Source organism: Mya arenaria, chromosome 8 (genome assembly GCF_026914265.1).
Source record: "Mya arenaria isolate MELC-2E11 chromosome 8, ASM2691426v1".
Lineage (NCBI taxonomy): Eukaryota > Metazoa > Mollusca > Bivalvia > Myida > Myidae > Mya > Mya arenaria.
In genome coordinates, this window is record NC_069129.1 from 10,778,514 (window position 1) to 10,922,692 (window position 144,179).

Consider the following 144,179-nt stretch of genomic DNA (forward strand, 5'->3'; position numbering starts at 1 on the left):
GCTGCTTCCAGACGTATGTTTGTGTATATTGATGCTGCTTCCAGACGTAGGTTTGTGTATATTGATGTTGGTGATAATATGTCTCCAGACGTAGGTTTGTGTATATTGATGCTGGTGATAATATGCTTCCAGATGTAGGTTTGTGTATATTGATGCTGCTTCCAGACGTAGGTTTGTGTATATTGATGCTGCTTCCAGAGGTAGGTTTGTGTATATTGATGCTGGTGATAATATGCTTCCAGACGTAGGTTTGTGTATATTGGTGCTGGTAATAATATGCTTCCAGACGTAGGTCTGTGTATATTGATGATGGTGATAATATGCTTTCAGACGTAGGTTTGTGTATATTGGTGCTGTTAATAATATGATTCCAGACGTAGGTTTGTGTATATTGATGCTGGTAATAATATGATTCCAGGCGCATGTTTGTGTATATTGATGTTGGTGATAATATGCTTCCAGACGTAGGTTTGTGTATATTGAGGCTGGTGATAATATGCTTCCAGGCGTATGTTTGTGAATATTGATGCTGGCGATGATATGATTTCTGGCGTATGTTTGTGTATGATTGACGCTGGTGATAATATGCTTCCAGACGTAGGTTTATGTATATTGGTGCTGGTGATAATAGGCTTCCAGGCGTATGTTTGTGAATATTGATGCTGGTGATAATAGGCTTCCAGACGTATGTTTGTGTATATTGATGCTGGTAATAATATGCTTCCAGACGTAGGTTTGTGTATATTGATGCTGGTGATAATATGCTTCCAGACGTAGATTTGTGTATATTGATGCTGGTAATAGGATGCTTCTAGACGTAGGTTTGTGTATATTGATGCTGGTAATAATATTATTCCAGCCGTATGTTTGTGTATATTGATGCTGGTAATAACATGCTTCCAGACGTAGGTTTGTGTATATTGATGCTGGTGATAATATGCTTCCAGACGTATGTTTGTTTATATTGATGCTGGTAATAATATGCTTCCAGACGTAAGTTTGTGTATATTGATGCTGGTGATAATATGCTTCCAGACGTAGGTTTGTGTATATTGATGCTGGTGATAATATGCTTCCAGACGTAGGTTTGTGTATATTGATGCTGGTGATAATATGCTTCCAGACGTAGGTTTGTGTATATTGATGCTGGTAATAATATGCTTCCAGACGTAAGTTTGTGTATATTGATGCTGGTGATAATATGCTTCCAGACGTAGGTTTGTGTATATTGATGCTGGTGATAATATGCTTCCAGACGTAGGTTTGTGTATATTGATGCTGGTGATAATATGCTTCCAGACGTAGGTTTGTGTATATTGATGCTGGTGATAATATGCTTCCAGACGTAGGTTTGTGTATATTGATGTTGGTGATAATATGCTTCCAGACGTAGGTTTGTGTATATTGATGCTGGTGATAATAAGCTGCCAGACGTAGGTTTGTGTATATTGATGCTGCTTCCAGACGTACGTTTGTGTATATTGATGCTGGTGATAATATGCTTCCAGAGATAGGCTCTTGTCATCTGCCGCTATTGGCTTCATGCTTTCAGAGGTACATTCGTGTATATTGCTGCTAATGACATATTTTTTCCAGACTTACGTTCGTGTGTTTCATTACTGACGAAAATATGTTTCTAGCGGTATGCTAATATGTATTGATACTAGTGACATCATGCTTTGGTATTTTCGTGTATTTTTATGCTGGTGACAACCTTCTTCCAGACCTAAGTTCATATGCATTGCCGCTTGTGACATAATAATGATTCCAGGTAATGAATGTGTACTGCCGCTGGTGATTTAATGATTGTTGAGGTAAGAGTGGAATGCCGTGAGTGGCATCATGGTCTTCAGGGATAAGTGCGCGTTCACTGGCACTGGAAGCATCATTCTAATGGGGGTACGTTCGTGGATATTGCTGCTAATGACATCATGTTTTCAGACGTAAATTCGTGTGTTCTGCTGCTGGTGACAATATGTTTCAATAGTTAAGTTCATGAGTATTGATGCTAGTGAAATAGTGCTTACAGATGTGATTTCATGAGTGCATATATCAGTTGCTGTATATTGTCACTGGTGACATTATGCTCCCAACGGTAAGTTTGAGTGTATTGTCACTGGTGACATTATGCTCCCAGCGGTAGGTTTGTGTGTATTGTCACTGGTGACATTATGCTCCCAGCGGTAGGTTTGTGTGTATTGTCACTGGTGACATTAAGCTTCCAGCGGTAGGTTTGTGTGTATTGTCACTGGTGACATTATGCTTCCAGTGGTAGGTATATTGTCACTGGTGACATTATGCTCACAGCGGAAAGTTTGTGTATATTGTCACTGGTGACATTATGCTCCCAGCGGTAAGTTTGTGTATATTGTCACTGGTGACATTATGCTCCCAGCGGTAGGTTTGTGTATATTGTCACTGGTGACATTATGCTCCCAGCGGTAGGTTTGTGTATATTGTCACTGGTGACATTATGCTCCCAGCGGTAGGTTTGTGTATATTGTCACTGGTGACATTATGCTCCCAGCGGTAGGTTTGTGTATATTATCACTGGTGACATTATGCTCCCAGCGGTAGGTTTGTGTATATTGTCACTGGTGACATTATGCTCCCAGCGGTAGGTTTGTGTATATTGTCACTGGTGACATTAAGCTCCCAGCGGTAGGTTTGTGTATATTGTCACTGGTGACATTAGGCTCCCAGCGGTAAGTTTGTGTGTATTGTCACTGGTGACATTATGATCCCAGCGGTAAGTTTGTGTGTATTGTCACTGTTGACATTCAGCTCCCAGCGGTAAGTTTGTGTGTATTGTCACTGGTGACATTATGCCCCCAGCGGTAGGTTTGTGTGTATTGTCACTGGTGACATTAAGCTCCCAGCGGTAAGTTTGTGTGTATTGTCACTGGTGACATTATGCTTCCAGAGGTAAGTTTGTGTGTATTGTCACTGGTGACATTATGCTCCCAGCGGTAGGTTTGTGTGTATTGTCACTGGTGACATTATGCTCCCAGCGGTAGATTTGTGTGTATTGTCACTGGTGACATTATACTTCCAGCGGTAGATTTGTGTGTATTTTCACTGGTGACATTATGCTCCCAGCGGTTAATTTGTGTTTATTGTCACTGGTGACATTATGCTCCCAGCGGTAAGTTTGTGTGTATTGTCACTGGTGACATTATGCTCCCAGCGGTAGGTTTGTGTGTATTGTCACTGGTGACCTTATGAGTGCAGACATTAGTTGCTGTATATTGCCACTGGTGACATAATGATCCCAGCGGTAAGTTTGTGTGTATTGTCACTAGTGTCATCATAAGTGCAGACATAAGTTTTTGTATATTGCCACTGGTGACATCATGAGTGCAGACATAAGTTGCTGTATATTGCCACTGGTGACATCATGAGTGCAGACATAAGTTGCTGTATATTGCCACTGGTGACATCATGAGTGCAGACATAAGTTGCTGTATATTGCCACTGGTGACATCATGAGTATAGACATAAGTTGCTGTATATTGCCACTGGTGACATCATGAGTGCAGACATAAGTTGCTGTATATTGCCACTGGTGACATCATGAGTGCAGACATAAGTTGCTGTATATTGCCACTGGTGACATCATAAGTGCAGACATAAGTTGCTGTATATTGCCACTAGTAATATAATGCTCCCAGCGATAGGTTGATATATATTGTCACTGTTGACATAATGCTTCCAAATGTAAGTTCGTGTATGTTGATGTTGGAGACAATATGATTCAGAGATAAGTTATTGTGTATTGATGCTGGTGACATCATGCTTTGACACGTAAGTTCGTCTGTACTGCCACTGGTGACATCATGCTTTAAAAGGTAGTTTCGTCCCTACTGCAGCTGGTCATGACACCTATGGAACGTTTATATATAATGCCGCTGGTGGCATCATGCTCTTTAAATAAAAGTGCGCGTTTACTATTGTTTGTACCATCATGCTTCCAGAGGTGCGTTCGCGTTTAGTGCCGCTGGTGGCATCATGATTTAAGGGGTAAGTTCGTATGTTCTGCCGTTACTGGGATCGTTATTCCAGAGGCTGACGTTCGTGTATTCTGGAGTTGGTGGAATTTTGTTTCTAGAAATAAGTTCATGTTTACTGAAAATTGTGTGTTTTGGCGCGCGTTTCAACACAAAACTTCCATTGGTTTAAGCCCAATTAAGCGATATTGTACATGAACGATAGAGTACGTATTACACGTTTACATTCTGGTTTATCTTAAATCATATATGATAAATTACTACACAAATGCATACAAGGAGTATTAAACTGTGAGAAACATTTCTCTTTCCAGTATGTTTTGCTGTTTGTAAACGAGTACGTAGACACAAAAGACAGAAAAAAACAAAGGAAAAACACGATTTTCACCGGAGAAGCAATCTCGGACATGAACAAAAATCGATTTGTGGTTCCAACTCCTTCCCCCGTGGCATCTGAAATACCGCTTATTTTTGGACAAGAATCCGGAAGACCCCTTAATCTTGTACTAGAACCCAGAATACCAGTTCGTAAAAATAAGGAGACATATATTAGAATATTGCTTTGGTTTCTTATAGTTTTAGGTGTTTTTACATTTTTTTATATTTTTGCTTTTTATATGTGATAAATCGCGTATTTAGAGTTTTGACACCAAGACAAATATAAAACACATTTTACATTACATTTTATCACATATAATAGATTAAACGCTCTGACGAGGGCAACCAGTGTGTAGAAAAGGCTTGGATTGGCTTGATTACCTCCCTGGCAGCAAAGAAACTATATGGTTTAAACGTGTAACGAGCGGTGGGGGGGGGGGCGGTGAGAATGCTTCTTTGTAGTCGAATAGAGAAGTTTAAACATGAATTGTTTTGTAAAGTGTCCAAAAGATTATATATTTCATGGGTTTTGTCTTCAAAATCTTTAAATTCATTACCTCTTGTGCGCTATTTATCAAATTTATGGCTTCACATAGAGTTGTGTATGCCTTAAATGTGTGTTTAAAGGCAATTTTGATACTTGGACAGTAGTAGATGGTTGTTTTTATTGTGTACAACATTGCTTTTATTTCTTCTCTTGTTTGCCAAGAAGCTATGGCATCTCTCCACCACGCTGTCAAGTAATCTGTGGCGGGGAGATCTTGCTATAAATCCCATAATTCAAGAAAATGAAGAAAGAGTGATATTCACTGCAAATCAGTTATATCTAAGCAGCACAAAAACTATGTGGAAGTGATGATCTCTTAAAGATATGCCAAAAAGATACTTAAAGTAAAAAAAATCAAGTTTCAGCTAAGATATGTTTTCTCTGCATTTTCTTCGTCATGTTGTATATGAATTCTGCTTAGAAAAAAAACCTTAAAAAAGTAGTTAGGCAAGTTCTACGGGTTTTCTTAAGGACACCATTAAACACTACTTAGGTTAACTTGACTTTATTTAATTCTTACAATGCATAAGGAACTTGACCTTATCGTGATGATTTCCTAATGCATTGATAGAACTAGATAAAAGTTGAGTTGCTTATCATTTGACCGAAATGGCTATTTCTGCTTTGTAAAAATGCCATAAATTCTAAAAATTGGCTCAATCTTTAAATATTTTTACCTCCTCGTTATCAAGCTGTTACTATAGAAAGAGTGCTTATTGTCAAATATCAATATTTTATTTAAGTTGAATGAAAGACAAACAAACACGAGCTGCGTTTTGCATAAGACTTAACATAATCATACTGTAACAAAATCATGTATTTGCGACATATTTTAACATATTTGCACTAGAAGTCACCAAATTGTCTGTCATAACATAATTCAGCCATTTAATGATTGGTGTTTGAAAATGTCATCAAACACCACATTTCTTAAACGTAGTGTTTGATTCATGCTACATTTTGACATATCTCGTGGTTTTGCGTTTTGTTGTGGATGGTGAGGCCAGGGTTGGTTAACAGAGAGATGAAACTGTCAGACTATTTGAGTTGTCTCGCTTGTAAATAATATTAGGAATCATCCAACCTTCCACACAATCACGTATAATAAGAAGTCTATTTCATTTGGCTTTTATTAATCACTAAACAAATACATTAAAGACCAAATTCATCGATTCTAAAAGCATCAAATCAATGTACCAAGTACATTTATGCACAACAATTTGACTTCAACTGTCATTTGAAGAAGTTAGTTCCAACGAGTCCCTCGGGGAAGTAATCCTGTTTCACTGGCTCCTTGAAGGCCGGGTTGTACTTGTAGCCCATACCATAGCCTGAAATAAAGGAGTGAATTTCGTTTAAAGAACAGAAGAACAAGAATTCATAAATCTACTAATTTTAAATCACCGTAACAGGTATCGCCGACTACTGAATTTATCTTAGTTGTCAGTGGGAAAGGCTAGTTCCTTTCTCTGTTTCGGACTTTTTGGACATGAATAATTACTCACTGTCTAAACTATGGTAATTATATCTGTTTATAGTTCATATGGTATATGCATATCGGACATATCTGTGAGTTACGGTACTGGTATAACTGTCATTTGACATGTTTGATACTTACCCAATTTTTTCATAAGTTTTGTTGAAGCATTCCGCAAGTGTAAAGGGACGGGCGCTAAAGGACCTTTTTGTTCATGAACGCTTTTCTTCGCCCGCGTGTACGCGTTGATTTCGGGGCCCGGGCAAGGTATACTACACATTCTGATAACGGTTTCTGGGAAAGCAGAATTAAAGTAAGATTGAATAAACTACTTTTCAAAGTATATTACTATACTATATTATGATAAAACTGCATTAGAATACGCAAAGAAAGTTCCGTTTGCAAAACACGTTACCCCACCCACCGCCACTTTCGTTCCGCCCGATGATAACTACCTAAGAAATGACAATGATTTGACCAACACGGTATTCAAACATAGTTCATACACCAACTGCACCTTCAACTTGACTGGAATTTCTCTTCAAGTTCACAACACGTGACTCTAAAATGCTAGAATCGGGCTTTCTCGCGAGATATAAAGAGAACTTGTAGGTGGCAATATTTTTTTGTTTTCTTGTTATTGTAAATTTTTCATAATCCCAGTTGTATTGTTCTAGCTGTAATACTGTTATAATGCGATGTTACAGAATAATTGTCTTTGAACATATAGAAATCAAACCATTGAATAGGGGACTCGTTTTTCGGCGCATTCATTGTTTTAAAAATTAAGGTTACCGTAGATGTTCGAATTTACCCACCGTTGAGTACAACAAAGGAAAGAATAAGAGATGTTTGACAAACATTATGCCCCCCTTGAGCGCCATGTTGTCAGGATCATTTGGACAATTGAATGAAATATGCATGTACCTCCAAGTCAAGTTTTAGGGGCATGGGTGCATGTAGTGTCAAGTTATCACACACACACACACAGGTTTTTTGCGTTTAAGGTCACTGTGACCTTGACCATTGACCTGATGACCATTTAATTAAAAGGGGTCATCTACAGGTCAGGCCCAACCCCCTAGTCAAGTTTGATGGTCATAGGTCCAGGCTGTGTTGGGATATCACTGGGAAGAGCTTTGTTAATTTTTTGTGTTAAACGTCACTGTGACCTTGACCTTTGACCCAAAATCAAGAGGGGTCATCTACTGGTCAGGCCCAACCTTCATGTCAAGTTTGATGACCATAGGTCCAGGAATTGTCGAGTTTGCCTTCAAGGTCACTGTGACCTTGACCTTTGACCCCCCCCCCCAAAAATAAAAATAAAAAATAATGTGGCAACTTATGTAATTTTTTCGAACGCTAGGTGAAAAACAAACAATTGCCACATCTAAAAAAAATGTGTTTTGTTATGTAAAATGGCATTCAGACAATTAATTTTCATTCATTTCAGTCTTATTTTATGGGCACAATTCAGCACAATATTTGGGAGCAGAAGCGAGATATCCTGCAAGAATTCGCCGCATGCTGTTCATCAAAGAATGGGGAAAGTCAATACTGATAATAACAGTTAAATTAATCGGCGTTATGTTTATTTGTGGCGTGAAAAAATGACCATCTTTGAAATATGATCAATGGTGATATTCAATATAAAACTTGGTCCATCCATTGGTTATATTTTGGTAAAAATATGTCCCCTCTATTGTTTTGAATGTTTCTTAAGGATTTACACGAGTATTTCACACGTAACATTATAGACAATAGTGTACATTAACCTAATCCCGGCCAAATTAAAAATTTGCAAATCTTCACAAAACAATCATGATGATACATTCATAATGTCTGAGACTACCTCAGATTTACAATACGCACATTTATGCGAATCTTGGAAATTAACAAGGCACATATCGATGTCAAAAATGCTGCTATACACTTACAAATTGATTTTTCTTAATAAAACTGATGTATGGGGCGGAAATTTGTGGCAACAGCAACAAATATGTTTTTGAAAGAATTCAATTACGATTTCTTATCTATATTTTAAAGCTTAGGCAATCTACTCAAAATTATATGGTTTATGGTGAAACTGAGGTTATGCATTAAATATAAAATGCATGTCCTCTGGTCAGAATCATAAACAAATAATAACATCGATAATATAAAACTTTCGTCTATAATATTTATAGAATGTATAATTATTCAATCAGCCATAGTGAGCAACTACTATGATTATTTCTATGCATCTGAAATCAGTGTTTTAAAACCGATCTTTAAAGTTGAAGGTTCGAGCACGGGCTCGGCATTGCGTATAAAGAAGCAGGCAAGTCAGCTTGCAAAAGTCGCTTGTGTTTTTTTTTCAAGACAAAAATCTATGCTTTTCAGTCGATCTCTGGCGTTTATTTTAATTGTTATTATTATTTCAAAATGACTAAGTTGCTGATCAGATTTAACACTAATCAGTTTTCAACGACTGTTTTGATCATTTGTATGTTGAAATGTTGTCAACGTCAACTTTGGGTCAACATTTGATGTAATTACGGCTGCAATATATGGTGCAGTCTATGTAATTTGTGTATGCTTGAAAATTCTTTACAACTAGTCTGTATTTAATATTTATCTCTTTGATATCCACAATTGTTCGATCAGCGACATTCTTATTAAATATGCAACCCATTCATCAATGCTATTTTAACCATACATTGAATTAATATTAAAGTAAACGTTCAGTAAAAGCAGACGATCGATGTTGATTTATATTCGTTTTGCCATTCAATGTTCAGCATGGGACCCTTTGTCAACGCTGACATAAATGAATCATATGATCACAAGAAATTCACTTTTTTTCTAAATAACAAGCGAGTTATAAAACTGTTTTAAAATATTTTCTTGTTCAATGTAAGCAGCTATGTTGTTATAAAAAACATAAAAAAAAATGTTTTGGATGACAATAAGTGTTTAATAAATCAAATACAATTTCAAACCGGTCTGTGGAACATTTAAGAAAAACTATGGCGTCTAATTTTGAATCATCGTTTCAAATGCGTCCGACATAACTCATGACTTTATCTGCTCTCCATGTAAGGATGATAGACTGAATAACGAGGCAAAATTTGTCTGTGAAAAGTGCAGGAAATATTACTGTAGCAACTGTGTACTTCATCACAACAAACTGTTCAGGACACACTCAGTACTTGGAAGACAAGATGTGAGCAAGTGGGTGGGGTATGCAGGACTGGTCACCATAGAGATGTTGACAAACATGGTGGAAAGAAGCTTGAACTGCTCTGTGAGGACCACGATGAGTTAGCATGCAATATTTGCGTCTCTGTGTCACATAGGTTTGTCAAAAATTATTAATTATATAGAATCTTAACCTTATAAACACAATTAACATTTGAAAAAAGATTAGCACAAGGTCTTCATGTTTTGCCTCATCTAATGTACTGGTCGGAAAGCAGTGTCCGGCAAATTTTACAGTTTTTTTGAAGAACTAGGGTGCCTTATGATTTTATATTATTTAACTTTGGGACGTCATGAAGCTTTCGCCAAATGTGGCAATGAATAAAGGATACATTTCTAACGTAAAACCTAATTACAGTTTTTGTCTGCACGAAGGCCGATTTCAATACAAATTCTGCCGATTTCCTTGGTGAAATTTAAAATAAAGCATTATTTCCTCATTTAAAACGTTTCGGGGAATTTTGCGACAATCGTGTCAACTCGGCCATCTCCGGTCAGCTTCGAGATAGACCTCTCAATAGTTTTAAGGATATACGAAAGTGCGGCGGAAAATAACGCCATTTCCAATCCGCGTAAACAAGGCTCATTGAACTGTATAAAAAACAAGAAAATGGAGTGTGTTGATATACAAAATGTGCTTGTTTAAGAGATAATATTTATTGTTACATCAAAGAATGTTCGCATTTGAATATTTCGATGTGTTCCTTAAATCTGAAACACACCTTTTACACTAGAAAAATCGTGAGCACACAGAAAAGTACATGACAGTAATCGACAAAGTTAATGGTATGCATGAAATAATACACCGGATTTAATGGATGTATGCACTATGTCAGCATTTTCTCAATTATTGAAGAATACACTATGCAATGAAAGTTTTATGTCATAGTTTGCTTTTTGCAGCCTGACTTGCCATTAATATTTATATAAAAAATTACAGAAACAAGTCCAGTAGCCAAATGTTAAAACATAAACCCCGTTAAATGGCAAAGGGTCGACGCCAATGACATAAAACACAAAAACAATCACAAACCAGAAACAGGGACAACACACAAACGCCACACTACATACATATAATCATTCGAAAACAACCTCGGATGTATGCCGGTACATCAGCTGAAGTAGTTCGTAAATTTTTGAATTATGTCATTAATTAAATGTAGTGTTTTAAGGTTGTATTTATTGATCTAAGTTTAAATTGATTGCCAGTGAAGTGTTTTATTGCAAACATCATGAAGATTACCACGAGTCAAGTCATAAAGTTTAACTGCTAAATAAAATTACTACGCGATCTACTCGCAGCGGACTTAAACGTACCTCTTTTTGAGTATGTAAACCGTCCAAATACATCCGAGGTTGTTTTCGATAAAAATGGCCGTGGAGTTCCGAATGACATTTAATATAAAACTAGGTGTGTTTATCAAGGACTGTTAGGTACCGGCTTGGAACGGTCGGTAAAATGTAAATTTACTGGGGGGTTTATACTATACAATCTCACAATCTGAACAATCTCACTATTATTCCAACAATCCCGAATAATTAAGAACGTAAATGCTTAATCTTATCAAAGTATGCATTAACTTGAGGAAACAATAGACTTAATAGAAATAATAATAAAATAATAGGTAAACCCCAACTTAATTTGTACTTTTACGATTAGGAATCCCAACTCTATCTGCGGACGAAGGAAAACAGCATTACTATTCGATCTGTTAAACCTTTGCAGGCATTGTACAGATGTTTGTGGGTTGTGGCGATGGTGTGGGCGTGAGCTAGGCGCCCAGTTAGCTTTATCAGTTAGCTGAGCATTTTTTGTGTAAACAGTCCTGTTGGGTTGGGGTGGGTTGGTGACTAAGCCACCCAGTTACATGTCGTTCAATGCATAGAGTACCATACAAAGTGCATGAGAGTGCGGGCAAAACGTCGAGTTGGCACAGTTGGCAGAGCTTGACTTGTTTTTAAATACTAGTTGTTCATGGTAGATCATGTTTTACACAGAGCTCATTTGTATTCCAGGGCTGTGGATAAACCCATTCAATAAAAGTTTCCACACATAATATATTTGTCTTAATCAATTAATCTTAATTTCTTTAAGTAAATTGTCTTTTTTATAAACAAACACACACCAGTAACAAGTAGATACTCAACTGAACATTTTTGTAATTAAAAGCCTAACACAATATATTTAGTAAAAAAAGTTAAGCTTTTCGGCAAAGTATGCCATTCCGTCTGATTTTTTTAATAAAACTTAACAAGAGACCTTTTTGCATAATAACTTATCATTTTTCAATGTTTTTTGATAACTGTTCACACATAATGACTCTTTTGAACGTCCGACTCCATAAAATGCAAACAAATAAAATTCCAGTAACTTTGAGTTGTTGATCAACATGTCCCTTTTTATTTTTCAATAATTTCGTTTTAAATATAAGTCAAGCAATAACTGAGCAATCTGTATGCAATCCAATGCAATATTGAGTAAAATTTTGGTTTCACTCCATTGTTTTGCCAAGCTCTTCTAAGTGAATTGTGTAGCTTTGAATACTTCACTACCATGTTGACAACTCACGACTTTGAATTGCAAATACAAAAATTAAATGTTCAGTATAAAAAAGTATAACTATAAATCAGATTTATATTTTTTTCTATTCATTTGTTTTTATTTAAATAAAATTATATTAGAAATATTTATAGACCTGTATTTTTATTTTGAAGTTTAAAATAAATTAAGAGGCCTCACGCTAATTATTAAACTAGTATAAATACCTAGTGATATCACGGACTATAGGTCCGTGGTGATATGTAAGGCTAACAATTCAAAAGATGTTGCCCCAACATTTAATATTAAGGCTAATTTTGCTACCTGTCTATGTGTTGTATTTGCTTTTTATTCTCTAGTTCAATGTCTCTTTTGCAATGTTTAATTTACCCACAACAATGACAATGGTGATTCTGTGCAAAAACCTAAACACATTTTCTTCTCACAAAAACAAAGTAATTCAGATTAACTTTATTACATAACATGAATGTGTTTTAGAAAATAAACCCTTAATCAATGAAATAAAATTGTATCCTTACAATAACAAGTCATGTAATATATGTTTAATTCACCTTAATAAAGAAAATAAATCAATTGGTTTCAGATTGCAAAACAAGTCAACACAATGTTTGCAGGTCAGCTGGCACAGACAAGTGAACCTCTTGCAATGCCAAAGAGGTAGATTTAGGTCTCCAAACCGGTAGATTGTGATAAAAAGCGGTAGAATGGAAAACAAGTTTTTAAAAGATTTAGTTTGAAAATCGAGTGCAAGTAAGATTTTCTAGTTCCTTAAATTTCCTGTCAAAAACAGGTGGAAACAATATAAATAAAAAGAGCTGTCGTTAGATAGCCTGCTCGACTACGCCGCTTTGACTTAGAAGTGAATACAATAACGATGTAATATGTGCCTGTCAACAGCAATAAAACAATCAAATTAATCAACAAACACAATCCCATGGAAGTCCTTCATAAACTCTTCCCACATATCAAGTTTGGTCACAGTATGTCAACCAAAACTAAAAGAGTAATCTCTTTTTAGTAACAGTGACCTTGACCCTAGAGGGCAAAAAGGCAATCAAATGAAAGCTCTGCATAAACTGGTCCTATATACCAATTTTGGTCACACTATGTCAACCCTTGAGTTATTCAGTACTAACCATATTTCTGTTTTTAGCAACAGTGACCTTCACTTAGACCATAAATCTTGGGGCCCAAAACACAATCTAAAGAAAGGTCTAAACTCTTCCTATATACCAAGTTTGGTCCCATTATGTAGACCCTTACTTAAGTTATTCAATACCAATCCTTTTTCTATTAATAGTAACTTTGACCTTGACCCAAGGGGCCCCAAACGCATTCCCATAAAAGGTCTCCATAAACTCTTCGTATATACCAAGCTTGGTCTCTTTATGTCAAACCTTGCTAAAATTATTCGACACATAAGGTGACTTTGACGCTGCCCTCCCACCAGCCCGCCCGAACAATGACGCAAGACATTTAAATAACATGTTTTCCCTTAACGAAAATGTGGTTAAGAATATAACTAGAGGCCCGAAATGCAATCCAAGAAAGGTATCCATAAACTCTTCCTAAATATGAAGTTTGATCATGATATGTCAATCCTAACTAAAGTTATTCAGTTTCAACTGTTTTTCTCTTTTCCCACGAAAGGTCTCCAGAAACACTTCCTATGTACCAAGCTTGGTCAAGATATGTGAACCCTGACTAGAGTTATTCAGTTTCAACCATTCTTTTATTTTAAGGAACAGTGACCTTGACCCTTAGAGCTCTATACGCAATCCCATGAAAGGTATCCATAAACTCTTCCTAAATATCAAGTTTAGTCAACATATGTGAACCCTGACTAAAGTTATTCAGTTTCAACAATTCTTCTATTTTTAGTAACAGTGACCTTGACCCTAGGGACCTCAAACGCAATCCCATGAAAGATCTCCATAAACTCTTTCTTTATACCAAGTTTAGTCAAGATATGTAAACCCTGACTATAGTTATTCAGTTTTAACTGTTTTTTCTATTTTTAGTAACAGTGACCGTGATTTGCACTGCCAAAAAATATATATCCATTAACTGTTCTACCAAACCCGCAAAAAACATATTCTTGACGATATAAACAAAGATATATTTAACTTTATATGTGATCACAAACCCGATAAAATAAAACGAAATCTACTAATACAAGATTACGAACATGGAGGTCTGAAAGTACCGGACATATATAAACTTGTAAATTCAATTAAAGCGTCATGGGTAAAGAGAATATTAGACCGCTCTAACAAAAGCCAATATAAAACATTTTATTCAAATCTTATTGACAGATACGGTGGAAACCTGGTTTTTGAGTGTAATTTAAACTATACCTTGATTAACAAAATTTGTGGTGGAAATAAGTTCTTATTTGACATCATTCATTCTTGGACAGAAGTAAATCAGTTATACCCAAAGATACCGACACAAAAAATCATAATATGGAACAACAAACACATTAATAACAACGGTAGCACTTTTTATTACGGAGATTGGTATGATAAAGGTGTACAATTCATCCAACACATATTTGATTACCGTTCAAAAGACTTTTACAAATTTGAAAATATTATATATTTATACAATATAAAAAATAACGATTACCTAAAATATTATCAACTAATAGCCTGTTTGCCACAGTCAATGAGAGATCAGATGAGAGTGCAATGCCAATAAACGACTCTCAAGACACGCTAAAACAAAAAATCGAAACAAGCAAAGTAAAACCAAACACATAACTATACCCAATCCAGTTTTATAAAGAAACCTATAGCCAAATTGATGAAAAATGGAAACGGGTCATACCAGACGAACATATAGATAACACTCTTTGGAAATTAATATTCACATCTTACTATAGATACAGAATTATACCTACTAACAAAATTTTATACAAGTGTGGAATCTCAAATTCAAGTTTATGTGACTTTTGCGGGAATACATCGAAACATAGGAACATTTATTCTGGGAATGTAGAATTACACAAAATCTGTGGTCTCAATTAAAAAGAATAATTGATCGAAACCCAAACTCGATCAATTTAAACTTAAAAACCATAAGCTTTGGCATCTTTGAACATTTACAACATAAGACAATAATTATCTTTTTAATACTGCTAATGAAGTTTTTTATATTTAGCATGAAAAACAGAAACACTATACCAACCTTTACATCCTTTTTGAACTATGTAAAACTTCGTGACCTCATATTTCCCGCAACACTCCCGCACAATATCGTGCCAATATTTGTTACGTATCATAAATTTATATAACTTTCATTGTAATGGATATTTAATAATAAAGCTGATGAATATCTTAAAAAGAAAAACCCAAAAAAACAAACCGTGTCCTTGACCCTAGGGACCCCAAACGCAATCCAATGAAAGGTATCCATAAACTCTTCCTTTATACCAAGTAGGGTCAAGGTATGTCAACCCTTACTGATATTATTCAGTTTTATAGGTGAGTTTGATGCCGACCGGCCGGCCGCCCGAACAACGAATTTCATCATGCTAATAACCAGGTTTCACTATGTCAAAACCTGGTTAAAAATAAAAATAAAAAATAAAAATCAACGGCCATAAATTGTATTTAGGGTTAAAATGGAGTTAAGTGACCTTATTGTAAGATGGTCGTCATTAATTGTACGAAATGTTAAGTGCATCGAATGAAGGGTATTATACATACTAGAAGTTTGTTTATTAAAATCCCAACTTGCCCTAAAACTTAAACGTGGCCTAAAAGTTTAACCTAAGTCAATCAGGGGCCATAACATGTATTAAGGATAATATGGAGTTATGTAACCTCATTGTGTGATGGTCCTGAACAATTGTATGAGGTATTAAGTCATTGAATTGAAAACAGGTATTGAAGGGTATAGAAGTTATTAATAAATATCCCAACCTGGCGTACAACTTTAACCTAAGTTCCATAGTCAATCAGGGGCCATTATTTGTAAAAAGGATGATATGGAGTTATCTAACCTCATTATGTGATGGCCCTGAACAACTGTGTAAATCATTAAGTAAGTATTAAGTCAATTGAATGAAGGGTATTGGACTTATAAGTGAAAATCCCAACTTGCCCTTAAGCTTTAACCGGACGCCGACGCCGACGCTGGTGCGAGTAGTATAGCCCTCCTTTTTCTTCGAATAGTCGAGCTAAAAACATGATATTTGTTACCATTTTTAGATTTTCGGAGAATACGCCTAAACTATGTCATGGTTTAGTGTCTTGTCAGATGTTGGTGTTTTGATTGAGTAAATAGGAGGAATATCACATCTGGCTTGTGAAAACTTGGCTTATATTAGTAGAGCCGCTAATAAATCAAATCTGACTTTCCAAACAGGTCGAGTGCAGAGTGTAAGTGCAGACGACTGCAGAATTGTGTATGTTAATTTTCGCGCCAAAATGTCGTAAAATTGTATGCGTTGTAGATAGTTAATAAAAAAATATTTTAATAATGTTTTGACAGTATTTTAATATGTGTTTGAGATTAACAAAGAATGCTGATTATTAGGATGCTAATTAACAAAGAATGCTGGCTAGTAGGATGCCAATTTTTATTTTATGCTAGATTGTGACGCAGCTTAAAGCTTATATAATTTTTGAAACACCATCATTAGATTGACATGATTCTTTTGAAATTTCTTGATCATTTGAGGCATAAAAACAAATTTTACAAACTAACACAATTACCATGACAAAAATAAATGACAAGGTGAAAATAACAATTGCCGGCTTTTGCTTCCTGTCGGATACGGCTCTTCAACCAGTACTTGTAAGTTTGGATGGTTTTTTTTATTGAGATTTTATTGAAAACATAGATAATCAAGCACAAAAAGAAAACAAAATCTGATTTCTCAAGTATGTATGTATGCATTTAAGGACGTGTCGGAGTATCAAACACATTCCTAAGCTGGCACATTGGCTGAAAAAACAGACTTATTATAAGAGGATGCCTGATGATCTCAAAACGATGAATACAAGACTTCAAGAATTCATTGACAAACAAAAACAAAACAAACATACAATAAAGAAGAACGGGACGAAAATACTGGCTGAAATTAGGTCACTTAGGAAGAAAGTGATCGACAAATTTGATGAATTGGAGGAAAATACAAATGACATATTACATAAACAACTTGAAGAGGAAAGTTATTACCTACAGGAAGATATTAACAAATGCACACAGTACAAGAAGAAAATGGAGTATTACCAAGCAGCCATCCAATCTCAGCAAGAAACCACTTCCTACATAGCCTTCAAGAAATGCAAAGATAATATGAGGGAAGCAGAGAGTCTGCTACAGGACCTGTCAGACAAACCTTATACAACCCTCACGTTCGAGGCTGATACCAACATTTATGAGCTCTTCTTTGAACTACAAACATAGGGAGAAATCATGAGTACCTCCTCCAGTGAGACTACATCCCCATCTCAAGTTTATAGTTGGAAATAGTATGCCAGTATACAAGAACTAACAAGAATAATTTTGATGCAAAGCGTCAAAGAGGCAGTAAATGTTTTTGAACCATGAATAAAAGGCAGCAGATGCAGTTTACCTGCATACCATGTTTGAGATACCTAGATACAAGCATTCTTCAGTATTTGAACAACTTCGGACTTTTAGCTCAAGGTGACCAAGACCTTGACTCTTGACCATCTGACATCAAAATATTCAGGGTGCTGGTCATGTTTTGGACCTCTACTAAGTTTGATGTCTCTAGTCTTAAAAGTTTTCAATTATTGATAGGAACTGCGTATTTTCAGCTTACGGTCACAATGACCTTGACCTTTCACCCACTGAACTCTAAAGCAAATAGGGTTCATCTGCTGGTTATGACCAACCTGCCTATGAAGTTTGGCCATAGTGTTCTTTATACATTGATCAGACAACAATTTTCAGCTGAAAGTAATCTCATGGTCACCCCAACATTGACCTTTGACCAACTGACCTCAAAATCAAACGGCTTTATCTGCTGGTCATGATCAACCTGCCTACACAGCTTAAGAACCCTGGCCCAAATATCACGAAAATACTTAACTCAAATCTCAATCTCAAGCTCAACTCTGATGATTTTTTCATATAAAAATATGACATAATTAAAAATTAATAATGTTTAACTATTTTTAAAAGCAAAGAAAAATAGTTTATTATTCTCACATGCATTGTGTTGATTGACATTATTGTTCATTATTAAATAAACACTTTTCCAAAATGTGCGATTTAAAAAAGGGTAAAACATTAACCATTTTGAATCATATGATGCTGTCATTTGATGAAAAGAGTTGAGACTGAGAATGAGATTTGACTTGAGTATTTTCAGGATATTGGGGCCGTGGACCTTAGCATTCTTCAGATACTGATCGAAAACCGTACTGACGGACGGATGGACGGCCAGACAATCAGATAACTATATGCCATTTTGGGGCATAAAAATCCCAGGTGCTGTAATACTAATAAGTTCAATGAGACGTAAGCTTTGGGCGAATAAGGGAAATTATATACTCTTCCAGTTGATAAGGGGTATGATAATAAAAAACTGAGCTGGTATCCATAAAACATCTTATGTCATTTCTTAACTTAAATCGATTTCCTAAAGTTTCATGGTCAAATTAAGAAAATCTAAAAGTTCTTTTAACGTAATATTAAGGAAAATAAAGTATTTCATATTATTAAGTAATTATATCATATGACCAGTGAAATACTTTAATAACCTAAGAAAATGACTTAAGTTAGGAAATGACTCCATATGTTTTATGAATACCAGCCCAGAAGCATGAGAAAAGAAATTGAAAGTAATTATAACAAGTGAAATGGTATTTATGATAAAATTATGAGAAATTATGATATTTTAAGTAAAGTTTACATCATTGTATACTCGACAATTAGCAAGAATAGAATGCTCTGAATAAAGAAACTGTGCTGTATTTAGAGGAATGTTAGAAGTACAACAAGGCCCGTAATTACAGAACCATCTTAAGTAAATTTTAAATATTTTCAATTAATTAGAAAAAAATGATGTATAAAAAATGATATATTTCCAAAATCATATTAGAGCTTCAAGATGTTTTAACTGCTTTAGCATAGAAGTAATAGTAATATTCACCTATTTATCTACATTTAACCACAAATATCCTAAATGTTTAAAGTTCGAGTATCTTTTAGTAATGAAAATTTTTCATATCGTGTAACTTTCTTAATGCCATGGATACCATATAATGCTTTAAATACTAATAATTTTCATATTTCAACTAAGAAGTAATTCGTTTGAATAGTTTTATAAAAAACAATCATACTTATACTGTTATTTTCATAACATATTTCAACTGAAAGCATAATTATATATTTGAATAATTGAAGAAAAGGGAGGTAATAAGACAATGATACGGCCATAATTATTGCATAGTTGGGTTACATACTGTTCCTACATTAAATCATTCACACTGTTATATGTAATTAATTGTTATTGATTTTTCAAGTTTATCCTATAATATGCAAAACATCCTCCAAAACTATTTATCTGAGCTTTGATGAATCGTGTCCTTCAGGTCGTAAACCAAGCGATAAAAAAACGCGTAGCCTACGAGTTTGGGGACAAGTAATTAAATACCCATTATATAATGTCCAAAGGTTTGTAATAACAGTATAAGACACACGTTTTTTTTTTATTGTGATGTTTCTTTTTTTCCGTTTTGAATTGTATGTTCATAAAGGCTGTTTTTTAACATATTTTATAGCTTTATTTTTACAATTATAATGTTGGCTGATCCGTTTTGATCACGTGACCGTCCATGGTACAACATAGAAACCTATTCCAAATTGACGTCGCGTCGTCAATAACAACGTTCGAACATTTTTAAGCCTGAATTTGCAAAAGAGCAGGTAAATGAGTATTGTCAATGAATCAATGTAAAGAAATGGAGAAAATGATTTTATTAAATACAATGATGGTATAAAATATTGAATGTTGAAAAATGATGCTTTGCTTTATTTCAAATGTGTATTTATCAGTATGCAACGTAATAAAACATTTGGTTGTACGGTTAGCGCGCTCGCTTCTCACCAATGTGAGTCAGGTTTGATTCCAGACATGGGCGCATTTGTGTTTGGTCAGTGGTCACAAAGCCGGACAAGTGAGTATTCTCGGGTACTCCGGTTTCCCCCACAACACAAGACCACACTCTTAGTGACTTAGTATAAGTTCGCATAACTTTGTTTACAATCGTTGTAAAATATATAATGTTTAAACTAAGACATTTCTTATCAACTGATCTGACTATTAACGAAATGGAGTAAACATACGGTACTTGTATGAGAGTAATCTTAACAATTATATCTACTAAAATCTGTCAAAATAAATTTCAAACAAAACGGTGAACAGCCTATATTCTTTGCAGCCCAGATACGAGTGGCTGGCATGTACTGAGGGTGGAGATGCATCATTTAAATCCGTACATGTTTTTGCTTCTTTTGAACATTGATATAGTTAAATTAATAAAAATATTGTAATAACGATTCTTTTAACTTGTCGATATGCTAACGCTTTCAATATGTCATGTATTCTCATTCTTACAGTTATATGATGTTATGCCATCTGTTTCGTTGCTCCAGAAAAATGTTATGTCTACTTTCACCATTCGTTGCATTTTTGCTTTTTGAAAATTGTAGTATGTTTCACCCAATAAATTTATCCTAGCGTATCGTATCATGTATCAATTTACTTCCATGTAAATATGCGAAGCCAGCGTATATTTTGTATCCATGGTTATATACATGTAATTAATTAACCTTTATCATACATTTTCATGCATGGGAACCTGCCAAGCCTGTATCAGAGCATCAGAGCATGACTGTATCAGTGGTAAACTACAGTTAAGCTTTTGTCGGCAAAAAGCCAACAATGTCAAGACCCCTACTAAATTGTATGGTGAAGTAGTACTGTGAAATGGTGATGCCTTCAAGATTTTTTTTTATAATTATGGAACGCTTACATCGTTTAATTGTTGTTCGTAATGGCTATGCAGGGATGTCAATCTAGCAAAAATACTAGGAAATTTGACTAATGTCCCCGGAATACATTGACCTTTGACCCATCAATATGGGTTTGCGCGCGACATGCCGAATTCACATGGTAAAAAAATTGTGCAAAATATGGCTTGAGTAGCCCTTCTATGAACCATGCTGTTTTAAATCCCCCAACGCATGGCGAATTTTAATTGCAGCTTGGACAATCAAAATTTTCAAGGACTTTTGTCCATTGACGCTAATATGTAATAACGACCTTTAACCTTCTGACATATGCGTTGCGCGCACCACGCTGGCTTCTTATGATGAACTTTTTGTTAAGGAAGTCAATGGTTGCCAAGGAGGTCATTGGTTGCATAGGAAGTGAGTGGTTGCTAAGTAAATCATTGGCTGCTAAGGAGGTCATTAAAAATTAGGAAGAAAGAGTTTGCTGGGGCAGTCATTGGTTGCTAAGGAAATCATTGGCTGCTAAGGAGGTCATTAAAAATTAGGAAGAAAGAGTTTGCTGGGGCAGTCATTGGTTGCTAAGGAAATGATTGGTTGCTTAGTGAGGAAGTGGTTGATAAGATATGAAATCATCGGTTGCTAAGGAGGTCGCTGGTTGCTTAAAAAGAAAGTTGTTGCTAAGGAAGTCATAGGTTGCCACCAAAACCATTTGTTGCTTCAAAAGTGGTTGGCTGCTAAGGTGGTCATTGGTTGCTTAGGCTGTCATTGGTTGCTATGGATGTAGGTAGTTACTTACCACTACATGAGGCTGCATACCAAATATCAAGGGTGTGGGCCATGTGCTTTCAGTGAAAATATTCAAAGATTTTACTATATCAGTATATAGAAAACCTGGGAACCCCAGGACAGAGCCAACTTTGACCTAGGACCATAAATTGAACAATCTTTGTAAAGGACCACTACATAAGACTGCATACTGAATATAAGGGGTTCACCCCTTGTGGTTTTAGAAAAATATTTTCAAAGACTTTTCTTAATAAGTACATAAAAAACCCAAGACCCTCTGGGTTGGAACAGCTTTCACAACAGGTGAATTATTTGAACAATTTTGATACATACCAATATCAAAGGTCTGGGCCATGCGGTTTCAGAGAAGATTTTCAACATGCTATTTTAGTTTTACAGAAGAGACTGATACTTACAGTAAAAAATAAATTTTCGGCAAAGCGACGTTTTCCATTCATTTTCTTCGTCATGTTGTAAATGAAAAAATAAACAATTTTATTTTGCTCAGAAAAAAAACTTAAAAAGTAGTCAGGCAATTTCTACGGGTTTTCTTAAAGACAACATTGAAAGCTACTAGGTTAACTTAACTTTATTAAATTCTTACAATGCATTAGGAAATTGACTTTATCGTGAAGATTTCCTAATGCATTGTTAGAACTAGATAAAACTTAAGTTGCTTATCAATTGAACGAAATGGTTATTTCTGCTTTGTAAAAATGCCATAAATTCTAAAACTTGGCTTATTTAAATCTTTAAATATTGAGTAGACTCTTAAAGTTTATATTTGCTTTCAGCCTTCAATTGATCTTTAGTATAAAATTATATTTTTTCAATTCGGTGTTGGCAAAAAAAGTTACTTTATTACGCTCATGACAACAGTTATCTCACCCTTGTAATGAAGTTAGAGAAAGAGTGCTTGTTATAAAGTATCAATATTTTATTAAAGTTGAATGAAAGAAAAGAAACAGGAACTGCTTTTTAAATAAGACAACATAATGACACTATGACAAAATTGCGTATTTGCGGGAAAAAGTAAAAATGTAAATTTTTACAAATGAGCTCTTGAATTCTATTAAAATTGTCTGTCATAACATAAATCAGCCATTTAATGAGCGATGTTTAAAAAAAATGTCAACATTTGGACATATCTCGTGGTTTGCGTTTTGTTGTTGATGATGATGAGGACTGGCTTGGACAACAGAGATAAAAGTGTCAATGTTAAGTAGTCAATTTGAGTTGTTTCGCTTGCAAATAATATTAGGTATCATCTAACCTTCCATACAATCACGTATAATAAGAAGCCTAATTCATCTGGCTTTTATTAATCATTAAACAAATACATTAAAGACCAAATTCATCGATTCTAAAAGAATCAAATCACTGTACCAAGTACATTTATGCACAACAATTTGACTTCAACTGTCATTTGAAGAAGTTAGTTCCAACGAGTCCCTCGGGGAAGTAATCCTGTTTCACTGGCTCCTTGAAGGCCGGGTTGTACTTGTAGCCCTTACCATAGCCTGAAATAAAGGAGTTAATTTCATTTAAAGAACAGAAGAACAAGAATTCATAAATCTACTTATTTTAAATCAACGTAACTGGTATCGCTGACTACTGAATTTATCTTAGTTGTCAGTGGGAAAGGCTAGTTCCATTCTCTGTTTCGGACTTTTTGGACATGAATAATACTCACTGTCTAAACTATGGTAATTATATCTGTTTATAGTTCAAATGATATATGCATATAAGACATATCTGTGAGTTACGGTATATGTATAACTGTCATTTGACATGTTTAATACTTACCCAAATTTTTCATAAGTTTTGTTGAAGCATTCCGCAGGTGTAAAGGTACTGGCGGTAAAGGACCTTGTTGTTCATGAACGCTTTTCTTTGCCCGCGTGTACGCCTCGACAATTTCCGTTGATTTCGGGGCCCGGGCAAGGTAAACAACACATTCTGATAAGGGTTTCTGGAAAAACAGAATTAAATATGATTAAACAAATAACATTTCAATGTATATTACGATAAAATTGCATTAGAATACGCGAAGAAAGTTCCATTTGCAAAACACGTTACCCCACCCACCGCCACTTTCGATTCATGCGATTAAAACTTCCTAAGAAATGACAAGCAATTGCTGATTTGACCAAAAACTTTTCCAACATGGTTCATACACCAACTGCGCCTTCAACTTCGCGCTTAATGCGTAATTTGACTGGAATCCCTCTTCAATTTGACAACGCATGACTCTAAAACGCTTGAATCGGGCTTTCTCGCGAGATATAATGAGAACTTTGTAGGTGGCGATTGTTTTTTGTTTTCTTGTTATTGTAATTTTCAAAATCCCAGATGTATTTATCGAGCTGTAATACTGTTACAATGCGTTGTTACAATATAATTGTCTTTGAAAATATAGAAATTAAACCATTGAATCAGGAACCCATTTTTCGGCGCATTCATTGTAAAGATTAAGGTTACCGTAAATGTTCGAATTTACCCACCGTTGAGTACAACAAAAGAATGAATTAAAAAAAAAGAAAATGCTCTTGAATAATACAATTATTTTTGCAGCAATGAACTTAAACGAAAATATAGGTATTAAAAATAGACATTTTGCATTTTATTGGGTTATGGAATGCATTGCCGCAGGTCTCGAGGCACTACTTCCCATTATGGGAGTGATATTATTAAAACGGTGGAAGTAGTTCGGTTCACAAACTTTTTCCCAGAGACCGATCGCCAATATACCCCTTCAAATTTTGAGGGGTATATTGTTAACGTGTATCAGACGCCAATGGCTATTAGTCACATTAACAGAGGTTATATTGAGAAATTAAACTTCTGAATATTAAGCTAGATTACCTCACACTCCGGCCTGCCTATAAAATGAGTAGCCTGGTAAGTCGCCACTGCCAACACAAGGGCTTGTGGATCAGCTAGACCTAGATGTAGTCAAATTATCATGTAGTCATATTATCACAAAGACATATTCTCATGAAGTCAAAGTATTATGAAGTCAAAGTATTATCATAATTATCATGTACTCATTACCATGTAGTCATACTGTCACCATGTAGTCTTAATATCATGAAGTCAAAGTATCATGTAGTCATATAATCATGTCACCATGAAGTCATATTATCATGAAATCATATTATCATGAAGTCAAAGTATGATGTAGTCATATTATCATGTCACCATGAAGTCATAGTATCATGAAGTCAAAGTATCATGTAGTCATATTATCATGTCACCATGAAGTCATAGTATCATAAAGTCAAAGTATCATGTAGTCATATTATCATGTCACCATGAAGTCATAGTATCATGAAGTCATATTATCATGTCACCATGAAGTCATAGTATCATGAAGTCAAAGTATCATGTAGTCATATTATCATGTCACCATGAAGTCATAGTATTATGAAGTCATATTATCATGTCACCATGAAGTCATAGTATCATGAAGTCAAAGTATCATGTAGTCATATTATCATGTCACAATGAAGTCATAGTATCATAAAGTCTAAGTATCATGTAGTCATATTATCATGTCACCATGAAGTCATATTATTATGAAGTCAAAGTATCATGTAGTCATAATATCATGTTACTATGAAGTCATAATATCATGATGTGATATTATCATAAAGTCAAAGTATCATGTAGTCATATTATCATGTCACCATGAAGTCATATTATCATGATGTGATATTATCATAAAGTCAAAGTATCATGTAGTCATATTATCATGTTACCATGAAGTCATATTATCATGATGTGATATTATCATAAAGTCAAAGTATCATGTAGTCATATTATCATGTCACCATGAAGTCATAGTATCATGAAGTCATAGTATTATGAAGTCATATTATCATGTCACCATGAAGTCATAGTATCATGAAGTCAAAGTATCATGTAGTCATATTATCATGTCACCATGAAGTCATAGTATCATGAAGTCAAAGTATTATGTAGTCATATTATCATGTCACCATGAAGTCATATTATCATGAAGTTAAAGTATCATGTAGTCATATAATCATGTCAACATGAAGTCATATTATCATGAAATCATATTATCATGAAGTCAAAGTATGATGTAGTCATATTATCATGTCACCATGAAGTCATATTATCATGAAGTCAAAGTATCATGTAGTCATATTATCATGTCACCATGAAGTCATATTATCATGAAGTCAAAGTATCATGTAGTCATATTATCATGCCACCATGAAGTCATAGTATCATGAAGTCATATTATCATGTCACCATGAAGTCATATTATCATGAAGTCATATTATCATGTCACCATTAAGTCAAAGTATGATGTAGTCATATTATCATGTCACTATAAGGTCATATTATCATGAAGTCAAATTATCATGTAGTCATATTATCATGTCACCATGAAGTCATATTATCATGAAGTCATATTATCATGAAGTCAAAGAATCATGTAGTCATATTATCATGTCACCATGAAGTCATAGTATCATGAAGTCATATTATCATGAAGTCAAAGTATCATGTAATCATATTATCATGTCACCATGAAGTCGTGTTATCATGAAGTCATATTATCATTATTATCATGTACTCATATTATCATGTAGTCATGTTATCATGTCAAATATTGAAAACAAATTATTAATGCCAGTCATTTAAAACAAATCCAGGTGTAAACGTTCATTATATTATGTGACTTGACATTATTTGGAGCATTTTTGATATCATTAATTAAAATGGTAGACTGCAAACGAGTTGTTTCACATGTATGATCTTTTGGTGGGAATTTCTTACCAACATCTTCACTTGCAAACTCTATCAACCGTCTGGCAATGTATAATGGCTCCTCTCCCCCTTCCATCATCCTAGCAAGCCAGTAGAGAGCTGCACTGGCGTCTGAGCCTCGCATTGACTTGTGTAAGGCAGATATAGTGTTATAGTGTTCTTCACCTGGAAATGTGTGGATTTTATATGATCGCAAAAAGTGAACTTTTTCCACCCCTTATACAGCAATCAGCGTTTTAAAAATGTGGGAAATATATAAATGCTTGTGTCAGAGCCTGGTATCGACTTGTTTGAGCGAGTTTGCCTTGTTTTCGTCTTTATATTAAATCACACACTCGTGCTAAAAACACTTGAATAACATTTGAATAACTCGGGTTGTGGGTGCAATAGCTACGCAACTTCATTACCATTGTTAATATTATATTTGCATAGTTGAAAACACAGTCATACAAAACAGACAATATACTATAATTCAATTTTATGAATGGATGTGCACTGAACTCTTAGATATCTGTGTTTTATGACATGAAGAACTATTAAACTACTCAAATATCGAAGTAAATGGTCTGCAAAGATAATTTTATCAAGTGGTATGCAAATCAACGCTGATCATATTACCATTTTGGCAATAACCTAAATCGGTAGTCAAGTGAACAGCAATTCACTTCCTTCTTCCTTATATCAATCTTGTACAGAAACAAAAGTGTTTTTTGTTTGTTTAATATTTCACTTTTTGGGAACAGCTGTTTGAGTTGAAATTAGTACTGGAATAAAATATTGAACAGAACTGTGATCATTTAAAGGAACTATGGCGTTAAGGCGTCTCTCATCTGATAAAATGGCGTCTGACCAAACTCATGACTTTATCTGCTCCACATGTAATGAAGATGGATTAAATATCGAGGCAAAATACGTTTGTAAAGAGTGCAGGACATGTTACTGTGACAACTGTGTACTTCATCACAACAAACTGTTCAGGACACACTCAGTATTAGGAAGACAAGATGTGAGCAAGTGGGTTGGGTATGCAGGACTGAACCCCATTGAGATGTGTGACAAACATGATGGAAAGAAGCTTGAACTGCTCTGTGAGGACCACGATGAGTTAGCATGCAATATTTGCGTCTCTGTGACACATAGGTTTGTCGAAAATTATTAATTATATATATAATCTTAGCCTTAAAAACGCAATTTAATTATATGTTTGAAAAATGTTTAGCACAAAGTTTTCATGTTTTGCCTCATTTAATGTAATGGTTGGAAAGCAGCGTCCGGCATGATTTTGTTTGTCTTATGATTTTATATTACTAAACTTTGTGACGTTGTGAAGCTTGGGCCAAATTGGAGCGTCAAAAGAGGCAATCAATAAGGCGTAAGAATCAGTAATCATAGTAAAACGAGATGATTATAGTTTTATACAAGTTGTTAGCGAATGAATAGACAACACGAATAGAAGGCCGATTTCAATGCAAATTCTATAAAAATAAAAATAAATAAAAAAAATAAAAAAATGATAATAATTTTAATGATAAGAAGAACAACATCAACAGCAACAACAACAACAACAACAACAACAACAAAAGCAACAACAACAACAACACATATTTTTAAAAATATGCCTTATACAAAAACAATAAAACATATTCTTACAACAACAATAACAACAACAACAACACCATTTCTTAAAACTAAAGTTTTCTCTATGTTTACCTTGGTCGGATTGTGCCCCCGAGGGTGAATTGTTACACTAACGTAAATGCTCGACCATATCAGGCAAGCTCGGAACAGAACTATCTTTCAGCCAAATCTCTTTTAGCACTGGGGTATTTACTGCTTGTCCGAAATTTAGCCGTTGAAATCGTTAGAAATACTTTCTCCAGTACATCTGTCTATGCTAAAACAACTCACGACAACACTTACAATGCCATCTACCTTCACTAGGCATACACCAACTATTACGTTGCCAAGAAGAACCAATACTATTCCTACTTATAACACCAATACCGGTACAGCAACAACATAAAACAAGAGGCCCAACAGGGCCTATGCTCAATCCAGAGCATGTACATATGAGTAATAGACAACAAATAAATATTTCACTTTTTGTGTTTTGGTTAGCTGAAAACGCTGCACGTTCAATATCTGAGGACAGAAAGTGTAAGCAGATTAGTTGCATAAACTATTTTAATATGTGCCAAGTAAAGGTAATCTGAAGGTAAATATTTTGCTTTAAAAACTGTACTTATGGTCAAAATTTCATTTCTGTAGCTTTAAAAATAAACAAGAGGGCACTGAAGGCCCTGTATCGCTCACCTGATCCAATTCAAGTGTGAAACAAGTGTATCAGGGCGAGGGCAATTGTGACAGGGGGGGAATAAGTGTTTTTCAGGGCAATGGAAAGTGCAATGAGTGGGAACTTAATTCAAACAAATTTAGGACTAGTTTCCAATGCTACATGTTAAATATTATAGTTGAGGGTATAACAGTTTTAGAGAATTTGAAATGTCCGTCTGCTGGTCTGCTACCTTAGAAAGGATGCGTACTTGTCTTTGTTTGTACATTTTTATTTTCTGATCTTGTTATGGTTGGAGTATAAACATGAAAATTGTCAAGTTCCATAAACATATGGTCATAAATGTGGCCTCTAGAGTGTTAACATGCTTTTCCTATTATTTGACCTGGTGACCTAGTTTTTGACCGCACATGACCCATATTCGAACTTGGCCTAGAGCTAATCAATATATACATTCTGACTAAGTTTCATGAACATACAGTCATAAATGTGACCTCTAGAGTGTTAACAAGCTTTTCCTATGAATTGACTTAATGACCTAGTTTCTGACCACACATGACCCGCCGGATTCAAACTTGACTTAGAGATTATAAATATAAATATTCTGACCAACTTTCATGAAGATACAGTTATAAATGTGAACTCTATAGTGTTAACAAGCTTTTCCTATTATTTGACATGTAAACCTAATTTTTGACCGCACATGACCCAGATTTAAACTTGATTTAAAGATTATTAATATAAACATTCTGACTAACTTTCATGAACAAACATACATAAATGTGACCTCTAGAGTGTTAACAAGCTTTTCCTTCAATTTGACCTGGTGACCTAGATTTTGACTGCAAATGACCCTGATTCGAACTTGTCCTAGAGCTAATCAATATATACCTTCTGACTTAGTTTCATGATCATACAGTCATAAATGTGACCTCTAGAGTGCTAACAAGCTTTTCCTATGATTTGACCTGGTGATCTAGTTTTTGACCGCACATGACCCAGATTTTAACTTGACTTAAAAATTATTAATATAAACATTCTGACCAACTTTCATGAAGATACATCATAAATGTGACCTCTAGAGTGTTAACAAGCTTCTCCTTCAATTTGACCTGTTGACCTAGTTTTTGACCGCACATGACCCGGATTTAAACTTGACTTAGAAATTATTAATATTAACATTCTGACCAAGTTTCATAAAGAAACATTTATAAATGTGACCCCTAGATTGTTAACAATCTTTTCCTTAAATTTGTCCTTGTGACCTAGTTTTTAACCGCACATGACCCAGATTCGAACTTGGCCTATAGCTAAATAAAAAAACATTCTGACCAAGTTTCATGAACATACAGTCATAAATGTGACCTCTAGGGTGCTTACAAGCTTACATTCCTTACATTTGACCTGGTGACCTAGTTTTTGACCGTACATGACCCAGATTCGACCTTGTCCTAGAGCTAATCAATATGTATATTATGACTTAGTTTCATGAAGATACAGTCATAAATGTGACCTCTAGAGTGCTAACAAGCTTTTCCTCTGATTTGACCTGGTGACCTAGTTTTTGACCACACATGACCCAGATTTAAACTTGACTTAAAGATTATTAATATAAACATTCTGACCAACTTTCATAAAGCTGCAGTCATAAATGTGACCTCTAACGTGTTAACAAGCTTCTCCTTCAATTGACCTAGTGATCTAGTTTTTTACCCCAGATGACCCAATATCAAACTCGTCCAAAATTTTATTGAGGGTAGCATTCTGACCAAGTTTCATTAAGATTGTGCCCAAATTGTGACCTCTAGAGTGTTAACAGTCCAATTGTTGACGACGGACGACGACTACGACGGAGTGGCGGACCCAGGGCGATCACAATAGCTCACCTTGAGCACTTCGTGCTCAGGTGAGCTAAAAAGTAGGTTAAAAGGGGTGTGGCCAGCTTTTGCCCAAGGGGCATAATTTCAAATGTTTTGCTAGACGGTCATCATATGATGCTCCACAACAAATATCAAAGGTATGGGCCTTGTGGTTTGAAACAAGAAGATTTTGAAAATATTTTTTAAATAAGTCTCTAGGAAACTTATGATCCCCAGGACAGTGCCAATTTTGACCCAAGAGGCATAATTTGAACAACCATGGTAGTGGACCCCTAAATAAAGCCTTGTTCAAAATAGAAAAGATCTGCATAGCTGTTTCAGACAAAAAGGCTTTTAACGTTTCCCAATTTAGGTATACCAAACTTGCGAACCCAGGGGTGTGGCCAGTAATAACCCCAGGGGCATGATTTGAACAAACATTCACATGCAATTGTGACTTTGAATGTAAACTTGGCTAAAAATAGACTTGACTCATGTAGACTTGGCTAAAAATAGACTTAGCTAAAAATAACAATTTTTTATACTTTCAAGACCCATAATTTAGGCATGCATGGGCGGATCTGGCTGGTTTTCAAAAGGAACCGAGCTTTAATGGATATCTAAATACTAAAAATGTTTCATCAAAATACAATCAAAACAGAAGACTGTATCGTGTTCACAGGCAATTGTTTACAGACCCACAGATTTTTTATACTTTCAAGGCCCATAGCTTAGGCATGCATGGGTGGATCTGACTGGTTTTTAAAAGGAACTGAGCACTAATGGATATCTAAATACTGTAAAAATTTTATCGAAATTCTATCAAAACTGAAGCTTGTTTGGTCTTCACAAGCAATCGTTTACAGCATTTATAGCATTTTTTATACTATCAAGGCCCATAATCTAAGCATGCATGGGCGGATCTGGATTTCGACTGGAACCGAGCTCTAATGGATATCTAGATACTATACAAGTTTCATCGAGATACAATCAAAACTGAAAACTTACCTTGTTCACAAGCAATTGTTTACAGACGCACGGGCGCACATGATACGTACACAGTACCATCGCATAAGCTCTTCTGGCCTTTGTTAACAAGTTATTTCCATATTAGGGCTCTGTGACCTAGTTTTTGACCCCAGATGACCCATATTCAAACTTGAGTTAGAAATCTTCAAAACAACCTTTCTGACAAATTTCCAGGATATTTGGGCTGAAAATGTTACCTCAAGAGTGTTAACAAGGTATTTCCATATAAGGGCTCTGTGACCTAGTTTTTGACCCCAGATGACCCATATTCAAACTTAAGCTAGAAATCTTCAAAACAACCTTTCTGACATATTTCCAGGATATTTGGGCTGAAAATGTTACCTGAGAGTGTTAACAAGGTATTTCCATATTTGGGCTCTGTGACCTAGTTTTTGACCCCAGATGACCCATATTCAAACTTGAGCTAAAAATCATTAAGACAACCTTTCTGACAAATTTCCAGGATATTTGGGCTGAAAATGTTACCTCTAGAGTAATAACAAGGATTTTCCATATTTGGGCTCTGTGACCTAGTTTTTGACCCCAGATGACCCATAGTCAAACTTGAGCTAGAAATATCAAGACAACCTTTCTGACAAATTTCCAGGATATTTGGGCTGAAAATGTTACCTCTAGAGTAATAACAAGGAGTTTCCATATTTGGGCACCGTGACCTAGTATTTGACCCCAGATGACTCATATTCAAACTTGAGTTAGAAATCTTCAAGACAACCTTTCTGACAAATTTCCAGGATATTTGGGCTGAAAATGTTACCTCGAGAGTGTTAACAAGGTATTTCCATATTTGGGCTCTGTGACCTAGTTTTTGACCCAAGATGACCCATATTCAAACTTGAGTTAGAAATCTTCAAGACAACCTTTCAGACATATTTCCAGGATATTTGGGCTGAAAATGTTACCTAGAGGGTGTTAACAAGGTATTTCCATATTTGGGCTCTGTGACCTAGTATTTGACCCCAGATGACCTATATTCAAACTTGAGCTAGAAATCATCAAGACAACCTTTTTGACATATTTCCAGGATATTTGGGCTGAAAATGTTACCTAGAGGGTGTTAACAAGGTATTTCCATATTTGGGCTCTGTGACCTAGTATTTGACCCCAGATGACCTATATTCAAACTTGAGCTAGAAATCATCAAGACAACCTTTTTGACAAACTTCCAGGATATTTGGGCTGAAAATGTTACCTCGAGAGTGTTAAAAAGGTATTTTCATATTTGGACTGTGACCTAGTTTTTGACCCCAGATGACCCATATTTGAACTTGAGCTAGAAATCAATAAAAAAAACTTTCTGACAAAATTCCAGGATATTAATGGGCTGAAAATGTTACCTCAAGAGTGTTAATGAGGTTTTTCCATATTTAGGCGCTGTGACCTAGTTTTTGACCCCAGATGACCCATATTTGAACTCGTCTGAGTTATTACTGGGACAAACATCCTGACCAAGTTTCTTGATAGAGGCAAAAATGTGACCCCTAGAGTGTTAACAAACTAAGTGTGGATGGACGACAGACGACAAACGACGGACGAAGGACATTCATCAATCCTAAAAGCTCACCCTACGGCTAAGGTGAGCTAAAAAGGGGCATAATTTTGTCAAAATGCTTGATAGAGTTACCTCCTCCTGAGTACAGGTTGGGGACATCATGGTGAACAAGTGTGCAAAGTTTCAAAGCCATATGTCAATGGACTTTGAAAATATTTGAGGTGGTACACAAACTCTTACAAATTTTTTAACATAAGTGGTTACGCCGACGCCGATGCTCGGGTGACTAGGATAGCTCTCCGTATTCTTCGAATAGTCGAGCATAAAATGTATCCAAAGTGGTCATTACGCATGTGCAGTCAATTTCACTTGACCATGCACCAGGTGAGAATTCAATGGTACTTTTAAAACACCTATCATAAGATTTACATGATTCTTTTGAATTTTCTTTAACATTCGAGGCATAAAAAAACATTTTAAAAACTTAACAATTGCAATGAAAAAAATTAAATGAAAGGCGAAAACAATTGCCGGCCTTTGCTTCCTGCCAGATACTGCTCTTTAACCAGAAATTGTACATCTGGGTATTTTTTATTGAGATTCAATTAAATACATAATTAATCAAGCACAAAAGGTGAACAAAATCTGATTTCTCAAGTATGTATGTTTACATTTTAGAATGTGTCAGAGCATCAAACACATTCCTGACCTGGCAAATGGACTAAAAAATCAAACTGATTATAAGAGGATGCCCATTGATCTCCAAACGATGAATTCAAGACTTCAAGAATTCATTACCAAACAAAAACAGAACAAACAATCAATACAGGAGAACGGTAAGAAAATACTGGAAGAAATAAGGTCACTCAGGAAGAAAATGAACGAAAAATTTGATGAATTGGAGAAACGGACTAATGACAAAGTGAATGACCAACTTGATAAGGAAAGAAATAACCTACAAGAAGATATAAACAAATGCACACAGAACAAGAAGAAAATGGAGTATTACGAAGCAACAATCCAATCCAAGCAAGATAATAACACGTCCTACATAGCCTTCAAGAAAGGCAAGGATAAGATGAGGGAAGCAGAGAGTCTGCTACAGCAACTGTCCTCCAGACCTCATGCAACCCTCTCATTCCAGGCTGATACCAGGATTGATCAATTCCTCTCTGGACTACAAACATTGGGAAAAATCATAAATACCTCATCCAGAGAGATTCCAGTCAAATCTGATTTTTACAACCCCAATTACTTCCACACGGGAAATATTAGGTGTGAGCCTGTTGTATATAACGGAGTATTCTATAAGTAATTCAGTTTCTTGTTAAGTTCGAATATCTGTCAACATAAATTTTAAACAAAACAGTGTACAGCCTATATACTTTGCAATATTTATGCGAAAAACTACAGAAACAAGCTCAGTAGCAAAAAGTTTAAACATAAACCTGGTTTAATGGCATTGGGTAAATGCAAAAGACATACAAAATTTATTAAAAAAAACAGAAACAAGCTTAGTGGCAAAAAATTTAAACATAAACACGGTTTAATGGCACTGGGTAAACACCAAAGGAGAGAGGCTAGCAGATACTGAGGGTGGAGATGCTTCATTTCAATCTGTAAATGTTTTAACTTCTTTTGAACATTGCTAAAGTAAAATTATTTTAAATATTGTTATGATATTGTTATAACGATTCTGTTCATTTGTCGATATACTAACGCTTTTAATATGTCTCTTCTCATTCTTACAGTTATATGATGTTATGCCATCTGTTTTGTTGCTCCAGAATAATGTTATGTCTACTTTCACTATTCATGTATTGCTTTTTAATATGAACATTTCACTCAATAAATTTATTCTAACATTTCGTATGGTGTATCAATTTCCTACCATGTAAATATGTGAAGCCAGCGTAAATTTTGTATATAAATAAATTAAATTTCCCTGATTGTACAGCTTTATGCATGGCAATCTGCCAAGCTTGTTTCTTGTTTGGTAGTGGAATGTTAAAGCTGCACTCTCACAGATTTATCATTTTTACAACTTTTCTATTTAAACTAATGTTCCCGGAATAATACATTGACCTTTCTACCGTCAAAATGGATTGATGAACCATTCTTTGTACCATACTGTTATGTGTGTGACAGGCTGGCTTCACATGGTGAACATTTGTGCAATACATGGGTTGACAAGCCGTTCTTTGATCTATGCTTTTTTAAATCCCCAAATGCATTTTGAGTTTCAGGTCGGACAATGACCATCTACGCGAATGTGTGACCATGACCTTTAACCTACTGACATGCGTGTTGCACAAGACACGCAGGATTCGCATGGTGAACTTTAGTGCAAATTATTTTTAAATCCTCCAATGAAAGTAACATCCTGACATTGCAAAATACAACGACTATTGACCAATATCCCATAACGGCAACCTTGACCTTGGAGCTACTGACATTGGTTTTCAAAGCCAGCATCAAGGGGTAAACATGTGCGAAAAGTTATTAATAAATACTAAATTTGGACCCTTGACCTACTGACCTGGGTCACGCAGCAGGCTGGCATTTAATGTTGAACATGTTTGCCAAGTTATTACAATAATGTCTAATGCTTATACAAGTTCAACCCCATAAAAGTCCAAATCCATGGAAATTTGACCAATGACAAATGACATTGAAGAATGACTTGACCTTTGACCTTATGGCATGGGTTGCGTGGCACTCCAGCTTCTTATGCAGGATGTTTATGCCAGGTTATTTTAATAAATCTATAACAGATGGTAAAGTTCCATTCCGGACAAGTCAAAATCAATGGGGGGTTTTTGCCACCGGCCCTGAAGTGTTACCTTACACTTTGACCGACTGACATGTGTCCTGCACACTGGCTTCTAATAATTATCAAATTTTCAAAGTCTTCTTATTAGTAACTTGACATTCATTTGACCTTGTTACGTAGGTCTTGGCTCGGACACAATGGATTGACCTTGAGCTGACACCCCTGTCATTCAGGTTCTGTACACCGTACAGTTTTGGTAAACATTTGACCCGAGTTACATAAAAATCTTTAAGGGGTCTAGGATATACGGAGCAGACATAAGATATATTGCTCTGACCAATGACCTTGAAAAGTGACATTGACCTTGAGTTGGCGCACCACTTATGTTGATTCAGCATGTTGTCTCAATATGCTGCACATTTGACCGGAGTAAAATGAAAATTCTACAAGAGGTTCAGAAAATACAGAGTGGATACAAAATCTATAGTTCAAACATGTGTCCATGAACTGTGACAGTGACCCAGTGCACCTGAAGTTTTGGTTTTGCACGTCATATTGACGTGGTGAGCATTTGATATGGAGCAGACTTCCCGTATCCGTCGGCATAGCCTGGGGGAAACATAATGCATTGTCAAATTAACGCACTCACAAGTCAAAGTAAAACTCATTTTGGCCAATGACACTCAAGTTAAACGTGGTCTTTGATCTGCTGACAGTTTTGCATGTGACTCGCCGGCTTTTGAGTCATTTCCTGTGACCTAGTTTTTGACCCAAAATGACCCATATTCGAACTTGAGCTAGAAATCATCAAAACAACCTTTCTGACAAATTTCCAGGATATTTGGGCTGATGTTACCTCTTGAGTGTTCACAAGGTTTTTCCAAATTTGGGCTCTGTGACCTAGTTTCTGACCCCAAATGACCCATATTCGAACTTGCGCTAGAAATCATTGAAACAACCATTCTGACAAATTTCCAGAATATTTGGGCTGGAAATGTTACCTCTAGCGTTAACAAGGTTTTTCCATATTTGGGTCTGTCACCTAGTTTTTGAACCCAGATAACCCATTTTCGAACTTGAGCTAGAAATCATCGAAAAAACCTTTCTGAAAATTTCCAGGATATTTGGGCTGGAAATGTTACCTCTAGAGTGTTAACACTTCTCTTGGTTTTTTCATAATTGGGTCTGTGACCCAGTTTTTGAACCCAGATGACCCATATTCGAACTTGAGATATAAATCATCAAAACAACATTTCTAACAAATTTCCAGGATATTTGTACAGAAAAAGCCCTGGGATGTAGGTAGTTACTAACCAATACATCAGGCTGCATATCAAATATGAAAAGTCTAGGCCTTGCGGTTTCAATGAAACTTTTAAAGGTTTGACTAAGTAGGTATAAAGAAAACCTGAGATCCCGGGGACAGAGCCAGCTTTGACCCTAGGGCTATAATTTGAACAATCATGATAAAGGACCACTACATGAGGCTACATACTGAATATAAGGGGTCTGCCCCTTGCGGTTTAGGAAAAGACTTAACGTTATTAGTATATAAAAAAACAAAGATCCCCAGGGTGGGAACAGCTTTTACCCCAGGTGCATGATTTGAACAATTTGGTGAAGAACCAATGTATAATACTACATTTCAAATATCAAAGGTCTTGACAAAGTAATTTCAGAGAAGATTTTCAACATGTTATTCTATAAGTATATAGAAACCCTGGGACCAGCGTTCAAAGGTCTGGGATTTGCGGTTTCAGGGATGAAGATTTCCATAGAAAATATTATACATGTATGTTACTTTCTAGAAATTCCTTGGTGTATTAGTAGGATAATTGGGGGTAAGTTTTGTATCTTGTCTGAGGTACCATTTAGCAGATACGGATTACACAGTAAACAATACAATAATGTTAGGCAATTATAATAATTATGTATTCAGTTCATTATCCTCATACATTATCAAAAAATACTAAGTTTATTGTTCAATTACAAAGGGAGATTTTGTCTGATAAACCAACTGACTCTTCCAACCAGAGTCATCTTTCTTACTTAAAACTGCACTTTGCTACATATACGTGTAGAAAAAGTCATATATAAAATATTAACACCCCCTCCTGCATGCTCGCATTTTCACAAGCTTTCCTTTTGTTTTCCATGGCAACCAGAGTTCTACATGGAACCATTTTAATTTAAGCAGTCACCAAGAAGACCATCCAAGGAACAATCCTGTGAAAATTGGTTGCATTTGGCCCAGTAGTATAGGATAAGTTGATAGAAGGAAAATGTAGACAATGGATGACTGACGATTGACAATGGCCATGTTTCCATTATGGCAATGTAAGTTTTCCACAACTTTTCTTTTATTCATTGAATATTGAAAAGGCCGGATACAACATGATAGATCAGGACCTTGACATATTAGGAAACTTTTGATAAGGTCTGCCATTTTCCATTCTCTCATTATTTGCGTTTGGTTATTTTTCACCATTTTTCTCCTTTATGTTCAATTATACATTCAGAAGTGTTAAGAGGTTGTCATTAACAGTGTAACAGTCCGCTGTAGGCGGTGGATGTGATTCATAGTGTAACGGTCCGCTGTAGGCGGCGGATGTGCATTCATAATAATATTCTGTTGTAAACGTAAGTACGTTCCGAGTATGTATGTTAACTTGGTAATGGCAAAATAAATTTGACAAGAGCTGTCATAAGACAGCTTGCTCGTCTAAGCAGCTTTATAGAAGTGAATACAATAACGATGTAATATTAACAAGTTTGGTGTCTTTATGTCAAACCTAACTAAAATTATTCAATACATAAGGTGACTTTGATGCTGCCCTCCTACCAGCCCACCCGAACAATGACGCAAGTCATTCTAATAACTTGATTTCCCATTATGAAAATGTGGTTAAGAATATACAAATATGCCTTTCAAAAGAAATTAAAATAAAAAATTTAAAAAAAATCAACGGCCATAATTTGTATTTAGGGTTAAAATGGAGTTATGTTTCTTGTTGTAAGATGGTCGTAAATAATTTTGAATTTATTAAGTGCATTGAATGAACGGTATAGAAGTTTCTTTATTAAAATCCCAACTTGCCCTTACCGTAACTTTATCTTGCCCTAACCTTAGCCAATCAGGGGCCATAACTTGTATTAAGGGGGTGATGGTCCTGAACAATTATGTGAAGTTTTAAGTCAATTGAATGAAGGGTATAGAAGTTATTAATAAATATCCTAACCTGCCCTAAAACTTTAACCTAAGTTCCCTAGTCTATCAGGGGCCATAATCTGTGTAAAGGATAATATGGAGTTATCTAACCTCATCATGTGATGGCCCTGAACAACTCTGTGAAGTGTTAAGTCAATTGAATAAAGGGTATTGGACTTATAAGTGAAAATCCCAACTTGCCCTAAAACTTTAACCGGACGCCGAAGCTGACGCTGACGCCGACGCTGGGGTGAGTAGTATAGCCCTCCTTATTCTTCGAATAGTCAAGCTAAAAATCAAACAACTCACCTGTTTTATCATAGGCTATATGTGACCTCTGGAGAGCATCTTTCACATGATTAGTGGTTATAACGACTGTTTTCATCTCATTCGTTACTGTTGCTAACTGAGACTGGATGACCACTTGTAAACCATTGAGTGCCACCCTTGCATCACCATCACAGACGTTGGCAAGGAAGTCAAGCGCTGTCTTCTCTATACATCTTGTTACCCTAGGCGATAAAGTAATCCAATTGTGATCTTTCTTTTGAATATGCTTGTACAAAGCATTAGGCCCATCTTATCATCCGAGAGTTTGAAAGAATATTGCAAGATCAAGCATTTAATGCATTTAAGTTGCAAAATTAATTAAAAAATGGGTAAATGGATGAATAAAGCTATAATCTTTTAAATAGATACTCTTACACATTTTGTCATAAATCCGTAAACAATTATCTATGCAAATTTATAATCCAGGAATGTTGACATAATAATGGGTAGTAAAACATCATACTTAAGTCTTAAAACAAAAAGAAAACCAAACTTTGTGGTGAAATATGTTTGGTATACTATAAATTATCAAGAGCTGTCACAGAGACAGCATGCTCGACTATTCCGCCGCTTTTCAGTGTAAGGAGTGAAAAGTTTTGGCGAAACATGCATGGATCACTGATTAGATTTCAATGCAATACATGATGTGCTGAGATTTGTTAACAAAATACAGTTATCTAACTTGGTTATTCAATTAGGTTGGGTGGTTGAATACCATTGTATAAAGTCTCAATGCAAAACATAAAGTAGTTGCTAAATATCATCCTATGTGTGCTAACATGCAAGACCTTAACCAGAATTTCAAAGTTGCATAATAAAGGGGCAAGAATTATATAATATGAAAGGTAGAGTTATCTTACTTGATTAAATAAGAAGGTTAAATGGTTGGGAGCCTGTGTGTAAAGTTTCAATGCAATACATGATGTATTTGCTGTGGTATTGACTTAAAAGTAACATGCAAAACCTTAACCAGAATTTCTATGTCAAAAAAAGGGACCATTATCTGAATTTGATGCAAACTTGAGTTATCTAACTTGGTTAATGAAGTAGGTTGGATGGTTGAGTACCATTGTATTGAGTCTCAATGCAATACCTCAAGTAGTTGTTGAGGTATTAACCTATGTGTGCTTGCACGCAAAACCTTTACCAAAATTTCTAAGTCGAATAATAAAGTGCAATTTTTTGCATTAAATGCAATCTAGAGTTATCTAACTTGGTTTATTAAGTAGGTTGGATGGTTGAGTACCACTGTATAAAGTCGCAATGCAATACCTCAAGTAGTTGCTGAGATATTTACCTATGAGTGCTTGCACGCAAAACCTTAACCAGAATTTTTAAGTCGAATAATAAAGGGCAATTATTTGCATTAAATGCAAACAAGTTTTCTAACTTGGTTAATTAAGTAGGTTGGATGGTTGAGTACCACTGTATCAAGTCTCAATGCAATACCTCTAGTATTTGCTGAGATATTAACCTATGTGTGCTTGCATGGAGAACCTTAACCAAGGTGTGACGCCGATGCCGACACCTATGCCGACGCTTGGGTGAGTAGTATAGCTCTCCATATTCTTCAAATAGCTAAAAACTAAAAGCATATGTGGCATTGCATTTCCATTAACTGGACAGTGAGCAGTTAATTGCTCAGTGGCTTAAGTTGCACTCTGGCCTGGATTCAATTTTGACATATTTGATATAAAGATACATGTTCAATTTTGACAGATGTGGCACTAAACCAGGCATTCAACATTACATCATGTAATGTTCTTCTACTAAAATATTTTACTTTGATTTTTCTTCTTTTTCTTCAATAATCTCAAAATCAAGCCTCTCAACTGCTCGGACCAGGATCTTCATTACAGCATCCGCATCAAGCTTCTCTAAGACAATGACTCGACATCGGCTAAGAAGAGCGCTATTCACTTGGAAGGAAGGATTTTCTGTTGTAGCACCGATCAATGTTATTGTGCCATCTTCAACGTGAGGCAATAGGGAATCCTGGAAAATTATATTTACATTTTGCCAACATATTTTTATGTACATTATTCAATGGCAGGCCTTCTAAAAGTTTGGAACCTAAATCGGTCCGGACCAGGCGACAACTGTTTTGATGAGAAAAAGATGGCAAATCTGACATCACTTTCATGGAATTAAAACAGCCAAGTCAATTAACACAGACGGTTATCACCCTCAATGATGTCCCCTCGCTACAATAGAATGTCCCCTGGTAGTTAAGGATGTGATATGACAAACACTGTTTGTGTATTACAGGTTTCTTTTACTGACAGCCATTTTGGATTGAAAAAAAAAGAAAAAAAAAGAACAATATTTGGACCGATTTTTTAACCATTTTCTGTAACTGCATCATCATCATCATCATCATCATCATCATCATCATCATCATCATCATCATCATCATCATCATCACCACCTAGTCATCATCACAAATAAATAATTATTTTACCTGTTGTAACTTATTAAACCTATGAATCTCATCCAGAAAAAGAATGGTTCTTTTTCTCAACATCTTGTAGTCATTCTTGGCTTTCTTTATCACTTCCTTTACATCATTCACTCCTGAAGATGTTGCTGACAGTTGAACAAACTTCGACTTTATTTTGCATTTGTGTGCAATTATCTTGGCTAAAGTTGTCTGAAGTAAATAAATGAATCAATTAAAGTGAAATGATGCAAACAAATGTATGACTTTACAAAAACAATGAAACAAGCTGCCCATATTGGAAGTTTAGTATTAAAATAGAATTATAATTATAAATATTAATCACCATTATTGACACAATGTTACGCACAAGTGTGGTCTGGTCTTAATACTTAAGTTAAAAAGAGTTCACATGTATAATTTCAGGGGAGTATGTGCCTCATTTTGTAAAACTTACTAATATTTCGCAGTAATTATAGTATACAAATTATGCAGATTTCCTTTTGTCAGAAATACAAATGTATTAAATTGATTGTTAAAGCAATTCAATTTTTTTTTTTAACAATGTTTACAGAAATAAGGTTCAGAAACAACCTTTCCACAGCCTGGAGGGCCCCATAAAATCATTGATGGTACAACGTCACTGGATAGAAGATGAGCTAACATTTTCTCTTTCCCAACTGCTTTGTCTTGACCAATATACATTTCCAACGAGGAAGGACGCATTTGCTCTGCAAGTGGTATTCCCATATCAATGGTAGATGTTTTACTTTGAGAAGCATTACTCAATACATTAGTCTCTGCTGTAGATTCCTTTCTTAAAGAATGAGCTGTTCTTTCAACTGGTGAAACTTCGATTTCAATTTTACACTGTTCGATTTTACCATCACTGTGATTATCATTGGAATCTTCATCAGCATCAATGACAATAGTTTTACTTGAGCGAGGCTGTTCACCAGGTTTCCCGAGTTTAGGTCTTTTAGACCCTACACCACTACTTGGACCCATCAGAAAACCCCATCCTTTACCAGAGCTTTCATCTTGATCAGATTTTCGTTTTTTCGATTGTGGAACTGAAAGTGTGTCAGCTAATTGTATCGAGTCTCCTGGGTTCAGACAGTTATCGAGATGTTGATTAATTGTGTCTGAAGAAAAAGACTTGGCGCAAATTGGGCATGGAAGCACGTTTTCAGCGCTCATTTTTTTGCCGTGTTTACATATTGTTTCCCGCCATCTGTCACAATTTATTATTTTGCACGAATAAATTTATTGTTATAAAATTATTTTCCACGGACGTTATCAGCAAAAGTTGATATATCCATCATCATCATCATCATCAAGGTAATCCCTTAAAGTTTGAGGATAGTAGGTATAGTTAGTGACGATTTATAAATATTGTAATATGAGTTGACGAGTTATAGTTTCCAGTTAAACATGTATACATGCGTCCTCCCGGCAGCAATGAATAAGTTAAATGGATAAGATAAAGTTATGAATATGGACAATGCAAATTTTACAGATATATGCTTAAAGGTCAATTGAAGCGGTAACCAATATGTTCATAATAATAGGACAATGGTCAGTTTATTACCACGTTTAATAAACATGATTTAAACGTTGTATCATCATTATTATTATTATATATCTGTTTTGGAAGTTACCATGACAGCAATCTGGTGACCCAAGTTGATATTTGACCTGTTGATATCAAATCAATAGAGATCTACAGGCATAACCAAACTCCCAATGAGAATCCGGAGGTCGGACAAGCATTTTGTGTTAAATGCCACCGAGAGTGTGAGTTTTCAACTACTAACCTTATTCATTAAGCCATTGAGCGTTATGTGGTTATTAACCGGGCCGACCGACAGCCCCCCACCCTCGGTGTGAAATAATGTTCACAAACTTGTTAAAGTTTGGCCAAAATGAGCCAAGGACGCATTTGTGACACGACAGAACATTTAGGGAAATCGTGGGTCTTCGGGTGTCGCTGCATGACCGTTCTACAAAATATTGAGCATCGTGGCATGGACTTGCTGTCGTGAGGTAAAATTGAACATGCACTTTTCATGATCGATTACTTATTTTGATATCTATGTTTTGTGGCTGTCGTGAGTCCGTGCGGTCTGGGGTACAAAAATATGTTTAGGTAAAACAATCTCACGACTAGTCTACGACTGTCTCGCGTTTGTGGGTTCGGCAATTTGCACAGTATAGTACATGTTTTGCTCACCTGAGCACGAAGTGCTCAAGGTGAGCTTTTGTGATCCCCTGTGTCCGTCGTCCGTCGTCGTCGTCCGTCGTCAACAATTTGACTGTTAACACTCTAGAGGTCACAATTTTAGCACAATCTTAATGAAACTTGGTCAGAATGTTACCCTCGATAAAATCTTAGACGAGTTCGATATTGGGTCATCTGAGGTTAAAAACTAGGTCACCAGGTCAAATTTAAGGAAAGGCTTGTTAACAATCTAGAGGTCACATTTATAAATGTTTCTTCATGAAAGTTGGTTAGAATGATTATATTGATAATTTCTAAGTCAAATTTAAATCTGGGTCATGTGCGGTCAAAACTAGGTAATTAGGTCAAATCATAGTAAAAGCTTGCTAGCACTCTAGAGGTCACATTTATGACTGTATGTTCATGAAACTTAGTCAGAATGTTTATATTGATTAGCTCTAGGCCAAGTTCGAATCTGGGTCATGTGCGGTCAAAAACTAGGTCACCATGTCAAATTTAAGGAAAAGCTTGTTAACAATCTAGAGGTCATATTTATAACTGTAACTTCATGAAAGTTGGTCAGAATGTTTATATTAAAAATCTCTAAGTCAAGTTTGAATCTGGGTCATGTGTGGTCAAAAACTAGGTCATTAGGTTTAATCATAGGAAAAGCTTGTTAACACTATAGCGGCAACATTTATGACCATATGTTCATGGAACTTGATCAGAATGTTATTCTTGGTGATCTTTAGGTAGAGTTTGAAACTTGGTAATCAGAGGTCAAATACCAGGCCACTAGGTCAAATCATAGAAAAACGTTGAAAACACTGAGGAGATTACATTCTCTCTTTGATCACCATGAAACTATGTCAGAATGTTTGTGTTTATGAAGTCTATGTCAAGTTTGAAACTGGGTAACCCGAGTTCAAAAACTAGGTCACAAAGTCAAATCATAGAAAACATTGTTAAAACACTGTTGAGGCCATATTTTCTACTTTATCTATATGAAACCTGGTCAGAATGTACTTATTACAACAAGGTAGGGTTTGCAACTGGGTCAAATTCTCTAAAACTGTAATACCCTCAACTTTAATATTTAACATGTAGCATTGAAAACTAGTCCTAAATTTGTTTTAATTAAGTCCCCTCTCGTTGCACTTTCCATCGACCTGACAAACACTTATTCCCCCCCCCCCTGTCACAATTGGCCTCGCCCTGAAAACACTTATTTCACACTTGAAATGGATCAGGTGAGCGATACAGGGCCTTCAGGGCCCTCTTGTTTTGTACTCGGGTGCTAGATTTAGAGCATGCATCTGCCGGGGACTTCATGCGGATGGTGCCTGGCATGTTTCAGGAGCTGTTGCTGAGGGTCGCCCCTCGCATTACCAAGGCCGAAATCGAGACTGCAGCACCGCTCTTTTAAAAGCCTGGCCACCACTCTGCGCTATATAGCCACAGGGAACAATTATTGCAGCCCCGCAACCTCCTTCCGTGTCCCCACAGCACAATATTTGCACATCTTGGGAGACAGCATTGATACAACCTTGATTTAAGTTGCACTAGTTGAATAAAATTCAATGTATCCACTGAAAAATCTCGGAAGCAGGTGGAAAGCAACAGAGCGGGCGACTTTATATCGTCGGGAGACGAGTGACTCTTGACTGTTGTGCTACATATTTGCGAAAGTCGCACGAATGTCGCAAGCGTATCCCACGTGTAAACCTGATCACGTAAATAACCAGCCGCCCCCCACCCCACCCCCGCCGATAATGCCTAACAACTCACGATGGTCCCACGATGCGATCCACCCACGACATTACAACAAGATATGGTTCCTTTATCACCTTTCATGTCAGGCCCGTAGCCAAACTGGGGCTTTCAAAGCAAATGATAAAACAAATAATATATAAATAAAATGCAAGGAGCATACCTTAACTGTATTAACAATGTTGACTTCTAAAAGATCAGTACGTTATTATTACGGTGCGTATCCATATCGGTACCCTCTTTGAGAAATCTACCGAAACGGTACCCTTTTTGCACATGCACCGGTCATTCTCTGCTGAAAACAAATCGGCGATGGACAACAATCCAGTTAATGTTCATTCTATTGATGAAAGGAGGTATGTCATGTGCAAAAGATGTAAATGTGTAAAGCCCTGCGTTCAGGTATGCAACCGAATTCCTTATATGAACACAATTATCTTGCACCTTAGACACAATATAGAATTACACTTATAAATTTTAAACATATAACACTAAAGGGTCCCCCCGCCCCAAAACCGTCCAAGTTTACTTTTTTCAATAAAGGATAAAAGAGTAATAAAATTTGCCCATATTACACTATTTCGGACTAGCCGTGCTGCAAAAATCTGCCAGTACTTTCAACCATATAAATATCGGTTCTGAGGGAGGGGCTCAATTCAAAAGGTTACGCCCCCGCATCTAACGTGGAATCCGCCCCCTGCATTAACCTTTACGAATGGGTTTTTCAGTTAAGAACTACGTGGCCACAAATTTTCCAGTTATAAAAGTGTCAAATATTGCTACTATTTTTTCATCTTTACACAAATCATCTGCATGTGTTTTTTGTTATTCAGATTTTTGTGTGCATCTATCGACGTCCGAGATTGATTTTCGAACGTTTTTTTTCTCGCTTATTGGTTACGTATTAAAGTAGGGATGCTTTGATATCTTGGTGAGTTTTGGCCAATGCATATTCCAAATCAGCTGAAAACAATTCATTGAAACTGATACCCACTAGAAAGAACTCTTTGTTGTCCATTATTTCAAAGTCTCCTCGAAGGAGGACCCTCTGAAACTAAGCTCACCAAAAGGGAGACATCCCTCCAGCACCCTCTAACATGCTACGCCCCTCCAAGAGAGCATCAAAAGTCCTATGTCTCATTTAGAACGGTTTGAGCTATGCGGTGCGAATTATTTCCCAAACATTAATGCGATATTTCAGATATTTTAGCAAAATTTGTTTGCCTGTTGGCTCCTGTTTGTGTCAACTGAACTTGGACAAGATCGACCATGAATGACAATCGGCTTAAAGTTTGCCTAATCATTATGCATTAGTAAGTTGTAACCACGGCCCCTGGGTCCGGGGAATAGCGGGCACGTTCGTTCCAGCCAAGCCCGGGTAAAATCCCCGTCTTGCGGGGACGAACTGCTGGTAAAATCCCCGCTAAATGCCCCGAACCCCAAAAACCCTAGGTAAGGTCCATTTCCCGCTATTTTGGGCGCGAAGACATAACCACCGCATTCACACGGCACTGCGAGGCCACCTGTAAGGTAAAAACACGGCCCATTTCCCCGCCATACCCCCGGACCTGGGGGGGGGGGGGGGGCGTGGTTACAATTGACTGGTGCATTAAGCCGACTGTCATAGCGTTTAGTTTGTTAATTTTAGTTTATCAAGGTCTGCCCGCGCCTATTGACTACATGTACGATATGGCTTGACCCCGACGTGACGCCATCAGGACTTTTGACATAAGATAGAAGTGACTGGAATTCCCAGTCAGATCCAGATATTAGAAGACTTGAAGAGACGATATCCGGTTGCGATACCCTAGCTCTTCTGTTATCCATGTTCTTTAACGTGCCCGGTGTAAAGCACAGATACACGGGATACAACTTTCCTGGGTTAAACCAGTACTGAGTACACGGGATACAACTTTCCTGGGTTAAACCAGTACTGAGTACACGGGATACAACTTTCCTGGGTTAAACCAGTACTGAGTACACGGGATACAACTTTCCTGGGTTAAACCAGTACTGAGTACACGGGATACAACTTTCCTGGGTTAAACCAGTACTGAGTACACGGGATACAACTTTCCTGGGTTAAACCAGTACTGAGTACACCTTTTCCCCGAGTAATAAATTTCCAATGCCGAGTGCCAGGCAAGGGAGCTACTGTTGGTACTATATTTTCCAACGTCTTTCGGTTTGACGCGGGGTTTGAACCTACGACCTTCCGCATCCGAAGCGAACGCTCTACATCGGGGCGGTCAAATGTTTAGTCACAAAATCATGCCAATTGACCATGTTTCTTGACTCTCCACGAATTAATTGTTCTGGATTTTTTAATTCAGTAATATTGAAATGAACAAATTTATACTTCATTTATAAATCACAATGGAGTTACCTTATCAATGTCTTAAACAAACTTCAAATAAGTAGAAAACGCAGGTTATCACTTATATATATACCATTTTCCATTATTTATATTTTATCTCTTTGGTGTGTTGTGGGCATCCCTCGACTGCCTTGGTTTAAATTAACCTCTGGCTACGGTACTGCATTAAATATCTTCAACATGAATGCATCATTTTGATCAAGCTTTATTATTTACAGATTGGACAAAAAATAGGGTACTACAGTAATATAACTGTTAAGGTTGTTTGTTTGAACATATGACCAAGTGATAGTTTTTCACAAGACATGAAACATTATCTGTTTCAGACTTGGCTTTTATTTATTGTAAAGACAATTTTAACCCAATATGACACAGACTTTGAACTTGACTAATATTTTATAGAGACAAGCAGTCAGACTAAGTTTCATTAAGCTTGGATCAAACAAAATGTTAATGACAGATGATGCACGACTGGTCACAGTAGACCACTAAGTGAACACTTTGTGATAAGGTGAGCAAAATGTTACCAGATAAAGATTAATTCGAGAGGTTTCATATTTTATTGATATACCTGTGTATCGTTTAAGAATCTATATTACAATAATAATGCCCAAACATAGTCTATAATGAAAACGTTTACTAAAATTATACAATGCTGTACAAAAATATATTTTATTACCAATTAAGTTTTTTTATAAAATTGAACGATCATCATGTATTTAATGTATGAGGCAGAATATATACACCAACCCAGTAAAAAGTAGTGTCTGTAGCAGTAAAAATGTGGATCATTAGTTTTGAAAAAAGCAGATAAAAGAAAACCTTTTAACAGATTCAACATAATATATCAAATAATAGATTCAAAGCAAAACAAATCTAAAAACTAATTTTCTTCGTAACATGAACTTTTTCTAGAAGCCCTTTCACCTTGTCAGCAGCTTTACTAGGACTGTGTATTGGAGATGTTGTCTCACTTGATACTAATGGAACCTCTGTTGTGCTTGATAATTTGCAAGTATTATCCATTCCACTGTTTTGATTTTCAGCCCTCTTTGGTGAATGAAAGGTAAACTGCTGGTATACTTGTGATTCACCTTTCGAAGGTGATCCATGTATTTCCACACAATTCCCTGATCTTAGTGGATCAACTGCCTTTAGATGCACATCATCTGATTTTGAAGTTTTATGTTTCACTTCCCTACTTTTTGAACCCAAATATTCATTTCTTTCACTCTGTTCTTTATTTTTCCTTGCGATCATTCGTCCCCCCTGCGAATTGGAATCACCAGGCTTACATTGAGAAGTCGAAAGATGTTTTTTACTTGGGGAATTACTTAAATCTCTTCCTGTTTCTGTTGCAGATGAGCAAGAATCAACACTAGCAGTTCTTGTTTGATTTTTTTCGTTCTCTTTAGTGGTGAAACATTTTTCTGTTTTACTATCAATCCGATTTTGTCTACTTTTTCTTTTAACCTGATTCATTATCTTACGAACAGTTTTCTTAACATTGACTGGGCTTCTATCCCCACTTTCAATTTCATCCATTGTCTTTTGTATGTCCATCACTTCAAGCGGTAACAGATCCTTCCATGAATATCGATCTTTAAATTTCTTTTCTCTCATCTTCCGATTCCGACTCATGGTTTTCACACCCACTGCTGTAGATTTCTTTCTACTCTTAACAAGGTTGTCTGAATAAGTCACAGTCCTTTCATCTTCTGTATTGTCTGTTTCAGTACTAGAAACATTTACATCAGATTCGTGACTCGTTTGTTTACATTTCTTTACTCTACACCTTTTCACTTTTACTTCACTGTTTGTTTTAACTTTTCTCTTTCTTGTCTTGTTGTGTTGTTCATCAGTACTGGCACCAGTTAATGGTTTATCTAAAACATTCGGTGGATTATTTTCAATACAGTTTTCTTCATTCACATTAAGTTTTTCCAAACCTTCATTTTCTTTCATATCTTTTGAAAGACTGTTCTCTTGCATTCTTAACTCATTAGCTGAATCTTTCATCAGCTTTTGCTTTCCTCTTTTTGTCATTATCTGTTTAACCTTTTCTTTGGAATTTATTTTCATCAGAGATTCTCTTCCTTTAACCGCAGCGCTATCACCTTCAGTACCATCACTTGTCAATGCGCTGCTGTTTTCAACTTTTTCCATTTCTCCTGAAAATTTTCTTTTGTATGGTCCCTTTTTTAGTGTAATGTCTGTGCCTATTTCATTTATTCTTTTTGGACCACATTTCTTTTTAATTGCACTATCAGCATTGTGACTGTTTGATGACATTTTATTCTCAGCTCTACCCATATATTGCTTGTTTTCATTAACTACTTCTTCAAAGTTTACAGATTTCTTGACAGACTTTAACTCGTCTTTACCTGCTGCATTTGACTTTAAACTAGATCTTCTTTTCACACCAGCTACTTTCTTAGCCTTAGTATTTTTGTGCGTTTCCATTAATCCAACCTGTTGCCGTTGAACATCACTTTTTATAGCATTTTGTTTATTTGACTTCAGTCCTGCTTTTATTTGCACATTCTTTTCAATTATGTATGGTGTAAGACCTGTGTGTTGTGTGATCTTAAGTTTTGTTAATGAGACAGTACATCTTGGAAGTCTTTTCACTTGTTTTACGCTTTTCTCGTTTTGAAGTTTCTTCGCATGCAATCTGTATTCTTTAAGAATGTTTTCCCTATCAAATTCTTCATCCTCACTATCACTTTCAAAGTTTGCCTGGCATTCTACAGAGACTTGTGAACGATTCAGTGGTTTGTCTTTACTTTCGAAGTAATTAAAGAGTTCATCTTCTTCATCTGAGTTTTCAGGAGTTTGCTCTTTATTTTCACTGCCACTTCCATATGTGCCTAAACCTTTATTTAGAAAACTTTCAGTTTCATAATTTACTTCATTTTTATCTGTTTCACTTTCAACACATTTCGCTTTTCCCAAATTTGGCTTGAATGATTTCCAGCTTGCTTCAATTGTACACCTCTTCTGTTTACCTTGTAAATCAAATTCTTGTCCTGCACTACAATGTAAAGATGTTGTATCAGATTCAGAGCTTTGCTTTTTTCCATCAATTTCTTTTACTTTTGTTTCATTATGAATAGAAATAACTCTAATGTTTTCTTTCAACTCTCCAACTGTTGTTTCACAAGGTCTTGAAACACTTGGAGGGATTTCTATTGAGTCTCTTTCCTTTGTTTCACCAGGAGGACAAACACCCTCACTGTCATCCACCTTTTTATTTCCAACATCTTTTTTCTTTGGTCTTCCTCTTTTCCTTTTGACATTTTCTCCTTCTGCTGTACCAACCATGGTGTTTGTCTTTTCATTCTTATCTTCACTTTTGCTTTCATTCTTATATTTCAATAGTTTAGCTCGTGGTCTGCCCACCTTTTTCTTTTCTTTCACAAGGTTTGGTCTTTCAATTGATTCTACTTCACCATGGTTTGCTGCTTTATTATTCACATCACTGCAAATATTTCTTTCAATCTTTTCTGATTCTAATGTATTCTCCACTTGAGTTTCTTTCGCTTTCACACTTTCTTCTCTTTTGGCCACTGCCACAGATCTAACTGATTGCACATTAAATGGTTGTGTATTTTCCATCCTGACTTTTGGAATGGACTTTTTCAACACAGTCATATTCATGTCTTTGTCTAAAGCAGGTTTCTTGATGTTTGACTCTAAAGTAATTCTATTTATGTTTTGCCTTAAATTTGTTTCACCATCTTCCTTTAAAGAGTCGAGAATTTTCTCTGTCTCCCCTTCAGGTTTCAATACACAAGTATCATTAACAGTTGTACTGTGAAGTTGCATTAAACCATCATAAGCAGCTACACTTAATTTAAAACTTTTTAACTTCGGTTTGCTTACTTCACTTTCATTTTGCATCAATAACTGACTAGAAGATTGCTCTCTTTCATTTACATATGACATTCGTCTAAATTCAATTTCCTTGGTGTCCACTACAAAGGCTTTTGCAGGACTTTCCACAATAGGCTGCAGATTCCCATATGCATCAAAATGAAATACCATTGGCTGTTGTTGAGTTGAATTTGTTTCATTACAACAGTTTTCTGACACCTGCTCATTTAAACTTTCAGTTGTATATGTTGAAGATTCACCTGAAACTTCAGTTAATGCAGGGGTTTGTACATGATTTGAAGTTGTATTTAATGGAATGGCAATCATATGGCTATCATTCACATCAAATGCATCAGTGTGGCTAGTGTCATTTTCAACAATACTTCCATTTCTTAACTCTTCACTAACATTGCATTCCATTTCACTATTAGCAATTCCAACATCAGACATGGATGTCTGCTCATACCGTTCAAATACTAGTTTGCTGTTTTTCCTTATAAACTTTCCAGGCACTCCAGAAAAATTCACACCAGGGAATGTTTCCCCTTCTGAATATTCTTCAGCACTCCACTGGACATTCCCGTTGTTGGCTGCTAAACCTTGCTCAAGTCTTCCTTCACCTATATATTTCTGTCCTGAACAATCTTCAGCACTTGACTGGACATTACCCTTGTTGGCTGCCAGATCTTGATCATGTCTTCCTTCAGCCATATATTTCTGCTCTGTACATGATTCCCTCCCTGACACAGTTTCTGCAGTCAATTTACATACTTTATCACATAACGCCTGCCAGTTATTTTCACTGATGATAAATAGCCTTTTATCTCCAAGAACCAATGGCGCATCTGGATTTTCTAAAATCCTATTCAATTCAGATTTAATATCCTTTCTTTGCTTTTCCAAGTCATTAACCACTCCATTAACACTCAAAGCATTTTCAGTGCCATTGTTGCTGTTCTTATCATCACTCGTAAGAACATTTGTTTGTAACATTCCAGTGACATTGTCTGAAACTTTTGCTTTATTCACTTCGCCGTTTGTTAAGGTGTTACAAACATCTGATTCCACTTCGACTTTGTCATTGACCCTCAGAAGCTTTGCTTCATTCATTCTATGCTGTGGTTCAGTTTCCATTGTTACTGATTTTAAGTTATTAGGTTTACCACTTCCGGTATTAATATTCACAACTTCATTTTTACCACTTCCAATAGTTATATCTGCAATTTGTTGAGGCTCTTTAGTTTTGTCTGGAGTTGCTTTTCTCTTGCCAAAGTAGGAAAACAAGGCATCACCTTCTTCATCAGAGGAATCTTTATCTTTATTATTAAATCCCACCGGGTCTGTAGCCATTTTAGCAGATTTCTCCCCCTACAATCTGAGTAAAAACTGACATCCACCTGAAAATGGAAAAAACACACTATCAAAAATGCAATAATAATACCATTTCATAGGTCTTTCATGGGTACCCAGCTCGGATCAAAATTTCCAACCCAAGAGCATGTGCGATGCCAAAAGTGAGGCTTGCCAAGTTATTAATTATACAATCTTATCATTGCGATAAGACCTTTATCAGTAAAAGGAAGATAAATATATCCTAATCCTTAATACATTTTCAATGCCATTGTAAATAAAAAGGTAATTGCTCATGTTTTTTAGCCAAATAATAGTTTTTCTAGTAATGCATCTGAAAACACTGCCTTATTTTATAGTAATAATGTCAATCAATCATTTAAACAACAACAAATCACTCGTAGCCGTTATTAACACTTATGAAAATTGTGGTATTTGAAGTTGATATTTGAGAAAATATCAACGTTTGCTGACAGGATCCAGCTTTTGGCATCTGAGTTTAAACACTCCTTATGATTTGCCACACTTTATTCAGTCATACAAAAAAGTGCATTTCACCAAAACATGAGCGAGTCCCTGTAACTATTTTACAATTTTTGAATTTTCATATTATTTTTTACTGAATGTATTTCAATCATATTTACTGGTTGAGGGCCCAAATCTTAACAGTGTACACAAATCGTGTTCACCTGTTAAGAAAGCATTTGTTTACAGTGACGCACTAAACAGTCTATGCATATTTTGAAAAAATTGAGATGAAAATATATAACAAAGCAGCTAAGTATTAAATCTAAATAGCATAATTTCAGGCAAATGTATTTCTAGTGAGGTTGAATTTAATTTTTCTGGTGTCAGAAGTGAAAGGCTAGAGTTCCGGGAACGGCCTAAAAAGGTTAATAATGGGGTGAAGTGTAGTGTGTGAGGACAAGAACGAGCCGCATAGTTAGCTCAGTTGGTTGAGCACCATGTCAGTGTTCCAGCAGTCATGATGATACCAGGGAAATCACTGAGTCAGTTCAAATGCATCAAAATGTACAAAAATCACAGGAAAAAAGATGAGATGCAAAACACTAAGTCTGCCTAGCCCTGTCCAGAGTCTGGAGACTGACACTGCCTGTAATGTTCTGTTTAGCCCGATAATTGCTGCTGAAAATCGAACCCTACATTAGGCACACATTTCACAGTGATACATCATATAGTGGATCTTTCGCTGTTTGTACTGGACACATTTATTTCTATCAAAGCAAAGAAAAAGTACAGTCATGAATATTAGTATAAACACTGTTTTAACCCAACGATGCAAGGTTATTAGACAATAAAAGAGACACATCACAGTCCACAGAATAATGCACCAGTCAATTTATTGTAACCACAGCCCCCCAGGTCCGGGAAATAGCGGGGACTTTGACTTTTGGTCAAGCCAATCCCAGTTAACATCCCCTCTCTGCAGAGACAAACAGCTGGTAAATTCCCAACCAAATCCTCGCAATATGTAAAAATAAACTACCAAAAGTGGATTATTTGTGGATTATTTGTTTAGTCTAAAATAGAGTACTAAAACACATTTTTTATGATTCTCAGTCCAACTCCAAAAGATCACCCTTGAGACCAAATGACTTGAATCAGGTAGCTCGACTGGCCAAAAAATACTGTCAAAATACCAAGTTACTGTGGGGAATGGGCCTTACCTAGGCTCCCTGGGGTGCGGGGGCATTTGGCGGGGATTTGACCATCAGTTCATTCCCGCAGGACGGGGATTTTATCCGGGGTTGGCTGGACGGAAAGTCAAAGTCCCCGCTATTCCCCGAACCTGGGGGGCTGTATTTACTATTGACTGGTGGATAACTGTGCCGGGACATCCTGATTAAGCCCATTTCACGCTATTTTCGGAGCAAAACACCACCGCATTCACCTGGCACTGAGGGGCCACCTGGAAGGTAATAGCATGGCCCATTTCCCCCACTATCCCCGGTACACCCCCCGGACCTTAGGGGCCGTTGTTTAAATTGACTGGTGCATAATTTTTAATGATAATTTTATCACTTTGCATGATAATTTTATCATTTTGCAATATTTTTTAAATGATGAGATCTGGTTATAATTGCAATCAATTCAATGGCATTTGCCAAATATTCGATCAATCTTAATTCTTTACAGCGCATACTTTATTTTAAGAAATGCCTACCTTAACATCAGCATTAGGAAAAAGAAGTTTACAAATGTTTAAATGGGTTCGGTTTAAAAAACATTATTTTCACTTTATGAATTAAAACTACTTCGACACCGGTTGACCTAGTTGCTATTGACCCGATTTGTGATCAGCTATAGACACGCCAAACAAACGCCTTGCTCTAGTGCAGTAACCTCCCTTGGAAATGAGGATAGGCGACAAGTCCGTATTTTTACGCCTGGGCGTACAGGAGTAGGCCTATAAAATGATAGATAGATTTATTTCAGTAAGGAAAGCACATACATGGACATTTAAAATAAACAACATGTATCGTAAATAACATAATACATACATAATAATTATCATCATTGGCCATGACAGGCACACCGAACCAAGGTAGTCTAAAATAATAGACGTGTTATACGGGATTCTTCCAATCCCTAAGAGAAGGATTTGCCAAAAATCGTAAAAAAATCCGTCAACGTACAATTATTTGGACTACGAACCAAGGATGACACTGTATATATTTGTATCTGTTCTGATACGTAGAAGAGCCACTTCTGGCATATAAAATATGAAAAATGAATGTTTGTAATCAGTGTGAGCAAAAGGAATGTGAACGTGTGTTATTTGAAACACGTCTATCTATTATAATAGAAGTTAAATAATCCGTGTATGCCTTTACTTTTATGCACCGCTTATTTGATTGTTTAGTCAGGTAAAGATCATGGTCCATTACCGGCACCATACCCCCTGCTATCTTGTAGAGCATCACCAGTCTGTTGAAGACACTGCGGTCCTGTAGGGGGCTAAGTTCCAGTGTGTTAAGCATTTCTGTCACACAGCCTTCTTCCTTAGTCTTGTAGTTGTTTAGGATGAAGCGTGCTCCTAGGCGTTGATTTTTTTCTAGTTTATCAATGTCTTTCTTTAGGTATGGGTTCCATATAATTGAGCCATATTTTAATTGAGATCTTACGAGTGCAGTTTTCCGGCATTCTAGTGGACACTGTTTCAAGTTACGACGAAGGAATCCAAGTGTAGAGTTTGCCTTTTTGCAGATGATGTGGTTAGACCATGTTAAGTCGTTTGATAAATCTAATTTAAGGTTGTGGATGTACGTGAAGTTAGCGGCCTAGCGGCGTGAAGTAAGCGGCTTAGCGGTCTAGCGGCGTGAAGTAAGCGGCCTAGCGGCGTGAAGTTGGCGGTTATGCCAAACAGGTACTGGAGATACATGTTAAGCCAAACAGGTAGTAGAGATACATGTAATGCCAAACGGGTGCCAGATACATGTTATGCCAAACGGGTACCAGAGATATATGTTATGCCAAACGGGTACCAGAGATACATTAATGCCACACGGGTACCAGATATACATGTTATGCCACACGGGTACCAGATACTTGTTATGCCACACGGGTACCAGATATACATGTTATGCCAAACGGGTACCAGATACATGTTATACCAAACGGGTACCAGATGCATGTTATGCCAAACGGGTACCAGATACTTGTTATGCCACACGGGTACCAGATATACATGTTATGCCAAACGGGTACCAGATACATGTTATGCCAAACGGGTACCAGAGATACATGTTATACCAAACGGGTACCAGATATTCATGTTATGCCACACGGGTACCAGATACTTGTTATGCCACACGGTTACCAGATATACTTGTTATGCCACACGGGTACCAGATACATGTTATACCAAACGGGTACCAGATACATGTTATGCCAAACGGGTACCAGAAACATGTTAAACCAAACGGGTACCAGATACATGTTATGCCAAACGGGAACCAGAGATACATGTTATACCAAACGGGTACCAGATACATGTTATGCCAAACGGGTACCAGATACATGTTATACCAAACGGGTACCAGATATACATGTTATGCCACACGGGTACCAGATACTTGTTATGCCACACGGGTACCAGATATACATGTTATGCCAAACGGGTACCAGATACATGTTATGCCAAACGGGTACCAGATACATGTTATGCCAAACGGGTACCAGATACTTGTTATGCCACACTGGTACCAGATACATGTTATGCCACACGGGTACCAGATACTTGTTATGCCACACGGGTACCAGATACATGTTATGCCAAACGGGTACCAGATACTTGTTATGCCACATGGGTACCAGATATACATGTTATGCCAAACGGGTACTGGAGATACATGTTATGCCACACGGGTACTGGAGATACATGTTATGCCACACGGGTACTGGAGATACATGTTATACCAAATGGGCACAAGATACATGTTATACCAAATGGGCACAAGATACATGTTATACCAAATGGGCACCAGATACATGTTATACCAAATGGGCACCAGATACATGTTATACCAAATGGGCACCAGATACATGTTATACCAAATGGGCACAAGATACATGTTATACCAAATGGGCACAAGATACATGTTATACCAAATGGGCACAAGATACATGTTATACCAAATGGGCACCAGATACATGTTATACCAAATGGGCACAAGATACATGCTATACCAAATGGGCACAAGATACATGTTATACCAAATGGGCACAAGATACATGTTATGCCAAATGGGCACAAGATACATGTTATACCAAATGAGCACAAGATACATGTTATGCCAAATGGGCACCAGATACATGTTATGCCAAATGGGCACCAGATACATGTTATGCCAAATGGGCACCAGATACATGTTATGCCAAATGGGCACCAGATACATGTTATGCCAAATGGGCACAAGATACATGTTATACCAAATGGGCACAAGATACATGTTATACCAAATGGGCACAAGATACATGTTATGCCAAATGGGCACAAGATACATGTTATACCAAATGGGCACAAGATACATTTTATGCCAAATGGGCACAAGATACATGTTATGCCAAATGGGCACAAGATACATGTTATACCAAATGGGCACAAGATACATGTTATACCAAATGGGCACAAGATACATGTTATACCAAATGGGCACCAGATACATGTTATGCCAAATGGGCACAAGATACATGCTATACCAAATGGGCACCAGATACATGTTATACCAAATGGGCACAAGATACATGTTATGCCAAATGGGCACAAGATACATGTTATACCAAATGAGCACAAGATACATGTTATGCCAAATGGGCACCAGATACATGTTATGCCAAATGGGCACCAGATACATGTTATGCCAAATGGGCACCAGATACATGTTATGCCAAATGGGCACCAGATACATGTTATACCAAATGGGCACAAGATACATGTTATACCAAATGGGCACAAGATACATGTTATGCCAACTGGGCACAAGATACATGTTATACCAAATGGGCACAAGATACATTTTATGCCAAATGGGCACAAGATACATGTTATGCCAAATGGGCACAAGATACATGTTATACCAAATGGGCACAAGATACATGTTATGCCAAATGGGCACAAGATACATGTTATGCCAAATGGGCACAAGATACATGTTATACCAAATGGGCACAAGATACATGTTATGCCAAATGGGCACAAGATACATGTTATACCAAATGGGCACCAGATACATGTTATGCCAAATGGGCACAAGATACATGTTATACCAAATGGGCACCAGATACATGTTATGCCAAATGGGCACAAGATACATGTTATGCCAAATGGGCACCAGATACATGTTATGCCAAATGGGCACCAGATACATGTTATACCAAATGGGCACAAGATACATGTTATGCCAAATGGGCACCAGATACATGTTATGCCAAATGGGCACAAGATACATGTTATGCCAAATGGGCACCAGATACATGTTATGCCAAATGGGCACAAGATACATGTTATGCCAAATGGGCACCAGATACATGTTATGCCAAATGGGCACAAGATACATGTTATGTCAAACGGGTACCAGAGAAACATGTTATGCCACACGGGTACCCAGGGATAAATGTTATGCCAAACAGGTACCAGAGATACATGTTATGTCAAACGGGTACCAGAGAAACATGTTATGCCACACGGGTACCCAGGGATAAATGTTATGCCAAACAGGTATCAGAGATACATGTTATGCCACACGGGTACCAGAGAATTATGTTATGCCAAACGATTTTTGGTAAGTAAATAAACAATAAATTAAAGGAAAAACAAACCCTGATAAAACGGACACGATTACCACATGTTCATCTAAACAGACATGATTCATGATCAATAAATATTATCAATTCTAATTAAATATGCTCAATATTTATTTATATTTTATACAAAAATAATGTATGTACACACACATACATATATACATGTATATAGTCAATGGAATTTAATAATTAATGTGAACTCTTGATGCCCGGTGACCCCATTAACACGCTTTTTGGAAACTTAAAAGACTGGAAAATCGGTCATTTCACTTCCGATTTCATGATCAATTGAAGTAAAGAAGACAAATTGTAATTTAAATTATTAAAATTTCATTGGTTGTTTTCCGAGATCCCAATCACGGATGTGGCTGTAGATTTTCATTATTTAAGGTCTTTACGGATCTACTTGAAATACCAAAAAGGGCATGTATTTATTTTTATTTCAGACCGAACTCCGGATTCAACGGTATGAAGATATCATGTGTTTGTACATGCCTAATTTTATTAGGTAAGTTTTTTTTATATGATTTTGTGTTACAATCACTTGTTTTGCAAAAACATACAGACAAAACTTTAAATGCAATGCGCATACGTTTTCTTCCAAGTTTTGAAAGAACGAGTGATAAATAGGTTTACAGCAGCATAAGGCTGGATGAGTTTAACATTTAATGCACACAATCAAAGCATTGATCGAAACTGTGCCACTAAATAGTTACACATTACCGATACAACAAGTTATTGCAATAAAGCAGTGTACAGAAACACGAACGGTTAAAATCAAATATATACTTTATACTCAATAATTCTTCATTTTATTGATTTTAGGTTTGATGGGAGGGCTAGAAGCCTTTCCCACGTCCATAAACTCCACCTCGTACATTGAGGAATTAGACAGCAGGGGAAGGATGGAGACGCTATCAGCCAGCACGGGGAAAGCAGAGACGCTAAGTTCGAGCTCGGGATTTAATGAGACGCGGTCTACAAAGACGGGATCGGAACCGAAGCTATCTATGAGCGAGGGGATTCATAAGGCGCTACCAACTAGAGCTGGACGTAAATAAAATCTCCATGCGGTTATTTCGTACAGTTTCTTTAAAAATGAATTACTAAAAATCGATGTTATTCACGTGGACATTCGGTGGTAAACTGATTTATTGGAATATCAATAGGTTTTGCCTATATTTTGCAATTGATATTTCAGTGATTCAAGTCAAGCTTTTAATCTTTTTCTTATTTTAGCTAACAAGATATGCATGAATGTCGGGGAAGCGTTCAAGTTCTACAATGGGACTGTGAATGTGACCATAACGGGGCGCCCGTGTCAGAATTGGATTTTGGTATGATATTCTCTATAAATGAATCTAAAAGTGAAAATGAGATGTATTTCATACTTGATTGTTTTAATCTCGGCATGTCAATGCACAACCCACTTAAAATGTTTGTATTTAAGTTTAAGTTGTATGTGTTATTTTGTACTTATGCAGAGGGAAGTAAACTATTGCTCGTATTACTTGATACCGTTTCATAATTTCATATATATCATAAGCTTATCTTTACTAGAAAATGTTACCTAAATTTCAGAATGTTCCACATGCACATGAGTACCATGGTGACGCGAATTTTCCCGCCAACGAATCGGAACTTGCGGCGGCAAACTTTTGACGGGACCCAAGCGACAGTGGCTACCTGTGGTGTTATACGCTTAGCGGTAAATGGGGATATTGCGATGCTCCGCCCTGTAACGGTAGGTTGAAAATTTGCACCCCACACCTTTTTACGTCCAGTCCAGTAACGGCCTCTGGACGTAAACCAATTTTCCATCAAAATTAACTTTTGTCGCATTGCACAGCTTCTGGAATTGACCGACGTCTGGGTAGAATTTTTAAACAATTCCAATTATATCACTGGCATAAATAAAATACAATGGACTGCACCATTTCAGAAATAAAATAACAACATTTAACTTTAAACCATGTATTGTTTCGGTTCTGTGTGAAGGGCGCAGGTCCCTGGTCGCGCTCCGATGTTTCCCTTTCCTTTAAGACCAACTCGTGTAACCGTCACTAAAGGATTAAGCCCGCTTTAAATGCAAATGTAAATGATCGTATTTTCCTGAACTTATTTACCAAATTTTCCTAATTTCAATTGAATATTAATTATGGTTTTTCCTTATAAGGACAAACATGAACTGGAAAGAGTGGAAACATGTTGAAAAGGTAAAGTATTATGGCTATATGAAAGCGTTTACTTGAATGTCCACTTTTTCACTTTTTAACAGAGACGTCACCATCAAGTGTGTCACCAAATACGTTGTCATCGACTTCAACTGCCTCTTCAACTATGTCAACTACCTCTTCAACGACGTTAACTGCGTCCTCAAATGCGTCTTTAACCTCTACGATATTGACAGGTTACATAGACGTATCATCAATGATCCTACCATCACAGACATCAGTGGTTGGAGTCACACCATCCACCACGTCATCGAGTGTATCAACCTTTTCATCAAGTTTGTCCCAAACTACGTTGTCATCGACGTCAACTACCCCATCAACTACGTCTTCCAACTGTGCGTCTGGATCGGGTGTTTGTGTGACGCATACAGATGGTCTTGGCTCGATTGGTAAATATTACATTGCAGTTATCGCTGTTCTTGTTAAAAATTATTGAATTCTGCTGAACTTATTAATGAACGATTTCATTTACCATTGGAAAAAACACCCTCGGGGTAAAACATGAAGGCTCAAGATTGGAACCAGATTGAGAAAGGTTACGTAATAAAGCTTTTTACCATTTTGTGAATGTGGAATTAGCGACAAAATGCCTAACATTGTGAATGATAAAGTTTAAACAAAGAAACGTACCATCCAGGGTTTGAAATATTTTCAGTGAGTAAGACTGCATTTACATATACCTGAACAACTTGACTTGTGTATGAGTTTGTTCTCATTTTTTAAGGTTTTTGAATTTTGAGTCCATTTTTATTGGTAAATAAAATTTACTTTTTCGGATTTATTGTGAATTTGGTAAAAGAAATACATTGCTATGTAACATAGCGTTTGATTAAATGAAATTAAAAAAAAACAAAACATGCTGTCAATTTTTGTAATTTGATGATGAGAATACGATAAAAAATATTGCTTCCGGTATTTCTTCCTCGCTTCCGGTATTTCATCCTCGTATGCGGATCTTGGGCCTTTCAAACATAAGTGCGTATTAATACTCTTTTGCAGAGAACAACCGGAAACGGATGCGGGCCAATAGAGAGCCAATCATGAGCACATTCATTTTTACGGACGTTATTTGTTAAAAATAGGCACTTACGAATGACAAAGTTTCGATTGTTATTGTCATAATAGGGATCGGATAGATATAACAATACAATGCAAATTCAAGTATTAAACCGGATAACATTAAGTTAAAACAAAAGAAAATAAGTTATAAATAGCAATGTATAGTGTGTTCCTTTTCTTTAGTTATTTTAACGAAAATGGTTGACAATGTATATTAAATAATAATGCATATCATCATATCAAGACACATCCCAATCTTTGGCTAATAGTATCACCTATGTTTGGATTAAATAAAAAACACACTTAAAAGTCTTGTGTCTGTTTATGAGCCTAGGGGTCATTGTATCCACAGTATAAGCATAATACATTTAAATGTAATGACGGAGTTAAAAATATTAACACCTGGGGTTGGTATACTTACAAGTAAGGAATTTACTTTCAGTAAACGCGTTGAAAGCCAATGATTCAGATATGCACGTACATTCGTTGCTTCATGGATTCCAAAAAAGAGTTTTATGGCGCATGAAAAGTAAACATCATGGTCTATATTCCAGCCCAAGTAAGCCGCCCGTCTATTGTTTTGGGGATGTTAGCGGTCCTGCTTCCCCTGGTATGGTGGCGCTGATCGGAGGGCGCCAGCTACATGGCAAATAAAATGTAAACATCATGGTCTATATTCCAGCGCCAGCAAGCCGCCCTTCTATGTCGCTGGTGGTAGCTGCTCTGCTTCCCCTGCTTGTGGCGCTGATCGGAGGGTAGCAAATCCGATGACCATCACCAATCGGATCCCGATCGGCTTTGTTTTACCGGAGATGGCCGCCATGTAAAGATTTGATTAATTTTGACTGCTTGACTCGCAACATTATCAATGTGACAGACATGGTGGCAACATTAATTATCAATGTGACAGACATGGTGGCAACATTATCAATGTGACAGACATGGTGGCAACATTATCAATGTGACAGACATGGTGGTAACATTATCAATGTGACATACATGGTGGTAACATAATCAATGTGACAGACATGGTGGCAACATTATCAATGTGACATACATGGTGGCAACATTATCAATGTGACAGACATGGTGGCAACATTATCAATGTGACAGACATGGTGGTAACATTATCAATGTGACAGACATGGTGGCAACATTATCAATGTGACAGACATGGTGGCAACATTATCAATGTGACAGACATGGTGGTAACATTATCAGTGTGACAGACATGGTGGCAACATTATCAATGTGACAGACATGGTGGTAACATTATCAATGTGACAGACATGGTGGTAACATTATCAATGTGACAGACATAGTGGCAACATTATCAATGTGACAGACATGGTGGCAACATTATCAATGTGACAGACATGGTGGTAACATTATCAATGTGACAGACATGGTGGCAACATTATCAATGTGACAGACATGGTGGCAACATTATCAATGTGACAGACATGGTGGCAACATTATCAAAGTGACAGACATGGTGGCAACATTAATTATCAATGTGACAGACATGGTGGCAACATTAATTATCAATGTGACAGACATGGTGGCAACATTAATTATCAATGTGACAGACATGGTGGCAACATTATCAATGTGACAGACATGGTGACAACATTATCAATGTGACAGACATGGTGGCAACATTATCAATGTGACAGACATGGTGGCAACATTATCAATGTGACAGACATGGTGGTAACATTATCAATGTGACAGACATGGTGGCAACATTATCAATGTGACAGACATGGGCCGTTCGTTCCACCAGTATGTTACGAAAAAATATATAAGTTAAATTAGTTGTTTTTATTCTCGGAGATTTCGCTCTTTATACGAACATTACTATATCATCATTTATTTGTAACTGTCTTTTTGTTTTTTGTTTATATTGTGTATAACAAGAAACCAGCTCCGATTGTTTAAAATTGTTAACCAATTATTCGCCCAGCATTTAAATTCCTTGTGGTTTCTTTTAATATAAATAATAATTTGTGTTCCAAAGCTTCAAATTAGGAAATCTAATATTGTTCTCTAAAAATGAGCAATTTATCATCAATAGTGAAATTGCACCAGGTTGGGCCTGTGAACTTGAGTATCTCTCTTTTTAACCACTCATCATAATGGAAGCGTTTCTTCCAAAAATAATCGTTCAAAAAGAGCAACATGTAACATTTTATAGGTAATAGAAATAAATGAAATAGTTTGTTGTTACCCAGGAACATTATTTGAGCCTTTATTTTATTTTTTTAAATATTTATAATTTTCAAAAGTGGGCGAATAGTTGGTACAGTTCACTAATTGCAGTGGGTTTTACTGAGAAGGTTTGGCACATGAATACGGTCTTTAAATAAACAGTACGTTATAAATATTGCCATGCTGAATTTAGATCAGGGTCCGAAATTTCTTCCTGCGAAATTTCATTTAAAAATATTCAATATTTCTCAAGAAAAAAAACCTACACTTCCGGGCGATGGGTCCCTTACAAGTCTTCCTACATCGGGGATTCATCACTGCTTTTGTCACATGTGTTTATTGTATGATTGTATTCCCTTCGTGTATCCCATTCAATCGACTAAAGAATTGTGTCTATTGTTTTCTGACCGCATTATTTGGAAGGAAGTTGAAAACTTTTTGTCTGTTTCCCTTTATTCGTCAAAATAAGTATAGGACCACATGATGATACGTTTAATAAAACTTTAATTCCTAATTGGTGTAATAGATTATTCATTTACCATGCATAAAAATACCATATAAGTGTGCTAATGTTTGCAGTGAAAATGCGTTTCAAACGTACCAGATTGTGCAAGTAAAAGAAAACAAACGGACTTTAAACTACAACAAATATATTGGTGAACGCTGAACGAGAATTGGACGTCATTGGATTAAAATAATGTTGATTGAAAACAATATATGTATGATCAAACATTGAGTTGACATCCGTGAAGCTTTACCAAATGTATTAATGAACGCTAAACGAGGATTGGACGTAATTTTGTCTTTGTAATATTTGTTAGATTGAAAGAATGTCGATTAAAATATATACTTACATGATTACAATTTTATATGACACCCAGGCCACCCAGACCCATTAACCCAAACCGTTAAAGGCCTAAGTGGCTGGTAGGCCAGAAGGTATCGATGTGACCCCTAAGACCGAGTACAGGAATGAGGGGGCATTCATGGCTATCACTTGGCACCGCCCATCTTGGGGTTCCCCCAACGTCTAGGACCTCCGATATGGGAAACAAGAACATTGATCTATCACCTAGCACCCCCAATTTACTGAATTGCTGATGGAAAGGAATTTGTGATTTTGTATGTACTAGCTGCAAGGTACAGTGTAAGGCTCCTCCTCAGATGCACTGTTCGCCTGAAACCGCGGGGATATTTTGTTCGGATCTGCACAGGATGTTTTGGCAATGCATTAACCTTGCTGAAATCCGCAGTTTATGCACTTCCTGCCACAAGACTGATGACCTCTCTGAAGTAGCATCACTTCAATATATCAGCCTTTGTTTCAGTTCATATAATTTATCATAGCAACCCGTTACACATTTGATCGACTTTTTTTAAAAAAGTAGAAAAACGCTTCAGAGTGATAATTTGTGCATAAAAACAGTTAATATATCATTGTTTTAGAAGGAAAGGAATGGAAACATGCTTTGAAATAGGATACCATCTTAGGCCGCTAGGCCGCCAGGCCGCTAACTTCACGCCGCTAGGCCGCTGAACTGCTTGATAGATTTTTAAAAAAAAAATGTTTATAAGCGCTTAAGATTGATAATTTGGGCATTTAAACAGTAAATATATCATTCTTTAGAAATAGCTGACTGCTTATTCGACTTTTTTGAAAAAAAATGTTGATAATTGCTTCAGAGTGATAATTTGTACATAAAAACAGTTAATATCATTGTTTGAGAAGAAAAATGAAATAGGATACCATTTTAGGCCCCTAGGCCGCCAGTCCGCTGAACTGCTTGATCGATATTTTTGGGAAAAAAATGTTAATAATCGCTTCAGACTGATAATTTGTGCGTTAAAACAGTTAATTTATTATAGTTTTAGTAGAAAATGTATAAAAAAATGCTCTGAATAGAAAACAATTTAAGGCCGCTATGTTAATGTATGAATAAAAAAACCCATTTGATTGATCATTGTTTTCCAAAAAACGCATTAGCAATTTCTTTGAAATAGAGAAAAAAAGGCCTCTAGGCCGCTAGGCCGCCATTCTCACGCCGCTAGGCCGCTAACTTCACGCCGCTAGGCCGCTAAATTCACGTACATAGGTTATGGCTTGAGTCCACGTGTTTCAGTATAGTTTTGTTATCGAAATTGCACAGCTATATTAAAAGTAAGTCTTTATGCATTAAAATAAATCGTGCCGTAGTTGTATCACAGTCATTCTACATAATAGGTTATAGGTTGAGCAATATATATATATATATATATATATATATATATATATATATATATATATATATATATATATATATATATATATATATATATAGCTGCACTGTCACAGATTGAACGTTTTCACAACTTTTTTTATTTTTTGTCTTGGGACGAGCCTATTTTTGCGAAAAATCAATGGAAAGCAGTTTTATAAAAATCAGATCGCAGATTATTATTTTTAAGTTCAAAACGTGATGTTATATGCATTTTTCTTAACCCGTTAGCAACGATATAAGCCATAAAACACTAATTTTCGAACGGAAATATGAAAATCTACGATCTGAGATTTTGTCAGCAATTCAAAATCATTTCAGATATTTATGCAAAAAAAATGCTGTTTCAAAGACAAAAATTAAAAAAGGAAAAATGGAATATCTGTGGGAGTGCAGCTTTAAATGGTACATCCACAGCCGCTGCAAAATACCGGCGTATCCTTAACGGTAATCCTAAGCCTGGTTGTGTAGCAATAGCTATCAATGTGGAATAATGATATTAAATGAAAATGTTCCAGCAATATTTTGTTTACAACATGGTCGTGAAGTAAAATCACGCGGTATGTACAGCATGTAGAGATATTATAATATTCATATACGATGCGTTTGAAGCTGTGATGGAAAAGAACTCTTGTGAGACTATTGGTTTCAATACACGAGTAAATGCTCTTTCTTCCTACTGCAAATGAAAATGAATATCTAGGGAATCTTTGGAGTCACTCGCTGTTAGTGGTCACCAATCCGGACAAGTGGCGTTTCTCTGGGTACTGCGGTTTCCCCCACAACACAAGACCACACTCTCGCGTAACATGCCAACGAGAGTGACTTAGTATAAGTTATCATAACTTTCTTCACAATCGTTGTAAAATAGATAATGTTTAAACTAAAATAAAACTTAATCTCTGTTCGTACATACGTTCTTCCTTACTTTGCAATTGCACTTTTCAACAATCATCCAATCACAATAACTGGAAAATTACATTCCAAAGCATATTAAGTGTCATTTCGAATGGTCAACATCATACCGGCTTAAGACAATAAAATCAACACTACGTAAACAAACGCAACCTCCTTCCTTCGAGACAAAATCCGTTTATGTTATCATAATTATAATCATAAATATACAGATGCGTATACATTTGATAATATTGACTTACCATAACTTACATGATTAGAAAATACAAATATAGGGAATGACAGACATATTTCAATAGCATTCATGTAAGTTGTCCTAAGGAAATAGTACATATGAAAACCATACTGACTTCGACTAGCAGAAAATGAAATGGAAAAAGCGAACCAATATTGACAATGAAAACAATTTTAAATAACTGAAACAAAAACAAATACATTGAATTGACAAATAAATAATTATGGGACCGACTGCGGGTTCAATATGAGATGATTTGGGGAATGGAAACTCTATGTATACCAGCCACTTCTATACTTCTTTAGAATCCAACCTACATTTACAGCCAATAGCATTGCAGATAGTACCAGGCTTAATCATTAAGTCTTAATTTCGTGGGACAAACATAAACTTGAAAGAGTGGAAACATGTTAAAAAGGTAAAGTATTATGGCTATATGAAAGCGTTTACTTGAATGTCCACTTTTTCACGTTTTAACAGAGACGTCACCATCAAGTGTGTCACCAAATACGTTGTCATCGACTTCAACTGCCTCTTCAACTATGTCAACTACCTCTTCAGCGACGTCAACAGCGTCCTCAAATGCGTCTTTAACCTCTACGATATTGACAGGTTACATAGACGTATCATCAATGATCCTACCATCACAGACACCAGTGGTTGGAGTCACACCATCCACCACGTCATCGAGTGTATCAACCTTTTCATCAAGTTTGTCCCAAACTGCGTTGTCATCGACGTCAACTACCCCGTCAACTACGTCTTCCAACTGTGCATCTGGATCGGGTGTTTGTGTGACGCATACAGATGGTCTTGGCTCGAATGGTAAATATTACATTGCAGTTATCGCTGTTCTTGTTAAAAATTATTGAATTCTGCTGAACTTATTAATGAACGATTTCATTTGCCATTGTAAAAAAACACCCTCGGGGTAAAACGTGAAGGCTCAAGATTGGAACCAGGTTGAGAAAGGTTACGTAATAAAGCTTTTTACCATTTTGTGAATGGGGCCAGGGCCCTTGGAATTAGCGACAAAATGCCTAACATTGTGAATGGTAAAGTTTAAACAAAGAAACGTACCATCCAGGGTTTGAAATATTTTCAGTGAGTAAGACTGCATTTACATATACCTGAACAACTTGACTTGTGTATGAGTTTGTTCTCATGTTTTAAGGATTTTGAATTTTGAGTCCATTTTTATTGGTAAATAAAATATACTTTTTCGGATTGATTGTGAATTTGGTAAAAGAAATACATTGCTATGTAACATAGCGTTTGATTAAATGAAATTAAAAAAAACCATGCTGTCCATTTTTGTAATTTGATGATGAGAATACGATAAAAAATATTGCTTCCGGTATTTCTTCCTCGCTTCCGGTATTTCATCCTCGTATGCGGATCTTGGGCCTTTCAAACATAAGTGCGTATTAATACTCTTTTGCAGAGAACAACCGGAAACGGATGCGGGCCAATAGAGAGCCAATCATGAGCACATTCATTTTTACGGGCGTTATTTGTTCAAAATAGACACTTACGAATGACAAAGTTTCGATTGTTATTGTCATAATAGGGATCAGATAGATATAACAATACAATGCAAATTCAAGTATTAAACCGGATAACATTAAGTTAAAACAAAAGAAAATAAGTTATAAATAGCAATGTATAGTGTGTTCCTTTTCTTTAGTTGTTTTAACGAAAATGGTTGACACTGTATATTAAATAATGATGCATATCATCATATCAAGACACATCCCAATCTTTGGCTAATAGTATCACCTATGTTTGGATTAAATAAAAAAAGTACTTAAAAGTCTTGTGTCTGTTTATGAGCCTAGGGGTCATTGTATCCACAGTATCAGCATAATACATTAAATGTAAGACGGAGTTAAAATATTAACACCTGGGGTTGATATACTTACAAGTAAGGAATTTACTTTCTGTAAACGCGTTGAAAGCCAATGATTCAGAGATGCACGTATATTTGCTGCTTCATGGATTCCAAAAAAATAGTTTTATGGCGCATGAAAAGTAAACATCATGGTCTATATTCCAGCCCAAGTAAGCCGCCCGTCTATTGTTTTCGGGATGTTAGCGGTCATGCTTCCCCTGGTATGGTGGCGCTGATCGGAGGGCGCCAGTTACATGGCAAATAAAATGTAAACATCATGGTCTATATTCCAGCGCCAGCAAGCCGCCCTTCTATGTCGCTGGTGGTAGCTGCTCTGCTTCCCCTGCTTGTGGCGCTGATCGGAGGGTAGCAAATCCGATGACCATCACCAATCGGATCCCGATCGGCTTTGTTTTACCGGAGATGGCCGCCATGTAAAGATTTGATTAATTTTGACTGCTTGACTCGCAACATTATCAATGTGACAGACATGGTGGCAACATTAATTATCAATGTGACAGACGTGGTGGCAACATTATCAATGTGACGGACATGGTGGTAACATTATCAATGTGACAGACATGGTGGCAACATTATCAATGTGACAGACATGGTGGCAACATTATCAATGTGACAGACATGGCCGTTCGTTTCCACCAGTATGTTACGAAAAAATATATAAGAAATTAGTTGTTTTTATTTTCGGAGATTTCGCTCTTTATACGAACATTACTATATCATCATTTATTTGTAACTGTCTTTTTGTTTTTTGTTTATATTGTGTATAACAAGAAACCAGCTCCGATTGTTTAAAATTGTTCACCAGTTATTCGCCCAGCATTTAAATTCCTTGTGGTTTCTTTTAATATAAATAATAATTTGTGTTCCAAAGCTTCAAATTAGGAAATCTAATATTGTTCTCTGAAAATGAGCAATTTATCATCAATAGTGAAATTGCACCAGGTTGGGCCTGTGAACTTGAGTATCTCTCTTTTTAACCACTCATCATAATGGAAGTGTTTCTTCCAAAAATAATCGTTCAAAAAGAGCAACATGTAACATTTTATAGGTAATAGAAATAAATGAAATAGTTTGTTGTTACCCAGGAACATTATTTGAGCCTTTATGTTTTTAAATATTTATAATTTTCAAAAGTGGGCGAATTGTTGGTACAGTTCACTAATTGCAGTGGGTTTTACTGAGAATGTTTGGCACATGAATACGGTCTTTAAATAAACAGTACGTTATAAATATTGCCATGCTGAATTTAGATCAGGGTCCGAAATTTTTTCCTGCGAAATTTCATTAAAAAATATTCAATATTTCTCAAGAAAAAAACCTACACTTCCGGGCGATGGGTCCCTTACCAGTCTTCCTACATCGGGGATTCAACACTGCTTTTGTCACATGTGTTTATTGTATGATTGTATTCCCTTCGTGTAGCCCATTCCATCGACTAAAGAATTGTGTCTATTGTTTTCTGACCGCATTATTTGGAAGGAAGTTGAAAACTTTTTGTCTGTTTACCTTTATTCGTCAAAATAAGTATAGGACCACATGACGATACGTTTAATTCAAAATTGGTATAATAGATTATTCATTTACCATGCATAAAAATACCATATAAGTGTGCTAATGTTTGCAGTGAAAATGCGTTTGAAACGTACCAGATTGTGCAAGTAAAAGAAAACAAACGGACTTCAAACTACAACAAATATATTGGTGAACGCAGAACGAGAATTGGACGTCATTGGATTAAAATAAATTAATGTTGATTGAAAACAATATATGTATGATCAAACATTGAGTTGACATCCGTGGAGCTTTACCAAATGTATTAATGAACGCTAAACGAGGATTGGACGTAATTTTGTCTTTGTAATATTTGTTATATTGAAAGAATGTCGATTAAAATATATACTTACATGATTACAATTTTATATGACACCCAGGCCACCCAGACCCATTAACCCAAACCGTTAAAGGCCTAAGTGGCTGGTAGTGGCTGGTAGTGGCTGGTAGGCCAGAAGGTATCGGTGTGACCCCTAAGACCGAGTACAGGAATGTAGGGGGCATTCATGGCTATCACCTGGCACCGCCCATCTTGGGGTTCCCCCAACGTCTAGGATCTCCGATATGGGAAACAAGAACATTGATCTATCACCTAGCACCCCCAATTTACTGAATTGCTGATGGAAAGGAATTTGTGATTTTGTATGTACTAGCTGCAAGGTACAGTGTAAGGCTCCTCCTCAGATGCACTGTTCGCCTGAAACCGCGGGGATATTTTGTTCGGATCTGCACAGGATGTTTTGGCAATGCATTAACCTTGCTGAAATCCGCAGTTTATGCACTTCCTGCCACAAGACTGATGACCTCTCTGAAGTAGCATCACTTCAATATATCAGCCTTTGTTTCAGTTCATATAATTTATCATAGCAACCCGTTACACATTAGATCGACTTTTTTTTTAAAAAGTAGAAAAACGCTTCAGAGTGATAATTTGTGCATAAAAACAGTTAATATATCATTGTTTTAGAAGGAAAGGAATGGAAACATGCTTTGAAATAGGATACCATCTTAGGCCGCTAGGCCGCCAGGCCGCTAACTTCACGCCGCTAGGCCGCTGAACTGCTTGATAGATTTAAAAAAAAAAAATGTTTATAAGCGCTTAATATTGATAATTTGGGCATTTAAACAGTAAATATATCATTCTTTAGAAATAGCTGACTGCTTATTCGACTTTTTTGAAAAAAAATGTTGATAATTGCTTCAGAGTGATAATTTGTACATAAAAACAGTTAATATCATTGTTTGAGAAGAAAAATGAAATAGGATACCATTTTAGGCCCCTAGGCCGCCAGTCCGCTGAACTGCTTGATCGATATTTTTGGAAAAAAATGTTAATAATCGCTTCAGACTGATAATTTGTGCGTTAAAACAGTTAATCTATTATAGTTTTAGTAGAAAATGTATAGAAAAATGCTCTGAATAGAAAACAATTTAAGGCCGCTATGTTAATGTATGAATAAAAAAACCCATTTGATTGATCATTGTTTTCCAAAAAACGCATTAGCAATTTCTTTGAAATAGAGAAAAAAAGGCATCTTGGCCGCTAGGCCGCCATTCTCACGCCGCTAGGCCGCTAACTTCACGCCGCTAGGCCGCTAAATTCACGTACATAGGTTATGGCTTGAGTCCACGTGTTTCAGTATAGTTTTGTTATCGAAATTGCACAGCTATATTAAAAGTAAGTCTTTATGCATTATAAATCGTGCCGTAGTTGTATCACAGTCATTCTACATAATAGGTTATAGGTTGAGCAATATATATATATATATATATATATATATATATATATATATATATATATATATATATATATATATATATATATATATATATAGCTGCACTGTCACAGATTGAACGTTTTCACAACTTTTTTTATTTTTTGTCTTGGGACGAGCCTATTTTTGCGAAAAATCAATGGAAAGCAGTTTTATAAAAATCAGATCGCAGATTATTATTTTTAAGTTCAAAACGTGATGTTATATGCATTTTTCTTAACCCGTTAGCAACGATATAAGCCATAAAACACTAATTTTCGAACGGAAATATGAAAATCTACGATCTGAGTTTTTGTCAGCAATTCAAAATCATTTCAGATATTTATGCAAAAAAAATGCTGTTTCAAAGACAAAAATTAAAAAAGATGTAAAAATGGAATATCTGTGGGAGTGCAGCTTTAAATGGTACATCCACAGCCGCTGCAAAATACCGGCGTATCCTTAACGGTAATCCTAAGCCTGGTTGTGTAGCAATAGCTATCAATGTGGAATAATGATATTAAATGAAAATGTTCCAGCAAAAATTTTGTTTACAACATGGTCGTGAAGTAAAATCACGCGGTATGTACAGCATGTAGAGATATTATAATATTCATATACGATGCGTTTGAAGCTGTGATGGAAAAGAACTCTTGTGAGACTATTGGTTTCAATACACGAGTAAATGCTCTTTCTTCCTACTGCAAATGAAAATGAATATCTAGGGAATCTTTGGAGTCACTCGCTGTTAGTGGTCACCAATCCGGACAAGTGGCGTTTCTCTGGGTACTGCGGTTTCCCCCACAACACAAGACCACACTCTCGCGTAACATGCCAACGAGAGTGACTTAGTATAAGTTATCATAACTTTCTTCACAATCGTTGTAAAATAGATAATGTTTAAACTAAAATAAAACTTAATCTCTGTTCGTACATACGTTCTTCCTTACTTTGCAATTGCACTTTTCAACAATCATCCAATCACAATAACTGGAAAATTACATTCCAAAGCATATTAAGTGTCATTTCGAATGGTCAACATCATACCGGCTTAAGACAATAAAATCAACACTACGTAAACAAACGCAACCTCCTTCCTTCGAGACAAAATCCGTTGATGTTATCATAATGATAATCATAAATATACAGATGCGTATACATTTGACAATATTGACTTACCATAACTTACATGATTAGAAAATACAAATATAGGGAATGACAGACATATTTCAATAGCATTCATGTAAGTTGTCCTAAGGAAATAGTACATATGAAAACCATACTGACTTCGACTAGCAGAAAATGAAATGGAAAAAGCGAACCAATATTGACAATGAAAACTATTTTAAATAACTGAAACAAAAACAAATACATTGAATTGACAAATAAATAATTATGGGACCGACTGCGGGTTCAATATGAGATGATTTGGGGAATGGAAACTCTATGTATACCAGCCACTTCTATACTTCTTTAGAATCCAACCTACATTTACAGCCAATAGCATTGCGGATAGTACCAGGCTTAATCATTAAGACTTAATTTCGCGGGTGTTTTAAGGTCCGTTTGCTGCCACTAATCCGATTAACAATTCCTGCGTCAGATTTTGCGCTGACAATGTGTCACCCAATGAGGTTGTGTACCAAGTCAGCTAGATTAGATGAATTAAAGTCTTAATGCTTTCACAGTTCGCGCAATATTGAAATCTTTGCCAACCTGCAGTAAAAGTGTTCTTACACGGTACCACATTCACTCATTAATTGACTGATGAATTAAATACTCCACCATACGTCAGTCGCCATGTCACGGACGAAGCGTGGTCTTCAGTCTTCACCCATCTAGGAAACGCCCTGTCTACAAGCGAATAAGACTGAACCGCTAGCAGTGAGTGTGATATAATATAATGAAACCGTTTATCATGAAACAAACTTTTAAACTTGATTTTAATTTGTTAATCAATATTCGCGCCACTGTAATTCGGTCAATGTATTCATGTTCTTTTCAATTTAAAAATAGTTCGTGCATAAACTGTTATTATAAGAAACATAAATGCAACAATAAAAGTGCATTGATGAATGTATTTAATATGTTTGCAATGAAACACGAGCAATTAATTAATTGTAAAAACACACACAGAGAAGAACTATTTCTCCAAAGGCAAGCGTAGGAACGACCTGCGTTAGGGGCATCCCAAGGGGTAAATGTATAATATGTATACTACAGTGTTTTCCAAAACGGGGGTATTTAGAAAAATCGATTGGAATACCAGTAAATCTCCAAAAATAAGCATAAAGGAAACAGAAAAATTGTTGATTTCAGTGTAAGATCGTATTTTATTTCAATCGTTATCATTAAAAACAATACTTCGTCACACGAATTACCCTCGGAAAACAACAAATGTCCTCTATACATACATCTTAAAGATAGCATTTGAATTTATGATATGGTTAACAAAATGCTAATGACATTATAATGTGTGGTATGCTTAACAAAATGCTAATGACATTATAATGTATGGTATGCTTAACAAAATGCTAATGACATTATAATGTATGGTATGCTTAACAAAATGCTAATGACATTATAATGTATGGTATGCTTAACAAAATGTTAATGACATTATAATGTATGGTATGCTTAACAAAATGCTAATGACATTATAATGTATGGTATGCTTAACAAAATGCTAATGACATTATAATGTATGGTATGCTTTTTGGTGGTTTATCGAGCTTAGTCGCTGAAAAACAACATGTTTTTAAACAGTGAAAATAACAATTTGATATTTTAACAATCATAAAGAACCGTGGAATTGTCAGTTCGTTTTTTTATTAAATTCTGTTATATCGAATGTTCGTTATCTCGAGGTATTCCCCGAGATCCCAACGACTTCGACATACCGAGTTTTGACTGCAAATAATTATTCAACAATGAAACAGTTATCGTCTTTAAATTATATTTAATAAGTTGAAATACCGATGTCTATCATGTGCTTACACTGAGGTATGAATGAGAATTTCAATCATGCTGCACAGCCAAAATATCCTTACTTGTGTGATATAATCTGAGATTGATTTGAATATAATCAAACTCCGTGTGTTTCTGCATTTATAAACACTTTCTAATCGCCTTTTATAAGATTTTATTTCTTATAAGATATTAACTTCTTAAATCGTAATAAATCCTAACTCGAGTTTCAATCCAATAAAGCAAGAATTTTAAAACTTTTAGTGCAAGTTGTGGAGATGATTACGTAATTATAGTTCAATTGTTAAAATTGCAATTTATTACTGAATACAATCGAGGAGTTTCTTGTTTGTTATCGGACGTGTTTTGTAGGCGCAAGAATAGTGATGCAGGTGATAGGAGTTTATTAAAAAGGAATTTATGGACCTCTCAAGTCCGATTACGGCGCCTTGAACAGCTACTTGAGCAGGCTAAAGAAGAGTTTTAAATACTTAACACTTGAGAATGAGCCGTATAATTAAAGAGGCTATTGAGGACAACATGTAGAATAATAGCTAATAATACATCGGATTTTTTTTTCTGAAGATGCCATAAGAAGCTTAGTTGAATTACGAATTACGGTTAGTGTAATTGAAACCACAATGTAACCAAAAGTTCAGGGACATCGGCAACTCAATGAAATAACTATGGCTATTGCTTAAGATATATTTCAAATCGCTATGATAGTTATATCAATCGATGCCATTACAAACGATTCATCTTGGCGCAAGCTTTATTACACTTTGTCATTAGACGAATAGACGACAACAGTTTATTAGATCTAGTAAATTACTGCAGAACAACGGAAACAACACAATACTGAGCACTTTATGGCCATCCCTGGCGGAAGTTTCCCCGGAACTTGGAGAAATCAGGCATGCTTCACCGATAACGGTTAAATATTGAAACATCTTACTGAAGAAGATAATATGGTGTTAATATAGTCTTTCTTTGTTTTAAATAGTTTCTAACAGTACAAATATCGTGGGAATTGAAAAGCCGACAGAAGTGACAGACGGATAATTAATTTAATTTAATCAAATAATGAACAGCTTATAGTGAACTTTACACAACCTCGTGTGAACGTTATTTAATGACTAACAAAAATAATCCGATTCCAAATGTGTTCACACTGTTGTAATACTAATACTTATGTGGTTTTGTATTGGCCAGAGTCTCAATAGCCGCGATTTCAAGAGCAAATATTTTCAATGGATTTTGGACCTTTAACTAAATATTATTCTTATGTACTATACACAGGGTAAACTTTATTACAATTTCATAATTTTACGACGTGATTTCCAACAAGTTGTTATAAACACATTCAAGCATAATGTGTTTGTAGATTCTTCAGTATATGACTTACCATATTGAGAACGAAGTCAATGCAAACATACTTATTTTTCACAATTGTCTTGAAGTAAACCTGTGCAATGTTTCAAACAAGTTTGCATTGGCAGCGATAATATCGGATTGTAATGAGAGCGAGCGCGATAAACTGTGATCAATACAAGATAAGTATGGAAGCACGCCCATTGCAGATACTCAACAGGAAGTGTAGCCCATGTGGGACGTTCAGTCAAAATCCGTGCGTCCGTCCGCCCGGGAGCGTCCGTAGAAAGCGTCAACGCGAGAATGGTTTAGGACATCCAACGTTCGATTCTCCGGACGCGTTCTTTCCTAGTACGGACAAGGTGAACGGACGAGGGGGAATAAACATGAAACTGAATAGAAAATTAAATTCGTCGGAGAGAACTTTCAAGTATAAATGTGAGCAACACGGAAATGTGGAATATCGAGAGAGAGAACACAGTGCTCTTCCAAGTGTTGGTTTATCACGCTCTCAAGCATTTGAGAACAAGTTTAAAATCGCGGCGTCCAGAACCAACGCAGGGTCGCCGGTTAATTTGTCATCGCCCGTTTTGAGGACAAGTAAAAGCTATGATAAAAAGATCATTCATTTACCACTGTTTCGGATTAATTTGAAAAGTTATAGCAGTGAACTAGACGTGACTCGAACAGTGGCTAGCACTCGTGAATCGCTGCGAAAATTGATGGAATTGCATAAAGCGAAAATGAAAAATTCTAACGTGATAACTGCAAATATTAGGAATTATGAATTTTCGGCACCGGCGTCTGCGTGTAACTTGGCTCACAGGACGAGTGAACTAAGTTCGCAACCAGGGATGCTTTCACAACCGTTTCAAGCGAGAACAGCCTTGAGAAATGTGAAAAGAGAGCCGAGCAAGTTAAAATATCCTGCATACTTAAAACAACATTTTAAAACTACGGGAGAGTTGGAAAGTGTACAAAGCGAAAATGACAATGATTCCAGCAATAGAGTAGCAAGTTCTTACGTTGACGCGAGTAGGTCACGTGAACAGTTTCTGTCGGCGTCGGCGGATGAGCCTGATGACTCCATGTTGTCTGTGGCCATCAGGCCAGACACATCCCTGACGCTAGGCTCCACCATGCACCATATCGACCGCGTCTTCCGGTCCCCTGGGTCAGAAGAGCTTCGGGAACTGAATGAAGTGTTCAAAGCAAACGAGGCACAGCCCGCTTGGCCCACTGTGGACGAGATGCAAAAAATGACAGAAAGTCCGAAAAGGAACTTCCGGCGCTCTAGAACTATGCTGTCGCGACCGTGCACTGTGCTTGAGAACACAATCCTAGAGACGTCTGACTGTGCTTATTGTGTGCAGGATGAGCTAAGTAGACATCGAGGATTTCCGGTTTGCCCAGTGACGCCTGCTGACAGGAACACCCAAGGCCGGAAATCGGTTCTAAGATACACGTCCAAACAAAACTCATTCAAGCTGGACCCTGTTATAGTGCCATCCCATACATGTACGGAGTGTCCTATGTGTAACTTGTACACCAGGGAGTGTGAAACGGAAGCGCCGCCTAACACGCCGAATACGTCTCATCATCAGATGGAGCCGCTGGACACGCCGGCCGATCGGCTTCCGTTGGTCCGCGGTACACGGCTCGGTGCGCGCCCGGAAGTGCTTCACCTTTCGCGGGTAAACGTTAATAGTTCTTCCGGTTTCAACTGTGATGAAGAAGAAACGCAAGGACTAAGTTACATGGAAGCAAGTGGATAATCTTATTATGGTTGATTTTTTTAGTTTTAAACGAGATATGGCTTATGGAAATCATTGTTTTATTCTTGTTAATTGGGTATTATTGTTGTTGGTTTTATTTCGCTTCTTAAATATATAATATTATTATCATAGTTCAAAACAAGCTTCTGTGAAGCCACACACATTGGGTGAACTAAAGAAATTACGATTCTTACGCAGTTCCTGTCTAAGGCAATATATAATTTAGTGCGTTTTCATTTTCTTGTAACATTCAAATCCTAATGAAAAATAGGAAATAGTAATGATTTTTAAAAAAGTATATGTTTAAATATTTACTGTGCTTATTATATATTTTAATTGTATTGAAAGTAAAGTAATAAAATTACTATTGTTCAAACAATGAATGCTTTTCAAATAAATTCAATGAACAAAATTCAAATCGGAATTTATTTCGTGATATTTCCCTAAAATGTTACTTTCGTTATACAATAAAATTGAAAGCGACCACACACAGAGGGCATCGTATTTAGAATTGTTTAGTCATGAAGTTGGGGCAAAGGAGAAACAAATAGTTCAAGTGTTGTGGACGGCACTGTAAATATGTTTACAAAAGGTATTCATTATGTGAACTTTTGCAAAATTAATGTTTTCTTTCATGTTCAATATTGGCCATTTATCTAGCCAATGACATTTCTCATTTGCCATCCACCGAAGAAATGTGCTCCATTTGTACTATTGTATTTACCGACCTGTCGATCTAAACCAACAATTGATTTAAAGAATCTAATCTTGTTACCAGCGCAAAAGGGAAAAGAAATAATACCATTTGGCCTCTCATTAGCGTCATCTTTAGAAGATTTGCGCGGATTTACTTGTCTTATACAAGCTTAACCCTCTTTGGTATTGTGAATTAAGGCATTGATAAAATATACGCTTGAATCAATAAACTTCGGATATTTAAATAATTGGGCGTAATTTACAACTGGAATGGAAACTTTCATCTGGATGATTAAGAATGTAACATAGATGTTAAATAGAGAAATAAATAAAATAAACTTAAAATACACAAACATGTTATTGGTACACACATTGTAATACAAAATGTAATGCAGATTGGAATTTAAGGTGCCGAAGTCAATTGACAACTTTAAACTTTGAAAAAAACAAAAACATTTTAAGACATTTCATAACAGACTTAAATGGAAAGTTGGGTTGTTCGAAGCATCGGATAACTCGAGGTTTTAGCTCGGTCCCCGGCGTCCTCGAGCAAGCGCAGTTTTACTGTACATGTAAACGGTTTTCTAATCATTTATTAGCAAGACTGTCAAATGCATGTATTCTTCTACAAGTGGATATGTCCGAACCTATGGCAAATACTCAAATAATATGTGGTTCATTAATGTTTTAAAACGGCCAGTATCCGTAGATAAGCTTCGTGAAAAGGAAACAATGATTTAATATCTTTGGAAGAAAGGAAATCAATGTAAATCATTTCTGGATACAGAACTTCGTAATTCCCTCATTGTTTGCTGCTCATCAATTATTGATGGCCGTCTTGTTGTAAAACAGTTTCACCATAGGGACACCATTTTTCAAAACCTTCTCTTGTACAAAATGAATCAAATTGAGATACTTAAATTGAAGGCCAATTTTTACTTCGTATTTTGGTAGTATTGCTAGTGATATTTAAAAGAGGGCTAACAATTCGTTTGAAAGATCGATATCGATCAAAAAAGAATATTAGTAGTTTTGAAGACATCATCATCATCATCATTTTCATCATCATCATCATCATCATCATCATCATCATCATCATCATCATCATCATCATCATCATCATCATCATCATTTTCATCATCATTTTCATCATCATCATCATCATCATCATCATCATCATCATCATCATCATCATCATCATCATCATCATCATCATCGACGTCGCCGTCGTCGTCGTCGTCATCGTCATCACCTCCATCACCACCACCACCACCACCACCAACATCATCATCATCATCATCATCATCATCATCATCATTATCATCATCACCGGCGTCACCGGCTCCACCGCCTTTGTTCTTGTTGTCTTTTATCATATTTGCTTTAAACAGACATTGATTAAAGCTAACAATTCATTTAAGGAATCTAATCTGTTACCATCACTAAAGGACAAGAATTATTCCATTCGGCCCCTCATTGGCGTCATCTTAAGAAGATTTGCGAGGATTTACTTGTTTAGTATACGCTTAACTCTCCTTGGCATTATAAAAACCAGCACTGATAAAAAGCCACGCTTGAAAAAATATATTTCGAGTATTTAAATAATTGGGCATACTTTTCAACTTAAAAGAAAACTTTCATTTTGGATGAAAAACGTATGAAATAGATGGGAAAGAATTAATACACAAAATGGTTATTCGTTATCAACAAAGAAAGTATAGATTAGGAGACATGTAATTGGTATCATTGCGTAATGTTTACAAATCCGCACCTATGGCCAGAAATCAAGATAGATGAAGTTGGATAATAATTAAAAAATGCAAAAAAAAAAAAACTAAAGCTTCCTGATAAAGGAAAAAATGCTTTTATGTCTATGGAACTCGATTTATTTGGTTTTATTGAAGGGAAATCAATGTGAATCATTTCTGGATACAGTACTTCGTATTTCCTTCATTGTTTGCTACTCATCAATTATTGATGGCCGTCTTGTTGTTAATCAGCTTCACCATAGGGACACCGTATATCAAATTCTTCCCTTACACGATAGCAGACAAACTTGGATATGGTTACACCGTATTGTGGTAGCTACGAGTTTTGGTAGTGATGTTCGTTCGAAGGGTACATAAGATAAGACATCATGCAATGAATCATCATCATCATCATCATCATCATCATCATTAATTTGAAAGAACATGATACAGCCCAGATCGGTAATTACATAGAGAATATCGATTGGCAGAAGTATCATACAGCCAATGTCGATTGTTAGAAATATCATACAGCCAATATCGATTGTCAGAAATAGCATACAGCCAATATAGATTGTTAGAATTATCATACAGCCAATATCGATTGTCAGAAATAGCATACAGCCAATATAGATTGTTAGAAATATCATACAGCCAATATCGATTGTTAGAAATATCATACAGCCAATATCGATTGTTAAAACGATCAAACAGCCAATATTGTAAGTAAAAACAAGATCGGTTTTTTAAAAGATCATACAGCCAAGATCGGTGATAGAAAGATCTTACAGCCAAGATCGTAAGTTTGAACAAGATCGGTTGGTAGAGAGATAATGAAGCACATGTCGGAAGTTAAAATATACCATAAACGACGAATGTTTCGTTTCATGGCTATAAATACTGATAGTGATCGCATCTGAGGCACCGATTAAGGTTGTATGGTGCGCCAATCTGAGCCTTATAGTCTATAATGGTCGTATGTTCTTTCAGTCTGGGCCGTCAATCTGATCAGTATCGTTCGTGTACCGCGAGCTAGACTGTCGATTTTAGTCATAAACTGGAGTTTTCTCAGTGTCATAGTTTCATTATATTGCTACAACTGTGAGCGAATTAAACTTCTACATTAATGTTTTCAGACAAACACTTGATATTTGATCATTACTGTCAGTTTTATTGTCTGATAAAGTATTCATTTCGCTTTTGTCGAGACATCTGAAGTACTCGAGACATCATAATAAAACAATTACATTAGATGACATTACATCACAGCAGATAGCTTCGTAACAAATTGATAAAGCATTCAAATAAAATTTATTCGAAGAGCTTTTTCAGAGTGTTCGTGTATTAAAACAATGGACAGTATTTAAAAGTATTGGTTCTTTTTTGTGAAGAAGTAAAGGACAACGAAATGTTCAAATAATTTCAGCGAGTCATTTGCAAACTAAATATTCAGTTACGAAGCCGTTCACAAGTAAAGTCAAATCTGACAAATGTTAAGCAAAAGTCTAACTTAAAGTTCAAGTTATAGACCGGCTAGAGGTTGTAAGCCAAAAGCTGACAAGTGATAGGCCGTCACATATCAGGGCCAGATCCAGGAGTTGACGTTAGAGAGGGTGTACGTTAATAATATTTTGTTAAGTTTTGGCTTGATCCGCTAGTGTATTTCTAGTTGAAGGCCGTCTTTCTAGTAAGGTCACAGATCCAGTTATCTATCTGGTTAAAGGCTGTCTATCTAGTCATATATCTAGTTGAAGACCGTCTTTCTAAAAAGGTCACCTTTCAAGTTATTAATCAAGTTAGAGGGCGTCTATCTACACTTAACAAAACTGATAATTACTCCCTTTTTGGATTCATTAAAAAATTAAAAGGCCCACACATATGCGAAAATGGATACGCTAAAATTGTGCTAACGATGTTGTTTTTCTTTTGGATCTCGGTGTGGTATCGGTGTGCAGCCAAGAGTAACACGTACGTAATGAGCGTAAAGCCTCGATTTTCGGTAAGTGGCACGTGCTGCTCGGGCTGTGCGAACATGTCATTTTAACTTAAGTTCACAAGCAGTTTGGAAAAATACAAAATGGGTTAAATGCCCATCACAGAAAGGGGACTAACCAATGGCACCAACTAGAGCACTTTCTTTGATATGTAATATTTTACGTAACAAGAGCGCCGCGGAGGGTACACCAACGCTTGCCTGTTTTAGGGTTTAAGTTAAAGGAATGTTACTCGAATATCACTAAAGCCAGAATTATGCCCCTTGCTGGTTTTTTTTTTGGTGTGTGTGGGGGGGGGGGGGGCATTTTGTCGATTGGATAATGTGGTACAACTTCTGTTCGAATATATTGCACGGTTTGTGCGCTATGGCCCATGGTTAGAAATTAACACGACGCTGACAATGCAGACGCCAATGATGACGATGCCAATGGTATCACAACAGGTCGACCGGTTGTTTTGAAACATAGACGAACTAAGAATGAAAGATAATTAACAATAAGTGTTGTTCCGTTTGCATCCCATAAAGGCTTTACACAAAATATTGGTAAGAGTACTTAGTACCTTTTAGAAATATAGTAAAAGCTCGTCTTTCTACTTAGCGATCTAGTTAAATGCCGTCTTTCTAGTTATCTATCAAAACTTTCATTTTGGATGAAAAACGTATGAAATAGATGGGAGGGAATTAATACACAAAATGGTTATTCGTTATCAACAAAGAAAGTATAGGTTAGGAGACATGTAATTGGCATCATTGCGTAATGTTTACAAATCCGCACCTATGGCCAGAAATCAAGATAGATGAAGTTGGATAATAATTAAAAAATGCAAAAAACAACTAAAGCTTCCTGATAAAGGAAAAAGTGCTTTTATGTCTATGGAACTCGATTTATTTGGTTTAATTGAAGGGAAATCAATGTAAATCATTTCTGGATACAGTACCTCGTATTTCCTTCATTGTTTGCTGCTCATCAATTATTGATGGCCGTCTTGTTGTTAATCAGCTTCACCATAGGGACACCGTATATCAAATTCTTCCCTTACACGATAGCAGACAAACTTGGATATGGTTACACCGTATTGTGGTAGCTACGAGTTTTGGTAGTGATGTTCGTTCGAAGGGTACATAAGATAAGACATCGTGCAATGAATCATCATCATCATCATCATCATCATCATCATCATCATCATCATCAATTTGAAAGAACATGATACAGCCCAGATCGGTAATTACATAGAGAATATCGATTTGCAGAAGTATCATACAGCCAATATCGATTGTTAGAAATATCATACAGCCAATATCGATTGTCAGAAATATCATACAGCCAATATCGATTGTTAGAAATATCATACAGCCAATATCGATTGTCAGAAATATCATACAGCCAATATAGATTGTCAGAAATACCATACAGCCAATGTAGATTGTTAGAAATATCATACAGCCAATATAGATTGTTAGAAATATCATACAGCCAATATCGATTGTCAGAAATATCATACAGCCAATATAGATTGTCAGAAATATCATGCAGCCAATATCGATTGTCAGAAATATCATGCAGCCAATATCGATTGTTAGAAATATCATACAGCCAATATCGATTGTTAGAAATATCATGCAGCCAATATCGATTGTTAGAAATATCATGCAGCCAATATCGATTGTTAGAAATATCATACAACCAATATCGATTGTTAGATTTGTCGGTTCTTTAAAAGATCATACAGCCAAGATCGGTGATAGAAAGATCTTACAGCCAAGATCGTAAGTTTGAACAAGATCGGTTGGTAGAGGGATCATGAAGCACATGTCGGAAGTTAAAATATACCATAAACGACGAATGTTTCGTTTCATGGTAATAAATACCAATTGTGATCGCATCTGAGGCACCGATTAAGGTTGTATGGTGCGCCAATCTGAGCCTTATAGTCTATAATGGTCGTATGTTCTTTCAGTCTGGGCCGTCAATCTGGTCAGTATCCTCCATTTAACGCCAGCTAGACTGTCGATTTTAGTCGTATACTGGAATTATCTCAGTGTCATTGTTTCATTATGCATGTATTGCCACAACTGTGAGCGAATTAAACTTCTACATTAATGTTTTCAGGCAAACACTTGATATTTGATCATTACTGTCAGTTTTATTGTCTGATAAAGTATTCATTTCGCTTTTGTCGAGACATCTGAAGTACTCGAGACATCATAATAAAACAATTACATTACATGATAACAGCAGATAGCTTCGTTACAAATTGATAAAGCATTCAAATAACATTTATTCGAAAAGTTTTTTTCAAATCGTTCGTGTATTGAAACAATGGACACTATTTAAAAGCATTAGTTCTTTTTGCGAAGAAGTAAAAGACAACGAAATGTTCAACTTATTTCAAGTCATATGCAAACTAAATGTTCAGTTACAAGGCCGTTAAGCCAAATCTGACAAATGTTTGAAGCAATACCCCGACAATATGTTCAAGTTATAGAGCGACTAGAGGTTCAAGTTATAGAGCGACTAGAGGTTCAAGTTATAGAGCGACTAGAGGTTCAAGTTATAGAGCGACTAGAGGTTCAAGTTATAGAGCGACTAGAGGTTCAAGTTATAGAGCGACTAGAGGTTCAAGTCCAAATTCTTAGAAGTTATAAGCCAAAAGTCGACAAGTGATTCAAGTTTAAGGTCATCCATCTATTTGGTTTAAAGTGTAGGCTGGAGGGGGGGGGGGGAGGGAGAAATTTTTAACAATTTCTAGTCCAAAAAGGTGCTGTTTTTGGCGTATCTGGTTAAAGGCCGTCTATCTAGTCATATATCTAGTTGAAGGCCGTCTTTCTAGTAAGGTCACAGATCCAGTTATCTTTCTGGTTAAAGGCCGTCTATCTAGTCATATATCTAGTTGAAGGCTGTCTTTCTGAAAAGGTCAGCTATCAAATTAGAGGGCGTCTATTTACACTTAACAAAACTGATAAGTACTCCACTTTTGGATTCATTAATTCGAAAATTGATACGTAAAGTTCCGCTAACGATGTTGTCTTTCTATCGGACCACGGTGCGGTATCGGTGTGCAGCCAAGTGTAACACGTACGTAATGAGCGTAAAGCCTCGCTTTTAGGTAAGTGACACGTGCTGCACGGGCTGTGCGAACATGTCATTTTCACGATGGAAGTGTTCATATCTGTTGAGAGGCAGTTTGGAAAATCACAAAATGGGGCAAATATCTATCACAGAAAGAAATAACCAATGGCAACCAACCAGAGCTAAAGCGAGGCCAAGCACGTTGTTTGATATGCCATTTTGTAGTTTTCTCGAAACTCGAAAACTGTTTAAGCCAGAAGTATGCCCTTTTCTATTGATGCGAATATTGTCGACTGGAACATGCGTAACAAGTTTCATTTGACTATCTTTCACGTTTTTGAGCTATGGTTCATTGTTAGAAAATAAACACGACGCCCACGCCAGCTTAGAATGATACACAATCAACAATCAGTTGGTAATTTTATTTCGTTTGCAGCCAGCGCCGTGGTCGCCCTAAAGAAGAATGAGCGACTCGGGCTGGAATGTTAGAATATTTGTAGTCAAGGATACGTACTCTGGTCAACTGATGTTATGGATTAAATAATTATAATAAGATTGACTTGACTCGACTTATTTCTCAAAAACATTTACATGTATGATCGGACAATTGTATAATGCACCAGTCAATAGTAACCACGGCCCCCAGGTCCAGGGGTATACCGGGGATAGCGGGAGAAAAGGGCCGTGTTTTTACCTTCCAGGTGGCCCCGCAGTGTCGATTGACTGCTATGGTTCTGTTTTCGCACCGAAAATAGCGGGGAATGGGCCTCACTTAGGATGTCCCTGGTGTGCGTGGACTTTTGGCAGGGATTTTACCAGAAGTGTGTTCCCGCAGGTCGGGGATTTTACCGGGGGTTGGCTAAACCAAAAGTCGAAAGTCCCCGCTATTCCCCGGACCTTGGGGGCCGTGGTTACAATCGACTGGTGCATAATGCTTGGTGAATATGGAACTAGAAAAGAGATACAATTGGACGTTTTGACACTTTTGTGTTTTGTCCCTCTTTCGTACTGTTGAGGGACGTCATTTTAATACTAATTGTCTTTCAAGGACACTGTATTTTTCCATAACAACATATTGACGTTGCGTTTATTCTTATTGGATACAAGCTGTAGTAATGGGTTCGATTTACCAACCAACGGCATAATTTTTAATAAAGGGAATTTACAGTGCAAATGTGGGTGAGGAAGGGCAATAATCAAAATCTTTCAAAAGTGCACGTTTAATTAAGTTTTGAGGTACATGTACAATGTTTTTCATGAGCAATACAAACATTCTTTGCGACATGTTTTGTGGTAATAAGGAGTTGACCAAAGTTTACGAAAGAAGGTTTTATCAGATTTTGTTTAAAAAAAAGCATTTGCTTTTTTCAGCCTGACGTTTATCGACAGTATAAGTAATTTTGTGTCAAAATGCTCCAGACTGTTAAAAAATGACTTGTGGTTTCTGATTATATCTAAGAAAGATATTCAATAAGAGCGGGAACAATTATTAATTTCATTTTCTGATTACAGCAATTCAAAATATCTTTCTTAAAATAGCTGCGATCATGATTTAGCTACAAGATATTGTTGATAATTTTGACTATTTTGGCACAAAAGTATAATCATTTTGTATAAATACATTTCCGAAACTATGAAAATGATTTTTGATTGAAAAGCTGATAAAACTTTCTTTGCAATTTTTTCTTAAATCCTAATTACACCTACACCTATTTCAATGGATGTATATATTATGTTTGCTAAATCTTGAACTTCAAAACTAAACAAAATATGTGCTTTTTTTTAAACATTTTATGTTTCGGTCCTTCGAACGACTTTTGCACTGTGGAAGGCCCGTAGATATTATATCAGATAAACAGTATACGAACAAAGTATTGCAAAATTTGCAAAACGAGTACATTCTATTGCAATTTTATCGCAAGTGTATAAGTTGATCACTATTAACGTCAATGTCATTAAGAAGGCCATCAAGTTCAACTATCAGACTTTTCATTTTGGCTCTTTTAGGAAGAGTAAATTTCTTAAGAAGAGTTTTTTCAATCAAACGTGCTCTGAAAACATATACAAGTAGATGCTTATCAGCATTGAAATAAGTTTGCACTTATATAACATTGTCGTTGTTTCTATCAAAATATCAGCTTGTAAGAAGAAATGTGGACGTTATATTTTTATTTTGACGGCCGCCATGCATCCTTCTTCGTCGGGTCTTCGATTCAATATTTGGGAGAGAGGCCAGCTTCCAAAATCAGAAAAAGTTTAAGGAGCGCTATTCCATTTTTTTCCCAGTTCGATCATACCAGTTCAATTAGTTATTGATACTAAGAACCGGATCACTTTTGAATCCGTGGATTCAAAACATATTTTCCGCTATATAAAAATGAAAAAAAAATATTTGCAGTCTTTCTACCATTTAGAAGAACATTGATAGGTAAACACTCTAACTACTGTTAAACATAATTAGTTTCTGTATATACGACGGGAAATCACTAGAGCAAAAAACCTTTTTATGTAGTTTAAAATGCTCCAACGCGTCTTCTGTTGTGGTGCCAAAAAGTTAAAAATGCTCCAACCCGTATTCTGTTGTGGTGCCAGTGAATTAAAAAAACTTCCAACGCGTCTTTTGATGTGGTGCCAGTTAATTGAAAATGCTTCAACGCGTCTTTTGTTGTGGTGCCAGTTAATTGAAAATGCTCCAACGCGTCTTCTGTTGTGGTGCCAGTTAATTGAAAATGCTCCAACGCGTCTTCTGTTGTGATGCCAGTTAATTGAAAATGCTTCAACGCGTCTTTTGTTGTGGTGCCAGTTAATTGAAAATGCTCCAACGCGTCTTCTGTTGTGGTGCCAGTTATTTGAAAATGCTTCAACGCGTCTTCTGATGTGGTGCCAGTTAATTGAAAATGCTCCAACGCGTCTTCCGTTGTGGTGCCAATAAGTTGAAAATGCTCCAGCGTGTCTTCTGTTGTGGTGCAAATTAATTGAAAATGTTCCAGCGCGTCTTCTGATGTGGTGCCAGTTAATTGAAAATGCTCCAACGCGTCTTCCGTTGTGGTGCCAATAAGTTGAAAATGCTCCAGCGTGTCTTCTGTTGTGGTGCAAATTAATTGAAAATGTTCCAGCGCGTCTTCCGTTGTGGTGCCATTAAATTGAAAATGCTCCAACGCGTCTTCTGCTGTGGTGCCAATTAATTGAAAAGGTTCCAACGCATCTTTCATTGTTGTGGCAATTAATTGAAAAGGTTCCAGCGCGTCTTCTGTTGTGGTGCCAATTAATTGAAAATGCTCCAACGCGTCTTCTGCTGTGGTGCCAATTAATTGAAAAGGTTCCAACGCATCTTTCATTGTTGTGGCAATTAATTGAAAATGTTCCAACGCGTCTTCTGTTGTGGTGCCAATTAAATGAAAATGCTCCAGCGCGTCTTCCCTTGTGGTTCCAATTAAATGAAAATGCTCCAGCGCGTCTTCCAATGTTGTGGCAATTAATTGAAAATGTTCCAGTGCGTCTTTCGTTGTGGTGCCAATTAATTGAAAAATGATCCAACGCGTCTTCTGCTGTGGTGCCAATTAATTGAAAATGTTCCAACGCATCTTCCATTGTTGTGGCAATTAATTGAAAATGATCCAGTGCGTCTTCTGTTGTGGTGCCAATTAATTTAAATTGTTCCGACGCGGGTTCCGTTGTGGTGCCAATTAATTGAAAATGTTCCAGCGCGTCTTCCGTTGTGGTGCCAATAAATTAAAAATGCTAATACTCGTCTTCCGTTATGGTACTAATTCATTGAAAATTGAGATAAACGGTGACTTATAAATAAATTTAAAATCAAGCAATAATATACTATTGAATGCTCAAATTAGAAAGTATGCAGATCGAACACGATATGGTAAAAACAGTACGATCTTAACGTGACGCTATTAAAAGGATACATTGTCATTGATGACGACGACGGGAGAATCGACTTATATGTATAGGAATTATATGAACAATACCGACGGGGGCTTCAACATACATTGCAATGTAACTCGTAATTTCGAAGGAGACAAAGACATACACTTCAAGAATGCCCACATAATCATTGCCGGAAATGGTTGTGCTTTATAAACGCCGAGGGAAACATCGAGATGAAATACGACAGCGGAAGCACAGACGGACATGACAGTGTTATGAAATACGGAAATGAACATGAAATTTATACGTAAAATACAACGATACCAACACAGTCGGACGTGGCAGGATGCAGCAATGACGAGGACAGGAGCTCCGCGGATGCAGCAATGACAAGGACAGGAGCTCCGCGGATGCAGCAATGATGAGGACAGGAGCTCTGCGGATGCAGCAATGACGAGGACATGAGCTCCGCGGATGCAGCAATGACGAGGACATGAGCTCCGCGGATGCAGCAATAACGAGAAAATGAGCTCCGCAGATGCAGCAGTGACGAGGACATGAGCTCCGCGGATGCAGCAATAACGAGAAAATGAGCTCCGCAGATGCAGCAGTGACGAGGACATGAGCTCCGCGGATGCAGCAGTGACGAGGATAGGAGCTCCGCGGATGCAGCAATGACGGGGACAGGAGCTCCGCGGATGCAGCAGTGACGAGGATAGGAGCTCCGCGGATGCAGCAATGATGAGGACAGGAGCTCCGCGGATGCAGCAATGACGAGGACATGAGCTCCGCGGATGCAGCAATGACGAGGACATGAGCTCCGCGGATGCAGCAATAACGAGAAAATGAGCTCCGCAGATGCAGCAGTGACGAGGACATGAGCTCCGCGGACGCAGCAATAACGAGAAAATGAGCTCCGCAGATGCAGCAGTGACGAGGACATGAGCTCCGCGGATGCAGCAATAACGAGAAAATGAGCTCCGCAGATGCAGCAGTGACAAGGACATGAGCTCCGCGGATGTAGCAATAACGAGAAAATGAGCTCCGCAGATGCAGCAATGACGAGGACAGGAGCTCCGCGGATGCAGCAGTGACGAGGATAGGAGCTCCGCGGATGCAGCAATGACGAGGACAGGAGCTCCGCGGATGCAGCAGTGACGAGGATAGGCGCTCCGCGGATGCAGCAATGACGAGGACAGGAGCTCCGCGGATGCAGCAGTGACGAGGACAGGAGCTCCGCGGATGCAGCAATGACGAGGACAGGAGCTCCGCGGAAGCAGCAGTAACAAGACATGTTAACGAGAGCAACGATGAACACGACAGTGACACGAACATTGACGATAGAAGCACCGATATACACGGTATCGACATAAAATACGACCACGGGAACATTGTAGAACACGATGGTGAACGGAACAAGTTTGACACATGGCGGGAAAACAAACAGGTGCTCGTTGAGACGTCATTTTATAGACACAGAAATTCATCATTGTTTATTATAGATATATTTAACTAAGTTCAATAACTTTACAAATAATTTATTCCTTAATAAAATATATAAAACAGGCAAAATAAAATGGTAAAGCCAAGTCTGTTTTATAATACCAAGAGCATCACAAGCGGATATGTACGCCTGTATGTTATTGGGTGTCTGTTTCACTCATAATTTTATAAAGCCAGATACCCGTTTAAAATAAATTATTTTTTGGTGTAACTTCAATAAGCTTAAATCTGTTTAAACGTTCCAAATGACAACACATTGATTTGTTTAATTTTCTCAAATGTGTGGTCATTTTAGATACCGGCTTAAGTTCAAATAACATAAATATGTGTAGCAAAATAATTCAAAAATGACACAGATAATTTCAATATATGACTTAAATGCACTACGATATTTAATGAAACAGTCCTCAGGACTACAAGCTTTGCTGTACATGCACGGTCCGCCTCTGATATGTCTAATGCGTTTCATGTGTATAATATCTTGACCGGATTTTAAGCAATGGTTAAAGAAAAAAGATATGACAACAATGACACCTTTATCGTGTGGTATACAATATTCAACCTAGGTAAATCTTATGGGCATACGTCACTGGCGTCATTCACTCTACTGGTCAGCTATTAATAACAAGTAATCCGATTAGCTACATCAATCTTAGATCCATTCAATACTGATATTCAATACTAATACCAGCCTAAAGCTAGAACTGTACCTCTATTGTTTCTTTAAAACACACGAGCTAAAGTCAGTTTAAAAGAAAAAATAAGTTTCAAATCACGTAACATATGACTACGTTTGGCATTAACACTTTTAATTAAACAGTTGAATGAGAATACAGGAATGTATACATGTCATTTGATCCGTATCAATAAGTCCTCTAGTCTACGAACACAAGATATCTGAGAATAAAGCTCCAGTTAGGTCCCGTTAACCATCAAGTTCAACTGACTCGGTGCGAGGTGAAATACTAAATAACTGTCATTAAAAGTTTGTGGTTTCCGTGTTTTTATTGCAACATCCCGTATGACATTTCCAATAAGCAACACTGTTCACAAAGAGTGTGTTGCTAATGTGTCATAACCTATAAAATCAGTCTTAAAAATGCACCAATAAAACACTAGTCTGTAGATGATGATGATGGTGATGATGATGACGATGACGATGAGGAGGAGGATGAGGAGAAGGGGGAGGAGTTTTTGCTAGCACTCCACTTCCATGCGCGTGTCGACAAAAAGCGGTTCCGGGGCTGCCGTGGGAACGCAGTTCCGTTCACGGAGCTGGTCGATGGCGTCGAGGAGTGCGTCAGGAAAGTGGTTGGCAAGCATGTCTGGACTGACAATTATCTCCGTGAACTCTTCCCGGGACTTCCACATTGCAGAAAACTCGTCGTCGCCACTCAATACGCTGTAGGGAAATGAGATTTGTTACAATAACTATAATTACAGCTGTAAACTTATAATTTAAATGCATGATTTCTTTTGTAATGATACAACTTTATAACATGATAAAATGCATAAGAAAGGTATTAGTAAAGAGATCTTAACAAATTGAACCGCTCTCAAGTGAGCATCCTAAACTAGAATATATGTTCAATCTTTGCCCAAATTGCCAACACCGAGGTCGACCTACCTCTCTTCTATATGCAGGATACGTCCCGGCAGATGGAGCGGCTCATAGCTGTTCTGGATAGTCTTACTGTGGGCCTCGCACTCTTCAAGGGACATCTGAGCAACAGAAGTCACAGTGTTTAATCATTATTTGCACCAAAAATTGCTCTGAACACCGTTCGTACATATATATGTGTATATATATATATATATATATATATATATATATATATATATATATATATATATATATATATATATATATATTTTACAAAAAATGGAAATAAATAATGGTTTACAGGAATTTTATCACGTCAAGATTTTCAACTACAATTGGTACACATTATAACAACAGTAAACAACGCCTCACGCGCTCATAGGCGGATCCAGGGGGGGGGCGGACCCGGCGCCCCCCCCCCCTAAAATTTTCCAAGTAAATGTATAAATTATTAATATCGTTCCATCATTGTAGATAGCTTTTAAGGTTATGATTTGCTCCACACAAAAAATAGATCTCGATTTACCGTGGTTGTATCGAATATCTATTTGGCCACATTGGACTCTTACGAAACATAATTGGTCCGAGACGTTGTGGAACGCTCTTATCGATTAAATTATCGATTATGACGTATTCAGTAGAATGTGTTAGCGTTTGGCTATCCTCCGTTTTTACGGCTATACGCAGGAAGTAAAACGCCGTTCAATCGGACACATGCGTAGTTTTGTAGTGAATATCGGACGGCTGAAATACATGCGGGGAATATCGGACACAACAGTTATTTTAATAAAATATGTTCTGGTTTTATTCGACATTGTGTTGAATGTATTAACCCTGAGAAGTCAGTGAAACAGACGTTTGCTCGTCTGTTTCACTTTTCGGATCGTTCGTCATAATGACTAAATACAATGTACAGAATAGCACCCACCAGACTACGTTCTGTGCAAACAAATTTTTTTTATTTGTCTTCACATTTCTATGACTTTGGAAGTATTTTAAAGTTTATTACTATAAGCGACTGTCTTATGCTAAACAAATCTGTTCGAAAAATTGATATGGCGGGAGTGTCAAACAGCTTTGAATCATATCAGACGCCGAGTAGCTTGTCATCTTATATGGATCCAAGCTGTTTCCATATTAATTATATCATTAGCCGGAAAGGAGTTAATATTTCACCTTCTCTGAATATATTCGCAGAAGTCAGTATAAAGCGACTTAAAACAATAAACTAGAAATGAATGGCAGTAAATGCTTAATGTTTTTTTGCAAAACGCTTAATGCTTTATGCGAAATGCTTAATGCGAAATGCGAAAAGCTCTGATTCAATATTTTTTACCGTTGTTAGCATAAATTGAGGAGTATCATTTTGTATGAAATGAAAAAAGGAACACATTAATTTGAAAAATACTTTTATCTACATGTAATAGAGGTGAAAAATAATACGTTTGTTGTGTCTATTCATTAGAATAACATATATAAACACACCAATACAATATAATATTCAGAAACGGTAAAGTAAAGAGGTGTCCTAGAGAAAAAAAGCCAGAAAGTCAGTTAGATTGCGAATAGCAAGATGTGCAACTCTGTATATTGCTGTAAACGCGTTAGGTTAGAAAGAGTATAGTTTCTTCCACCGTATAATAATATTTCTGTAGCAGTATCAGTAGCCTATGTCTTACATCCCCTTCACTGCCGGGAGCAGTTCGGAACGTGCACAATATTTCGTCCGATTCAATTTGATTGTGTTATGCCATATGTGAAATGCTTTTTGGGAAATGATTTTTGTGCAAAATGCGAGATGCTAAATGCTTCATGCGAAATGCGAGATGCGAAGGAAATCCGTTTTTCAGGAGGTGTTACTATATTTAGATTTCACATAGCACGAGCTTCCGTAATTCCGTACCCGGCCATTCGATTGGTCGAAAATGATACTATTGTTCTATATATAGCATTTGCATAACGCATTTCGCAAGAAGCATTGAGCCCCGGCGTTCCATAGTAAACACATGCAATAGTTTAAGAGCTTAAGGCCGTCGCGAAGGCCTCCGACCCCCTGAATTACCATGAAAACACATGGGGGCCTTAGCGGCCATTAGAAGTCAATTTCAGAAGTTACGCCCCCCCCCCCCCCTAACTGAGAAACCTGGATCCGCCACTGGCACTTTTGGTGAAATGTTATTCAACGTCAATTATTATTACTAAGTATGAAAGAAAAAACACACACTCGTGTTTCCGGCCCAAATCGAGAAATGAAACCCTCGGATACGATGCGTTGCTGGTAACTCGAAAATCATCCTTACCTGCTTACGCACGTGCCCTCGGGTAGGATTTTTCGATGCAGACCGGAAACACATGATAGGTGTTATAAATATTTCTGCATCTCACCATATTTTGTCTTCTTTCGAGATTATCATTTTTAAACATAAACTTCGAGGGGTTTGTACCTTTAAACTACACCTGATATCCTGCACGACGCCATTTGAACCATCCGTGACGTCACCATTGCTATGTGTGACGTCATCTTCCATCATTCCACTGCGTCCACAGCACATCCGCCAGCAACCAGACGACAATATCTGGTACTGTAATAATTTGTTGAATTGTTGATTACATGGGATGTGTCAAGTATCAAAAAAGGAACCAAAATTACATGTAATTTCAAATTTCAAAGTCCAAAATGTTGAGCTGTATCGTCATTTAGCTGGACATGCAGCTCAACATTAAAAGTGACAGGGTCATACATGAATATTGCTGATTGTTGAGCCAACTTCACGCACAATAAAAAATGTATGTTGCGTTAGGGTTTCTTATTAAAACACCAAATTTGGTAGGTTTATAATATTAATACTATTCTAAACGGCTAATGCGAATAGGGAATATAATTCATGCCATTCATTCGTCTTTATTATTGTACAAAAAACTGGGCCAGTATTTTTAAAACATCTCAAGTCATTTCGTATCTTAATTCAATTTCCTAATTTAAGTATCTGAAGATCATGTGATATAATAACGTAATAATTTCTAATATATATTATCTTCATTGATTTGATTGAACATAGCTGCTTTAAAAAACAAATATTTACACCTCAACTTCCATTCCTTAAATGAACTGCGTTTCGGTAATTGCGTTCATCAACATCTTCGGATATGTTCGGATCGTAATTCATTGCATAACAATATACATGAAAGCTATTGATCTTGTTATTGGTTGTATTGTGTCTGCAGGTCCCGTACAATATAGATCAACATTTTTAAAAATGAACATTACATGGCACGTCATAATGCAGACAAATTATAACATATCATTATCAATGCATAGACAATAGAAACCATGAAATGCACACACAATACCAAGGATGACACAAAAAAGAGAAAAATGATTCTCACTTATTTCCATTGTGTTCCTTGAAAAATTGGTGGCAGTAACCATGGAATAGTCATGTAGTTTAGCAAAATTGTTAAGTACAAGGATAATAAATCTAGACAAGTTATAATCTTATATCACAGATAATTAATTGCATAAATTATATCACAGAACTCATTAACATTATTACTCTGCATTCATAGCCTATTACACTGCATTCATGGCCTAAGTATTGTAACAGAAGACTTGAGATCATAATGTATGGAATAAAAAAATGCCATTCAAAATGGCAATACTGTAAAGCAATATTAATATCACAATGAGATATGATAAGATATAAGGAAATACGTGTGAATAAGAACCCTACATGCTAATAAAAATGAAATTATTATGATAGCTAAAAATAAAAATTTATTCTATTAATATCACAATGAGATATGATAAGATATAAAGAAATACGTATGAATAAGAACCCTACATGCTAATAAAAATGAAATTATTATGATAGCTAAATATAAAAAATTCAAAATGATCTTTAAGACTGTAATAGGTACTGTTTGATGGCAGACTTGAAATGGTTAGGTTTTGAAATATTCCTTATATTTTGAGGAAGACTATTCCACAAATTTCTATTTACAGAATGGGTAAGAAAGGATTACTTAAAGGTTTTATTAAATGAAATGAAGATTTTTTTAACAATTCTTGAATGAAATAATGAACTATTGGTGTAAATATAAATATAAAGTACGCGTGGAGTCCTTCGGACTCCACACATTTTGACCAGCCCAATTGCGTTCATACCCCGATAATGACATCAAGCCCGCAATTTATTCCTTTAGACATGCACTGGCCGTGCATGGAGACCTGTATGACGGTGTCAGGCCTTTATTACCTTTGGCATTCGTGTCTCGTTGATGGCGGTGATGATCTGGATCTTGAGATCGTCCATCATGAGCATCCCCTGGCGGCAGATGATGTCGTCCCCTAGCACAACCGAACACACAACGTCCTCCGCCCACTCACATACTTCCGGGCTGAAACAAGGACCAACTATTTATTATAGAGATGATGATGATGATGATGATGATGATGATGATGATGATGATGATGATGATGATGATGATGATGATGACGATGATGATGATGATTACCATAGACACAGCATTTGTGTGCCTTCGGAATGTTAATTGAAAGTTGAAATGAAAACCAGGTTTATATAACTTCATAGAAACATATTCGGGCATCGCATCGCATCATGGAAAACATAAAGACATAAATCGATTTGCCGACAAATGCATAATTCAGATTCATTTTATATCCGCTGTTTTTCTTGTTGTTTTTGTTGTTGTTGTTGTTGTTGTTGTTGTTGTTGTTGTTGTTGTTGTTTTACCTCACGAGTTCGCCCGGCGGGGAGAAAGCGTAACAGCGGACTTTAGGGTAGTTTGTCTTGAGGAGAATTGTTAGCATGGCAGCGACCCCTGCACCCAGACTGTGGCCCGTGATTACGAGGTCCTCGCACTGAAACGTAGAACAGGAAATGATAGTTTGATGGGTGCGATTTATGGATTTTTCGGATTGTTAGGATGGATTGCGAACGGTAATACCGTCCTATAACTAGTAGGCCCATCATCTTAAGCACATAACACAAGCTATGATTGAAGGTATATGTTGTTTGTGTATGTCAACGTTTATAATAATAATAATGTTATTTGTGAGCCAGAGGCAATAGTCGAATTGAAAGTGTGGGTAGTGTGTAACGGATACCCAGTCAAAATCAAACCATAAAATGATGTAAAACAGAATCATTGAAGGCATGACTTTGTCGGACCAAGAACCAGCTGCAAATAAACAATACTATTATATATAATTATATTACTAAAAAAAGATGCCTTTAAAACAAAACAAATTAAGTATATAACCATGCTTTAAACAGACTGTGCATGTAGTATTTGCACTGGTTTACATCGTTTTACATACACTTGCCAAGGTCATTTTTTTATCAGGTTTCGTGGAAACAATTTATCAAAAATTAACTCCTTTGAACGTGCGTCTGGTTAATGATTGTGTTTTTGTCCAGGTGCTTATGTAATATTAAAGTTGATGATTAGTTTTTTTGTTACACATGACTTGTACATTTCTGAGTGGCATCGTGATACATAAACTATTTGACTATTTACTTTATTCCATAATTATCACAGTCTTGTAAACAAATGGTGTTTACAAACAACAGTATCTTGCCACAGTGATTTGGTGGGAATGAGCTGAATTTTGACCTTTACAAAATTTAGTGACATTTAACCTAAAATAACCTAAAATGATAAAAATATACATTTTTTCTTCAGATTCATCAAAGGTGTACTCTATTTAGACAATTCGTGATTTTCTGACTTTGTAAAAGTGCAGTAATTCATAGTTATTTTATGCTAGATCGTTGGTAGGAGTGACCCCTTTGATGAATCTGAAGAAAAAAAATGTATATTTTAGGTTATTTTAGGTAAAATGTCACTAAATTTTGTAAAGGTCAAAATTCAGCTCATTCCCACCAAATCACCGTGTATCTTGCAGTATTGGATAGTTTTTGGAACATTATCAAATGCTTTTGAGCACTTACAGATGGTAAACCATTAACAACTCTATAGTGCTGAGTCTATCTCCTCAAGCTCACGAGAATTCCGAGCAGGTTTTTGCATAACTCTGATCGCGCATTAACATGGTTCTTCTTTTAGTTTATGTTTTTCGCACTCAAACAACTACATTATATAGAAGGTAAGTGTGATAAGACATGTTTTATACTAGGCTAAACAATCGTGTTTGTGTGAACTTTGCTATTTCAGCGATTATTTTCCCTGCTCGGCAGAACCTGCGAATCAAAACATCGAGTGTGGTTCACATATAATATTATATATACATAGACACTGGGTCGATTGTTCAACGTTAAAGTGAACTATTGTATGATGTGCTGCTATATTGAAATAAAACGAGCACATCTGAAACAGTTCTCTCAATATTTGAAAGAAGTACTGCAACTCACGAGCATGTGCATGTTCTTACCAGGGTTTTAAGTAATTGAAAGTTAACAACGATGACGTTAACAAAACATTGACAACTTAAACAAAGTTCTGAACAATCGGCCTATTTTGTTATCAATGCTGCCACCTTTGCCCGGTTGAAAGCCTCCTGTATGATACCGCCGTCTTGGAGCGTCTTCTGGATGTAGAGGGCGCTCTGCAGGATGCCTTTGTGACCACTTCCGGTCACGCTCGGGATGTTCAGGTCATCCCGCTCAATCACCAGGTCCGTCACCACGTCCTGAAACATTCGTTGAAAACTGATTTTTACGAGCAGACGACACTGCTAACATTTTTGTTCCGTTTTTGTACATAATTACTCTCACATTTGGTCAGTTTCCATCGACATCTAGACCGAAAGCTTAATATATATTGTCAGTCAGAAAAAAATACTTAAATTATTGATAATAATAATAATAATTTACACTCGAAACCCGTTGGCTCGATAACGCTTGGCTCGATTTCCTCGTTGACTCGAATTTGATGTAAAGGACCGTTTTTTAATCTATGTAAGCATTCCCGCTTGGCTCGATATTTTCGAGGCTCGATGTATTTTGGCTAGTCCCTGGGATATTGAACCAACGGGTTTCGACTGTACAAGGCTTCTTTTGATTGTAATACCTGTAGAGAAAGAGTTCCCCTTATGGCAATCACAACCGCATTCGACTCCCTGTCGATTACCACGTAAAATGGAATCTCGTAGATCTGCAATATTAACCAACATGATATGTTTGTGTTTTAAGACAATGTGACACTAATGAGGATTGCCAAAAACCATAATAGAGTTACAGACAACGCAATGCCAAGATCTTGATGTACCTGCATGCGTGTGACCAAAACGTATGTTTAAACAAAAGATTGATAACGATTCTACAAATAGCTTTTATCAATCATAATGGAAGCAGTGGTCGAAATTAGCATAAGCCCCCAAATTCTGAATTTCATCTAGCAATGCTTGCTACTGATTATTTATGCCATAAAGTAATGTAAGATTTCGGGCACGTTTATCTGAAATTCTGATTTCGACAGTTGTGGAAGGTATATTTCATCTTTCAACCTTAAAGGCCTAGTTTAAGCCTTTTATAAGTGACCCCCCCATAGTACACAAGCTCTGTGTATTGATCTTAATCTAATTGCCTGGTACCAACTTATCAGATCTCCGATCTGAGTATCTTGCTGTGCAGTTTTGGAGGTTTAATAATAGAAACGGACCCTAAATGGCCCTGAGTCAATAAAGAAATACACAGGAAATTGGCCCCTACTGTTACACCAGTGCAATATACAGGAGATGCACAGCAGGGGATTGTCATGCCAAACATTCCTTAACCTATGCCTTAAATACAGTAAATATGGGATACCAGGGAGCTAGGGCTGGTGCTGGTACTTACCCCGTTTTTAAGACTTGCATACACAATGTCTTCCGTATGGACTCCTGACGTTTTCAGGAACGCCGCCGTATTGCACAAACAGCAATTGTCCATGTTCACCCGTTCGTCAGGCCGTATACATGCACAGCATCTGCAAAACGTCTCATACCATATAACTATTGCATTCATCCGTTATGCAGCTTTCATTTGCACCACGTGCTTAAAAATATTTTACTGTTTTGGGACGCACGCTCGAACGAAATCCTATATAGCACGAGAAATCTATCCGGATGACGTCTGACAGAATACTTGTTTTGTTAAAGACAGACAGCCAGACAGACACCTGACAGAGGTCACACAGCCACACAGACAGACAGACACATAGACACATGGACACGCAGACGCACAGCCAGCCAGTCAGCCAGCCAGACAGACATACTTCATTTACTGTTGTTTTGAATAATAACATGGGGTTTGAGATGAATAGAAAGATGGAACTATGATACAGAGTAACTGGTCAGTATGGAATGCTGGAGTATGTTCGGACTCGTACCCATCCAATGTGGTTTTTTAAGGTGAACGGTACTTGTCCAAATATATACATATTGTAATTTAAGGAAATTATATAAATATAGTGTAAGGGGTTTGAATTTCGTTGTGATCATTGCATTTATACAAGCACGTTAATCGTTCATAATCAAACTTCTGACAAACCATTACACATACATTTAACGATGGTGGCATTATTTAACTTGACGACATCTCTCTTTGAAACGGTCATGAAAAATTGTTATAAAATTATCTTTTTAGGATATCTTAACATGAATCAAATAATGAATTAAAGTCACCTGCATGCTGAGCAGAGCCCACAGAGGCCACATAGGCGGTTGGTAAGGGTGAGATAGAATGGCCACCCATAACTTCCGATGGCAAACCGGAGGTAGTGGCTCATGAGGTCAAGGGTCATCCACGGCGGCGGAGCTCGCGTCTCCTCTAGGAGGATCCCAGGGGAGTCAACTGTGTCCTCCATAGGCCTGTTATGATAGGAAAAGGGATTCTTTCAAAAAGGGTAATCTGGATTCTATTAAACGTCTAAGTAAACTTTGATCACTCATGTGATTGGAAAATATGGGGGTTAAATAGGACAGTTTCATACAGCCGAAACTCTCTATGTAGAACGATGTTATCTCGATAATCTGGAAATGTCGATTTTTTCGGTAAAGTTTCACACTTTTTGTGTTTCGGTTATATCGAATGTTCGTTATCTCGAAGTATTTCCCGAGGTCCGAACGACTACGACATATACTGTACATATAAAGAGTGCTTAATAAGATTTTTTTTTAAAGTACAAAGGATATTATAAGTATCTTCCATGGTCGAGAGTGTAAGATAGGTTCATTCCGACCCGAGCGTAGGGTGTTTTGCGGAAACGAGGTTTACCGAGTTTCCGAAAAAACACCCTGCGCGAGGGTCGGGATGAACCTATCTTACACGAGCGGCTATGGTAGATACTTTTTCTCCCACCTCAGTTAAAGAAAATTAAGTAAAATTGTATTTTTTGCTGGAACTCTTTTGTGCTTAGTGAAAATAATTGCGTACGGATATGCGATAATTCGTGGTTGTCATGGATATTCGCGCAGTGATTCAGAGTATGTAAATGGTCTGATCGGTCTTAAAATAGTTCTAAGAAGAGTGAAGCATTATTTCTTGTATGGTGCGTGGAAATTGTTTTCTGGTGACATTGGAAGCGAGAAATAATTAACAAGCGTTCTCAATATTGCCACAAGACAAGGTTTCCATGATGCGCTACAGACGACAGTCTTCAACAAGGGACGTAATTACAATGTGGCGACCATTAAAAAGAAGTTCCACACGAGCATTTTATCTTCGCCCGTGGGCAAGATAAGAATTTCTAGCATGGTTAAATTAATGGATCTACTTATCTGAGGTGGGAGAAAAGGTAATCTTGATCAGTGAAATACCATCACACATAAAATGTTATCATTTAGTACACAACACAGGTTATCATTGGGCCGACTGGTCATAACTTCAGATCACAAGTGCAATTAACATTTAAACGTTAACAACGATGACGTAAACAACGTTAAAAACGTTCTGAACAATCGGCCGTTTTTTAAAACGTAAGTCATATACATCATCAACACAGGGAGTATAGTATATTCAAGAGAAGAATATATGTATTTTCAGATAATTCTAAACAAAGCACTACTATGCGTTATCTGGCATATATTTTGTGTCGTGGCTAGCTTGGTATGGGATAGTGGGGAGTTAAATATACTATATGCATGTGTTTCCAAATCAGAGTGTTTTAGTACGAAATATGTTACCAGGGGCGGATCCAGGATTTGATATAAGATGGGGTGTGTTGACAGGTTTTTTTTGGGATACTCCCCCAGGAAATTTTTAACAATTTTTAGTCCGAAATGTTGCTTTTGAAATAAAAGGTAAACTTGGGCGATTTTTGCTGTTGTTCAGTTTTTTTTTTGTTTTTTTTTGTTGTTGTTTTTTTTGGGTGGGAGGGGGGGGGGCGCCGGCTGTGCCCCCCACCCCTGGAACCGCTAGTGGTTACAGACACCTGTATTTTTACTTTTCGAAGCAAAACATTAAATGCATATCCATGAATTATCGTTCGGCTTATACATGTATGGTGATTTGTTTCGGCTTTAAAAATCCTAAAAAGGTACTTAAAACTCTACAGAAAACACATGTTGTCAAGGAAAGGTATATTAGGGCACAAACAAAACAGTAGTAACGCTAGAAAAAAGCTTACTGGTAAAAGCCTCACATTGGTCTCAGATGCTTAAAACGAACACAGAACGCTATTTGCCAGACAGAACGCTGCCTAAAAACGAACATCTGGGGCCATGATTACGAACAGTCTCAAGTCCAAGTCTAGACTCAGACTCAGAAAAACATTTATATTAAGGAACAAAAACATTTATTTATTTATTTTATAAAATTCTAAGTAAATAATAGAACAACGTTCAAATAGTATTATATTTCAGCAAAGTTCACCATCAATGCTTTGCTAGAAGGAAAATTACAATAAAATGAAGGTTTGCCTTATTGAGTCTGGAGTCTGAAATAAGACTTGAGACTGTTCGTAATCACTCCCCCAGGGCCTTACAAAGAATGGCTCTGATAGTTGTGTAAGCTCTCGACACTAACATTATAAAACCAACTTGAGTATTAAAGGCTTGAGCTGCATGTACATGTGTGGTCATATGTAAGAATTAGTGCGCCCGCATAAATATTGCAAAACTCTGCTATCGTTTTAAGCGTCTTGACCTCCATAGATGACAGAGAGAAAGTCCATGCCATCCAAAGCGCCAGGCATGCGTATACTAACACTGACGTATACCGTTTGTTCTCCGTCTCGTTAACGTACACACGCCACTGCTGACGTTTACGTTCCTGCTTACGGCTTAACAGGATCAAGCCGGCGATGACGTCAGACGGCACGAGATCGACACCCTATGCAGATATCAAATATGTTTAGACATCATTCATTTAATTCAAATTCAAACTCTTTTTTAAAATCAATACATTCACATGTAATATAGATTCAATCACATGGAAAAAAACATATTTTTTAAGTGATATACCTTTAACTACTTACTAAATAATACACTAATTGTAAATTTTAATTACTGATAAAAAGATTGTAATCGTGTATTTTATAGATGAAAACGCAAAAATATTAAATGATTGGTGAGTGCTAAAAGATTTACTGTGACTTATATGGGCGTCAGAGTGCATCTTAAAAGTTGATAAAATTGTATCATACATGGCACAACTCGTATTTTTCAAATTAAGAATAAAACCAAAAATGTTTTTTATATCCCTCTTGATACGCCCTACATTGCAAAGTCATATTTTTTAATTTAATACCGTAATTAAATAGATTTATGGTATTGTGGAATAACTTCCATGTAAAACATTTTGAAACAGTCACAAATATTCATGACTCATACCGACCTTAAATTACATGGGTTTGTCGGATCTATATACTGAAACTTATCTAGTATCTATTACAAGGGGAAACACCTTCCATAGTAGGTAGATTATAAGAAATAAACATCATGCGACGATTTAAGAAATATGCATTATTTCAACAAATAGGCAATATGAACACTCAAGAGTCTTTGTAGTGGTATAGTTGTCGTGAAAATCCCCTTGAGGAAAATAGTTTATATTGTCACGGAAAATAATTTCCGTCAGGCATAAACTTGAAGTTATATTATATATAAATTATTTAAATGGTTGTCTTGACTACTATTTCACTTAAACTGTCCTACATGCATTTGTAGCGTTACCTTCCTTCTTAAAATAAAGCAGCAAATCACGTCATCCCCTGTGACTCCATATACTAGTATTACAATTTGTACAAGTGGAGAAATGTTTTCAAATAATGACAATCATAAAAAAATATATAACAAATTTGATAGAAGTACTGTACACATTGCACGCAATGTTAACCGAATTCTAAACAAGTTTGCATTTTTATAACTAAACTTTCAATCTGTAGAGTGCATCTTTAATGTACTTATATTTAACAACATAAAACTGTAAAGAGTGGAAAGAGAATACCAAGGCTGAAACAAGATAAGATCAACAATGACCCTTATTTGTGATGGTCAAGTTTCTGAGCCAAAAGCCTGTGAATATTTACAGTTATATACACAAATATTAAATGATTTGCAATGCTGATATTGGTGAATTTCAGCAGGTCCCTTGTATAAATACGTAGGACTGTAACAAATTAACCCTTCCATTGCCCGACCTCTCTGTGTTTACCTTAAAGTAGTCCGCGGAGAGCTCAGCAAGTGTAGCAAAAACGCTTGTGTCTTCCCCGTCCCCCCGGGCACACATGAACATGCACTTGCATCTGCAAAAAGGGAGAAAATACATGAAAGTTAGAGCAATAAAGCTGTGATGGTTGAGTGCATTTTAGGTATTGTACAATGTCAAAAATTGCCCATTTTCAAACTAAACGCCAACAAATGGCGCTCGGTCAAATGTTAGTCCACAGGCTAAATGGCCGTCAGCGAGTCTTTTGACGATTTTTTTTTTTACTTTGGCAGACTCGTATTACAGGGATACATAAGAAATGTCAAAATAAAAAAGCACCCTTGATCGCTCTTTATTGTAAGTACATTGTAGGTCAAATGTCAATTCATAGTTACATGCATTTTGCTGTTTGTTATTTGGAAATACTAGAGTTGATATTAAAAACAAACTGCTCGATTATGTGTAAATTACTGATATATTAGTCCCAGTTTGATCAGGTGTTTGTGACTGTCTCACCGTTTCTCCCACTGTTTAGTTGTTCTCACGGACCGCCGGGACGCCCGCTTGAAGCTCCGGACTTGCGTGTGCGCACGTTTCTTGTTCTTTCCGGTATAAAGGTTACACACAACTAAACACACAATCATTGCAATGACAAATACAACCCATCCAGCTATCACAGTGCCCTTGGCGAGTCTCACAACATTTCTATGACAGTGCTCCGCAGCGTCAAAAGCGGTCCACGTACCATAGGCATTCCATATTACTTCCGGTAAGGCGATTGAAAGTCTTATATAAAGGAGGATCGGAAGTGGCGTTCGAGCACTGCTGTCCGCGATGGTTCCCCGCATACTGACGGCGAGTATGAAATACTCTAAAACCGCAGTAACGACAAGGAAGAAGACGAGGCCCACAAAGTACACGTGCAATACGAGACTGTCCGGACACGTGGCATCTAGGTCCTGACCGTACATCGCATAAAACGCCACCACCATCACTGTCCTGTAAGAACATCAATATTTTCATATAATATACAGTTGTACTGTATGTAACGCCCATTTATAAGTCATACCACTTAAAAACCTGGATCCATAAAAAAGACCATAATTACTATACCTGGGCTGGTATTCGTAAACCGTCTTTTCTTATGCACCAGTCAATTGTAACCACGCCCCCCCCCCCCTCCGGGTCCGGGGGTATACCGGGGATAGCCGGGGAAATGGGCCGTGTTTTTACCTTCCAGGTGGCCCCGCAGTGCCGGGTGAATGCGGTGGTTTTGTCTTCACGCTAAATATAGCGGGGAATGGGCCTTACCTAGAGTCCCTTGGGTGCGGGGTCATTTGGCGGGGACGTTGCCCGGGCTTGGCAAGACCGAAAGTCAAAGTCCCCGCCATTCCCCGGACCTGGGGGGGTGGGGTGTTACAATTGACTGGTGCATTAACTTCAGTAGATTTCTTTAAACGTTCAAAGAGTCAGTTTGAAAAGAAATATAAGTTTTTGTAGCATAAAAAGTTTTAAGGTTCTTAAAGTAAATGGAAATAAACTATTTTAGATAGTATTAAGTTAACACATGTATATCACACGACCAGGGAGATAACACATGTATATCACACGACCAGGGGGATAACACATGTATATCACACGACCAGGGAGTTAACACATGTATATCACACGACCAGGGAGTTAACACATGTATATCACACGACCAGGGAGTTAACACATGTATATCACACGACCAGGGAGTTAACACATGTATATCACACGACCAGGGAGTTAACACATGTATATCACACGACCAGGGAGTTAACACATGTATATCACACGACCAGGGAGTTAACACATGTATATCACACGACCAGGGAGTTAACACATGTATATCACACGACCCACATGTATATCACACGACCAGGGAGATACATAACTTAGGAGAATGAGTAAAGTTAGGATGTCACTTAAGTTGTTACATGAATATCGCCCCTGGTTACCAGAAATTACAATATGGGTGGAATACATGAAAGGCAGGCCCCACATATCACAAACATACTCTCGTCAAAGCCCAAATTCAGTCTCAACTCATTTAACCATATAAAATCAAAAGTTATTAAAACTCGTATATGGTTTTACGCATTTTAAAAGCTCGTTCTCTCATGGACTATGTTGATTAAAACATTTGGTCAGGATTCCAAAGAAAAAATATCTACATCATTAGATGTAATTGAGTACAACTCAAAGTTTTAACAATGCTCAAGTATATTTTTGGCTCTAGAATAAGTTTTCTTTGGAGTATTGACGATGGGCTTTATCAACACATTCTATGAGGAAATGAGTTTCTAGAAATAGTAAGAATACAATAATTTGCATCATACTATGCTTTATGTGGTAAAATGAGTTGAAACTGAGATTTGACTTTCATCTAAGAGTGTGACATTGGGGTCTGGGCTGGTATTCAATTTTGGTCTGAATTAGATATCTAAGAACGATGTAGCTAATCGGATTACTTGTTATTAATAACTGACCAATAGAGTGGATGAAGTCAATGAGGTATGGCTGTAAGATTGACTTAAGCTGTATATTGAATACCACCCTGGGCCAGTATTCAATATTGATCTTATCCTTATCTTTGGACATGTCTCAGAAATTCCACTCAGCCTTTTGGTCAGCTAAATATACAGGCCAATCAACACATTTAGATTCTAATCTTAAATTTAAGTTCAATCTAAGTTGGTTAAACTCGATTTGAGGAAAAAGGACGTTTATAAAGTGATAAAAAATCATCGAGAAATTGTGAATACTCGTATTTTATAATGCTACTTTATACGTGTAATACAACTTGAAGATTTAATATGCGCTGCTGTGTCCTGAAAGTTAAATATTTACACGACAGACCAGCGTTCAAGTGTCTTTTAATTGATTTACAATACAACTTGTAATTATTATTGGGTGGGTATTGAATGAATATACAATCTGTCTTAGTCCATGTTTAACCCGGAGTAAATTGATATTTAGAAAATGAATACAATTCTACTTGACGTGTATCGCTGATGAGAAAAGCAGACATTCACCACATGTGTAAACTAACTGACTTCCGTCATTATGATGAAACGAACACAGGTATTTGACTCAGTGTTTGGTCTGAAATGATATATTAAAAGGACTAGACACCAGATGGTCCCGAAATCGGCAAATACATTATTTCTTCTTAACAAGCCCAGCATTGTCAAGAAGATCTAGTATGGGGCCGTTAATACATAACTTCACATAATTAAAAGAATATTTTATCGCTGTCTCAGCCGAGTTTACCCGTTCAAAAATAGCATATAATGGTTTCCCAGTTTATAGTGTGTATATTTATCATGAGGAAGTCACGTGAAAGGTACAAATACATATACCGACACTATCTTAAAATTAACTGGTATTTACATGAACGACAACCCAAGTAAATTTCGAATTTGAAAAATACGCAAAAAAACTGCGAAAGATACATGTGTAGTTAGTAGGGATGGCAACGAGTAGTAAAATTAATACTCGAGTACTCGGACGATCGTTCGATCGAGTACTCGGGTACTCGATTACTCGGAAAAATTGAATATGTGTTCGCAAAGACAAGATTGAGTATACATGTATCGTTAATGACGCATATTGTGCGTTGGTCGAATTATTGGTCATTTTGACCTTTAAAGTAAACATTCATTACGTATTTTAACAAAAAATGATATAAAAAGAAAACAAATGTTGTTTCAGGCTTTTAATTTGTCTTATTCGTTTCATTTTATACAAGTATGCACTGCAGAAATGAACAACAATAAGAATTACAATGAACGAAAATTAAAAGCATACATAAAAATAGTGAACGAAATTCAGTTGTTCACTCTATAATTTAATTTTTAAATGATAGTTTTTCGTACTGTTTTATTGTTGTTGGCCTCATTAATATTCATAATTCTTGATTTAAAATATCAACCAATCAATTGTGATAATCGTTGCAAAAATACGCCCGTTAAGAAATCAATAAATTTTCGTAACGGTCGATACTTGCTCGTTAGCGTCCATTGTTTGTTGAAAGGTCTCGAATTGGTATACGAAAGAATTGTGTAGGTGAAAGTACCTCTATCAAAACTTCGCTAATTGTCATCAGTGCTAATTTGAAATAGGGGTCCTTTGTTGACAGTTTGCAACTATCACAACAACTCTCAACTAATTGATTGAGGTCAATTGTGTACACAGCGGGGATTAGAGGGACCGTTAATTGTCCTCTTGGCAACTAACCAGATCTGATATTTTGTCTGTAAATCGTGTATTTGGTGATTTTTATAGATTTTTTTCCGAGTACTCGAGTAGTGATTTGGTACTCGAGTACTCGGACGTTCGATCGAGTACTCGAGTACTCGGGTACTCGTTGCCATCCCTAGTAGTTAGCGATGTGATACATCAGTAAGTAAGATTCAATGCGTTGTACACAATGATGACAATATAATGTAAGTTTCTGACACTTTTCTTTTTTTCTGGCAATGGTTTCATCTGGTGCCAAGTCCCTTTAGTGTCATAATACAGTGTCAATGACCTGCGCCCTGTTTAAATATATATCGTATGCTCGATTAACTTCTATGCGTAAATGCGTTTCAAAAAATAGTATCGTAAAGAAATTTATCGGATACATTCTGCCCGTACATGAGCACCTCTTAAAGGCCTAGTTTAAGCCATCTATAAGTGACCCCCCCCCCCCCCAAAAAAAAAAAAAAAAAAAAAAAAACACCAAAAAAAACACCAAAAAAACCCCCAACAACAACAAAAAAACAACAATAAAAACAATAACAAAAAACAAACAAACTGTATTATAAGTACACAACCTCTGTTTATTGATCTTAAACTACTTGCCTTGATCCCTCTTATCAGATCTCTCATCTGAGTATCCTGCTGTGCAGTTTTGAAAGTTTTATTATAAAATGGACCCTAAATGGCCCTGAGCCAATACACGAATATACAGGAAATCGGCCCTTACAGTGACCCCAGTGCAATAAGCAGGAGATGCACAGCAGGGGATTATCATGCCAAATATTCCTGAAACTATGCCTTTAAGCAGCGTAAGATTTACGACTTCGATATCATATTGAAACTTGGCGCTGGTTTTTTGTCCACAATCCTTATTTTTATCAGCATTAGGTTATAAAATGAGATTAATATATCCTTTCAGACCAAACACTGAGTCAAATTCCTGTGATGATAAGCGCGTGTAGTGAGAAAGTACTCCTAAACAGAAATGTCAAAGTATGAACATACAATAGAGGCCTCTCTAACAATAATTGATACTAAATAATATACATCTCTGTTGAATATGTCTTTGCTCTTCACGATGATTTGTATATGATTTGTTTCATATGTTATGTCTCATGGCTATGAATGCTGTAACATTGTATGCTGAATAATGATATGTATGTATGTACGTAGTTATTCGGAACTATCAATTAAGAGCGATTAGCAAACGATCAGGAAATTGCTCATTATACATACATATAGGGAATGTTTAAATACTAGTATTGTATATTGGATAACACAAACACGTCATGTTTTTTTTCTAACTTTTATACTTTTACATCTAAACGTTTTGGCATTACGCCTTCACCAGGAGATACATTAAAAACAATAATATATCATTTTACTTCTTTATTGATCTTTTTATGGACAGTCAGATACAAATTATACTTGGCTCTGATTTAATTAAACAGCATAACTTCAGGTACAGATACTTATCGTGGCAAATCAATGTCCATACATATGTAATTGACTAATTTAAGTGATAATATAAATATATATATATATCTATATATGTAAGGCCAACAAAAAATTAAAAGTGTGTTTTTTCTCACCATTAACTGAAAAAATAGGTTAAGAGGGGAGGCATTACTTTTTCATTAGTGTTTTTAAGGACCGAAGTTCTGTACCAAACCGACCTATTTCAGGGGATATCGCTATTTTGGAATATCTTGAATATAAACTTGTCAAATTGTAACAAGTTCACTCAAAGAATAAACAAAGTATTCAATGTTGATGTATATAAGTAAACAAACCTTCTAAAAACTTCTATTCGAACAATCGGAATGTGGCACCTACCAAAGTATCCTTATAGTGCCGTCAATGGCGCCTGGAAACACAAAATCATCACTTCCGATCCCCCAGCTTCTCTTGAAGAGCACGAGCTGTGGCATCTCTTCTAGTCACGTGAGACCCCAAGGACAATAGCGACCCTCCTTCCGTTCGGCGCTCTCCGTTTGTAAATGACTACAAGGCCGATGTGACTTTTACACTCTCTTACTGAAGCACCATTTATTTATTATCCACAGGAAGAAAAGCTTATATTCACTGGTTCGAACTGTTTTATGTCGATGACAATCAGATATTCTAGTGTTTGTAAATTTTAAGCCAGAAGCTGATATGTCTGTTGGTAACACTTCTACAAATTTGATTGATCATATTCATCGTAATTAAAACACTGCTTTGAAAACACTCCGTTTATCATCTACGACCCACCCCTACGGGTCAGTTGTTAGTCCCGAGTCTTATCCATGTTATCGCTGGCTATTTCTTCTGGTCTACTCACACACTGAAATGGTACGTGCATGTGTTAAATTAAATGTATTCGAACAAAACAGCGTTTTATAATCTAATTAGATTAGGTTACTGAAATATGTTTGCATTTTTAAGTCACTGGCTACATAAAAGCAATATTATACTTGAAATATATTTAAATGCGATCGCCGAGTGGGTCTAACCAAACCCCCATCCCTCCCGACGAAATCTACAAGAATGCGGAAAAAAATGTTAAATACAGAAACATTACTAGTCCTTATATCATCATAATATCGGTGGAGCAGAGAGACACTTAGCAACCGTTTATATCATTGTTATTTTACCTGTTAACAAAACCATTACATCATATTACATTTCATCAAAAGCCATTGATAGTAAGCGTCAATGAAGTGCAAAATTCTTACTTTAACAATCTACTTGATCTTCCGTTCACACTTAATAGGCCGCATCCAGTTAAAGAAATTGTAGGTCAACAAACGATAATACTTTTAAAGTACTATAGTATGTCAACATATCCGCCTTAAATGTATGAGCCGAATGCGTCCAATCTCTTGTTTGACTACGATATGAAATATATAATAATTCCTCATTTATTAATTTGCGAGGGTAATTGGTTTACGTCTTATCAGGAAATAGTGTCTGGGAATACCAGAAATTGAAGCAGTAATTCTCCCCACTTCTGTTTATATTGAGGTAATTTGCATCTCTTTGATTTCTAGAACTACAGATATATACAGATGTTTCATCTTCCAATCTATTTCTAGCAGTTGCTCTACCACAAAATATATGTGTATGAAAAATGCTCTGTGATAATTCTTATCCACCCTGCACTAGTGGTACAATGATTGTCAGAATCAGTATAATGACAGGTAACTGCAATTTAAAACATTACGTTTTGCCTCATTTTTGGAGAAAATAAAAGTATAAATCTACACCATTCAAAATACGTAGAACAACATGGTTTCTTTAGTGAAATACCGTAAACTTGAAAAATTATCGGCCATTAGCGGACCCCTGAAGGGGAAGGCACCTTGTTCACAAATGAATGTATAATGTCATTATGGTAGGGAAATTATGAATAAATAAAACCAGAAAGTACCATTTTAGGCTATAATTATCCTAAACATATTAAAATCCCAAAGATGCGCCCCTAAATTGCACCCCCACTAACGTCAAACCCTGGACCCGCCCATGTAGACATGTATTATACAAACAATATTCACCTCCGAGCGTTTCCATGCAAACAATAATTCTTCCTATTTATTTAAGACATCAGACTTCCTGGTTAAAAACCTACAAAACATATCATACATTCTTAACTTTAACAACTGAATACAAATTACTTACCGCTTAAGATCTTAAGATAAAATCCCGCAAACACCTTTAAGCATATATAGCTGAATATCTATATATCCACTGTTCGTAAACGTTAATACTGCACTATTGGGTCCCCGACATAAAGCATTTATAGTTTATTACCATACCCAAACAATCGTTGATTCGTACATTAAGATATGAAGTATTTATCAACTAAAAGTATAAAGAATAACTGACCTTAACGTTCATTTAAATTATTTATATCCTCTATCTGATTTCCACATATCTGTAGCGTTATGGGTCACCTATGTTCAATGTGTAAAGAATTTAGAGGGGTGGAGCGAGTTAAAAACGCCTCATACCCAAAGGTGAAACCGATCGTATAGCAGTTTTGTATCAAGTTAAAATCACCATACGTCTTTCAGCTAAATTCACTCCACAAAAATGCTCCACATGATAGTTTTACAGGTTGATATTCATTGAACGCAAACCATCACAACATCGTTAAGACAGTTGTGATAAATGAAATGCAGTTAATCGTTATTTCAGCGCATCTTTTCCTTTCCATTTAAGATAAAACATGTTTTATGGTAAAAAAATAAATATGAAAATGTTGTTTTGGGTTAAGCACAATTTAATTCAAATACATTACGGTTTCGCCCACACCTTCACGGCAATCAGGGATGATCCATTAAACGAAAGCATATCCCACAAACTCGTCTCCTTGATCTATTAATGGTTTAAAGCTGCACTCTCACAGATTTACCGTTTTGCCAACTTTTTTTATTTTTTGTTTTGGAATGACCAAATTTTTGCGTAAATATCAGCAAACCAGTGATATAAGACTGCTGACAAAAGACCAGATAGCAGATTTTCATATTCCCGTTCGAAAATTAATGGTTGATGGCGTAAACCGATAATAACGGTTTAAAAAATGCATAAAAAAATCAATTTTTGACCTTAAATATAAAAATCTGCGATCTAACTTTTTTTCAGCAATCTTATATGAATTCCATGGATTTTCACAAAAAAAATGGCTCGTTCAACGACAAAAAAAAAAAAAGTTGTCAAAACGTTCAATCTGTGAGAGTGCAGCCTTAAATGTTTCGTCATAGATACAATCATTATCGTTAAATAAACAAACCCAACATTCTTCATTGGCATTATAAACCCTCCGAGTTCGGAATGGTTATCTTACACTGTTTATCTTATACATCCTTAAACATGATATTTGCCCCAATCTCATCCTATTCAAGGCTGGCAACAATAACAACAACAACCATATAAATTATATAATAAGCTTATAAACTACATTTTCAAACACTCCAATTACCTGTTTTGTTTAAAAATCATATACATATATTATCCATAACTCATATATACTGACGTACTATTACGTATAAGCTATTATATTATAAAGCTTAAATTAATTCAAGTTCAATTCTTCTAAGCTATGGAAGAACGATTTGTTCGCCAATATAATGGCCACCACGCTACTAGACTGTCCCTTGTGATATCAAATTGTCTCATTGTTAATTACTTAATTTAATCGGCAGATAATGACAGGCACCACCATATAATATAATGCGGGAATTGAATTGTTATTTCAATAATTGACATAATTAGCATGTCTAGTATTGGCAATAAAAACCATTTTATTAACCACAAAGACATAATGACATAAAATAAATATCTAAAATAACCAACAAGCAACATGCGTGTCTAGGTATTCAACATTTTGTTGGCTGATCAAGGAAGTTGCAAAGAGGTCTGAATCTAATAGATTTCTAAGATAATAAACGATATCTCATTGATAAAAAAACATATATCAGATATTATAAGGGCCAATACAATGGTTAAATTAAATTTGGGCCTAACTCGGCATTGCACTGACCCTGTGACTTTTAATGAAGACAGTTTCTCAAATACAGTCAAATTTTTAATATAACTAAATGAAATATAAAAAAGTAAAAAGCTTGTGAAAGTTACATTAAAACCAGCAGTATGGTGTGACAAACGTTGCTATAGTATATCGTTAAAATATTGATTTGTTTTATAAATGTATTCGATGCCGTGAAATATTTCTTTTGTAAAATTACTTTTTTAATCAATGTGGCCAAATATTCATTCAATAATTTGATATATTCATTAAATCCTAAGAGATACTGTTTTGTATATCAATACTTCATATTAAAGACGACCAAATCAATATTTTTAAAACATTCATCCAATCCCCCAAACAATTATGTGAAACAATTTTTTATCCTTTACAAATAATTGTTTAGTCAGGACAAGTGGCGTGTAATGAGATGTACAAAAAAAATATTGAATGAAAGGATTGGCATGCATCAACGAAATTGTACCGTGTCTTTTTAATACCTCAGTGAAATCAAAGTTTTGAGTGGGTTTGGCGGTTTTATGCAGTGCCCCACCCAATTCGTTGTAAATACCTTAATCCGCTACTAAAGACGATCCACATATAGAGTATTGTCTTTGACTTTGGCAGATAAAACAATTAAGATAAAAATAGAAACGAGCGACAAAATTCCAATGCACTGAAGTCAATAGTTTCACTACATCACCGGTTAATATTTGTCACTGTTAACTTAAAATATTTGCATGTGATAGCATACACTTTACTACATTACTTTAGAGTCCTCATTTTGATGAGTCACGTCTTCAAGCACAACCCAAGTGAAATGCAAGTGGGTACATTAACATACAACTGTATAGGGTTACGAAATTATGTCGACCAGGACCGTTTTATCAGGGAAACTATAGAAAACTATAGGAACAGAGCAGAACAGAACAGAACAGAACAGAACAGACCAGACATTTTTTCAGACATGCACAATATACATCGTCTATATATACATACATTTTTTCATATATTATGTCAACGTGTAATAACAAGAGCTTCTTTAGTATACAATGTAAGTTTAATTATTTCATTACTGTCGTTTGATTTCAATGATTGTAGAAATTTGTACACAGAAGGGTGCATGTAGTAACAACGTTTTAGATATTTCTTTCCACCGGAATAACATGGACATATACAAAAACAACGAAATTCATCTTCAATATCATTTGATTCTGTCTGTCAACAATTCAACCTGACCCAAGTCATATGAGACCCTACCCATTTTACCGAATCTTCTGAGACTCTCATTGCCGGTATCAGTACCCAGTCTATTGCGTCGTACGCTTCGATAAAACCATCGGTTCATCATTCAAACGGAAAGTTTGGAAATTATTTCAAGGTGATTATGCAAAACTTAGGAAACTTTTCTCAACTTGTGACTGGCAGTCTTGTGTGTACACAGATATCAACAAATATACCGATAATTTCACTAACCACTTCATGACTCTGTGTTAGACCTGCATACATACTAAGGCTATTACAAGTCGTAATAAGAACCCCCTTGGTTTCACAACGAAATCCGAAAATCTCTACGACAAAGGCGGCGCGCTTACAGAAAGGCAAAATGTATAAATTCTAGACACCAATGGTACATATACAATAAAAAATGCAATCGTAGTACCAAACTTGTTCGAACTGCTTAGCGGTCACATTACGACAAACTAGCTACACGACTATCGCTATGGGAAATCTCCCACTTAGCAACGACGGTACTATCTACGAATCAGATACGGATAATACGAACTTACTAAATAACTACTTTCAATCTAAAACTCTATTAAATGTACCAAACAGGCCTCTCACTACGTCCACTGACACTGATAAACCAAAACTACAGGACTTTGTTATTTCACTTCAAGATGTAATTGATTCAATAATGGTTCTTAAAACCGGCAAGGCAACTGAACCAGACTAAATAAAAGCTATCTTCTGTGGGGCACTTGAAAGTTCGTAGCCACTTCGTGACCTTTTTAATAGCTCACCTCGTCTCGGTAAAGTACCATGTAAGTGGAAACTGGCTCATGTCTGTGCTATCTATAAGAAGTCCGACCCTCAAGATGTTGGAAATTATCGTCCTATTTCCCTTTTGAGTGTTGTAAGTAAGGTTCTTGAAATAATTTTGCATAAGTACATGTTGAACTTCTTGCGTCAAAACGACTATCTAACATCAATTCAATCTGGTTCCTAAGGACTCCACTGTCAAACAGCTCGTATCGATCTATCATTATTTTTGCCTCGCTCTAGTTGAAGGTAAAGAAGTAAGAGCAGTATTTTGTGATATTTCGAAAGCCTTTGATCGACTATGTCATGAAGCTCTAATCCATAAACTTCGTTAAAAAGGCTTTACCGGTTCATTATTGTTATGGCTTTGTGATTATCTCAGTGAACGGAAACAACGTGCTGTTCCTTCTGGTTTTATGTCTGATACAGTTACAATATCAGCTGGAGTCCACCAAGGCTCAATTCTTGGGCCTCTACTCTTTATTATCTACATCAATGATACTGTTTGCGATATAAAATCACATATACGACTCTACTCAGATGATAGAACCTTGTATTTAATTGTCGAAGACCCCGTGTTTGCTGCACAGCAACTTACTGATGATCGACCTAGAAAAAACCCATATGTGGGCAGAAAGATGGCTTGTTTCATTCAATCCTGTGAAAACCAAATCGCTACTATTCTCTGGAAAGTCTAATAGGCATGTGCACACCTCAATATTAATGAATAATACCAAATATTTGAAGTAAAATCTCATTAACATTTGGGTGTTATTCGTCAAACAGAAGGCTTGGCAGCGAATTCACTTCATGCGATCATTTAAATACGTTCTTGGTCGTAAATCGCTTGAAGATCTGTATTTTACATTTATTAGGCCTCTGTTGCAAATGCCGATATTGTCTGGGATAATCTGACGCAAGCTGACGAGTACGACTTAGAAAAAAGTACAACATGAGGCGGCTAGACTTATATCCGGTGCAACTCGACTAGTATCTTTGACCAATGTTCATGTTGAAACTGGAATCGAACCACTTAAAGAAAGGTCACGTAAACATAAACTTTTCCTATTTTAGAAGATGTTTCACTCTCTTGCACCAGTATATTTAACTTCACTGATCCCACCAAGAGTTGGCGATACTACTTCGTATAATCTTCGAAATGCAGCTAACCTTCGGAACATTTTATGCAAATCACAGTTGCTGACGAGTTCATTTCTGCCATCAACTATAACCGCATGGATTGCACTCCCGGAATAAATGCGTTCATCGTCATCTGTGCCTTCTTTTAAATACAAACTTAATAAGAACATAAAACAAGTTCCCGATTTCTACTACGAAGGTGACCGCAAATCTTGTGTCAATCATGCAAGGTTGCGTATGCACTGTAGCAATCTCAATGAACATCTATTCTCAAAAAATAGTTTCAACACTCCTAATTGCCAATGCGGTGAAATTGGTTACACCTTCCACTATTTCTTTACCTGTCCATTATCTAACGTCCAAAGAAATCATCTCATATGGTCATTTTTCTCTTCAGCTATTACTTTTTGAGTGGAAGAAAACCTCATATCAGACGACCAAACATATCTTTGATCACGTCCAGAACTACATTCGTCTATCAAAACGTCTCTGAGTACAAATTTCAACAAACATTATCCCGATCCCGATCTGACCAGTCCCTATACCACCCCTCATTTCACTGTCCTTTTCTTCTACCTCTATCCTTTCTTCCTACCTATTCATTGGTTATAGACTAAAACATCTTGTTTTTACATACCAGTGTTTACACCGTACGACTTAAAGATTATATTTATTCGAATCACTGCAAACTGTACTATTCCGATCAAATTCTGCTTAAAATATCTAATAGTCTACCTTTAAAGTTTAAATTCATACAAAAATAGTTTACAATATATACTGGACACATTGTCAAATTTATAAGAAAAACCATGATCGTCTAACATCTTCTTAACATTTGATACCCTTCTTCGTGTCTCTTGAGCATATACCTGTGTTTCCACTATTACAATCCGACAAAGCTTATACATATACAGTTTTTAAAATGATATTATTATTTAGACTTGTCTAAACCAATATTTCCGTATTCTTATATACTTCCGTATATTAAGCGGATATCGTCCTAGTTCACCATAGATACAAACATTACATGTTCTTGGTCTAACCTTCAACAGTGTCTTGCAAAATTTCAAATGCATTCTCTCTATTTCTTTTGATTAAGAATTTCCCCAAATTTCCCAAGCATGATTTAAAATAAACAAAGCAAAAGCATCAAATGATTGGCAAAAGGTTTTGGACTAATGTCATAATCTTTACATTTGCATAATGAAACATTCATAGCCTTAATGACTTTGGCAATGAAATGTTCTTAATTAAGGGGGAAATTCCCTGTTTAGTTGAAAACACTTCCTAGATAGTTAAAATCATTTACTACATCGATAACGTTTCCATTATAGGTCCAACGCTCAGTGGCTAATAATCCACCATGTTTACAAAAACCCCATATAATTTTAGTTTTAGTGGTATTTACTTTAAGTCCACATGTTCGTAGTAAAATAATCGCATAATGTGTCTAAATGATCTTGTTAATCTGTGGGTGTTTTTCCTACAATGGTCATGTCGTCTGTGAACAACAGTAACGTTAATACTATATCATCTAATTGTAAACCAGATACAACATAATTTTGCAAATGCAACTGAAAGTGTTCAACTAAGACAGAACACAAAAGAGGGGACATTACCTCCCCTTGGCGTAAGCCATCAGCGTAAATAAAAAAAACTCAGAATGATTAGTACATGCTTCGACACAGGATTTAACTTGTTGGTACATATCGCGTATAATTCTAAGAAGTTTGCATTGAATTCCACATCTACACATTTTAAACGATAATGCATTTCTATGTATGGAATCAAAACATTTCATCATATCGACAAATATAACATACAATCGTTTATTTTCATTTAAATATTTTGTACTAGTGACATAAGTATAAATATTGCATCAACCGTAGACCAGCCTTTGCAAAATCCGAATTGTGCATCCGATAGCAAGAGTAGTTTTGTAAGATAAAACTATATTCACTATCCAGAGACTATGGGTGTGAACTCTCTGGCAAGGGAAATGTCATTGTTCAGCAGATTTTACAGTACGGCATTAACTTTGAAAAGTTGTCGGACTCATCAACTATCATCTTGAATAGGTTTGTAAGCTGCATCATCATATTAATCGTCTTCGTCGTCGTGTATCGTCATAATATATTTTTACACCCGGCCCCGCTGTCCGTTTGTTTGTCTATTTCGGCCTCCCTTCTTCGTGTCTCTTGTGCATATACCTGTGTTTCCCTGTTTATCTATCAAAAAACTGCAACTATCTCTATACAAGCTCTTATGCTCATTGTCTTTAATAATTAATCATAATGGAACGCTGTCGTCTGCTATCAGCCACCATCTTACGAAAATGTGTGCTTTGTGGACACATGTGTTGACACATGTAAAAGATCAGATAAGATGGAATAAAGTACTAGCTCGTGCTTTAAATAGGTAAGGTCAATTATCTTGTCCTTTACCGATTATTTAATGTTATCTGTTTCAAATTACAGCAGATATACATTTTGATACGTTCTAGCGCTGTCATTATTGTAATTACCACCTGAATAGTGTTTACTAATTTAGAATAATTGTACAAATACCTTGCATATTTTCATTTATGTTTGCTTTTACGTTTCAAGGATTTGCTATGTTTCACAAAACGTTTTTTTATGACTATTACCCACCATTAGTGTTTTAGCCGTCTAAAACATTTTCGCGCGCTTTAATTTTTGGTAATCGTTTTGGTTCTTAAGTTGTCTTAAATTTGGTTTTCAATGTTCAAGATTCTTGATTGGATAGTCAAGTTATCCTTTCTAGGCTAAATCGTCAATTTTCTCGGTTTTAATAATTTCACATGATTGTGAAAATGCTTATGTATAAAACAAAAACATAAATACAATGTACTAAGTTTTGAAGTCAAAGCCAACAGTTTTGTTATGTTACAAGTCAAATTGTTTGTTTAAAGAATCTACTAGGCGATCTATTAATTATACAAAAAAAAATAAACATAAAAAGGTACGAAAACAGTAAACACAAATACAAATACTAGTTCATGATGTCTTTTTAAAACCGTTTAAGTAGTTTCTACAGTTATTTTTACATTGTTCTATATCCTGTGCGTTTTTGATTGATTTTGTTTGAACAATGGGCAAATCAAATTAAGAAACAGTATTCAAAATTATCATTTTCATCGTATGACAAGTGTATTATGTGGTTACAAAACCTTTCAAAGTAGACATGGGAAAGACACATCAAAATCAAATATTTGTATGTCTCGGCGCATTGTCAAACTAACTTGTAAATTAATTTTAATTAACATGTACCATACATTTTTTAATAGTAAGAACGATATTTATCAATTGTATCCAAACAGAAATCTTATGTGGCCTTTATATAGATAAGATTCACTTAGCTGGGAAAGGACAAGATAATTGACGACAATTTGCCTACATAATTTAAAGCTCGAGCTAGAAACTTGTTCCGTTTTATCTTACTTATACACGTGTCAACAAAAATCGCGCTTCCGTACGATGAAAGCTGATAGCAAACGGCACTAATTTAAAGGTTACTACATTAAAATAGAATTATCGAAACAAATGGTATAATAAGAAGACTAAGGGTCACATTTGAACCATCAAACCTTTAAACAGTTATCATGAGAACGGACTCCGCAAACACAAACGTACGAACGAACGGACAAACCTTCACGTGTGTTTTTATCATATGTACCTAGCGTTTAACTACAAATAGTTTCATAAGGAATAAAGGACGACATAACTGCACAAAGGTTAGAATGCGCTTTGAACTTTTGAAAACAGTATGAAATTCATTTTGTATTTCTTCAATATCATTGCTTTTGATTTGTCAAATCTTAAATCCTTTACAATTGATATAAAATGTTTAATGAGGGCAATTTAATAGACTGTAAGTAGCTTATCGATAAAAAGCATGTCAATAACTAAAAGTTTAGTCGAAGTGCATGTTAGCTATCCTAAGAATAAATACCTTAATATTGATTTTCATTTTCTAATGTTTGAAAAGCAGTAACATAAATATTTGATTTCAGATGGGGTTTTCTGACTTCTGCAAGTACCGAATTCCGTTCCACGATGAAAAACAGGTCTTGCTCAAAGTTACCAAGTACAAAACATGTGATGACGTCATTGAAATGCTCGTGCACAAAGAAGGGCTAAGTGTTCATCCTTCCAAGTTGACCATGTACGAGATGACTTCAGGTCACGTGAGGGTCGTCCATGGACGCGAGCTGGTGGTAAAGGTCTGGCGGTCCTGGGGTTGTGAGGGCTGCAAATTCTCATTTTTCGTTGACTGGAAGGAGTCAAGGCCGTCTGGAGCGCGCAAAAGTCTAGAACTGAAAGCATTGCCCAGTGCAATTTTCAGGGACAGCACAGAGCAACGGAGACCTATTATAGAGCGGAACAATGGACGCGTATCTTTGAGTCACCACGAAACTTCTTATCCCCAAAATGAGAACGAAATATCAAGACAAGGTTTGATTGGAAAACGGTTTGTTTTGGCAAAGCTCTTCAATGATCTCCAAAATGGCAACATAATACTAGTATTTGAAAGAAATTCTTCAAGCTCTCGTTCCTCAATAAAACGCTGCGGTGGATTGGAAAATGCTACATATGACAGGCGTGGGGATAGAACTTACTTCAACGAGACGCCATCTGGGTTATTGGAGCGCTGTCAGGGACATATCTGGGACACGAAAACTGATTCGGATTGCGAGTCTCAGTCGCATACATCCCTGGATGACAGTTGCCAATGGACTGTGGATTCGGACGTTGACTTAAATGGTCTTGACCACGCATTTATAAAGACGTCCCATGATCCTGACAGTGATGAAGGAATTGACGTCACAAATGTCACTTCTGTTGACTTGAACGCTGCTTTCGTAGGTAGCCATGACGTCGAACTTTCTACGGCTGTTCCGATTGAACGTTCTCGGATCGACGTTACATGTATCACTCCTTTTTCTGACTACAACAGATTGGAAGAAAACATATCTAACGACGAGTTTGTTAAAGAACTATTTGCTTGGCACTCTAACAAATGTTTGACGTCAGAAGATGACGAAATGGACAGCTTCATGAGGTCGAGAGTTGACTCGTTTTGGTATAACAAGATATGAGTGTGCTTTTACTATTTAAAGTCCCTTACTATATTTCTTGTTTGTATGTGACGTGTTTATGCACGTTGTCCCTTTTGCACTTTTTTCTTTACCTTTAAAATATATTCTATCAATGAATTCCCCTTTTCATCTTTCCGTATGTTGGTATAACATGGCAATAATATTTATGTATTGCTCAACGTCAAGGTACTAAGTGACAGGCCGGGTCGAACTCGTATGGATGAAAGGAAAACGTAACACAAGCTTTGAATGAGAATAGGGCATTTATTTATGCCATTAAAGTGTTTTTACGAAATATCGTAAAATAAAACATAAGTGTCAATAGCATGTGCCTGACAAAACTGGTGAAGAGAAACAAAAACTAACAATACATATGGTAAGAAAATATGAAGAAAAACATGGGGTTAAACGATGTGTTCACAATTAAATGTGACATGAAAAACAGTTAGATAAGCTCATTTCTCGACCTTGTAAACTGGCAGATATTTAAACGGAAGGTGGTGGGGATGGTGGTGGTGGTGTATTATATGTAAACTAAAATAAAATGCCGAGGCTTTCGCCCACGCTAAAAATATATCAGTAATGGCTATAACGTATCGCGATTGGCTGTTCAGAGCCACACGAGATAAAACTTAAAGGTGATTGGCTGAGGCAATAATTTATGCAGGATGCTGACATGGTTAAATACCACTAAATTAATGTTTGAACAATTCCATAAATAATTTTATGTTTGCATAAAATGTCATTTATAATTGCGGTCGACAGTACATTTTTGTATAATGAGCAAATTCAAACCATGTATATCAAAAAATGTTGCCGCATTTTCGTTTTCATGGCCAAAATTTACGTCTAAAACCTTTCAATGAAAAATTAAAGTATGTGACCGCAAGTTGAAAGACAAATTTAATTAATAAAGTCCATGACTCCAACACAATGATTAGTTATATAGTACTTATATGCATAATCATATGTAGGAAAATAACTCTACATGGACATGCTTTTTCTATTAAATTTGTGCGTTTTACATGTATTAATTATTCATTTACGTTTTGAAACTTGCAAACCATTGGGGGTTGAGGGTGCTGTCATTAAAGTGGTCATGGCAACGAAATTGCCGACCGAGGTTTTATTGAGAGTTTAAAATTGAATTATCCGTTAGAAATAAAGGTAGATCTGAGATATTGAACGATCATTGCATAAACAACAATGCAAGTAATGCTTTACCCGGACGAAACAGGCCTTTAAGGATAGCTAGCACACCATCATTAGATCTTGCATTTCCTACAAATTTTGTACGACTTCGACACTTTTCACACACCTTCACAAATCAGGCGGTTATCTTCGGACTATATGTATAGTGAAAACAAAAGCAACGCTAGTGGATTCCAATGCACATCCGGTTTTATTTCACAATAAAAACAAATTCCCCACCTGAATTTCCTATACCGGAATAAAAAGTTCCAGAATTATGCGAAGACATGGTCTATACGAAGTTATTAGTGCATTACACTATAGCAGCATTACACGCTATGTATAAGCGAATACCATACTTAAAATTGTAAACTTGAGGGGTGTTTACGTTTTCGATTTCAACCTATTTTGTCGGTATGGACAGGTTGTCGATTTAAGTAAGCTGGTTTACTATATAAAAAACAACAACAACAAAGTGTTGGACCAAATAACATTGTCCGTATAAGGAGAATATCGTTATGTTCCGGTCTCGTTTTAAACAAATTTCAATGTACGTGCAAGCAAGCTTGGACTTATTTTTATATTGTATTTGCATTATATATATACGTGAATAACGCACTTTAATATTGGTATTTTTTAATATTCGTTACAGTTTTGCTTATTTAAAGCTTCTTAAAACATGGGAAATTCGAATTTGGCGGAAATAAATCCATAAATCCAAAAGCATTTTCAGTGATACCTCATTCTGTCAACAAAATCTTTATGTTTTATAAAGTTCCTGTTAAACTACGTCTTGCTTTCAACTTGTCGTCCAGTTTGTTGCATCCTTACCACATTTCATATTTGATTCATCTACATTGCTGTCTAGTCCAAATAATTGTACGATGACGGATTTTTTTTAGATTTTTGATATATATGGAAAATCCTTCACGTACAAATTGTTTAGTATCAAAAGTGGGAAGTTGTTCCGATCAGGATTCCGGGTTAAAGCCTATCGCGTCTATAAGATATCATAAAAACAAGAAATATTACCAGATAATGTTATTTTATATTAGTTCCGTATACAAAAAATAAATATCCAACTTATAATTATGAGTTTGACAGTTTTTCTTCATTTCATCCTGTCAAAACATAACCGATATATACATGAAGGGCACCTGCAAGGCTTTAGGGCACAGTTTTAAATCGCTCGGAACATTTCGGCCATGGCCGAGTTGTTACGCTTTGTATAACGAGGTCTATCTCGAAGCTTTGTCGGAGGAGGCCGAGTTATTACGATTGTATCGAGTTGTTCCCCTTCGCATAATTGTTGTCTGTGTCAATTAACTTTCGTTTTATTGGAAAGGTAAACAACTTGTTTTAATGCATTAAATGCTTGTTTAGTGCAAAATAACATTTCACTTACATGGTAAAATATGAATATAACTCTTTATGATCAATTTCAACCATAAACTACTTCACTTAAAACAATTTCAATAGTTTTAAAACACCCCCGTTTTTTGCACATTCCCGTTTAGACGTTAGGGATTGGAAGAATCCCGTATAACACGTCTATTATTTTAGACTACATTGCTGTCATGATTATTAATATATTTACAGCCGCCAGTTCAACATCTTCAGTGCTTTGATTCCTAAATAAGATTTACAACTGCAGAGTAATAGATGTCTTAACATAATGACCATATAAAATAACATCTTTCATGCAGAGACTTTTTTCAAATAGCGTGTTTGCATATAAATGAGAACTGGTTGTGAATCCTTTTCGGTCGAATCAATGCATTTGCCTCTTATGTTTTTTTAATAATGGTAGTATGTAGCCTGTCGTGTTTATAGCCATCACGATAATTAACCAATCACATTCACTATTATATTTTCATGAGTGTCTGAATTGACTTCCGGTTGAACGAAAAATACAAAAATGTTGATAAAAGTGAAGGTAAATATGTTTAAATCTCTATTATTGTTTCGTAATGAAGTATGTTTTGACAAGATATGTTGAGTTCTAGAGTATTTTTTTCAAAAATACTGATTATATTTCGTTTTCTTTTTCAGACTTTGACGGGAAAGGAGGTAACGAAGTTTGATTTTTATTTTATTTATTTTACACAATGACAAATAGCTATTTGATACCAGTACATATGTATTATAATAATATATATACTCTAACCTAACATCAAATCCATCCTTTATCTGTTCCAAAGGTTTTGTTTGTCAGAACTTACAGAATCTGCCATGGCAATGGGTCAATGGGCCGATTGGACATGTTTCACCAGCCTGATTTATTAATTAAGAAGCAGACATCCATTGGCTGTATGGTTCCTTAATCTCTGTTTACTGAAGTGTATGGTCTTTTCTATACTGTAAAGTTGTGAGAACCCATGCCAATCTTGTGACTAAGAACTTGTACTATAAACATAGATTCCAACTAGATGAAAATTAATGATTTTCACTTGCAGATCGAGATTGACATTGAGCCAACAGACAAGGTATTATTATCTTTGTGATTACTTAAGATTTACAACATTACCATTTCGATAAAACATCTTTTAATGTTTTTGTGTATAACATCTCTACAATTCATAATAATAATTCATTATCATATGTCCACCTTCTTGTAAGTCTGGTAACTTTTGCTTTAAGATTTTTCGATATAAGTTTATTTCGGTATTCAATAATTGATTGATGCTCTAGGTTAACAATCCTTTGTTGCATACTAATTACAGGTTGAGCGCATCAAAGAACGAGTTGAAGAGAAGGAAGGCATTCCTCCTCCACAACAACGGCTGATTTTCAGCGGAAAACAGATGTATGTGTACAATTGATTTGTTTTCACTTTTAAAAGGGGGTTACCCCAAGATTTCTTGATAGAGATCAAACGAAGCTTAAAAAAAGTTGATAGGAATCAAGCTGGAGGGAGACTTGGGCAAAGAAATCTTCCGAAAGTGTTTAACTCCCTATTTTCAGCTGAAAGAGCTGTTTTTCTGTATAAACTATTGAGGAAGACACTGCTTCATGGAAACTTCTCCTTTAAGGCTTTTTTTGTTGAAAACCTACCTGGTTTGCTAAATCTAGCTTGATCCCCACAGGGAAAAGTTTTACACAAGCTATGAAACTTTCTAATTATTTCTATAGTCTTTGTGGATAAAAAACTTCTCCCGCAGGCCAAAATATGGAGAAGTTTCGACGGTTTAGTGGCATGTCTTGAGCTTTATCCCGGATTGATAAGAATATTTAATATTTATGTAATCTGTTTCTGTTGTCTTGTGTTGTTGTTTGGCTTTAATCTTTGTTCTTTTAAAAATACTAGCCACCAGACAATACCATTGCAAGGAATAAAGAAAATTGTCCAAAACTTAAATAAAATTTATATCATTTTGTTCCACAGGAAAATCATATTCATCATGTTTTATCTGTGACACCATAATTTGTGTTAATAAATGAAGCAAAAAAATAGGTAAAAAAAAAATCATTTATAATGGATATTTGTGATGTCTTCAGATTTCTGTTTGATATTAAGAAGTGTTTCTTATTCTGATTTTTTTTATATTTTTTATTACACTAGTTACAGACAATGTCTTTTCATAGTATCCTGCTTAATAGATAAAAGTTAAAAAAACAACAACCGAATCTCTTTCAAAACTGGCATAAAATGAGTACTTTAATTTTTTAAAAATACATGTATTTTAGTATATAAGTAATCTGGCATTGCATTGTTGATTTTAATCAGGTAGGTTGGTTGATTTTACCAGAGGCTGAACTAGTAGACAAAATATTGTTGACCAATGATAAGCTGGCTAATGTTTGCAAATAACTAATATGTTTATTTTGTTATTTAATTGATCGCCTGCACTATCGGGCTATCCACCTTTTAATTGATCAATGCATACCTATACCAGTACCATATGAAAATAATTTTGCTTCTTTATTTAATGTCATTTTTAACCTTGTTGCCCTCACCCTTATTTTATAATTAACAATTTTAACCTGAATATTGAGATTTATGTTGTTCCATAAACAAGAAAATAGTTGTAGATGTACTGTACCACTTTTCCAGGAACGATGAGAAGACTGCGCAAGACTACAAAGTGACAGGCGGATCTGTGTTACATCTCGTATTGGCCCTTAGAGGAGGTGTATGATTGGACAAAATGTGTGGATGATCGTGTTCCGATTAACTGTATAATAAAGGAGTAATTGTGCTGTTGGGAGATAAAGATTGTAGTAGTGCATTAAATTCTGTCATAAAATATTCAAATGTTTATTTGTGGATAATAAGGCAGATAAAGGTACTAACCTGTTTAAAATATTAAAAGTGCACACAATATTGCTGTGCGGCTATTGAAATTGAAGCATTCTTTTCTTGAATTAGTGTATCTAATGTTAGCTGCTTGCAATAAAGCATGTGTGTTAGATTGAAGAATTATGAAAATTGGTGAAATGTGAGACTTTTTGGTAAGAGAAAACTTAAAAATAAAATTTAAGACAGTGATAAGTACTAAGGAATTAAGAAGTGCTTTCTCTTTTTCTGTCTGATCAGTATTATTTTTCTCAGATGCGGATGTTGTTTTTAATAAAAATATGAATTTAATGTAACATGCAAAGCAACATTCAATATTAAAAAAAATGAAGAAAAAGACAATATACCCATAAAAATTGTATGATTTCTATCGACTTGAATGATGGATGACTTCACTGAATAACTAGACTTACTTCAATGATAGATGACTTTTCTGAATAACTTGTTTCACTTCAATGATGGATGACATTTCTGAATAACAAAACTTGCTTCAATTATGGATGACTTTTCTGAATAACTAGACTTGCTTCAATGGTAGATGACTTTTCTGATTAACTAGACTCGCTTCATTGATATGACTTTACTGAATAACTAGACTTGCTTCATTGATGGATGACTTTTCTGATTATCTAGACTTGCTTCAATGATGGATGACTTTTCTGAATAACTAGACTTGCTTCAATTATGGATGACCTGACTGAATAACTAGACTTACTTTAATTATGGTTGACCTGACTGAATAACTAGACTTGCTTTAATGGTCGATGACTTTTCTGAATAACTAGACTTGCTTCAATGATAGATGACTTTTCTGAATAACTAGACTTGCTTCAATGATGGATGACTTTTCTGAATAACTAGACTTGCTTCAATTATGGATGACCTGACTGAATAACTAGACTTACTTTAATTATGGATGACCTGACTGAATAACTAGACTTGCTTTAATGGTGGATGACTTTTCTGAATAACTAGACTTGCTTCAATGATAGATGACTTTTCTGCATAACTAGACTTGCTTCAATGATGGATGACTTTTCTGAATAACTAGACTTGCTTCAATTATGGATGTCATGACCTGACTGAATAACTAGACTTACTTTAATTATGGATTACCTGACTGAATAACAAGACTTGCTTTAATGGTGGATGACTTTTCTGAATAACTAGACTTGCTTCAATTATGGATGACCTGACTGAATAACAAGACTTGCTTCAATGATGGATGACTTTTCTGAATAACTAGACTTGCTTCAATAATAGATGACTTTTCTGAATAACTAGACTTGCTTCAATGATAGAGGACTTTTCTGAATAACAAGACTTGCTTTAATTATGGATGACCTGACTGAATAACTAAATTTGCTTTAATTATGGATGACTTTTCTGAATAACTAGACTAATGTTAATGATGGATGACTTTCAGTGAATGGCTGTTGTTGTAATTGATAATGCTTTCTGTGTCATACTTATGTACTGTATTTAAATGTCCTGCGTTTTTAAGTTGATATTAAACAATCCACTTGGTATCGGTGTGTTAAATATTGTCTCCTTGTCAGTGATGTCGACAAAGAATTTTTAAAACTTGTGAAGAAACTAAAGGTATATCCTTGTTCCTTATTCATAGGTCACATTGCTAAGGATACATACACATATGGGTGACAACTGGAACCCTTGGCCTGCTTACCAGATTTAAACGGCAACAGTACTATTTGCCTGCTAACCAAGATTCAAACAGTCACAACTTGCCAAGATTAAAAATCAGTCACTGACATCTTGGTATGTTGACACGATTCAAAAGTTTACAGTAATCTTGGCATGTAAACAAGATTCAAACAGTCACAGTACCCTTGGTGTGTTTACAAAATTCAAATGGTTACAGTACACTTGGCATGTTAACAAGATTTAAACAGTCGCAGTACTTTTGCCATGTATACAACACATGAACAGTCACAGTGCCCTTGGCATGTTTACAAGATTCAAACAGTCAACAGTACCCTTGGTGTGTTTACAAGATTCAAACAGTCAACAGTACCCTTGGCATGTTAACAAGAGTCAAACAGTCAACAGTACCCTTGGCATGTTAACAAGATTCAAACAGTCAATAGTACCCTTGGTGTGTCTACAAGATTCATACAGTCACAATACCCTTGGCATGTTTACAAGATTCAAATGGTCACAGTACCCTTGGAGTGTTTACAAGATTCAAACAGTCACAGTACACTTGGCGTGTTTACAAGATTCAAACGGTCACAGTACCCTTGGAGTGTTTACAAGATTTAAACAGTCACAGTTTCCTTAGCTTGTTTATAAGATTTAAATTGTTACAGAACTCTGTGCGTGTTTACAAAACTCAAACAGTCGTACCCTTGGCATGATGACAAGATTTAAATGGTCTCAGTACTTTTGGCGTGTTTATAATATTCAAACAACAGTCACAGTACCCTAGGCGTCTAACAAGATTCAAACGGTTACACTACTTTTGGCGTGTTTACAAGATTGAATCAGTCGCAGTACCCTAGGCGTCTTACAATATTTAAACAGTCACAGTACCCTTGGTGTGTTTACAAGATTTCAACAGTCACAGACCCTTGTTATGTTAACAAGATTTAAATCGTTACAGAACTCTTGGCGTGTTTACAAGATTCAAACAGTCACAGTATCCTAGGCATGTTTAGAAGATTTGAACAGTCACAGCAACTTTGGTGTGTCTACAGGATTCAAACAGTCACAGAACCCATGGCATGTCTACAAAATTCAAACAGTCACAGTACCCTTGGCGTGTTAAAAAGATTCAAACAGTCACAGCACCCTTGTCGTGTTTACAAGATTCAAAAATACAAAATTACAGCCCGGCCAAACGAAAACACATCCCCTTTTGACCACGAGTGTAACCAAGACCTTTGACCAACCCATATCGGTCTTGCATGTGACATGCCCTTTTCTCACGGTGATTTTTGTGCCACTATATAATGCCCACAAAAAATACGTAAATTTTGACTATTGAACCTTGACCTTTGACCTACATACAAGGGTCTTGCACCTGACACAAGTCCCAGCCAAGACCATCAAAATAGGTTTGGGGAACACACACACATAAGCCTAACTGTCAAAGTGGCAAGCTCACCACAAGCAGGCATGATAAAATTTGTTCCTTTACACATTTATGCAACCCTGGTTACCTTCTTGACACAGCTTTTGAGTCTAAATCTCAAATAAATTATTTTAGTTTTTATGATTGGAAAAATTAGGCTATGAAATGATGTATGCCCTGAAAATTTCAGAAGGAAGGAGTGATCTATTACATAAAGTATTGCTGAAAATATTATAACCCAAGTCCCTTTTGAGCAGTAGGCACAAAAAGGGTAAATAAGCACGACTAATCCTCCTTCTCTCCTTGACCGTGGAGGTGAATGGCCCGAAATATGCCTTCTACATGTTTTTATGATGTGGTAAACATTAATTTTGTGCCACTATTTTCAACATCTGAACAGAACAAACTTGTGGAGTTACAAATTTTATGGCCTAACATTCAATGTACGCTATTTATCGCAAAGTTTGCCAACCCCAGGTATTTTCAAATGTAATATGTACTTGCAAACATACAATTATTGAACAGAACACATATTAATCAGAACAAGAGCTGGTCTGTTATTCCTTTAAACAAGAGGCATAACAACTTTTAATGTCAAGAGTATGCAGCTTCACATACATAAGTACTAAGTTTCATTTAAAATGGCAATCTGACATTTTTTCAAAGTGTGACCTTGATGGTATGGCCGGTACAATTGACATGACACTGGTTTCATTCAACCATTCAATTGATTAATACAAGGATTATACATGTATGTTGTCAATTTCTAACAAGTTAACAACCCATGCAGCATGATGCCTGCATAATCTTATGGATTACTTGTTCTTTGAACACCTCGATCAATCAACATTCGACATCGAGAGAGGCTCCGGTGAGCGTAATTACTACTTGCTCTACATGTCATCGGCCCATTTTCACATATTGACTTCCAGGTCCATTTTGATGTAGCGAATAGTAAGCAAGTCTATTTATCAATCCGAGTGAACACAACATTGAGATGGACAGACAAAGCAGCAGTTATGGTCTCTCTTTAGGAAAAATAGTAAAGAACAAACAAATTAATACACTTTAAAAGAGTTGATTTTATTGAGATGAAAATCATTTAATGTAAAAACGATAACTGCAGAGGATCAAAGTTATTTTTTTAAGCCAATTTCTTGTTTTAATAGTGCAAAGATAATTGGATAGCCCAATTTACTTCAGTTTTAAGATTTGATCAGAATGATCATTCACAGAACTGTCCTCAAATGTGGATACGAACATTTTTTTTTTTTCTTCAATCATCTGAGATTGACATATTAAATGCATGTATACATTCCAAATTTTCAAGTCAGCATCATTTTACAAAATGTATCAACAATTGTGAAAAGAAAACTATGAATTATCCAATTTCTGAAAAGAAAAACTATGAATCATCCTCAGCTTCTAAATTAATATTTGTCCCAAACTTTGCATAAAGCTCTATTTTAAGATCTTGTAGTGTTTTCTTGTGTCCATCAGCCCGTGATTCGAGTTCCGCCATTTCCGCCTGTGTGGCTTCCTTGGCCTTCTCCAACATGGTTGTTGTCTCTTCAGAGTTGATACTGATGAACACTTCCCCTACTTGGTATGTGCGATGTCGTTAAGGTTGACTTAGTATTGGTAACTTCAAAATAACTTTTTTTGGCAAAATCTTTAAATAACATTAAACAGAATTCAGATTTGATTTGTAATTAGCTTAAATGTTATTTAAGACATTAAACCATCATTATACTAATTATTATTAAAAAGTTAACATGCAAATCAACAACAGATAGTCAGAGTGGAAAACAGTGAATGTCTTTAATCATTTATTATATTAAAACTCCTATTTATATTAATAGACAATAACCTTCATTTACAGCCAATAAGAGCCTCTAAATGCCCTAAAACAGAACCATACTAATTGATAATTGATAAGACTTGAAGTTTGAAATCCTATATATATGACAACAAAAGTTGGTTTCGTGCCTGCTAAAACATATTCTTATCTCAGTAAGTTAAAACATATAATTGTGTAACTTGATGATTAAGAAGGGCTCCCTTGTTCATCCCTTCTTAGTTAATCATTAAGATTTAATCACATTATGTTCTAAATATTACACAAAACTGTTTGACATTGTTAAAGGATATGGAATGAGTGTATCATCTCCATCCAGCATCAGCAACTCTTCCTCCGCAATCTCCAGATTTTCAAGATCTTTCTGAAATACAATCAAATGTTTTGTTTTTATTCATACAATCAGACTCGCATATATCTCTTGCTTGCGGTACTTTACTCAAAAACATTAATCTGCAGTAAGTATTAAATTACATTGATAACAAACATCAATAGCCAATTATCATTTGAACAGAAAGACCAACCTTTTTATTTTTCAGCTCATCTTTAATGTCACCTAGTTTGACATTTGTTCTTGCAAACTTGTTGATTTTCTGCTGGTCTTCAAAAGTTACCTGGGCATCAGCCTCCTTAAAAATGAGGGTAAATATGTTGAATGTCATTAAAAAAATCTTATTCTGAAGAAGTTATTTGAATCAGTCTAACTAACTTCAGCTTTTTAGCTCACTTCTTAATGAGTCCCATTTTTGAGTGTTTTATTTGTTTTCATTGATGCAGGGCTCATCCTAGACAGAAATTTTAGGGAGAAGTGAGAACGGGGGAGGGTGCGGGAGGGGGGTTCCCCCTCCTGAAGGTCGAAAAATTTTGAGATTTTAAAAGTCAAATGGTGGGTTCTGGTGTGTCCTGGACAACTTTTCTATGCATTTAAATAGGTGTTTAAAATGTTTTTAAATAGTCATACTGGTTGTTTTTAGTTGGAATTAATTTGTTGTATATACAAAAAATACCTTTAAAAAAGTCAAGTTTCAAACATTTTATTACATGCAAACCTCACACATACATATATATCAAAATTTAAATACATGATAAATAAATAAAATAAGCTTATAAATATAAACAAAACTAGCTGAAATTAAACAACATGAATTGTAAAGAAGAAAAGAAAAAAAATCATAGTTCTCAAAACAAGAAGCACTATACACGCAATCAGTCTACACAATGTAGGTATCAAGGTGAGATTCATCAGAGAAGCACTATATGATATACTAACAGTCTACATATGATATAGTTTTCTTTGTTTAGCACTCTTCCACTTCAGTAGGGCTCTATTGAAATCGAACTGATTTAGGGGTGGTCCATCCTCCCTGATTCTCATCAGAGTGTCCAGGTTCTTGTTATTGAGCGAGGTTCGAAGTCTTGTCATTATGCGATTCTGTGTGGAGAACCCACGCTCACACTGCACACTACTCATGGGGACAACTGCACAGCACTTCAGGATGATTACAATGTTAGGTAGTTTGCTGGCAAACTTACACATACACACTTTGGTAATATCCAGCAGTCCAAGTGTAGTGTAGGCCTTGGCCACTAGTCTCTTGTACTCAGAGAACTCAGACAAGCACATTTCAGGACTACCTATGAACGGTTTAAAGTGTTCAACAAGGCACTTAAACTGGACTAATCCATACTTGGCGATTGACACAGAACTGGCAATATTGCTTGGCACCAAAACACTCATACTATCCACAATCGGTATGTCCTGGAAACGGTCCCGCACATTCTCGACAACCCTGGATATATACTGTGGTCCCAGTCTCCCTAACAGTCCTTTCTGTTGTGTGAAGTATCTTAGCTCCGGCTTGAATCCTGCCTCATCCTGGCCCTCCAGTATCTCCTCCGGTTCCTCCTCAGGCTCCTCGACAGGATCAAATCCATCAAAGATGACGTTGCACTGTATAGTGTCCAGCACATTCCCGCTCTCTGACTCGCACACTGGTCTGTCGTAAAAGGTCTTCCCATCGACTTCCTTCACAAAGCCTGCAAGTTTATCAGTGAAAGCACCATCACACTCAATTAAGTCCTCTAGGCTTTCACATGTGGAACTCACTTCAGTGTTCACAGTGCCGAAGTCTAGGGACTTTGATTGAAATTTCAATGACAGTCGGGTTAGGAATGGAAGGACATCCATTAGTAGATGAGTAAGTGCGATGAATCTGAACTGAGACACCTCATGAAGAAGGCCTTTCGCTGCAGGTTCTGTAGTGGCATCAGCCTCTAGGCACATGACTAGAGCAGGGTAGGTCCTGTAGATTGCCCTCACAGCTGCCTCAAGACTCAGCCAGCGAACCGAGTGGACTTCAGCAAACTTCAACTGGGGGAGGTTCAGTACTGTCTGTATGTCTCGGAGACGGTTCGAGCGCAGGGCAGAGTTGTGAAAGTACCTGAAGACATTGGTGACCCTCCTTGAGAAGTCATTCATCTCTGGGATGAGTTTCGCAGCCTGACTGGTGGCGAGAGCAACTCTATGGGCAGCACAGTGGACACCTACAAGGACTGGTGAATAGTCTCTCAGAAGTTTAACGACACCACCCTTTTTCCCCGTCATCACACTTGCACCATCAGTGCTAATTCCAACCATGTTCTTGATGTCGATGCCTTTGGAACTGAGTTCTTCAACAACCAATTTAACAATGTTAATTGCATTCGCACTGCCAGATGAAATTTGCTTGTTTGCAATGAAAGTATAATCTAATCCGTTATCACTGATAGACTGTACATACACAATCAGTCTCTTTCGATTGCTATTGTCAGTACTTTCATCAAGCACCAATGAAAATACTCCAGAGTTCTTAATGCACTTAATTTTGTCCTCAAGTATGATATCACTGATGGCATCTTGTAACTCAGTTACACTCTTGTTTGATGTGTAAGAGGGTGAGGGCCCATTCATGAGATGGCCAAGATCAGCACCTATGGCCCCGGCAAGCTGGAGGTGGTACTGAAACTCCTCCTTGGGGAGCTCCCGCTTGGCGAGGTGGTAGGCAGTCTTAAGGAGCTTGACCGCAAGCTCGTCATCCTTGGACAGTTTGGCCAGTACGATTTTCTTTATGGGTTCCTGGGAACGCAGAACTGTCTTCTCCAAGGCGGCCTTGTGCTGATTTGCTGAAAATACACAAAACATTTCTTCAAAAATATTTCACAGTATCTCATCATTTTCAGCTGTCATTTAAAATATTTTGGGCATGTATTACAACATGTTTTAAAATATATAAAACCAGACACCTTAAAATGAATACCACTTTGAATTGATTTATCTGCGGACTAAGCAATGCTTCTATTGTTTTAATAAATACTTACACAAGCCATGTCTCTGATGATTGGTTGTTTTTGCTGGTTGGTCATGTCCACGGGCGTAGGCGTTGTCCAACTTAGCACCTCTACAAACTTCGCAGTGCCATTTTTTATCGGCGTCTTGTTTGTACCAACTGAAATTATTTTGATAATTTGACTTTTTGAATGATTTCTTATTTGAACTGTCGATCATGTCATCACTATCAACATCGTCAGCTTTACGTTTCAGGCCTGGGGAATCCCGCAGAAGCCACGTAGAAAGCATGATTACTATTAAACGGAATGCAAAATATCTCATGTATATAGAATATTGATGTGAACCGTTCGAAGAAAAAATAATAATGGAAGCATTTCTGAAATAAAAAACAACAAACCTGGAACTGTGATTCGCACTTGCCCTTCTCGCTAACTTCGCGGTAATCACACCCAATTAAGTTCATTTGTCATCAGTGCACATCATTTAAACCGCTTTTGTTATAAAGTATAAATCCTAATTGGCACTAATTGACATTTACAAACATCGTCAAGTGTAAATATTAATCCCTTACAATTTTATTACATCGATGACGTAGCGCATGTACACAAAGTCAATGGTGCAAACACGTGCCGCGATTGAATAAAACAAGCGTTCTCATTGGCCGAAGTCAATGGAGCATATTTACTAGGTTTAACACGATTGGCTGTTTGTCAATCGAGCTGACAGGCGGGAGGCGGAGTCGCTCTGTTTTGACAAGAGTTAGTTCTTAGCGATATCGACTTTTTGATCTTTGAAAAAGTCGGCGAAGTTGACTTCGCTTTGATCTTAGAAAATAGCGAAGTCGCCGCGGGCAGGGCGACTTAATCGCCTAAGTCGCCTGGTAGGATGAGCCCTGTTGATGTATCAATTTTCAAATCAGAATGAAAACCAGTAGGCTGGGCAAGCTAACATGCAATAAGTTGTGTGCAGATAAATTACATGTATCTGCATGCTACTTATTGCATAGTAAACTTAACATTTTACAATATAAAACAAAACATTTTCTACACCCAATTCATACAAGTATTAACAGATGCTAAATTTAATGTCGTTTTTATATGTAGCTCTGATTTGGGACATTCAAAATATGGTATGACTTAGAAGTGTCATGCATTCTCTTGTATTGAATCCTAAAACTAATCTTGAAATTATAATTTCTATGCCTTTTATCCATAATACTTGCGTATCTATGAAGTAAAGGGTTTAAGTGATACTCGGGTCAGTACCTGTTACTGGCGCAAATATAGATGTTAGAAACATAATTTGGATCCACCATGCAGGTTTTACAAGTATGGAGGTAATTAGTTTCTATTTTTCCTGGACAAATCTTACCATTTTATACAACAAATCTTAACATTTTATATGACTTTCTTCAGACAGATCCGGCTAAAAATGCTTTTTACATTTACAAACTTATCCGCTTCCTAACTGGCCTCAACATGTTTATTAGTCTAAAATAATAGACGTGTTATACGGGATTCTTCCAATCCCTAACGTCTAAACGGGAATGTGCAAAAAACGGGGGTGTTTTAAAAATATTGAAATTGTTTTAAGTGAAGTATTTTATGGTTGAAATTGATCATAAAGAGTTATATTCATATTTTACCATGTAAGTGAAATGTTATTTTGCACTAAACAAGCATTTAATGCATTAAAACTAGTTGTTTACCTTTCGCATAAAACGAAAGTTGACTGACACAGAAAACAATTATGCGAAGGGGCACAACTCGATACAATCGTGATAACTCGGCCTCCTCCGACAAAGCTTCGAGATAGACCTCGTTATACAATCGTAACAACTCGGCCATGGCCGAAATGTTCCGAGCGATTTAAAACTGTGCCCTGAAGCCTTGCAGGTGCCCTTCATGTATATATCGTTCTGTTTTGACAGAATGAAATGAAAAAAGCCGTCAAACTCATAATTATAAGTTGGATATTTATTTTGTGTGTACGGAACTATTATAAAATAACATTATCTGGTAATATTTCTTGTTTTTATGATATTTTATAGACTCTATATGCTTTAACCCGGAATCCTGATCGGAACAACTACCCACTTTTGATACTAAACAATTTGTACGTGAAGGATTTGCCATATCAAAAATCTAAAAAAAATCCGCCAATGTACAATTATTTGGACTACATGTTTATAACAATTTTAACCGGTTAATAAATTTTAATGCATAAGGCTTCATACTTAGAGTTGTGCAAAGTCACAACTTGTTGAATTCATCACCATTTTTACTCTGAAACCAGTCAAGAGATGCTGATGCCATGGTAACACAATGTGTAAAATATATCTTCATCAACAGTGAACAGATCAAAATGATAATGCAGATTTTTAGCCGAAGAAAAAAAGCAAATCACAAACAATGGGTGGAAAAGTTGAGTTAAATGAACTGAATATTTGGAACAATTAGCTTACGACAACAATACAGAGAGTTCTAGAAAAAAAGGTAAAACATAATTGCTCATACTTCTTTGATGGTCGTCGCCATTGTTTAGGAATGAAGTGAATACATTTTTTTATTTAAGATATTTGTATTTCAGTAAGAACGCCGTTATAGAAACTGATTTCTTAAATTAAAATTGTTTTTGTTTTTAAACAAATATTTAAAATTGTTATATTATTTTCCAATTTATGAAATCTTCATCTCGTTACTACAATCTAAACCAATATGGAAGACAAAATGATAATTTTGACAGCTACCGCAATATTTTTCTCGGGTAAGTCATTACATTGTGTGTTGTGTTTATATTGCTTGAATCATCTTTAACATAAAATATATTTCTCGCTATTGTGTTTCAGTTTTCACCACTCGAGTAACAGGCGTTGCCCCTGACGTGGATGAAAGGTGAGTGGATTCAGCAATTAGCCACTGAAGGGTTTTTCGGATATGGAAATGGTGAACATTTCGGATATGCAAAGGGCTTTACCAGTTAAGATCTTTGATTGGTGTCCAGTAACAGTAACAGTTATGTGGAAGCAAATTTCACAGATTTATAATAATACCTCCATCAGTTTATAAAAAAACAACACTTATTGAGGTGAAAAACAGTCTCCGTGGCCTTGTGGTTCAGACTACCACCTACGGAGCAGGAGGTCATGGGTTCGATCCCAGCCACGTCATACCACAAAGACATTAAAAGTTGGTACAAGTAGCTCCCTTGCATGGCACTCAGCAATTAAAAGGTAGTGCTTGGATAAGTGGTGTACTCAGTTTTGGTTTAACTCAGGAAAGTTGTAACCCGTGTATTGGTGCTTTACACCAAGCACATAAAAGAACCAAGGGGTCTCTTCGAAAAGAGCTAGGGTATAGCTCCCAGACTTCCTTGTATCCAACCACTGTCTCTTCCGCGTGCTGTCCCTTCAGCAAACACAAAGGACACAATTGGAAATAAGTGCATGCACTTCCACAGGTTATCCTTAACCGCAAAGTCTAAAAAATACAAACAATCAAACAAACAAAGGGTTTGACTTGTAGTTCTGCCAGCACACACAACTAAATGGCTAGCTAAGCTAAATATAAAGGCTGTTGGGAGTGCCTAAGACCTTACCAAATTGATTTCTTTATTTATAGTTAAAGAGCTTATAAGTCATCACAATTTTGTACTTTTACTATTGGTTTATTGTTCACATTTAACAAATGATCAACCTTTTCATTCCATGTTATTACAGGTTTCTCAATGTGTACAAACAAGGAAAATGGCTGGTTGAGGTAATTGTATTGAATTCTAATTAAGGTACAGTCATGTAGTGTTCAATATGCTTTCATAAGTTTATTTTTTTTTTTATAGACAATATTCTCTGAGAAAGGATTTTTTTTCTAATCTAATGAAAAAACTGTACAGTTAAAACCAGTTGGCTTGATATTGTGGCTGGGCTTTTCTCATTGGTTCTAACTTGATGTATAGGACCGATTTTAGTTTACTCTATGTAAGCATTCCCGCTTGGACCATTATTTGTGAGGCCAGAAGTATTTTGGCCAATCCCTGAGATATCGAGCAAAGGGTATCGACTGTATTGTAGTTCAAGTTTTTAATGTACACATTCCATTACCATAATTCTGGTGCACTTGTGATGCCTGATCCAAGTCTATTCCAGTGTGGAAATCATGCCATGTGTCCCAAAATCCTGCCTTTTCGAAATTTTCAACACTTAAAGTTATTTATGTGTTTTAGTGTAGTAAAAAAATGACCCTTACACTTTATGTGATTTATTTATCAAGAGGTGAAAAGTCAAGGTTATAGAAAATTATGAGTGTTTCTATCTAAAAGACTTTGGTACAGAATCTTCAAACATGTTGTTCAATAGAATGACCTCTACTGGTTTTGGGTTCAGTAGGGTCAAGGTCATTATAACCTTTGCTAAAAAAAATATTGGCACTCCCGATAGCTGACAGATCTGATTGAGGATTTCTAGTTGAAACAGATAAATGCTTCACCAATCACAGTATTTAAATCAAATTGCATTCTGCTTAATCAAGTATGGTGTTTGAACAGATGATGTATTTTATTGTATTGACTCCTTCCTAATGATTCAGTTCTATGCCCCATGGTGCGGACATTGCAAGAAACTGGAGCCGATATTCAACAATGTGCACAACATTCTTCGCAACACAGAGGTGAAGGTGATTAAGATGGATGCGACACGATTCTCACACGTTTCCTCTCAGTTCGATGTACGAGGATTCCCAACTATAAAATTGTAAGTGAAAATCCTTATGTAAACAGAAATATTGAATTCCGAAAATTATTAAATTATAAGTAATTTATTTGCTTCTTT

The 144,179-nt window shown here is 36.3% G+C and overlaps 9 protein-coding genes and 1 long non-coding RNA gene across 20 annotated transcripts in view; 5 read left to right on the top strand and 5 right to left on the bottom strand.

Annotated features, from left to right (window-relative positions):
- Positions 1-6,046: 6,046 nt before the first annotated feature.
- LOC128243855 (ATPase WRNIP1-like) lies at positions 6,047-43,460 on the bottom strand. Of its 2 annotated transcripts, none has more exons than XR_008262917.1 (8): positions 42,832-43,460; positions 42,262-42,450; positions 41,584-41,795; positions 39,780-39,982; positions 26,808-26,963; positions 24,861-24,940; positions 6,551-6,703; positions 6,047-6,263 (listed from the first exon to the last, which is right to left on the bottom strand). XR_008262917.1 is itself a non-coding variant. In XM_052961837.1 (8 exons), the coding sequence occupies exons 1-8, from the start codon at positions 43,435-43,437 to the stop codon at positions 23,418-23,420; spliced, it is 1,710 nt and encodes a 569-aa protein (XP_052817797.1). In that variant the 5' UTR covers positions 43,438-43,460; the 3' UTR covers positions 23,298-23,417. The 2 variants fall into 2 exon arrangements, 1 of the variants encoding a protein (XP_052817797.1); XM_052961837.1 differs by lacking the exons at positions 6,047-6,263; positions 6,551-6,703 and adding exons at positions 23,298-23,515; positions 23,802-23,967.
- Positions 9,214-20,936, top strand: LOC128243857 (uncharacterized). The gene is made up of 2 exons (XR_008262918.1): positions 9,214-9,747; positions 17,120-20,936. It is a non-coding gene; the product is annotated as an uncharacterized LOC128243857 (long non-coding RNA).
- Positions 27,412-35,354, top strand: LOC128243856 (zinc-binding protein A33-like). Its single transcript, XM_052961839.1, has 2 exons — positions 27,412-27,938; positions 34,168-35,354. Exons 1-2 carry the CDS (start codon positions 27,607-27,609, stop codon positions 34,802-34,804), a joined length of 969 nt encoding a protein of 322 aa, XP_052817799.1. The 5' UTR covers positions 27,412-27,606; the 3' UTR covers positions 34,805-35,354.
- A 5,672-nt stretch (positions 43,461-49,132) lies between the features above and the next one.
- LOC128244743 (interaptin-like) lies at positions 49,133-56,133 on the bottom strand. Its single transcript, XM_052962795.1, has 2 exons — positions 56,017-56,133; positions 49,133-53,878 (listed from the first exon to the last, which is right to left on the bottom strand). The coding sequence occupies exon 2, from the start codon at positions 53,829-53,831 to the stop codon at positions 49,482-49,484; it is 4,350 nt and encodes a 1,449-aa protein (XP_052818755.1). The 5' UTR covers positions 53,832-53,878; positions 56,017-56,133; the 3' UTR covers positions 49,133-49,481.
- A 970-nt stretch (positions 56,134-57,103) lies between these two features.
- On the top strand, positions 57,104-64,440 carry LOC128242335 (uncharacterized). Of its 2 annotated transcripts, none has more exons than XM_052959444.1 (7): positions 57,104-57,219; positions 60,605-60,666; positions 60,984-61,211; positions 61,398-61,495; positions 61,740-61,902; positions 62,437-62,781; positions 64,134-64,440. In XM_052959444.1, the coding sequence occupies exons 1-5, from the start codon at positions 57,209-57,211 to the stop codon at positions 61,818-61,820; spliced, it is 480 nt and encodes a 159-aa protein (XP_052815404.1). In that variant the 5' UTR covers positions 57,104-57,208; the 3' UTR covers positions 61,821-61,902; positions 62,437-62,781; positions 64,134-64,440. The 2 variants fall into 2 exon arrangements, with proteins under 2 accessions (XP_052815404.1, XP_052815405.1); XM_052959445.1 differs by lacking the exon at positions 64,134-64,440 and adding an exon at positions 63,392-63,489.
- A 28,871-nt stretch (positions 64,441-93,311) lies between these two features.
- LOC128243300 (diacylglycerol lipase-beta-like) lies at positions 93,312-118,016 on the bottom strand. 9 transcript variants are annotated; one of them, XM_052960987.1, is made up of 15 exons: positions 115,643-115,915; positions 115,312-115,381; positions 113,612-114,101; positions 108,023-108,505; positions 107,513-107,603; positions 106,065-106,189; positions 103,543-103,728; positions 102,716-102,845; positions 101,949-102,032; positions 101,416-101,568; positions 99,650-99,777; positions 99,152-99,293; positions 97,340-97,477; positions 94,920-95,014; positions 93,312-94,694 (listed from the first exon to the last, which is right to left on the bottom strand). In XM_052960987.1, the coding sequence occupies exons 3-15, from the start codon at positions 113,704-113,706 to the stop codon at positions 94,490-94,492; spliced, it is 2,055 nt and encodes a 684-aa protein (XP_052816947.1). In that variant the 5' UTR covers positions 113,707-114,101; positions 115,312-115,381; positions 115,643-115,915; the 3' UTR covers positions 93,312-94,489. The 9 variants fall into 9 exon arrangements, with proteins under 9 accessions (XP_052816947.1, XP_052816946.1, XP_052816949.1 ...); XM_052960986.1 differs by lacking the exons at positions 115,312-115,381; positions 115,643-115,915 and adding exons at positions 114,493-114,647; positions 115,436-115,626; XM_052960989.1 differs by lacking the exons at positions 115,312-115,381; positions 115,643-115,915 and adding an exon at positions 117,856-118,016.
- A 10,600-nt stretch (positions 118,017-128,616) lies between these two features.
- Positions 128,617-132,603, top strand: LOC128244791 (NEDD8). The gene is made up of 5 exons (XM_052962871.1): positions 128,617-128,713; positions 128,830-128,847; positions 129,234-129,263; positions 129,501-129,583; positions 130,832-132,603. Exons 1-5 carry the CDS (start codon positions 128,696-128,698, stop codon positions 130,914-130,916), a joined length of 234 nt encoding a protein of 77 aa, XP_052818831.1. The 5' UTR covers positions 128,617-128,695; the 3' UTR covers positions 130,917-132,603.
- A 2,627-nt stretch (positions 132,604-135,230) lies between these two features.
- Positions 135,231-141,950, bottom strand: LOC128242449 (prefoldin subunit 4-like). Its single transcript, XM_052959602.1, has 4 exons — positions 141,871-141,950; positions 136,551-136,655; positions 136,317-136,390; positions 135,231-135,775 (listed from the first exon to the last, which is right to left on the bottom strand). The coding sequence occupies exons 1-4, from the start codon at positions 141,889-141,891 to the stop codon at positions 135,574-135,576; spliced, it is 402 nt and encodes a 133-aa protein (XP_052815562.1). The 5' UTR covers positions 141,892-141,950; the 3' UTR covers positions 135,231-135,573.
- LOC128242448 (zinc finger protein 862-like) lies at positions 136,684-141,056 on the bottom strand. The gene is made up of 2 exons (XM_052959601.1): positions 139,384-141,056; positions 136,684-139,188 (listed from the first exon to the last, which is right to left on the bottom strand). Exons 1-2 carry the CDS (start codon positions 139,673-139,675, stop codon positions 137,300-137,302), a joined length of 2,181 nt encoding a protein of 726 aa, XP_052815561.1. The 5' UTR covers positions 139,676-141,056; the 3' UTR covers positions 136,684-137,299.
- Positions 141,951-142,056: 106 nt separating the features above from the next.
- LOC128243234 (protein disulfide-isomerase TMX3-like) overlaps positions 142,057-144,179 on the top strand; it is a 57,464-nt gene continuing 55,341 nt past the window's right edge. The window contains exons 1-4 of the mRNA XM_052960853.1: positions 142,057-142,120; positions 142,203-142,248; positions 143,073-143,112; positions 143,938-144,101. Of these exons, the coding sequence (XP_052816813.1) occupies positions 142,072-142,120; positions 142,203-142,248; positions 143,073-143,112; positions 143,938-144,101 (299 nt within the window). The 5' untranslated portion in view covers positions 142,057-142,071. The remainder of the gene's footprint in view (positions 142,121-142,202; positions 142,249-143,072; positions 143,113-143,937; positions 144,102-144,179) is intronic.

Bases quoted from the DNA above. Each gene is read 5' to 3' on its own strand.
- LOC128244743 (XM_052962795.1), bottom strand. From the start codon at position 53,831: ATGGCTACAGACCCGGTGGGATTTAATAATAAAGATAAAGATTCCTCT.
- LOC128243856 (XM_052961839.1), top strand. From the start codon at position 27,607: ATGGCGTTAAGGCGTCTCTCATCTGATAAAATGGCGTCTGACCAAACT. The intron at 27,939-34,167 runs GTTTGTCGAAAA...TTTACATTTTAG, and splicing joins TGCGTCTCTGTGACACATAG to AATGTGTCAGAGCATCAAAC.
- LOC128242335 (XM_052959444.1), top strand. The intron at 60,667-60,983 runs GTAAGTTTTTTT...TATTGATTTTAG, and splicing joins TACATGCCTAATTTTATTAG to GTTTGATGGGAGGGCTAGAA. The intron at 61,496-61,739 runs GTATGATATTCT...CCTAAATTTCAG, and splicing joins CGTGTCAGAATTGGATTTTG to AATGTTCCACATGCACATGA.
- LOC128243855 (XM_052961837.1), bottom strand. From the start codon at position 43,437: ATGAGCGCTGAAAACGTGCTTCCATGCCCAATTTGCGCCAAGTCTTTT. The intron at 42,451-42,831 runs GTTGTTTCTGAA...TATTTACTTCAG, and splicing joins GCCCTCCAGGCTGTGGAAAG to ACAACTTTAGCCAAGATAAT. The intron at 26,964-39,779 runs GTGAGTTGTTTG...ACACATTTCCAG, and splicing joins TATAGCCTATGATAAAACAG to GTGAAGAACACTATAACACT.
- LOC128242448 (XM_052959601.1), bottom strand. From the start codon at position 139,675: ATGAGATATTTTGCATTCCGTTTAATAGTAATCATGCTTTCTACGTGG. The intron at 139,189-139,383 runs GTAAGTATTTAT...GTGTATTTTCAG, and splicing joins TCATCAGAGACATGGCTTGT to CAAATCAGCACAAGGCCGCC.
- LOC128244791 (XM_052962871.1), top strand. The intron at 129,264-129,500 runs GTATTATTATCT...TACTAATTACAG, and splicing joins ACATTGAGCCAACAGACAAG to GTTGAGCGCATCAAAGAACG. The intron at 129,584-130,831 runs GTATGTGTACAA...CCACTTTTCCAG, and splicing joins ATTTTCAGCGGAAAACAGAT to GAACGATGAGAAGACTGCGC.
- LOC128243300 (XM_052960989.1), bottom strand. From the start codon at position 113,706: ATGCCACAGCTCGTGCTCTTCAAGAGAAGCTGGGGGATCGGAAGTGAT. The intron at 102,033-102,715 runs GTAAGTACCAGC...TTAATATTGCAG, and splicing joins ATGCAAGTCTTAAAAACGGG to ATCTACGAGATTCCATTTTA. The intron at 101,569-101,948 runs GTATTACAATCA...CGAATGTTTCAG, and splicing joins GGGGAACTCTTTCTCTACAG to GACGTGGTGACGGACCTGGT.
- LOC128242449 (XM_052959602.1), bottom strand. From the start codon at position 141,891: ATGGCGACGACCATCAAAGAA. The intron at 136,391-136,550 runs GTTGGTCTTTCT...ATTGTATTTCAG, and splicing joins ATGAGCTGAAAAATAAAAAG to AAAGATCTTGAAAATCTGGA. The intron at 135,776-136,316 runs TCCTTTAACAAT...ACATCGCACATA, and splicing joins GATGATACACTCATTCCATA to CCAAGTAGGGGAAGTGTTCA.